Consider the following 144,179-nt stretch of genomic DNA (forward strand, 5'->3'; position numbering starts at 1 on the left):
TATTTCTTAACTTCGACCAGTGACCACAAATTCACGCTTTGGAGATCATTCTGATATTGTTTATAATCACGTGTACCGGACACTTAACTGCTCTACTGTTGTTTGTTTATCTAGTGTTAACTCAGAGCCGGATATCTAACATGAACTGCAGACTGTATTCCAAACGTAGCCCTACACCCCCAATATTATAACACGGCTAATTTATCACTGGGGAGCATGAATTATCCACACACCATATGTTTGTGTGTATGTGTGTTTGTTTTCTTTCCTTTCTTTTTTATAAGCAAGGCCAATATGACAAGTGTAGGACGTCCATATTGTGGTCATTATGGAAGAGAAAGAGAGAAGGTTAGTCCACACTTCTCAAACAGCCACAGACCTGACACTTGAGGGTGTATGTGTCACTTGTGTCAGGTACTGTATAATGACAGGGCTGAAGTCATGGCCGCAGGGGAGAGAGAGAGAGAGAGAGAGAGAGAGAGAGAGAGAGAGAGAGAGAGAGAGAGAGAGAGAGAGAGAGAGAGAGAGAGAGAGAGGATGTAGTATAAACGTATTGTTGTTGTTGGGTGTAAAAAGGAAGAGGAAGTGTGGACATGGTCAATAACTACAGCAGTGTACACGTCAAGAGCATGGCGCTAGCACTGGTACCACTACATGTTCTGAACTTCTGACGTACACGTTCTCAGGCTGCAATACGCCACTCATATCTACTACCATGACTGTGTGTGTGTGTGTGTGTGTGTGTGTGTGTATGTGTGTATGTGTGTGTCTGTTTTTACTCTTGCTTAAGTGTGACGAGTGTGTATGTGTTTGTCCATGTATGCGTGCCTGTTATTGTATGTCTGTGTTAATATATCTGTATTTGTAAGTTTTTGTTTGTGTACATATATCTCTTTTTCTATGTGTCGGTGTTTGTGTGTACATGTGTGTATTGGCGTTTCTGTGTATATGTGTATGTCTGTGTTTATGTGTGTATGTCTGTTTTATGTGTGTATTTGTATGCGTACATTTACAAACATATTAGAAATTGTGTATGTGCCTCCGTGTGTATGTGTGTAGCTATGTATCTTTGTACGTATGTGTGTATTTGTATGTGTTTTTAGATGTGTATGTCTGTGAATATGTGTGTGCATATTTTTCTGCTTGTGCTTGTATATGCCTGTATGTTTATATGTGTATGTGTATATATTTGTTTAATTGTTTTTTGACATTATTTTGTGTGACCATGTGTGTCTGCTTGTGTGTTTGTTTGTGTATACCTTTAATTGTGTGTGTGTGTATTAATAACAACAGGTGTTTCACTTAATGTATTCACTCGTGTACTCATCAGATTTATTCAACAAAAGACGTGATCTGAAGTCATATGTCTGATCCCTATTCCTAACAAGATATACCGTGGGGGGGGGGGGTCACTGCACTCCCGTACGGCTACAAAGAAACATCCGTTCATTAAATTTAATTAACCAGATATCTCTTTACACCTATTGTTATATAAGGGTAGGTGCGTATCTGTGCATGTGTGTGTACATGTACGTGAGCGACACGGATGTAAAGACAGACACAACAATAATTCAGGCATCAGATTTGGTTTTACACAGATTTGCCCCACACAGCGTGGGGCCTAATATCAGTAAAGGAGAAAGGTCAGGAGTTCACACAGTTCCGTCCCCTTCTCGCAGGCTTATCAGTGACCTGACCTTGACCTTTAACCACAGAGTGAAAATAACAGTTACGTCAAGCTATACGTCACCCTTAACTGCCTCCACCCAACCGCTGATTTTATCAATATTGCGTAATTCTCTCTCTCTCTCTCTCTCTCTCTCTCTCTCTCTCTCTCTCTCTCTTTCATCTAAGTTGTAAGGCGTCGTTACGATCATAACACAGCCAAACTATACCTAAATTAGGTTAAGTGAAGGTAGGTTTATAATGATGCTATTTATTTGTATTTTATATTATAACTACATGAAGACCAGTTTGAATGAAGAAAAAATACCTATAATGATCCCTTCGTCTGTCAATACTGTGTGATACTACTCTCTCTCTCTCTCTCTCTCTCTCTCTCTGTGTCGTGTGATGCGACAGGATCTATATATAGAGAGGACGGAGCCCACCTGGATAACTTTAAAGACCCGCCCAGACTAGGAAGGCGTGGCCAGCGTTTACCGGGAGGGAAGGAGAGAAGGAAAAGTGGAGGAAGGATGGGAGGGAAGGAACCTTGGTCACCGATTATGGAGATGGAAGATCGGAGGATGGGAGGGTGTGCGTAGGCTGTTTCGGGAAGGAGAGAGAGGGAGAGGGGGGTGGATGGAAAGGAGGAAAGGAAGTGAAGAGGCGATGGAAAGAGAAAGGGAGAGTGGAAAGGAGAGAAGTATTTAGAGGAATGGGAGATGAACGGATAGAAGGAAAAGGGGAGAAAGTAACAGTATGGTACGAAGGGAGAGAGATTAATGGTTAGGGAGGAAGGGAGGGAGAGAGAACCAGGTAAAACACGCACCTAACCATTGATCTCTCCTGCAGGTGACCTTCTGACCACATAACCACAAAGCTAAAATGAAATACTCTATTTTTGTTGCACCTCGACAGATCCTGCGAGAGGTGGAAGGTTATCAGAAGTCTGATAATATATATATATATATATATATATATATATATATATATATATATATATATATATATATATATATATATATATATATATATATATATATATATATATATATTGTTACGCCGTCTCTTAATTTACTTAAATATCCAGGTTCTAGGCGTAACCAAACAAAAAAGTGAAGTAAATTAAAAGAGAATAAAAATAAATAAAGTAAACCTTTAAGAATTTAATTGATTAAATATTAACACAATAAAGAGCCTCGTAGGCTGTCACAACAAATTGATTCACCATCGAAACTTTTAAGACACAAGTGATACAAAACATCGAAACATCAAAAGAATAAAAATATAGCATTGGATTACGTTAACACTGCATAAACATATAAAAACTATCACTGAAATTAACTAACGTGAAACAACACTGAATTACTTGAATACAACTAAGCAAATACTGATGGACACAAACAGAGACATAAATAGGTACTCACATAGATATACCACATTGGTGGCGACAGGAACAACACAAATAAATTAAATATAAGTAACAAGTGACACTCAAAGGATGTGGACTGTATGACAAGAGGACTGAACTAACTCAAGTCAGTTGGTGGGTCCTATATATAAGGTCGGCTCCCGCCACGCGACCCGCCGGTGGGTCGTTTAACGATGCAGATGGTCGTTAGAGAACAAAGAATGCTGGTTACAATACAAAATAAAGAAATAAGATGGGCTTGAACAAATAATGACAGTTAAAACCTTACCAGCACAGGGTAAGGTGACTAGAATATATAATAGTAAATTTAACACATCATTACAGGAATAATATGGAACATGGAGCATGTTATATATAAAAAAAAGAAAAATACGACACGGTCGTAACAATATATATATATATATATATATATATATATATATATATATATATATATATATATATATATATATATATATATATATATATATATATATATATATATATTAAATCTAAATCATCAAAAAATCCTTGAAAAATTGTGTCGAGGCCATGATGTCTGTCTTGAGGTCATGCTGAGTTGAGTCCATGATGTCTTGAGGCCATGATGTCTTGGGAGTGTAATGGAATGCTCTCTCTCTCTCTCTCTCTCTCTCAGTTAACAGTGAGGTTCCCGGAAGACAGTGTCGTTAGGTGGCGGGGTTGGACAAGACGTAAATGATTATAAGTCAGGTAGACCACGTGTGTTTGTATACCTGCATCAGCTGTCTCGATAATAACAAAACCTCCACGCCGCGACCTATGGCATGGGCTGTGTTGGTTGGGGGAGGGGGTGAAGGAGGGGATCTGTGTGGTGGGGAGAACTTCTTGAAGGTTGAGAGAGAGCTTCTAATGGTTCACTTTAGACTTAGAGAAAGAAGAACTAGAGAGAGAGACGAAGAATTAGAGAGACAGAGAGAGAGAAGAAGAGCTAGAGAGAGATAGAGAGAGAGAAAGATAATAAATGGGAAAGACATAGATTGAGAGAGAAAGGAATAAGCTTCACTTATCGCTACAGTGTGTACTATGCCTTGCAGTAGAGTTAAATACCACACGCCTCAGTCCCTTATGTTATGCCCCTGTGCGAGACTGTAAAATGGCCTCAACTTCTTCAATAAGGGTTTATGTGTGTCGGGCTAACGATGTCTTCGTTTCTTGGGATATGTAGGTTCAGGTTGTTCTTTTGTTTATCAGGTGAGGGAGGCTTAGATCATCTTCCATTACCTGTGATCTTTTTTTTATCTCTGACCCCGACACATTCTTCAAGCTCTCGAGGCAAATCTGATAATCTTTGTCAGGTTTCGTCATAATTAACTTTTTTTTTATTTAATTAATTATTTGATAATATATTTTAATTAACTGCTATTTAGGGTTATTACTATTATCTTGAGTGATTATATTGATGATATTGATTGTACTTTATCATTGTACATGTGGCAGAGAAGGTGACCAGTGGTGACCTGTTGTGTGAAAGTTTGTAATGACTTGTCCTGATGATCACAGCCCTTCCTCTAGTGTGATGGCAACAGTAGTGGTCAATGGTTGTTGTGGCGCAGCAGGGAGGATCTGTTCATGATGTGCTGACCTAGATGGTATCTTAGCGTTCCTCACATCTCCTTGTATTTAATAATGAACAGTGTGCGTGTTTGTGTGTGTGTGAGTACATTCAACCGTCAAGCAGCTACAATAACGGATACAGTACAGTATATTTTTACTGTGTAGGCTAAAGTTAAGGTTAGGTTAGGTTTGCGTTGCTGTACAGATATTGAGTTTGACTTCATATATGTTTAAATACAGCAAAAACAAGTAACAAAAATTAATATATCGATTAACAATGAGACTAAATCATTCGTTTTTTGTGTGAAAAATAGAAGCATAAACAGTTTACGTGTTGCAGCTGTTTGAGCGGAACGTTTTTGTGACAAAACGCTGTGGGAAAACATTGTTTACTTTGGTAGACTGTGTGGGACACCTGTAGGGTGGAAGGACTGTGTCGGTCAGTATTGAAATTGGCTAACGTGTGGAAGAATATCTTGGCCATGAGGGTAACACTAGAGTATGGAGTAATGTATTAATAAATTAACACACTAACGACATCAACCTCTTGAATGACAAAAGGTGTCTAGTTATATCCATCTGGCCCGTGGTCTTAATAAGCTCTGCCCTATTATTCTACATTCGTACACGAATGATTTATTCAATTGGCTGCTTTCTGGACGATGCCAACACGACGACGGTACTGTTGAGCAATTATATAATGTTACAATGAAGTGGAATGTGGTACTGTACTGTAGATGTGATCATGATGGTCACAGTTAACACAAATGGTTAACACTAGACTGGGGTGAGTGTCTGTTTCATTGATGAGTACAACAATAGTATCCTGGTGGGTCTCCTGGTGTTGGTCTGGTCCATGTTGTTCGGAAGACTCAACGTGTGCTGTCACTCTGCCTGTTGACGCGGGAGTTCTCACCAGAGGGCTGTCTGTTACCGTGGGAGGATCATATATAAGACAAAGTTAACAAGGTGAGTGAGGTGATGGGTTAACGCACTGGGATAGTTAGAAGGTTATTTTGGTTAAACCAGACCCTGGTCCATCCTTGTATAGAGTATATTAATGCAGTGTGGCGTCCCGTCAAGATAAAACACATCCAAACAATTGACATTGCCCAGTGACGGGTCACCGAGGATATCACCCAAGCAGAAGAATTTGAGTTATGAAGAGCGTGTTGGGAAGTGAAGATCTAATTAGCGGTGAACTACTACAGTATATGGTTGGAAATGTGACGCGTAACATGAAGCTCGCCCAGCAGGTCCAGAGAATGGTGGCTTTTCATTTTTAGTAATTATCATACGTCTTATAGAGCTTTGTTGTTGAAGAAGAGAGATACATACGATATCATCAACATACCCGGTCTTGACAACACCAGAGGTCACAGTTTCAGGGCCGTACAGAAAACAACAACTAAAGCTGAAACACAACTTCTTAATGCGTATTATATAAGTGGAGCAACAAGATCAGACAAACATTGCACAGATCAAGATGTTATGTACGCATGAATGTACTCTCTCTTATTAAGAGACATTAACCCGCTTCTTCAGTACTAAGTGGTGTTACAAAAGTGAATGAAGACCTGGATATATCACACAAATTCAGAAGATACCCAATATGAGTAAATAAGAGTGTGGTGCCTTCTGGTGACTCAGTGTAGAGGCCACACACTGTAGTACCGTAACAGATGATGTGGTGTGGTAACAAAGTCTACCACTGACTTACCCTTGGGTCCCTAGCAACACACACACACACACACACACACACACACACACACACACAGAGGAGCCCAGCAGGACAATATGCTCTCTGTAACAGTTGTGAGTTATACCCTCCCTGTGCATCAACATGGCTAGGCAGCTCCTCGCCCACACCACCACACCTGCTGTTCATGTTTATGTTATTTTATCTGTATCTTAGCCATGACTCTCCCCTGGGCCATCAACACGAAAGGGAACAAATAATACAATATATACAGTACAGCATGCATGGCTAACAGCGTCTTGGTGAGGCATCACACCAGTCTTGTGAAATTTCTTCAATAACTTTCTTAACATGCTCGGCTTGTTCTCTTTGCTTAGTTATGCCAGAGGATGTTGTTGATTAATTCATGTCTTGAAATCACTTGTAACTATGCATCATAATGATGACTACCCATGTGCACAGCCCAGGGAGCCAAGCCGTATACTAGGATCCTTGTGGTGGCTTAGATAAGTACAGTAGTAGTGTGTGCCCAGCTGTCAGTAGGGCTTGTCCTGCTATGGGTCCTGCTGGCTGACAGTCAATGAGACATTAGTTCTCTGGCTGAGGTGAGAATACTGAACATTAATTATATTTACTCCCATATTTTTTATTATAACTCTCATTACATACTTGCCTCCAGGGCAATGACATATTATTCTATCTATTAAGATCCCCTTAACTATATAGCTACAGACACTAAGTGGGTCAGAGAATTGAGGTTAAGTGGAGGAAGTGTGGTGATTAAAAGAGGAATAGAGAAATACCAAGAAAATTTAATTAACAGAAAACTACAGCACCTGTGTTTTTCTGTGGTAATAATCGTTGTTCTTCTGTTGGCGTTGTTTGTTGTACATAACAGGTGTGTTTTCGGTTTACACCACATGTCTGTTGTTTTTTATATTGGTAATATACAGTACGGAAGACTAAGTTTGTTCTTCTATTGTCAGTGTACATAACAGATATTGTTCTTCTGTTGGCACTGCCCATAACATCTGTTGTTGTGCTGGCATTTTACGTACAATGAAATACAAAAGTCGTGTCGTGAAATTTGGTGAAAACATATGCCGAAGGGCTAAACATTTTGGTGTGCTCTGCCTTGTGGTAGGGGGCTCTCATAATGTTTCGCGAGTTATATTTAATCTTCGGACAAAACCGCGACACAACGTTTGTCTTTGATTGTACATAATAGCAATGCACATAGTTTTTGTACATGTTTTGGCACTGTACATATTACATGCTGTTCTTCTGTTGATACTATACAGTACATAACACCCGCTGTTCTTCTATGCTCTGTTCGCAGCATTTATCACCTGTTTTTCCTTAGTCACTATACTTGATGTTCTTCTGTTATCACTGCTCGCTGTTCTGTTGGCACTGTTCACTGAGCTGGTTCATGTTGTCCGAACCCTGTACCTAATACATGTTGTCCTGTTGTTTGTGTACACAATACCTGTTTTCTTATGATGGCTCTGATCACAGTACAGTATATGCCACCTGTTACTGACATGCCACCTGTTACTCTCCTCTTGGCACTGTTCGCTGTTTATAACACGTTGTTCTTCCGTTGGCACTGTACACTGTAGTTAATACGCCATAGCAGTAGTGTACGTGACCATATTCATATATACGGATCCATGTTGGCACAGTAATGACTGACACATTTATTATATTGCATGTGTACGTGATGACTAGCAGGGAAACATTAGCTAGGGTGTGTGTGTGTGTGTGTGTGTGTGTGTGTAGGCTGTTTATAACCAATTGAATTATTATGGACTAGCAGAATCGCCGCCCTCTGGGCGGCTCATCCGCTAGGCCACGGTAGGAAGCCACCCTCCTGGAGGCTCCACATTGTCTCACTGTTCAGTCCCAAAAACTTCTTCTTCCATCAATAGTTCATTAACGGTGTATGTAAGTTCCACCATGTTTTTCACTACAACGGTACAGCAAAGTATATTTTTTTAGCATTAAACTGTTATTATTTTATTGTCTAATCATCACTACATATAACACCACCCATCATCACTACATATAACACCACCCATCATCACTACATATAACACCACCCATCATCACTACATATAACACCATCCATCATCACTACATATAACACCATCATCACTACATATAACACCACCCATCATCACTCCATATAACACCATCCATCATCACTACATATAACATCATTCATCATCACTACATATAACACCATCCATCATCACTACATATAACACCATCCATCATCACTACAGATCGGTAAAGTAGTTTCCGAATTCTTGTGCGGACATACAAACAAAAACACACACAAACAAACAGACATACTTCTTTGTTTTATATAGATAGATATATTAAATCTGGAAGACACTGACAATTTCTTAAGTCCAATCACGTCACCAACCAAGACGACTTGTTTACGGCGATGAACGCTGACTATTAATCCGGGAGAGGAAGGTCGATAAACGTAAGGGCATATAACCTACTTGTAGTGTATATTAAGCCTGGTGCTGTAATTTGATTAACGAAGATTAAATTCTCCTAACTCTGTTGGGAATAAGCTGTTTAATAACGCATGCAAATGTTGTTGCGCTGGGTGGAGACGTCCCCATTCCTTGTTTAGGTAAACGTCAAACCGGTCATATGCCTCACACCTCAACATTGTATTTACCGCTTTAATATTTTTATATTTTAGAAATATTCAATTAAATATTGAGATCTCTGAGAATTAGATAGGAAGAGATGTCAGATCAAGGGGAGAGCCGATGACGAGGATGTTAGTATCTTGGGGAGCGAGGCTAGGAATGTACCCATCAGTCTCTGACGTGCTGCAGATCTGTGACGCGTGGCCGGCCGGGCAGCCCGGCGTGGATGGCCTCCACCTGTTTACAGTGTCCCATCACTACCTCCCTCGCGACGACGCCCTCTCCTTACTAACACCCTTGATAGCATCTAAACCTTACCTGACACACTTTAATCCAGAGATGGGGACCCGAGACAGTATTTTTGTGGACTTAAGACTTGAACTCGGCTGTAATTAGACTTGAATACAGTAGACCTGTCTCGCCTGAGTTATGAGTTGACATGAGACTTGTAGTATTCTGATTTGCGACTTCGTTGAAATAACTCGAGTCTGTTTTATGTAAATGTGAAAGTAAACTCGATTAATGGTTTGTTTTAAGATTTAATAATAAAAAGGAGAGAGAGAGAAAGAGCAACTTCAAGAAAGAAAAGTACTTTAAAAACTTGCTAATAAACCAAAATTCCTCTTAATTTTTACTTTAAGAAATGTTACATCGGCTTTGGTTCAATGTCATTTCAATTATGCATGTTCATGGTCTGGTAATGTGGCTTTACAAAGTTATTGAAAGACCTCAATCACATCACCCATACCTCAGCCACACCACCCATACCTCAGCCACACCACCCACACCTCAGTCACACCACCCACACCTCAGTCACACCACCCACACCTCAGCCACACCACCCATATTTCAGCCACCACCCACACATCACCTACACGTCAGCCACACCACCCATGCCTCAGCCACACCGTCTGTCTGATTCTCCAAAGTCTTTGTATTCATAATAATTATATTCAACGTCACTCGGTATCTTTAGGGTTAAAAAAAACAGGTGAGAACTCTACGTAGCAAGAGTACACTAAAGCCTTTATATTACCAGTGAGCGAGACCTGCCCAGTGGTGGTGTAGGAGGGTCAGGCAGACGAGGGAGGAGTAAGGTTGGAGCTTTTAAACACAGTATATACTAAAGCATTGTGTAAGACTCGACTATAAGGACTTGGTATCCGACTTGAGACACAACAATAAAGACCTGAGACTCAACCTTGAGACTCAACAATAAAGACTCGAGACTCAACTTGAGACTCAACAATAAAGACTCGAGACTCAATAGAAGTGACTTATAGACATGTCTGCTTTAATCATCACCTCAAGTGCTAGTGTAGAGGGTATTATACTGACGTCAGTTCTCTAATTTAGGGAGAACGAGGGAACAGTATGTGTGTTGCGGGTACCGTTTATTATTTGGCACCCGTCATGTATACGTAACACTGTCCGCATGAAGGTTTATGTGTAATGTAAAGCATAACTTCAATTTTAGCCTCTACTGTAGAAGCGCTGATTGGAACCACGTCATTGTTTTCTTCTCTAAAATAAGAACGGAATATAATAATAATAATAATAATAATAATAATAATAATAATGATGATGATGATGTTAACTGGCAGGGATGTTCAGTATACAGAGGCGTTCTACACTCACCTTATATACAGTATGTATATAAGAAACCAATATACTGTCCTCCCAACACACACTAAATACGCCCATTTTTTTTTAAACGAACATCGGGCTACTTTTAAATAACCCAACAAATAGATTTGATAAAGCTGCTATTCAAGTTTGGCGAATCCATTTGTCGGATAACTTAAAATTAACCCGATGTACGGAATTCCTCTTCCGATTTACTGCTCTCAATGTTAAAAAAAATGGGAGTGACAGCCAGCAAAGTGTTTAAGTTGGACAAAATAATAGGCATTTGTAGATGTTAAAAAATATTTCAAACTCCTACATTTCTAGAGCTGCAAGTTTTATAAAGGGGTGATTTGTGTGTGTGTGGGGGGGGGGGGCGCAAAGGGGTTCCGTCACCAGGTGAGAAACAGAGATTAAGAGCATTTTTTTTTACTGAGGTGTGTCAATTGGCAGAGTTGTTAAGACCTTGGTCTTATTGTATTCACCCCTTCACTACGGTGACGCCACTTTTAATGTTTTATTTGGCTAATGCGAGACGATGATACCGTAAATGGTATTGTTATTATTCTTGGCCAAGAAGTTTATTTAACATATGTTCTACAAACGTGTCTCATGGCCTGGAGTCTCTAGACAAACGTAATGCTTGTTTTCTTAAAGTATTGTCTTCATGGCATCACGGAGTCACAGTACCAAACGTCCCTCAGTCATCTGCGCGATCCCGTAACACATAACATACAAAGTTATTTACGTGTATAAGAAAAATAATTTGGCTTAGAGACACAGGAACCAGCCAGACAAGCAGCCAGTCAGTACAGCTGATCACGGTGGACGAGTCATGGCACTTCATAACACAGCAAGGCAGCTCCCTCGGTTGGTTGCCAAGTTGTGTCTTAAAAATAATGATGATAAACAATGTCCTCTTGTTGGCCTCTGTGTGTGGTGTGGCGGCAGAGGGTGTGAACGCCTGGCCTAGATTATGATCTCCCAAAAGGGAAATTAGTCAAGGATTCTTCTCTATATTGTTATGGAATATCAGTAATAGTATTTTAATCCAAACTGTAACAGGCAGGAGTAGAAGTAGGGAGGCGTAGATAGACAGAGGGGGTGAGCGAGAGAGAAAGGCTGTGTATGAATGAATACCAGTAGTTACCAACACCTGCACCTGCCGGCCTCGCCCACCACCCCAGGATAACAATTTGGCTCCTGAATAGAAGAACGCGTCACTGACATCTCTAGCACGTTTTCCTTCTCAATTTCGCCGAATTATATTGGAATATTAGGTGGTGTGAGTTTGTAGTGACCTTAAATTGCTAGAGGCAGATCTCTTTTACTTTGTAAATATAGTAATACTGTATAATATTTGCTTTCAGGTTCTTTGTGATTAAGTAACACGGGTATATATTTTTGTGTCCACTGCTGTTAGTGTACAGTCAGAGGCAGTAATTCCTCCCCCCACCCCCCAAGCAGCTGGAGCCACGGCAAGTGAAGGCCAGACGATCAGACGACCCCCGTCTAAACGTTACTGGGTAGTTCAATTTTTTTTCAATTTCAATTGTTTATTCCTTGATAGAGGAAGCGGGATCCTAGTGCTGTCACTAGGTACCCCTGTACAATGACACCAGAAGCATCTGGCAAGTGTGACAAGTATATACAGTATAAATATTATAAAGGGGCTTACTAAAGCGTAAGGAAGGAAGGATATTCCTTTAACACATAATCAATATTATTTACAAAATATTTGGCCAGTATGGGGAGGATCATCGTGTCTCCGTCAGGGGGTCGTGGAGTGGTGGTCCAGCAGGCGTCACGGAAGCGTTGTGTGTGGGGACATCTTAGGAGGTAGTGGATAAGGGTGCTGCTGTCGGGTCTTCTGCATAATGCACAAGAGCGTTGCTCAGGGGATGCGGGGATACCAATCTCCCAAGCAAAGTCATACCCAATGATGATACGTCTGGGTAGTTTTGAAACTATCGTGGCTGGCTATGTTGCATTGTGGTGATATCGACCTTCAATGGCTGTGGCTCCGGCTAAAAGGTGGCATTTACTGCCTTTGACTGTACAGTACGTATTCTGATGCTGTCGCCGTGTGCTATGTAATAAGGAGTTTTAAGGGTAGGAGAATATACAGAGAATATTTAGTAAGAGAGTAACAGAGAGGAAGATTTTGGTAGCGTGGCTGTTGTTGGTTATTTACTCTGTCACTACACTCATCTTATCTTATACGTCAACACACATCTATTACGTTCTTAAGGACGACCACTCAAACACCGCTTCGTTACAACTGTTTATTAATTACAACAATGACATGGACACATTAATAACACCTTCTATCGAAGTTACTAGGACATTATATTTACGTTACTAGGACATCATATTACGTTACTAGACACTGATTCTCGGACACGAACATGAAATGAATACATTTCCCACGTAAGTAACTCATCCCATGGAAAGCTCTGACAAAAACTCACGTGACCTGGGGGAGGCCTAGCAGGTGGTCCTGGGTTGTCTCTATGGGAGACTGCTTAGCTGGCGCCTCTGGCCCTCTCTGTCTGACTTCTCTCGAGCGGAACTAGGGACGTTGTTGCTCCTTCTTGGTTACAAGACACACTCTCTTGAGGGAGGACTAGGACGTCCTATATATTGGGAAGGGTCTCCTTCCATTTGACCCCGCTAATGTAAGGTCAGGTCTGGACTTTTTCGGAGCTCTGAGTTGTTGTATATTCTGGAGAAATCTTCTAATGAATGCTTGCCTGTTAACATCGTTGGTGGGGCCGTGTGACATGGAAGGTGCTGGTTGATTTGTGGCCCCCTTGAGCGGCTGCGAGGGTTACCCTTACACTTGACCCCCCTAATGTCGGGTCAGGTCTGGACTTCTTCTGCGATGTAGGTTATTGTGTATACTGGGAGAGAGTCGGCAGGTGGCTTCTCACATGTTTGTTGGGGCCGTGTGACATGGGAGGGATGCTGGTTGATTTGTGGCTCCTTGAGTGGCTGCCAGGGTTACCCTTACATTTGACCCCCCTAATGTCGGGTCAGGTCTGGACTGTTTCTGAGATGTAAGCTGTGGTCTGACAACCCATCACTACAGCTTGTTGGACCTTCCGTGTGCTTGTATCCTGCCCCACACCCTTGGGACTATGCTTGCCGGGAGACTCAACCGACATAATTATTATGGAATCGAGCCATGAGTCACCAGCTCAAATCAGGTGAGGAATTTCCTAATTGTTTTACTGTATACCACAGTGAGCATTAAACAGGCTTCGGGGTGCATTTTTTCGTACAGTGTATGAGGTGTCGGCGAAAAAAGGTTTTCTAACTGGGTATGGTATATAGGCAGCAGTATAAATGATGTTAATTTTTCAAATAAATCTCCCCCGACTTCAATATTCTCGCTCCATTTATCCTTCAAGCTCACCATGTTAGTCTTACAGAAGTCTTCTTACTTCTGAAACCACACCTCAGTAGCCTCCTTTAGCGCCTGATCATCCACAAAGTGACTTTTTTGGAGGTGACACTCCGGGTTTCAAAACAATTAATAGTCTTATGGATCCAAATCTGGGCTGTAGGGGTGGATGTAGAGTTGCCGAAAACCATCATGTGATAACACACTTACGGGACATCGAGTTTGTGGACATTATCTTGGAGCAGTAGCACACCTCTCACCGACACCCCGCAGTAACTTTCACTTTAGATTATCCTAATAGTCAGTGGTGATCATTGTTTCATACCGCAGGTTGCCAACCAGTAAAATACATTTGACTTCCCAGAAAGTCTTGCCAATCGAGGGTTGATTCCTGAACTTCTTGGAGTCGAAAAATTCTGGTGCTTCCATTGCGTGGGTTCATTCTTTAAGTTGAGGCACCAATTATAATTCCATATCTTATCTCCTGCCACTGGACGAGAATGAAAATTGGCCGGATCAGCGTCATACAATTCAAGAAGCTCGTTACTTTTGGCCATCCGCTGATACTCAACCTGAGCGCTGAGGTTTTGGGAACCATTCTCCAGAAACGGGCACAGGTCGAACGACCCACAACGATCGTGTCTGTAAGAGAGAAAAACCTTTGGGAGTCAGGGGATACCACCTCGGTTGCCTTTCACCGATCTACACATATTTTGTTACTGAAGAGAGAACTGTAGAATGTTACGTAAATCAGCCGAGCACATGGCCACCGTGTCTCCAGAGTAATGTTGAACAGGTTAAAGGTATCGGCTATCCTGGTCCATCCTTGGGAAACCTGAGTTTGTCGATGATGTGAGGTGATGGCGGCAGCCTCGCCACCCAGACCTCAGGTAACTCATTGATTACTGCAGGCGTTGCAACGCCACATCCTGCTACCTGCACCCATCACTCTCCTGCCACCTGCACCAGCACCATTACCTTCCTGTAACCACCTTTTCTACCACCTGCATCACCACCACCCTCATACCACCACCACCCTCATACCACCACTACTACCCCCTACCACTACCACCACCCTCCTACCACCCGCACCACCACAATCACCCTACCACTCCCACCATCTGGCTTATCTTACCTTACCTGAACCAAATATTAACATAACCTTCCTTCCCGTCGTTTTTATAAACTTAAACTAAAGCTAATTTTACTTTAACCTAATTTTATTTAACTTCAACCTATCCTACCAAAACTTAACCTAAACTGAACATTAGGCACCCCAGCTTAATTCACCTGATGATTAAACACCCTTAACGCTACCTGGAGGAGTTTAAGTTTAGTTGGCTTGGTTAGGTCAGGTTGAGTTAGATTAGATTAAATTAGTTTTGGTTAGGGTAGGTTAAAATAGGTTTCGTTAAAGTATTTAACATTAGTGTGTTAAATCATCAGGTGAAATAAGCCTAATCTTCAGGTGATCCCTACCTCCCCCCTTACCATCCACACCCTCCTTCATCCTCTATGTTTACGGTAATGTTATATAATTTGCGTTCCCTTATCCACCAGCACCCGGGTAACTTACATAACGCCGTGTGTCTGGGGATAATCTGGTATATTCGACCACAAGGCATAAGGAAAATCTTGATAGATGGGGAAATATTTTGTGTTTTGTTGTAGCGGCGTCGTGAGAATGAGGTCGTATGTGGTCAAGTTTTAGTCTTTTTCATTTAAAACTTAACGTGATCTAACCTGACCTTACATAACGTGATCTAACCTAACCTGATCTAACCTAACTTAACGTGATCTAACCTGACAACCTAACTTAACGTGATCTAACCTAACCTAACTTAACGTGATCTAACCTAACCTGACCTAACCTAACTTAACGTAATCTAACCTAACCAAACCTAACCTGATCTGACCTAAGCTAATTTAACTTAATTGTACTTATCTTAACTATACATAACCTTAACTTGCTCTCCTTGTCTTAATTATATATAACCTAACCCTGCTTGTCTTATCCTCACAAAACCTAACGTCTTATGTAACTTAACCTAAATTAATCTACGTATTTTAGTCTTACTTAACCTACTTATCTCAGTCTCACACACCCTAACTTAGCCTACTTCACACATTATTAATCAGTCTAACATAACCCATTGCCACTTAACCTAACTCAATGTACTACTCCCAATCTTATTTAACCTAAACCTAAATTAACCAACTTTAACTCTAAATTAACTTCTATCAACATTGAATTACATTGAACAGTTTTCACAGTTCTTTTTCACAGTCGAAAATTATATTAAAAGTATAATCATCAGCCACAAGTTTAGCCAAGCATCAAGTCGGCCGTACTCTCAGAGGTTCTTGTGAGAGGGGGAATTCATAGCAACATCTAACGTTAGAGACAAATAAGTGGCATCCTGAGTTAAGTGTTAGGGAGACGATGATGAGACTGTATGTAGGAGCGTCTTAAGATTACAACTTTGAGACCAGTATGAGTAACGGTTCACTTGCTTTTGATCCTGGGTTTTTTTTGTTACCGTTAAGCTCCCAATACCAGCACTGCCAGTCCTCCTACAGGCAGTAAAGAACCGTCAGTGCAGATAATGTGTGTGTGTGTGTGTGTGTGTGTGTGTGTGTGTGTGTGTGATCTTTTCAATCTGGGGGTTAGGTATATGTTCAAGAGTATTTGTTTTGGTACTTAGTTTTATGTGGGCAGGTGGGTATGAGGAAGTGAGAGGAGATACTCTGTCAGGGTGGCGGGAAGTAGTGACTCTCAGCCTCGTGTTGGTCACTTAGCCAGCGGGTCCTACAGTAGACTATGTCTACTTCAATGGGCTCTATGGAGGTGACCTTGAAAGCACTTCATCTAGATAAGTGCACCAAGGCTGAAGTCTCTTCGTCCATGAAATAAAGTTGTAGGAGAATTTCTCACAATCTTCAACAAATGATCAAGTGGATGAAATATGGCTGTCTAATGATGGTGTGACCAAAAAACACCTGTTGTTGCCCGAGTATCAAAATTTTCCTGGTCTATAGAACTTGGTTTATAGTTCGGTTTATATTAACGGAGATAGGATAGTGTTGACCACAGAGAGCTACCCCCTTACATGTGAGATACCTTCTCCTGCCTCAGGTTACGTCATTATGGGGAAGTGGAGCACAAAAACTGGTTATGGGAGGGGCAGTGGCTCTAGCTCCATACTGTAAGGATGGTAGAGGTGATCGCTAGTTCCCCAACTTGTCTGCCATCTGCTTAAGGTTTCCATGACTACTTTTACCCATTATTCATCAGCCCACTGCAAGTAAAAACAATGTCGAATTTTATTGAAATGCTTGACGTATTAACCGCAGAGAACGGCACTTGTTTTGCCTACAGATCGTCAGGCAAAATACCGGTACAGGTACTACATATTTTATTCTCTTGTGTAAGACTTATCAATGCGTCACTGTTTATCAGGATTCCCTGCGTGTACTTCTGAGGCTTCCTACATAGATTTAGACATAAACATAAGTAAGTAGTGGGTGTTGGCCCATCCCACAGAGTTCGTCGCCGGGTTGCTTCTGTTGACGTCAACCAATATATCAGTGTCAGGTATGGGCGCTTTTGTCCCTCGTTGCCACCTTCATTTTTTCTGGTCTACATTTATAACTTAACATAGTTTTGATGCCTCTTATTAGCAAGTGTGTGTATATATATATATATATATATATATATATATATATTTATTTATTTATTTATATACTGTTTATATTACCTGTTTATTATTTTTGGAACTCTCAATAAAATTATATCCATCAGTCGAGGTTTGACAAGGAGAGGCCTGACTGAAGTGTAGGACACTGGTTTAAGACGGCAGTATCTACCCTTAATCTTACATAAAGGCTCCCAGATGGTGGTATGGTGGTATTATTTTGGCTAAACCATAAAGCCACTGGCCTTCTTCCGTCGACCTGGCCACCTCTAGTTTGGGTGGCGATGAGGTAAATACGGTAAGGCAAAATCAATTATAAGAGTGAACTAGTTAAAATATAGTAATAACACAGGCTTCAACGAGAAACGGAATGTGTTCAGTGCTGCCAAAGATCTTGAAAGAGTGTGTCGTCAACGGCCGCAGTTGTATTGCTTAGCAACTTGAATGTTGCGTAGGTACGCTCCTTTCTCATTGGCCCGTATTGTAGGCTGATCATCGGGTAGGTCTCTCGTCACTGGTCCTTACTGTGGGCAGATCAGTGAGCGACCAATGAGCGTGTTGTTGCCAGGGGCGGGGTGAGGGGCGCGGCGAGAATAGAGAAGGGACGTGTCAACCCCTCCTCCCAGTTTTGGCTGGAGGAACAAGAGATGATGCTGACCTTTTAGTCTAAGTAGTCTTGCCAGCACCACCACCTTGGCACGAGACCCAACCCTCCTTTCACACATGTTGGATATCGTCGTCCTCCTCACATCTTATTCAATACCTCTCCTCCACTGACAGTGAAGTCATCTACGCACATCTGAATTTCAGACTTGTCATGAAGAACAACGTTGCATTGTCAACTTAACCAAACTTTTATATACTTATCTGACATTTGTTTGTTAACATGTATTACCTTCTTTTAGTACTTCATAGCAATCCCTCCTTGGACTCACCATGAGGTGCACTTTTGCCGATATTTCATGGAGACAAAAGCAAATTACCAAGAACGGATGACCTATGTCTGATAATTTTCGAGCCATGTATCCTTGCATGCAGACTCGTTTCTTAACTTTACGGATAGCTCCAAGTTTGATGCTGGCATGGGACTTGAAGTAATATTTCCAAGTTAGTACATCATACAGTTAATGTTCGGCTCCTGACTGCCACGCTATCTCTCAAGAAGCGCCCTTTCCATAGAAAACGCACACAGCGGTTAAGAAAACGGATCAAATTTTACCATAACTATTTTAACCATTTATGGCGTCAAGCTCCCTCGTCATAAGAAACGTGTAGCCACCTAGAGAACTAGCTTGCCTTTAGCGTATACTTCTGTTAAGAGCTGTATACATTTTTATTTCGAACATCCATTGCTTAATTAGATGTTGAAGAAATCTACATGCATGTATATTTGCCAAACACGTATCGGTGATTTACGGATTACAGTTTTTACACAGAATTCATGTAAATACGATCATTGTTTGCTTATGTACTAATTCTCTGTCACTCGGAATCGAGTATGACGATCATCCAGCTATGAGACAGTGAAATGAGTTATTAGGGATGCCACCTTCGTTGGTGAGCGCTGAGGTGACTCGAGAGGCCGACACGGGACCGGTGTAGCATGGGGAAAGTGGGGTGTGTGTGATCGTTTAACGGATTGAAATGGTGAAAAAGTCTGAGCACTTGTGAAGGGAGTGCAACAAATGAGAACTATGCTTATATATATATATATATATATATATATATATATATATATATATATATATATATATATATATATATATATATATATATATATATATATACAACAAAGAAGTATGTCTGTGTGTTTGTTTGTTTGTGTGTCCGCACGAGAATCTCGGAACTACTTTACCGATCTGTAGATGGATGGTGGATGGTGTTATATGTAGTGATGATGGCTGGTGTTATATGTAGTGATGATGGGTAATGTTATATGTAGTGATGATGGATGTTGTTATATGTAGTGATGATGGGTGGTGTTATATGTAGTGATGATGGATGGTGTTATATGTAGTGATGATGGATGGTGTTATATGTAGTGATGATGGATGATGTTATATGTAGTGATGGTGGATGGTGTTATATGTAGTGATGATGGATGATGTTATATGTAGTGATGGTGGGTGGTGTTATATGTAGTGATGATGGGTGGTGTTATATGTAGTGATGATGGATGGTGTTATATGTAGTGATGATGGATGGTGTTATATGTAGTGATGATGGATGATGTTATATGTAGTGATGGTGGGTGGTGTTATATGTAGTGATGATCTATCTATCTATATAAAACAAAGAAGTATGTCTGTTTGTTTGTGTGTGTCCGCACGAGAATCTCGGAAACTACTTTACCGATCTGTAGTGATGGGATGGTGTTATATGTAGTGATGATGGATGGTGTTATATGTAGTGATGATGGATGGTGTTATATGTAGTGATGATGGGTGGTATTATATGTAGTGATGATGGATTATATGTAGTGATGATGGATGGTGTTATATGTAGTGATGATGGGTGGTGTTATATGGTGATGATGGATGGTGTTATATGTAGTGATGATAGATGATGTTATATGTAGTGATGATGGATGGTGTTATATGTAGTGATGATGGATGGTGTTATATGTAGTGATGATGGATGGTGTTATATGTAGTGATGATGGATGGTGTTATATGTAGTGATGATGGATGGTGTTATATGTAGTGATGATGGATGGTGTTATATGTAGTGATGATGGATGGTGTTATATGTAGTGATGATGGATGGTGTTATATGTAGTGATGATGGATGGTGTTATATGTAGTGATGATGGATGGTGTTATATGTAGTGATGATGGGTGGTGTTATATGTAGTGATGATGGATGGTGTTATATGTAGTGATGATGGATGGTGTTATATGTAGTGATGATGGATGATGTTATATGTAGTGATGATGGGTGGTATTATATGTAGTGTTGATCTATATCTATATAAAACAAAGAAGTCTGTCTGTTTGTCTGTGTGTCCGCACGAGAGTCTCGGAAACTACTTTACCGATCTGTAGTGATAATGGATGGTGTTATATGTAGTGATGATGGATGATGTTATATATAGAATATGAAAAGTATCCCTCTGTTGTCATTGGCAACATGGATAAGAAATGTGAATACTGCGGTGCAAAGAAGTACAAAGGAGAATCTACAGGACTGTGCTGCTCTCATGAGAAAGTACGACTGCCAAATTGGAAAAACCACCACAACCATTGAAGACTCTCACGCTGGGAACAACACCAGAGTCAAAATACTTCTTGGAAAACATACAGAAGTACAATTCATGCTTCCAGATGACAACCTTTGGAGCTACCAGAGTAGTTCGTGAGCACGGGTACATGCCCACATTCAAAGTCCAGGGTCAAGTCTACCACAAAGCAGGATCCCTCTTATCACTGGAAGATGAGCAGGCAAAGTTCCTCCAAATCTACTTCATGGGAGATAATGAAAAGCAGACTACTATCAGGTGTGGCAACAGTCAAGGTGTCAGACATGACATTGTCCTATCTATCCAAGAAATGCTGCATGAGCGCAACATGCATGTACAGTCATTTAAAAATACCCTGGAAAACATGCCTTCTGACGAGTACAAAGTCTGGATCAAAGCAGACACCTCAATGCACTACAGTGAGACAATGTGGAGCCTCCGGGAGAGTGGTCGTCCTACCGTGGCCTAACGAAAGAGCCTCCCGGAGGGCGGCGATTCCGCTAGTATATACATAAAACAAAGAAGTATGTCTGTTTGTATGTGTGTTTGTTTTTGTGTATGCACGAGAATCTCGGAAATTACTTTACCGATCTGTAGTGATGATGGATAGTGTTATATGGAGTGATGATGGATGGTGTTATATGTAGTGATGATGGGTGGTGTTATATGTAGTGATGATGAGTGGTTTTATATGTAATGATGATGCATAGTGTTATATGTAGTGATGATGGGTGGTGTTATATGTAGTGATGATGGATGGTGTTATATGTAGTGATGATGGATGGTGTTGTAGTGGACTTCTCCCCTACAACTGCGTAGCCACAGCCACCAGCTGCTACCGCGGTATCCTAGCAACCGAGCCAAAGACCGGTTACTTCTCGGGTTTTCCCAACATGACTCATAGCGGCTGCTGGGTATATAAGCTCTGTCTCTCCATTGAGATTGATTCTGACCATCTTCTACAACAAGCAACACCTCCTCCTCCGCCGCTGCCTGGCGGCCTTCGCTTCTCGCCTGCCTGGCGGTCCTCGCTCCCGCCAGCGAGCATGGCGATCCACCAGCTGTCCTTCTCTGAGCTTCCTCACCAACCAACTCTCATTCTGCCCATCTTCCTGAACAAGCAACACCTCCTCCAGCAAGCTCCACGCTGTCAGCATTCATTCAACCAGGAGGCCAGCAACAGGCAACATCTTCTCTAACGAAGCTCCTGCACATCTACCTCCTTCAACACGCTACTCACCGAACGTCTCTACTGAGCAGCCCCTCACCACACGGCACCTCCAGCACCAGACTGTCTATCATAACTTATATTATACAAGAAAACCACATTAGAGTTTCCTTCCATCCTGAGTGCTAGACAACATTTTACCACGAACTCCTACAGTGTTATATTTAGTGATGATGGATGATGTTATATGTAGTGATGATGGGTGGTGTTATATGTATTGATGATTATGCAATAAAATAATAACAGTTTAATGCTAAAAAAATATACTTTGCTTTAGCGTTGTAGTGAAAAACCTAAACTTATCCAACTTAAATCCGTTGCTACGAGTCCTATCCTGCTCGGATATTATAAGAACTTTATCTATATCACCTTTATTGATTCCTTTCACCCACTTGAATATTTAAATCATATCTCCCCGAAATCTTCGTCTTTCTAGGAAATGCAAGTTTAGTTTATCTAAGTAGTAGTAGTGTGTGTGTGTGTGTGTCCAGGTCAGGAACGGACATGAACAAACATCAACAGGTATTCATGAGTTAAAACAAATTATTTTAAATGACAAATTGCAATGGAGGCAAATGCAAAAAACAAACAAATAAGGTAACACTCTTAAAGATAATTCAGCTAATGATGATCAAGAAGACTCTGTGGTCCAGTTTGTAACACTCCGACAACTTTCTCCACAGCTCTGCAGCCTCCAACACGGCCTTACTACCTTCAAAACGGCCCTACTACCTCCAACACGGCCTTACTACACCCAACACGGTCCTACTACCCCCCAACACGGCCCTACTACTTCTAACACGGCCCTGCAACCTCCACCACAAACCCTGCAGCCTCCACCACGACCCTACGTCCATGATAATGACCAAGATGATGATTAGGTTGTCTAAACTGGTCCTGCTGGCCAGTGCTGCGGTGATCGCTTCCTTAAGCGTCATCACGTTGCGGGGGAACATACGAGGTAGATTAGATAAAGTTAGGTAAGATTATGTTATGTTATGTTAAGCTTCATTAGGTTATGTTGTTATGTTAAGCTTCATTATGTTATGTTATGTTATGTTATGTTAAGCTTCATTAGGTTAGGTAAGATTATATTATTTTGTTATGTTATGTTATGTTAAGCTTCATTAGGTTAGGTAAGATTATAATTAGTTTATTTTATATGTTATGTTATGTTATGTTAAGCTTCATTAGGTAGGTAACATTGGGTTATTATCGAAACTATTATTAATAAATGTATATTACCTCAATCGTGTCCTTCCTAATCAACAATTCTCTATTCAGCCAGCCCGAACTCACAAACACCAAGACGCCTAGTTAATGTCGAAAAATCAAGGTGTACAGTAACTAATACCCAACGGAAAGGTTACGCCATTTGCATACGATCACACAGAAAGCTGGCTTTATCTAAGACCTGTCTTTGGTAAGGATAGTTAAGTTAGGTTAGATTAGATTAAATTAGGTTAGGTTAGGTTATATTTGTGTAGGTTAAGATAGCATTAAGGTATTTAATCCTCGGGCAAAATAGGCTGGTCTAGTAGCTAAAACCCCTAGATATGAGTTCACATGTTTCAACCAATTACGCATTGCTGCCTTGGTTGAAGGTTCATACTTATCATTACCCCTAAATCTTTCTCACAGTCGGATGTCTCTATATCAACGTGGTTCATCTGATAGCTTGTTTCCTTATTCACCTTCCCTAGAGACTAGATTAAGTACTCTCACCGTGCAGTCACGTCATTAATACGTCACTGTAACCCTTCCTCACCTGTACAGTAAATGTGTTTAGGTATCTATGTTTGTATGTACTAGACTTTGTTTTTGTTTTATCTTTGGTGGTGATGCTTATAGTGGTAGTGGTGGCGGTGATGGTTGTAATTGTGGTGGGGCAAGGACTGTGCCCTAACCCATCAGAGAGAGAGAGAGAGAGAGAGAGAGAGAGAGAGAGAGAGAGAGAGAGAGAGAGAGAGAGAGAGAGAGAGAGAGAGAGAGAGAGAGAGAGAGAAGGAGGGAATCATTCTATTTTCATTTATTGTATTATCGTTATTATTAGTTACTAGTACTATTATTCAGGTGGAACAGGTTAGGGTGGAGATTCTTCAGGTGATACGGCCTCAGTTCACATGGTATAGTCGGCCTCAGTTCACATGGTATAGTCGGTTCCACACGGTTTTGGCGAGGGCCTGCACACAACACACACAGTCAACACTTGTTTCCATTCTTTTCGAGTTAAAATTGTCACTGTATATTAGTCGTGGTGAGTTGATCATATAAGATATAATTAAGGCTAATGGTTGTCTCCTGCAGATGCTTCACCAAGGGCGGCAACACAGTTTGAGGACGAGTACTTCTCACCTCTCATGTCCGCCTACCGCAATGCTGCTCTCACACCCTCCTACTCCATCACCCCTAAGCATAGGTTAGTACACACACACACACACACACACACACACACACACACACACACCTGGAGACTCAAAGGGTGTAAGTTTCCGTCGTTTAAGCCACCTAAAATATATGCAGATGGAAAATAGTGTTGGGTCATTACAGTAATACAGGATTGAGACGCACCAGATGTAACTTTTACTCATTCACTCAATGAGAAATGAGTTTGCTGTGTAGTTTAGTAAGTTTTGTCAGATCAAACCAAGACAGTAGAAAAATATACATACCAGTACCTATGGGGTTATTGTTTGTAAAATGTGAGATTGCCCTCAGGGACAATTTTAGATACTGCGCATGATATTACTGTCTGTATGTTTACAAAGGGAAAATCTTGTCAAACAAATCTGCTGACGTTTTTTAGGAAAGTCTTCGAGGTAGTAGATAATGACGAAAATTACGATGTTATTTACTTAGACTTTAGCAAAGAGTAACTCATCAGAGGCTTCTGAGAAAAGTTAAGGCTCATGGTATCGAGGGGAACGTCTTAAATTGGATAAAATCATGGCTCACCGATAGAACACAAAGGGTCAGCGTTGATGGTGTTAAATCTGAGTGGGGCTGTGTAACCAGTGGGGTTCCCCAGGGGTCAGTACTGGGCCCACTCTTGTTCATAATCTACATAAACGATCTAGATACTGAGATCAGCAGTGACATAAGTAAGTTTGCGGATGACACCAAAATAGGGCGGCAGATTAATTCAGGGCAAGGTGTAAATGCACTACAGGAGGATTTAAATAAACTGCAGGGATGGTCTGAAAAATGGCAAATGAAATTCAACACCAGCAAGTGCAGCGTACTTAATATTGGAAGAACAAATACTGTCAATGTATACAGCCTTAACAACATCAACCTAGAGAAGTCGACTTGTGAAAGAGACTTAGTGTAAGCCCGGACCTATGGCCTAGAAAACAGTGCGTTAATGTTCGAAATAAGGCAAACAGAGTATGAGGCTTTATGTCTAGAAGTGTAAGAAATATGAGTGCGGAAGCCATATTACTCAGAAGACGACAGAATTAACGCTTGTCACTAGTCGATGTCGGGAGGGAAACTTCCCTCCCCAGCACCAAGCACCATCTTGCAGAGTCTCCCACAGGAGACATAATCCAGCACACTCTTTAGCAGAACCTGCAGATATTCCCCAGTCCGAGAGTCATTGTCGAGTAACGTCACTATATTATTGTGTCCATACCAGTGAGTAAATAAATAATAAATAGCTGTACTTTGAATTGGTGTTTAGAAAATCCCCTCCAAGTATATATATATTAACAGGTAAATAACAAACCGGCCACGCTACCAAATCTTCCTCACTTTACAATCCTATAATTATAAATTCTTACTATTACCCACTAGCGTAGCTGGGGGCCCCCCCACTTTTGGCGGGCGGCACTTTTGGGTCTGCTCATCACCCATATCTGCAGCTACTGGAGACGTTAATCCATCCCTTTGTATCGGCGGCAAGTTAATCCTTGTCGTGTCTGACCTAACACCTGACCCACATCATCACGGCCACGTCATGAGCTACACCCTTGCTATGCGCCCCCCCCGCCACACACACAACCTGTAACCTGTTGAGGATTAAGGAAACAACTTCAAACAAGTACGCCAGTGAGCTCATGTGGTGTGGGTCAGGTGTTAGGTCAGACACGACGAGGATTAACTTGCCGCCGATACAAAGGGAAGGATTAACGTCTCCAGTAGCTGCAAAACCATGCAGTCTCGGGTCATATCAGTTCATGTACAGCCGACCAATCCACCAGTTACAAGCAATTCACTTCAGTTCTGCACAAGTCTCCATCGTGACAGTTATTTACTTCGTTGGAAGACATAATACTATAAGGTAAGAAATATTAAAGTATTGGTTAAAAAATATTGATGTGACTTTTGCTGCGGAACTGAGATTAAATATTAAGATTTTGTTTCACAGCATTCCGATTTTATACTACGACACTATCCTCACTGGGGTACAGACAAAAGCCCCCCGACAAAAGCCACCCAGACAAAAGCCCCCCCCGACAAAAGCCCCCCCGACGAAAGCCACCGGGGGGGGGGGGGCGGCAAACTCAAGGGCCGCCCCGGGCGGCACACACTCTAGCTACGCCACTGCTATTACCTTTTACTTAAGATCCCCCTCATTACAAAGATCATTAGGTTAGGTTAGGTTAGATTAAGTATAAGTTAGGTTAGATTGGTTTTGCTGTATAGTTCAGATATTGAAATAAAAGTATGGGTGAAGTTCAGATACGAATATATTATAACTTACATTTTACACTTATAGTAAAGTAAATAAGTAAAGTAAGTAGAGTTTGTTATGTAAGTCTCCCTCTAACACACTACTGCCTCACCCTTACCCCCTCTTACACACTACTGCCTCACCCTCACCCCCTCTAACACACTACTGCCTCACCCTCACCCCCTCTAACACACTACTGCCTCACCCTCACCCCCTCTAACACACTACTGCCTCACCCTCACCCCTCTAACACACTACTGCCTCTACCCCTCACCCCCTCTAACACACTACTACCTCACCCCTCTCCCCTAACACACTACTACCTCACCCCTCACCCCCCTCTAACACACTACTGCCTCACCCTCACCCCTCCTAACTTTTCTGCCTCACCTCTCCCCTAACACACTACACCTCACCCCTCACCCCTCCCCTAACCCCACCCTACTGCCTCCCTCACCTCCTCTAACACACTACTGCCTCACCCTCTCTAACACACTACTGCCTCACCCTTACCCCTCTAACACACTACTGCCTCACCCTCCACCTCTAACACACTACTGCCTCACCCTCTCCTAACGCACTACTGCCTCACCCCTCACCCCCTCCTAACACTACTGCCTCCACCCCTCACCCCCCTCTAACACCTCTGCCTCTTCCCCTCACCCCCCTCTAACACACTACTGCCTCACCCTCACCCCTCTTACACACTACTGCCTCACCCCTCCCACCCCCTCCTAACTTTCTACTCCACCCCTCACCCCCCCTCCTAGCCACACTACTGCCTCCACCCCCTCCCACCCCTCTAACACACTACTGCCTCACCCTCACCCCCTCTTTTCCTACCTCACCCTCACCCCCCTCTAACACCTGCCTACCTCACCCACCCACCCCCTCTAACCCCTACTGCCTCACCCCCTCACCCCCTCTAACCCCTACTACCTCACCCCCTCTAACACACTACTGCCTCACCCCTCACCCCCCTCTAACACCTCTGCCTCACCCCCCTCTAACACACTACTACTCCTCTCACCCACTCTAACACTACTGCCTCACCCCTCACCCTCCTCTAACTTTTTCTGCCTCACCCTCCACCCCCTCTAACACACCTACTGCCTCACCTCACCCTTACCCCCTCTACACACTACTGCCTCACCCTCACCCCCTCTAACACACTACTGCCTCACCCTCACCCCCTCTAACACACTACTGCCTCACCCTCACCCCCTCTAACACACTACTGCCTCACCCCCTCTAACACACTACTGCCTCACCCTTACCCCCTATAACACACTACTGCCTCCCCCACCATATACTTCTCTCCCACAGGTTCAGGTCAGGTGAGGTGCCCACTTTTCTCCTGTGGTCAGAACCTTTCAACGGGTGGTTTTGGGAGTCTCAGTTAACCCACATCAAGAAAGGCCTATGTCCTCAACCCTGTAACGTCATCTTCAACGTGTCCCAGGTACAGTAATCTAGAGGTAGACTAGTCTGGTGATAGAGTAGTCTGGAAGTAGATTAGTCATAAGGTAAAGTAGTCTGGAGGTACATTAGTTATAAGGTAGAGTAGTCTGGAGGTACAATAGTCTGGAGGTACAGTAGTCTGGTGGTAGAGTAGTCTAGAGGTACAGTAGTCTGGTGGTAGAGTAGTCTAGAGGTACAGTAGTCTGGTGGTATAGTAGTCTGGAGGTACAGTAGATTGGAGTACAGTAGTCTGGAGTTACAGTCGACTGGAGTACAGTAGTCTGGAGGTACAGTAGTGTGGATTACAGTAGTCTGAAGTACAGTAGTCTGGAGTACAGTAGTCTGGAGGTACAGTAGTCTGGAGTACAGTAGTCTGGAGTACTGTAGTCTGGAGTACAGTAGTCTGGAGTACACCCTTCGCTTGGCTGGGAATCTTTTACAGCGCTGCCTACATCGCTTGGGGAGACCGGGTGCACTGTTAAAGGTGGAAGTGGAGGCAACTGCACATGTATAATTGAATTAAATTATGCGGTAATTACTCATCTGGGCTGCTCTTCACACACAAACATGCACATATACACACGCACACACATACAACACGACACATCACAAACACGCACATCGAATGTTTATTTATCAGACCAAAGCATCCAGGCCAGACATAGACTTAGCAGTAACCAGGGGAGCACGTGTTCACCCAAAGGCGGTCAAGGTCACGAAGGGAACCAGAATTCTCACTGCCACTCGATTAGCTTAACCCGGCGTCATGACCTTGTTAATTCAAGGCACTGCTATCCAACCAGCACTTCTGTTCCCTGACCTAACAGCCGGTCTAGACACACCCAGATTAGTGTTAATTAAGAGAGGTCATCTGCCGGCTGGAGATCTCCAATATAAAGGTCTTGCAGCTCCTTCCATGAGGATTATTCTTGCAATCGTGAAGGGCCAGCAACACAAGTCCCCAGTCCCGGTCGTTGTCTGGTCGAAGAGGTCGTCACTGGGGGGGTGTAACGAGGTCTCAGCCCGGTCCATCGGCGGTGTGCTACCCTCTTATGGTGTAAATGGGAGTGCTGGCTGTGTAGACGGTAGTAGTGCAGTGATCCTGAACCTCTCTAACGATCGACTTTGTGGAAGTGCCCATTTTACTTGTTAGGTAATAGGAATATACCATAGTCTATTATATATTGTGTACGAACCCCATTACCCCCCCCCCCCCGGTTGAACTGGTAAAATAAAGCTGTAACACGCATTTGTGTTTAATATACTACACGTGTGCTGAGCCTGTGTTAATATATATTTTTTAATTTTATATAATATTATCTTCACCCTCTCGGGCCACGCTACCTACTTTCCTCACTCTACGACTCTACCACTATAAACTCCTACCTTACCTCTTCATATGAGATTTAACCAGTGGCGGCTCGTGAAAAATAAAATGGAGGGACTGCAAGCCTCACACAACAGTAGGATACACAAATTTGACCTACCTCAGGTATGAGTTGTAGTTGATGTCCACGAATTCCCAGGGCATGGTAGTAGTGTTGGTGGTAGAAGGGATGGCCGAGGTGGTGATGGACCAGTATTAATTGAAAATAAAGTCCGCGTGTCTGCTCTTCGATGTAGCAAAATTGTTTATTACTATTTCATTAAAATCCTTTATTTCTGTTATCATTTTATTTTCAATGGATATCACTGCTAAAGCAGACAGTCTGTCATTCACCATTGTGTTTTGCAACTGAGAGCTTGTATGCTGTGTCAATCTGAGCTGCAATGTTCACTTTACCCAGCAACGATAAATTAATCATGTTATTCATATGTTTGGCTGACTGCTCATGTTTCACTATTTTCTGTGGCAAATGCCTCAAGTCAGTCACACCACTTTTCGTCCATGCCGAGTCCCCACCAAACAATAAGCATGGAAAGCAGAATAAAGTATTTGCCTCGTCACAACCACAGAGCCATTCACATTTCTGATAAACACTGATGTTAAACTGGCGTGTATATTCTTTGTTCCTGCTTGTACTGTTCTGTTGAATGGATAAAACTGGTGTAGGTCTTCCTCTTGCTTTGATTTCAGTCTTTTCATTTAATGTCAGCTGGGAAAAGTTGATGTTTTGCAAATACTTCACTCGATTTTCCATCGTCAAAGGGTAATTAAAGAAAGCACGATTTAACCACACCGCCCACACGCAATGTAAACACGAGACTGAGCTGCTTCAAGTGCAGCGGCGGCGGCGATAACAGACATGAATCGTACAGCATTGACAGCAACTATGAAAGTAACTTAAATTTTGGTCTGATTTTAATGAAAATGCACTTAGCAACGTATTGAAAATAATTAAATAACATATAAAATGATATATTTGTTGGTAGTGTATTATTCAGCTGTCTCTCTAAAGGAATCATACGCCTGGCAGTGAGTGTCTGGAGGGACTGCAGCTCTGCAGCCCTATGGACCCCCGCCACTGGATTTAACCTCTTTATACACACATAACACAACGCAACGCAACACAAAACACACACAAACCATAGTGACATAGTCAACTAATGGCCAGAGAAATTGTATGGGAAAAGACATGAACGTTATCCGTCATCCTGGTGACAGTTGCATGAACTGAACCTCAACTACCTCGTCACCACCCACCCAACCATCAATGGTCAGTGCCGGCCCAATGATCCTCACCTCTCGCCCTCCGTCCACCCTCTACCAATTTCTACTGCTATAACTACAACTTTTTTTATTTTTGGAATTATAGCCTCCAACCTCCTCTCACAGCCATGCCTTCACCATTCTCCTAATACAAAAGTACCTACCCTACCACTGCTATTATAACTAATAATAATAATAATAATAATAATAATAATAATAATATTAATAATAATAATAATAATAATAATAACAATAATAATAATAATACCCTGGTACACAATATTCATATTAACTATATTATTTATGGGATATGCTGGTTTAAACTTACACTGCACGTTATATATAACAAGACTGTAACTGATGGTTTCAAGATGCACAACCCTGTACCCAGAGTAGTATAGTCCAGTGTTCGTGTTACAGATGGCTCGTGTCGACGCCGTGGTGGTGTACCTACGAGGTGTACCAAGTAGGGGGAGGGTGTTGAACCAACTGGCGCCCCGGGATCCTACCCAGCCCTGGATCGTCTCCACCTTCGAGGCGCCGCCCAGAGCCAACAGCATCCACCACATAGAATACCGCTCCCTTAATGGTGTCTTCAATCGCACGATGCTCTACCGCAGAGATTCTGACGTTATGGTGCCTCATGGATTCATTGTGCGTCGTGATGAGGCAACGCTGCTGCCTGCGTCTTGGCGTGTCCCTCCCCCGTCACACCGCGGGGACTGGCATACACGTAAACCTATTGTCGCTTTCATCTCCAACTGCAGGGCTAAAAGCGGCCGTCTGGCGTATGTACACGCCCTCCAAAAACATATCCCTGTTGATGTCTACGGCCATTGTGGGCCTCTGAAGTGCGGCAAAACAATGTACGTTTACCATCTTTACGACCCGACAAAATATGAATGTTTTAGAAAAGCTGGCGAGACTTACCTCTTCGTTCTAGCATTTGAGAACTCCCTTTGCACTGACTACGTCACTGAGAAGGTTTACAATCTCCTGTTTTACCCGATGGTGCCCATAGTTCTCGGCTCAGCTAACTACTCAGCTCTCCTCCCACCTAACTCCTACCTAGATGCTCAACAGTACACTCCAGAACAACTCGCAGCCAAACTCAAGTTCTTGGCGAATAACCCTGAGGTATTTCACATTTGTTTATTCTGAGTATGTTGGTGACTCACCTAAACTTATTAATCCAGTTTGTCTGTCGGTGTCTTTACTATGAGTGTGCCTGAGAACAGGATATATATTACAGGAGTACCAGAAGTACTTGGCCTGGCGAGATTACTACCAGCCTTCCACAACTGGCGAGGAGCGCACATTGTGTCACCTGTGTGTTCGACTACACGACCCCAAGTTTTACGAACATCAGGTTATAGAAGAATTTTATGACTGGTTTATTAACAAATCTGAACCTAAAGATGGCCACGGAAAATGCCAGTAAATGAACAGATACCTACAACAGCTGAGGCTTCTATCCTATCTCATTCGTTCAGGTTACATTTTTATAGATGGACTACGAGTTAAATATATTCATTATTTTGTGTCATGGCTAAAAACATTGTGTCCTGTATTATTATTGTTATTATGTATCAAAAATTAACACATTAGAAACAAAATAATCCTAAATTTTATCCACACCAACAGAATAACAATGGAAGGTCATCAACAGAGACTAAGGAAGGTCATTGTCAACAGAGAAGAAAGTGAGTTACTGTACATTCTCAAAGAAAAATGTGGGGATCCCCAGAATTGCTGTCTCCAGTCCCCACACTGAGAAGGGGACGCTACAACGTGTCGTATGTTTTAATTGTAAATTTGGGGATGGGTGCGGTTGGTAAGATTGACTGAGATTGAAAATCCACGTTGGCAGTGTCTCCACTTAACCAAGCCCATTTGTTCCTCTGGCTTCCTACATACTTAAGCACTATTGTGAGATCGTTTTTGGCCGTATCTTTGCATTTGTTTATTTTTTATTATAAATTTTATTTACTATGAATTATTATTATTATTGTTAAACAAAAGTTCCTTAGCAAGAAATATACATGCATGTTAAAAGAAAACAGTTTTCTCTTCTCGGATTGTTGCAAAATTAAGTACGTGGCAATGGAGATAATAGATAGATAGATAAATAGATAGAGAGTACTAGCTTACTTGTGAAGAGAGAAACAGTACTAGCTTACTTGTGAAGAGAGAGAGAACAGTACTAGCTTACTTGTGAAGAGAGAGAGAACAGTACTAGCTTACTTGTGAAGAGAGAGAGAACAAGACTAGCTTATTTGTGAAGAGAAAGAACAGTACTTGCTTACTTGTGAAGAGAGAGAGAACAGTACTAGCTTACTTGTGAAGAGAGAGAGAACAAGACTAGCTTATTTGTGAAGAGAAAGAACAGTACTTGCTTACTTGTGAAGAGAGAGAGAACAGTACTAGCTTACTTGTGGAGAGAGAGAGAGAGAGAGAGAGAGAGAACCTAGTATCAGCTTACTTGTGAAGTATTCTGCTCTTACGGCCAAATTCATTGATGACCACATCGCAATTCTGTTCCACATCTTTGTGGATAACAGTTCAAGGAAATAAGTTGCAAAGGAGGAGTAGTAGTGGTGAGAAAAAGGAAAGGGGACCATGGGCGAGTGCCCCCCTCCCCACCGCCCTATATACGCCACTGCCGGAAGCGTCAATATGGTTTCGTGACGCTGTATTCTTCTCCTAATATATCATAAGAGATTGTGATAATTATATTTTCCTGAGTTTTATGTATTATACATCATAGCAATGCAAAATGCACAATAAAATTTGCTTATTGCTCAAGGATTTATCACAATTTGCAGTACAGTATTTCGGAGTCGTCCAGCTTTCTTGATAGTTTTGTTTAAAAAATTGCTTTACCGTTGAAAGAGTACTATTTATTTTCATGTGATTGGGCGCCGTAACAAATATCCACTAATTACAGCTATAAAAGACTTTTTATGTAAACATTAACACAGAAGGACTTATGAATACATGTTTTTGCTTTATATATATATATATATATATATATATATATATATATATATATATATATATATATATATATATATATCCACAAAGGTAACGTGAAGATAAATCTTGTTAAAACTCACAGGAAAAGGTAGATACTGGAGTGAAAGTGTGTTCCCTTGGCATGATTATCTATTAGGTGCTGTGTGGATACTGCATACTAAACTTTCGGTACACAGCTGGGTGAACTACGACCCCCGGGGATCAAACCACCGACCCCTGGAGCAGGAGGCGATCACTGTATCCATTCGACAATCGTGGCGTGACCACCCAAGGGGACAGACGTGCTCATATAGGTGCTCTTGACTTCCCGATCGTCCCACAAAGGTTCCCCTCAGCTGGCAAGTTTTGCCAGCATGGGGGGTCGACATAAACGTCCCAGAAGAGGCTCTCTCATAGACGCAGACATCTCTGATACTGATGCCATTACCAACTCGCCTGGTCATACTGAATCCAACACCCTTCAAGAGTCAGACCCCAGTGATTATGAACAGTGACGGTAATGTTTCTATGGGAAACGCTAGTCACAGTGGAAACACCAATGCCATGGACCCTATCACCCTACCCTCTGCCAAACAAACAAGTAAGCTGAATCTCCACTTCCCCAAGGACTCTCTGAAAACTGTAGAGGAACGCTTTAATTGGATGATGAAGTACTGCAGACAGCACGGTTTCAGCATTGAATTCCGACAAGGTAAGAACCGGAACTTTATCAAGTGTCAGACTCTGAGTATAACAAGACGGATCTTGCATGAAGAATATTTATATATATATATATAGGAAGAATATTTAGTAAGAGAGTAAAAGAGAGGAAGACTTTGGTAGCGTGGCCGATGTTGGTTATTTAGTCTGGACTTACACTTTCTTATCTATATGTCAATACACATCTATTACGTTAAGCACTGAACATATTTCTAGAAAAAATTCGCGCATACCACGACGAGAGACATTTACTTGAGCTGTAACGGTGACACACTAGGACACTTTTCACGCTACTATGCAGGAACTCCTTATCACGCACTTTCGAACAATACTCAAACAACGAGCCAGGTGTTATGGCTAAATGAGGGAGGGCATGGGTTTACGTTAAGTACACTGTTACCAATAACAAGGGACGAGGAGGGCGTGAGTTAACGTTATAGTACGCTGCCACCAATATAATGAGCCACCGCTGCCACCAATATAATGAGGCGAGGAGGGCGTGGGTTAACGTATAGTTCGCTGTCACCTATAACAAATCGGATCTTGCATGAAGAATATTTATATATATAGGAAGAATATTTAGTAAGAGAGTAAAAGAGAGGAAGATTTTGGTAGCGTGGCCGTGATAGTTATTTGATGATGGATTTACACTTATCGTATCTGAGGCAGGACGGGTGTGTTGGGGTCGGTAGGATTGCGGGGCAGGAAGAGGAAAAGCTGCATGCTTGGGGAGCAGAGCTGCTCTAGGGTGTCTAACCTGTGGTGTAGGGACTGTAGCTGTAGAGCCGATGAGAGCTGCCTCCGTGTGGATAAGCCAGTCTTCAATGTTGTGATTGAAGACTGGGAGAGTGATCAGTTTCTCCTCCATCCTGTGTGAGTGCGATTCTCTGGGGGTCACCATTTGTGGGGTTTCGAGATGTTGTCTCACACTCAGGATGGGTTGGAGAAAGGAAACTCACAATGCGCTCTCTGTATATATATTGTATTGGATGTACAGTGCAGCTTGGTGCTGGGAAGTTGGTGCATGGTTACAAGCGTGGAGTAGAGAGCTGGTTGGTGAGGAGCGTGCTCAGAGGAGGTGTTGCTGCTGCGTGGCTGTAGGTAGAAGAAGAGGGCTGCTGGTCACGGCGAGGTGAGGTCTTATATAGCGGAGGTAGGCGTGGCTTGATTGCTGACCTCCGCTTTGTTAGGCGGCGCTAGTAGCCGACCTTAGACCACGAGGCGTTGGCTGGGGAATTCGAAAAGGGATCGGCTAGTCAGCGACAAACGGCAGTTGTAGTTGTAGGGGAAATTTCCACTACGGTATGTAGTCTACCGAGCTGGAGTTGTGTCTACCAGGATATTTACACTGTAGCATCCATGAACCTAACTAACCTAGGTTATGTTATGTTAATGGATGTTTAGTGTAAATATCCCGGTAACACAACTCCAGCTCGACCAATACTAAGTAGCTCCAGCTCTGTAGACTGCATACTATAGTAGCTACAGCTCTGTAGACTGCATATTATAGAAGCTCCAGCTCTGTAGACTGCATACTATAGTAGCTACAGCTCTGTAGACTGCATACTATAGAAGCTCCAGCTCTGTAGACTGCATACTATAGTAGCTCCAGCTCATAGGCTGCATACTACAGTCAACCCTCGCTTTCCGCGGTCCCACTTTACGCGTTTCCACGTTTACGCGGTACCCTGCCGAACACGGAATGCTCACTTTCCGCGGTGTGTGTACCCTTTTACGCGGAGAGCGGCGCGAGCAGGGTGCGCACAAGGTCGCCCAGTCATCAAAACATTACCGAGTTCTTCACCCGCCACCCACCACAGCCGGCCCAAGTCAGTGATAGTGATAATGATAGTGAGGATATGGACTTATATGGACTTTGAGGGGTTTGACAAAGAGGCCCTGCAAGCCTCTGTGGTGGATAGTGATACAATTGATACAAGTGATACAGGTGAGGGCCAATAATCTGCCCTCTGCCTCGGAACCAACCCCCCATCCCCGTGTGCCCAGCCATCTTTTCTACTAATGTAAGTGTTAAAAAACCTAATATTATTGATATTTCTCTTAATTATTAATTGTGTGTGCATACCATCATAAAATTAAGAAGTTATTTTTACTACAACGTAGGTATTGTGTCTGAAAAAGTGGAGTTTGGGGGTCGGCCCGGTCTCTATTTCAATTAATCCCATATGTTATGTTGTTCATTTTACGCGTTTCTTACTTTACGCGGGCGGCCGTGGGTTCAATTGACCGTGTAAAGTGAGGGTTCACTGTACGTATAGAAGCTATAGCTCTGTAGTTTGCCTACTATAGTAGCTCCAGCTCTGTAGACTGCATATTATAGAAGCTCCAGCTCTGTAGATTGCATACTATAGTAGCTCCAGCTTTGTAGACTGCATACTGTACTATAGAAGCTCCAGCTCTGTAGACTGTATACAGTGGTCCCTCGGTTAACTAGCGTCTCGGTTAATGAGATTTCGGTCCACCAGCTGTAGTAGTCCGCCAGTACAGTAATCGGTTCTAGGGCTTATATTCCTTACCATTTTAGTAAATATCAAGAAGTTTACAGTATTCAATAATTTTAAAAGTTGAATATTAAATTTTTTAGTAATTTTAACAATTATTGAACATAATTGAAGGTAAAGAAACTTGTTTCTGGCGTGCCATCCAGCCTGGCAACACACCAAACAGGCTTTTGTCTCTCTTTTCAGTGGAGGTAACATCTTGCTTGAGACTCTCTTCAACTAATTGCTTTTTTTCTGTGTTTCCAAGCAAATTATTGGTCATTTTGAAATTTATTTTACATATTGAGAATATATAATGCAGTGCAGTGTTGATTTAAAGAAAATAATCTTCAATTACAGCAAAAGAACTAAAATTTTATGGGTGAAATGGCGCCATGAGGTGACTTCTCTTCCACCCCAATGCCTTCTCTTCTACCTTCTCCTCCACCCCCATTCCAATTCCCATCATCATCATCATCATCATCATCCAGGAGCCTTCTACATACACACCTCAAAGTAAGTGTACTTTTCTACCCTTTTTGTTGAATTTAGGCAATTTTCGGTGAGCTGGAACCAATTACCCAAAAACCCATTGAAACTATGGTTTCGGGAAACGAGTTTTCGGTTAACGAGCAACCTTCTAGAACGGATTGTGCTCATTAACCAAGGGACCACTGTACTATAGTTGCTACCAAAAAACAATATCAGCATCTATTTGGATTTTTTCAATCATATTTTGTTGTCTGGTGGTGGTGATGATGTAGCCTTTGTCATCTGGTGGTGGTGATGTAGCCTCCTGTCACCTGGTGGTGGTGGTGATGTAGCCTGTCATCTGGTGGTGGTGGTGATGTAACCTCCTGTCACCTGGTGGTGGTGGTGGTGGTGGTGATGTAGCCTCAGTCATCTGGTGTTGGTGGTGATAATGTAGTCTCCTGTCATCTGGTGGTGGTGGTGTTGGTGGTGGTGCCTCAATCATCTGGTGGTGGTGGTGCCTCAGTCATCTGGTGGTACCTCAGTTATCTGGTGATGGTGGTGATAATGTAGCCTCCTGTCATCTGGTGGTGTTGGTGGTGAGTGGTGTTGTGGTGGTGCCTCCAGTCATCTGGTGGTGGTTCATCTGTGGTGTTGGTGGTGGTCATCTGGTGGTGTGGTGGTGGTGAGTGATGGTGGTGCCTCAGTCATCTGGTGGTGTGCCTCAGTCATTTGGTGGTGGTGGTGGTGGTGCCACCCCAGTCATCTGGTGGTGGTGCCTCAGTCTCATCTGGTGGTGGTGGTGCCTCAGTCATCTGGTGATGTGCCTCAGTCATCTGGTGGTGGTGGTGCCTCAGTCAGCTGGTGGTGCCTCAGTCGTAGGGTGGTGGTGGTGCCTCAGTCATCTGGTGGTGGTGGTGGCTGGTGCCTCAGTCATCTGGTGGTGGTGGTGGCTGGTGCCTCAGTCATCTGGTGGTGGTGTTGCCTCAGTCATCTGGTGGTGGTGGTGCCTCCTGTCATCTGGTGGTGGTGGTGCCTCCTGTCATCTGGTGGTAGTGGTGCCTCTTTCATCTGGTGGTGTAATGTAGCCTCAGTCATCTGTTGTGGTGGTGGTGATGTAGCCTCCTGTCATCTTGTGGTGGTGATGTAGCCTAGTCATCTGGTGGTGGTGGTGGTACTGTAGCCTCATTTATCTGATGGTGGTGGTGGTGGTACTGTAGCCTCATTTATCTGATGGTGGTGGTGATGTAGCCTCCTGTCATCTGGTGGTGGTGGTGGTGATGTAGCCTCCTGTCATCTGGTGGTTGTGGTGATGTAGCCTTCTGTCATCTGGTGTTGGTGGTGGTAATGTAGCCTCACTCATCTGATGGTAGTTTTCATCTGATGGTGGTGGTGATGTAGCCTCCTGTTATCTGGTGGTCCCTGCACTGTATTGTGTCTATGGGTTCTGTTACCTGGATGATCAGTACCAGTGGGGGTGCTGAAGCCAGCTCATTTACAAAAGACAGAAGTGGCTGCTGCCTTTATTGACAGCACGAGGACCTTTCCTCAGAGTGAAAGGAAGAATCCGTACAGCTGGTGTGCGAAGTGAGATGTATGGCAAATAACATGGGAAATTAGAGAGAATCACAGAAGTAGACTTCAGCAAACTGAAATGGGAAGGGTTAAGAGGGTGGCTGGGTATTGAGCATATTGGTGAAATCCTGTATAGAGGCAGGCCAAGTTGGTTTAGGCATATGAAGAGAAAGGATGACTAATAACTGTGTTAAGAGATACAGTCTCGTTCAAGATTCTTCGAACACTGCTGGAGACAGCTGGCAACTTAAGGCTGTTTACTATAGTACGTCATAAAAATTATGAATAAATGGAAAAGCGATCAGTGATTGGCTACTTACTTACCCATTGCTTAATTTACTGGTTGGGCTTTGTTGTTTCGTATTATATTATACTACGTACTATAGTAAACAAATGGCCTTGAGTTGTCAGCTGTCTCCAGCAGTGTTTGAAGAATCTTGAACGAGACTGTACATGAACCTAAAGGTGGAGGGGTGGAGAGCCAGGAGTAGACCAAGAATGACATGGAGAAAGGTTGCAAGAAGTGACATAGTTAGGAACTTGACACATAATAAGAGAGACCTGCAATAGGCCAATGCAGCAAGGTTACTGTGGCTGACACGCCACACAAGCGTGGAAAATGGCCGTAAAATAATGATGATGTTCTATACTGGTATTACATTAATTTGTTAAAGAAGAACTGACCGTCAGAAATGTTAAAATGTGGTACAGAACCAATGATGATAGATCAGTAATTCTTTTGATATGGCGATTATACCTTAAGACTGGACTACTGTTGTTAGGATCATTTGTATGATTAAAGTTCTTGGCATTTCTCTTATGTTCATAAATTTGTTGATACAAGTCCCTTAAACTTTCTACATAGAACAAGTTACAGTATTAGTCGATGTTTACATGGTATATAACACATACTGGTGTACTTTTTATTATTATCCTTGTGTTTAATAGTTAACAAAAGTTAGCAATGTCGTGTATTCATTCATAAGCAACACCGAGTCAGATTTCTTGCATATTTTCTTAAAACATCAGATTTTTTCACTGTAGGGAAGGGTAATGTATTTGCTAAAATGCTTAGAATGTTCAGGTCTGTCTCGCATTGCATCACAACCAGCCATGCAGTTTCTCAGTAACTTCTATGTCCCCCACTGCATGTATTTCCTTTTTATGTTTATTGTTTGTTGATAATAATTGTGTACACCAAAAATTTTCCATTAAAAACACATTTTGTAGTATTTTAAGACATTTTTAGCAAGGTTATTTTTTCATAGGAACATATTTCAGCTCGTATATGATGAGTGCATGGGAAAATATAATCCAACTTAAAAAAATCATTTTACACTGTACAGGTAGTTCTGCTATAACGCGATAGTAGTGTTCTTGTAAAACATCGTGTTATAGAAATTCGTGTAATAGAAATAACATGGCTTATGGAGAAAATAGGGTTAGGTGCAGATTACTCCAAATCGGAAAAAAATTTCGTAGTTAGCCTAACACAAAGGATAGCACAGTCTAAATAAATGTTACATTCATATCTAATAATGAAATCATACAGTAAATGTTACACTTTACCTTGAAAAAATATGAATATAACTTGATGGGGGATAAGGGTGATGTTGAGGCTGAGGAGTCATGAAACATCAAGCTTTTCTTCAAGTGTTATAGCCTTTCTTTTACGATCACCACCGGAAATGCGATCACCAGAGTGCTTCCCAGAGATATTCTTCTTTTCCATAGTCACAAAATTGGAGAAACAGTAATCAGAATTCACTGAGGACACTTAAAAACTTCACAAGTGTTTCAAACAAAGTGTGGAGTAAACAGAGCGCGCGGGTCTAAAACGCTATGTATTTTGTTTTTCTCTTATTTAAAATTTTACATTTTACATATACTGTACAGGTATACTGTATACATAAATATTACATAAATTATTTCTGCAATTCTTCACAAACAAAACACATAAATCAATTGAACATGTGATGTCGAACGTGAACTGTAAACACTGCATAACCCCGCACCAAGCCACAATGTACAGTACACTTTAAATGCTACTTATTTTGTTTTTCTCTCTTATTTAAAATTTTACAATTTACATATACTGTACAGGTATTTCTTCACAAACAAAACACATAAATCAATTGAACAAGTGATGTCGAACGTGAACTGTAAACATTGAGCCAAGCCACAACACTGTTCAGTACACTTTAACACTTTAAACGCTACGTATTTAGTTTTTCTCTTTTATTTAAATTTTTACGATTTACATATATATATATATATATATATATATATATATATATATATATATATATATATATATATATATATATATATATATATATATCATGTAAATCCACAATGAAAACGTGGATAAGATAAATCTTGATAAAATCACACGGGAAAATGGAAACAACGGAGCACCTTAGCTTTCGTCTTTATTCAAGACATCTTCAGAGGCAACTGGATTACATGGACAGAGAGAGGCTTAAATATACAGGGTGACCTAAAAACATGAGGTCAGGTCATAATGATGACATCCACTAATCCCCACACCAACACACACGTAGAGGAGCTTAAGAGAAGGGTGGTGACGTGACTAGCCAGGTCAGGTCAGAAAAAAGGGACCCACAAAATAACTATCATACATCTAGATCAAAGGTTTTCAAAGCATTTTTAACCTTGGGCCACTGACAAATAAATTTATGTAACATATTATCAGTTTTGAACTGACCATCACTAAGGTTTATTGATTTTAATTCCTTAATCAAACTAGCTTCAACCAGAAGTCTTTCTGTGACACAAGATGATTTGTGGGGATTAGTGGATGTCATCATTATGAGCTGACCTCATGTTTTTAGGTCACCCTGTATATTTAAGCCTCTCTCTGTCCATGTAATCCAGTTGCCTCTGAAGATGTCTTGAATAAAGACGAAAGCTAAGGTACTCCGTTGTTTCCATTTTCCCGTGTGATTTTATCAAGATATATATATATATATTACAATTTACATATATATATATATATATATATATATATATATATATATATATATATATATATATATATATATATATATATATATATATATATATATATATATATATATGTAAATTGTAATTTACATATTATTCATATTATGCTAGAGCGCCCATAAAACATGAGAAACGTTTGAGTCCCCCAGTAGAGATGTCCGTTCTCTATCCACTCCAGGATGTCCGTTTTCTTTTTGTGTACTCGCTCAGGGACTCAAGTATTTCTGTATATGACACAGGATGATAAGGGAATTTGAATTTATTTGTTTATTTATTTATATATAATATACTGTAATATATTAAATATACTGCAAGTATTTTCTTTAATTTATATACGTGTTTCGCGAAAAAGGGAGGCTACATTTATGGTGATCGTTAAGGACCAAACTCCGAATCCATGACGTGACTTCTGTTCATTATTTATATCCTAAATTTACCACTGTAGGTAGTTTCAAGAATTAATGCAGTCATTTACTGAATATTCTTTGCAAAAAAATAAATTTTAAATGAATTATTTATAAGAGATAAGTATTATGATCAGTAAATATACAGATATGCATTACTGACCACCTCCGAACACAAGGACGGCTAAAAATAGCCAAGGCGGTCACAGTCAAGGTCACTTTCCCTTTCTTGTCACTGGCAAATGGGGGAGGGGGGGTGGATGATAATAGCAGCTGTGTTTATTACAGTATGTTAGACTGGTTTATAATACATTTTTATTATTTTAATATACCGGTAATCTTCATTTTAATCCAGCTTCCCAAACGTAAGTTTCAGTATAAAATAATTAGTGGTACTGTAGGACCATGTGAGTGGTTTACTGTATACATAAATATTACATAAATTATTTCTGCAATTCTTCACAAACAAAACACATAAATCAATTGAATATGTGATGTCGAACGTAAACTGTAAACACTGTGTATGATGTAAAGAGAGCGCGGGTGTAAAACGCTATGTAATTTGATTTTCTCTTTTATGTAAAATTTTACAATTTACTTATAATATATAGGTATACTGTATACATAAATATTACATACATTATTTCTGCAATTGTTCACAAACAAAACACATAACTCAATTGAACATGTGATGTCGAACGTGAACTGAAGCCACAACAACCGTTCGAGTGGAATCGCGTTAGAGCAAACGAGTTCGCGTTTTACAAATATCGTTCCTCAATTCATAAATCGCGTTCGAGCAAATTCGCGTTGTCAAAACACGCGTTATAGCAGAACTCACTGTACCTGTATAAAAAAAAATTGCATGTGACATAAAAAATTACATCATCTCCAGTCATTTGCTTTGATATAAGGCACCCATGATTATAATCTTAAACAATATCAACATAGAATAACAATCATTTTGTCAGCAGTATCAATTATTTTATGAAAATATACATGCCCAATTAAAAACCACTGAGCATGTGCACAGAGGTATAATTTCATGTGCTCCAATACTGTATGTACAGTATTTAAAAAATGTTCAAATGTTATTAGTCTGTATTTGTGCCAGCTTAAGTACTTTTACTACAAAGTGCACAATGGTTATGAAATTTATGCTTCGCTGCCACATTTTAAAAGATCAACCAAGGCCGACACTAAGGAAATCATGTTGAAAGAGTCGAGAACTCTCAAGTCATCATTATCAATGTTTCACTACCTTATATTACAAAAGCTGCTTGTTGAAGAGATACAGGAGCAATATTCCACTTAAAACTGGAGGGAAGAAGGAAATAAAATGTCACAAGAAAGGAAGTGAGGAATAAAACAGAGCTACTGTAAAATTATGAAAGCTTGTAATTGTCCTGAGAATATAAGATCACCAGGTGCACTACATTCAGAAATGGGAGGAAAACTATTTCTCCCTTGTAGTGCTTCCAAGGAACATAAAGCTAAGTCTTGGAATAGTGTATGAATTATCAGTTTTCAGTTATTTTTCTAAAACTTATTTCTAAATATCTTCTTAAATTAACTCATACATTTTCTTAAAGTGCTTCAGGAAAAAGAAAAGTAATTATATGAAAAATAGCCTTTAATCACACCCTCATCCTTCACTTCGTGCACACATCATGGTGCAAAAATAAGGGATAATCAGTTATCACAATAGTATGGTCAGGTTATCAGAGCCCACATTCATAATTATATTAATCACCTTACAGCTATCAATGATTCCTCAGTTCCCAGTGTCATTAAAAATATTTTTAAAGTATGCAGACCAAGCAGAATTGTTGTAATATGATGTTCTAACTACATGTACTGTATTTACAATTGAAGCAGTTATATCATTTATAAAAACAAACACTTTATACTTACCGAAGAACTTTTTACTAATAATTAATTTATGAATTAACAATGGAGTATAACATTTTAAGGCTGTTATTCATGAAGAATACATAAACATGACACAGTAAAGTAGGTCAGTGCATAATGAATATTTCATGTTCATATACTTTCATACAGATTCATAGAATACATAATAATGTTTTTTACTCAAACATATTCATAAATCAAGTAGGTATGAAAATAGACAAAAATAGTTGTGAAGTATGCCACTGGCTTTGGCTGGTATGGTTCGAAAAGTACTGTACAGTATGAACATCTAAATATTTTGAGTAATTTCTGTACATAGCCCTAAAACTGTATTCTCACCAAGTTAATGAACCAAAATTAGGATCTGAAGCTAAATTTTATAATTCACAATTACTAGATGATTTATAAGAAATTTTAAAATGCTAACAATTAAATTTAGTACATCAGATTATGCAACAATTATGAACAACAGGGGGTCCCTGACTTGCAAACGTCCGACTTACGAACACCTGCTGATATGAACGAGGTCCCATAAGGTCAATTATTTTAAGAATCCGACATAGGTACAACTGGTTCATAGCAATAATGTATGAGAACTAGTGTGCGTGGCATAGCAGCGGGTGGGGAGTAATGCATCACCCAACCATGTGCCTTGAGGGAGCATCAGTAATGTGTGTGATCAAGAACAAATTGTTGTTTTTTGCTTATTTACTCTTTTTCTGCCCTCATCATGGCTTCCAAATGCAAACCTAGTGCAAGTGATAGTAATGCATCCAAGAAAAGGAAAACAATTACAATGGAAGAGAAAGTTGATGTACTTAAATGTTCTGAAACAGGTGAACCACCCTCAGTCATTGGTAAAGAGTTGGGTTTCAGTTTGCCAACAATCGAAAAAATTTTGAAAGACAAACAGAAAATTCTTGAACATGTAAAAGGATCTACTATACACCAATTCACTCAACTATGATAACAAAACAAAGAAGTGGATTGTTTATTGAAATGGAAAGATTGTTAGTGATATGGGTGGAAGATCAAAATCAACGGCATTTGCCTCTAAGTCTAGCCTTGATTCAGGAAAATGCAAGAAGTTTGCACTGTTTTGAAAGCTGCACATGGTCGTGAAAGTGATGGGGAAGATTTTATCGCTAGTAGGGGGTGGTTTAATCAGTTAAAGGTAAGTGATTCGACTTAAGCTATGATATAGTACACATAGGGTATGTGTTCCGACTTATGTACATCTTTGACTTAAAAATGTCCTCAGGAACGGAACTTGTTTGTTACCCAGGGACCCCCTGTATTGATTCCAATAACCAAAACTTAGGAAAAAATTGGTATATATTAAAAATATGAAAACTATGTTGTGAAAATTTGTCCTTAAGATATATACAGTATATAAAATGGAAACAAATCTAATAATAAAATGCAAACATGGTCCCAGGAACCTTTCTGCCTTTTTTTAACAATGATCTTTACATTTACAGTCAACAAGTGTAAAAATGTGCTCATTAAAAAGTATGGCTAAAACAGCACAATATATAAAACTTTTGTATACACAACAAACTTCAGTCATATAGAACCACCTGTGTTTAGTGTTATTCAAACAACCTGTAATGCTGTTCTGTGTGTGAAACAATCTAGGATAATAATTTAGAATAACAATAATGTACTCATATGACCAGTCGAATTAAATTTCCCTGATAAGAAAGTGTTTCTCGCACTGGTAAATATTAAGCGTAGTTTTAACGGCTTTCTTGGGTTAGTCAACAAATGAAAATGATAAATGCTCATTAGGATGACGGTTTTCCTTAGTGTCTGAATTAAAAAGTGTTTCTTGGTTTCACCAAAACCGGCTTTTTTTTAATACACAGGTCCACCACCGATTTTCCGGGAACGGATGGTCCTGGGCACCTCTTTTAATCTAGACACAATTATGAAAGGGCACTTGAAATTCTCGCGACCTCCAGATTAGTTTACTGGGCTGCCACAGATGGCGTTGCGTGTTAACCACGCTCACTTTGTTTGTTTACTCTGCAGTTGCTGGTGGTAGCCCTTGATTTTGTGTGATTCTTAGCTTATTTTGCACATATTTAACCCCAGCTATGGCTTCAAAGGCAAGTACAAGTGTCAGAGGTGCTGTAGAGCATAAACCCCTGTCCATATTGATACAAGGTAAGGTGGAACTCTTGAGAAAACTTGACCGTGGTGTTTGGTGCGACAGCTGTGTGATCAGTATGGTATTGGTTTGTCAACTGTGTATGATATAAAGAAGCAAAGAGAAAAAGTAATGAGATTCTATGCAGAAAGTGATTCCAAGAAGAAAATGTGCTTTAGAAAACAATGTAAGACAGTAAGAGTATACTGTACTGAACATGATAGAGTGATGATGGAATGGATTCGACAACGTCGCATTGAAGAAGTGGAATTGTCAGATAGCATGATAATGAAACAGGCAAAGGTGTTCCATGAAGAACTTAACTTAGAACATAACTGTGACTATAGTGAAGGATGGCTTCCAAGGTTTAAGAAGCGTCATGAAATTGCAATGGCGCTTTAAAGATACTGGGAGGTGTATAGCTAGTGGGTCAGAGGTGTATGACCTCTGTTAATCCGGCAAAAGGATGGTCCGGCAAGGCTTAGGAACCAAAGGTGCCAGAAAATCGGTGGTGGACCTGTATTACCTTATATATTAAAATATACAAGTACATGTATACTGTATTGTCTTTAATGGGGATATTGTACAGTGGTCTAATCAGATCCGATATACAGTACGCCGAACGAGAGCTAATAGATACAAGAGATGACACTTCATGAGTAATCGTGCTGTGGGGGTGGGACTGGCCGTTGCCGCATTCACCAGTTTGTTTTTATTTATGCATTATTATATTCTCTGACTGTATGATCAGCCTATTATGGTGTATGTTTTACCATTAATAATATAAGATATTAAATAATAGAAAAAAATGACAATTTGAATTTTAACATCAAAATAATAAAGCCTAGATGGTGTGTGTGTGTGTGTGTGCACGCACATGTGTTTGGCATTTGGCTGATGCAATATGCGCTCATCTTCTGCTCTCTTCCCAGAAGGATTACTATCACCATTGTTTGAATTATTTTACCTAAAATCTTACCATTTTTTCTGTGGCAAATAAGGGGAAGCAAGCCTTGCAGCTTGAGAGAAGTTAACCAGTCACAGTGCAGCATTATGGGTGAGTCCATTCTAAGCATGGGCAATAAACTGCTCACTCATGGCTCCAAGAGGAGGAGAGAGGCCTCAAGGGGGTGTTCACTGGAGGAAATTTCAAATGATTGTGCACGCGAGAATTACAAACAGACAAATATTTAAGGGTTTGGATAAATGTTTCTTGCCTGGAAAGGGTCCGGACTATCTGAAATCTGGACTTACGGGGTCCAGACTTTCGAGGGTTTACTGTACACATACTTTGCCATTTCTAGGGTTATGATAAACATATATCAATATTAGTTATGTGATTTTCTGGACACAGTTTCTGTAATGTATGGTTGCTTAACTGACCCTGTGTAATGTGTATGCAAAGCTAGTCATTACCATATTGAGACACAGGTGCAACACACTGTCAGACACCCACTATCCAATCCATTTGCAAAACTAAGTCTCAAAAGGACTGTAAAAATTTAATATTACACAGAAGATGCAAAAACTGTGATTCTATCTACTGTATAAGTACAATTTTGAGGACAATTATATTAATTCAAGTAGTGAGGATGAAGAGAAGATGAATGTATGAAGTCCGTATGTGTGGCAGTAATCAAATTGAACATTTTAGTGTTGAAGTCTAAAGCTAATCATATGAGTGACAATATGGTGTAATATTGGGTTCAAATGTAAACGCTAACGTTTGCTTTTAAAAACTCGGTTAAAAGCAAAATCAGAATAAAATATGCACTGTGGAACTAACCCCATCTTTTGAAGACTTAAAAGACATATATTAGTTTTAGCTGTAACATTTACTAAAGATCCCAGATAAAGAGGAGGAGTAAGCAGATAACATAGGTTTGGATGGAATGACAGATGTTATAAATATTATAACACCAAAAAGAGGTAGCCTAAAGGCACCTATAATACTGTCTTGGTGCTATTCCAGAACAAATATGCAAAATCTTCTTATAAAATATCAACAACAACACTAAGTATTATAACAGCATAATCTGTTAATGAGTACAGTTCTTGAAAAGAAACAGTTTGTGTTAGGAAGTCAACTATTTTCTGTACAGCACACCCCTGACATGACAGCAGTCTGACTGGTAACTGCTGTAATTATTATGCTACTACAGAACTACAAATAACCAAGAATATCATAAAGTGATTTGTTACTCATGAATCACATGCAATTAACTAGGATATGTTTGGATATCTATTGTATATAGTCATATTCTAACCTTCAGTTAAAAGCTTTACAAAATTAGCTTGAAACTTCTTAATTAACTAACAAAATGTAAATTCATTCCATGCCAACCTATCACCTTAACAGTGAAAATATTTCAAATTAATTATATAATCAAAGTTTTCCTAAAGTTATTTAAAAATCTATTGAGCACTGTCATTCCTATAAATAGTTTTATGAAATACTGTTTCTTCTTTTAAATCACTGTGCCTTATAAATTGTAATTTTATTGCTCTTTTGTTTTGATAAAATGTCTTCAGAGACGAGTGAAATCACAAATTTGATTGCTATAGTGTGAGAGGTAACTCAGCTGATACTTCACCTAGAAGTGATTTCAGTAATAATCATTATACTGTAACATGTAAAATATATGTTTCTGTATGCTTGAAGTTATTCACTTTGAAAGTCGTTTTTTTTTCTTTTTTACAATAATTTCAGATATCCCCAGTGTATCAGAATAAACTTCAAATCAAGCAATTTTTTTAAATTACTGATACTCAGATTTCACAATTTTGCACAAAATGCTACTTATTTTTTCAAAGACTCGCTAAAGTATTCATTAATCACTAAATTTCCGGCACATCCAGCACTGTGAAGTGATACACTATGCTTAAAAAAGTTTTCTGCACATATTACAGGAAATACAATATGAATACAGGGTATATGAATTTTTTTTTAATTTAGTGACAAAACACACTTGGAAATCCTTTGAAACTATGATACTTCAGATTTAAAAAAAATAAATAAAATTGACATTAAAAGCCATTTCTCTGAAGGGTTACATAGCAAAGTACAGTAAAGCAACGATCTCTTATATCAATATACTGTACAGGTTATGGCATTTTGTTTTGATGACTTCCAGTACCCATGTATCATAGTAGGGATAAAAAAAAATTAAATTAAATGAGTTGATCTTCAGGTGGGTTCTTTATTAATGTCACTCACCTCTTACCACCATGACAAAAATTTTAAAAATTGCTTTAAAATACTGAGGAATTCAGAAATTACTTCTTGCCTAGTTTCTTGTTTCCAAATTCCTTGGCTGATAAAATGTATTTTCTATGCACTTACTGTAATTCTCATGATACTGTATTTGGTTTTGAAGAAAAACAAATCTTGATAACCAATTTCAAGAATAGATTCATATTGCTAAAACTTCAAAATTTTCAAGTTATTAATAGCATTTGTTTGTTGCTATAGATGGAGAAAGTAATATCAAGAGCTTACTGCATTATATATCTCAAGCATTAAATATCACAAAACATATATTCTCAAAATATCAACTTGCATCTGCATAAACAGTATGTTTACCTTTCTGGGAACAGCTAAATTACCAAGGTAGGAGCCTTGCAATGTACAGCTCCTCACGTGACTAGCTGCCTTACCAGCAGTACATGTTACTACACATATGATCTTAAGGACCATAGATATCAGAAGGGATAGACCTTCAAAGTACTGTACCTGTTCTTCTATACAGCGACATTCATATAAAAATGAACAGGAAATATATATATTTTTTTCATTTAGAGTTATCATTTACAATATTTAGTATATGTTTTCCCGTGCATCTGAACTGTAGAACCAAATTTTATGCAAGAGTATTGTAATTGATAATATTTATGGTCATAAAAGTACGTTACCCTCAATAACCTACAACATAGTGATCAAACCACCACTGTTGTGTCCGTGAATTTGCACAATCTGTCACAAACACATCATCCATGGACTGCTTGTCACCTCTGTCAAGGCATTTATTTGTGGTCTTGTGCACTAGATGACCAGTCTGGAAAACAAAACAAAAAACATGAATGCAAAAAAATAATGCATTTTAATTTAATAACTAGTCATCCCTTGGTTATCACGCCTAATTGGGACCGCACCGAGTGCTTGATAACGAAAGTACAGAACCTATGGGATTTATTCTAATTGGTTCAAGGCACCCAAGACCCAACCCCACTTTTCCCATTTTACGACCATTTAGACCCACTAAAGATATAGATAATGTTATGGTAAGTATCATAAACACACATAGGCATGGCTAGGCTTTATTACAAAGTGATGAAAAGGGTACGCTCAATACTGTAGTCCACAAAACATGTAGCTATGCTTTCTTTATTTGAGTTCCCCGTCTGAGGAGTCCGTTTTCTCATTGCTTCAGCACGCCTGAGTCCTCTGTTTTCTCTCAATCTTAGAGTGCACCCGAGACTTCGTTATTCCTTAGTAATGACACAGAATTTGAAATTGCAACTCGGGTTGCAATTGTTGAGGCAACTTAGATATGTCTGATTACAGCAAATGTGTTATTGTTAATTTGTAGGTGAAAGAGTTTATCCTCAATAGATGTAGGTGAAGCAAATGGGTTAAAACACCTGGAGGCAACTGCGTGATAACGAAATTCTCAGCTTGAAAAATGCGCTATAACAGCAGGTGTGCAGATTTTGATGGAGGCATGATAACGAAAATCGCGATAACCAAGTGCGCTATAACCAAGGGATGACTTATAATAATAATGGATGCCCCTTAAAATAGAGGATGGCCGGCCCTAGGGCCACCTAGAAGTGAATTTGTTTAAGGTGTAGAAGCTGTTGCCAACTCAACAACCATACCCTAAGTTAACGAGTTGTGTGACCCAGTGTTAAGAAACATTACGAGATGACCGGACAACTCTCCAACAGCACTGGCTAACCATTACCTCGGAACACGATCCGCATATCGATTAACATCCAGGTCCCCAGTTACTGCTAGGTATACAGAGGCAAATGGCGTAAAGAAACCTGCCTATAATTTCACCCTGCCTCGGGATCGAACCTGGATCCACTCGCTTGCGAGGCGAGCATGCTGACCATTACACTTTTATGTCAATTTATAATTGCTGATAAAATATTAAATACCTGTACAGTATTTTTTTTTATATATAAAAGTAGAACAGGAAATGGCTGTAGAGGTCTTACTCTCACATCATTTAACCTGGCCAGCAAAGTTAGCAGTTGTGGTGTACAGTATACTGTTCTGTATAGTACTCTTACACATACACACACACACACACACACTTGAACCAACTAAAATATGCACACATGCACAAACTCTTATACACATAAATTATAAAAGTTTTCCTCTACATTATTTGAGTTAATTATCAAGATTATTCACGCTACAGTATTTTATCCTTCAGAGGTTCACCTGGCCTTATAGAAGAAATTTTTTTACAATCATTGAAATTCCTACACTAAGAGTAGAGTCAGTCTCGGAGTTACAAACACCCGACTTACAAATGGGATCACAATACTCCACTATATATTCATCACAAAAACCTCTTCCAACCAACTAACATTTTCTGGTACAGTTGCAAAATGTGTTCCTACACCCCCTGTAGTAACCAGAATCTCCAAACGGCCAACCTATATGGCCAATAGCAAACCTATCCACCAATCACGTCCAAAACCCATTCATTCATAAATTGTGATAATACTACTGCGACATTGCCGTAGGGGGGGATGTAGGAATACATTTCTGCAATTGTACTTCCAAACGGTCGAGGTAATTAAAATTGTATTTTTAACAACAAAGGTAATAGGCAGCTTTCAAACAGGGAGGTATAACTGCCTGGGAAGATGTTGGAAGTATAATGTATTGTCTACTGGTAGATCCTGCTACCATATGACATCACAAAAACTGTGACCAAGTCCCAGATTGCTAATCTGACTTTCTGTCTCATTTCCACACAATTGCAGGGTTTCAATTGTTCCTCTTACAGGTAAAGGAAATTACTGTCCCTACCTACAGACATTATTGGGTACATCCAGAATGTCATCTGCGAATAATAGAGGACCGTGAAATAAAAATCCGCGAATTTGGCGGGGGGCCCTGTATTTAATTGACCAGGATGTAGAGCAAGAAGTAGCAGTGATCAACACATGAGGTAGAGGCAGGACACAGTCTGATCGGATATAAACAAACTTCACACGCCATGCAGCGCATTTTGCGCGGAATTTAATGGAATCTCGCTTGATTTAGCGAACTAGTTCGCTAAATTGAGCGAATATAATGGAAATTTGATTTAATAGAAACTCTTGATTTAGCAAACTATTTCGCTAAATCGGGGGAAAATAACACAAATCCGATCTTGCGGAAACTTCAATTAAACGGAAAAGATTGGCTCAAATTAGTTCATTACATCGAGAAATACTGTAATCCCTTTATATGTTTACCTGTAGGAGAATTACTTCTTTTACTTTTTTCACAGTATATATGTATGACAGTATATGAATGTACTTCTTTTTTTTTTTTTCTACTTTTATGTAACCGAGTAAAAATAAATGAAGAAAGTTACATATATCTCCTAAAAAAAATACAAGTTGAAAAACAAGTATAACACCTCACACCTGAACTGCTGACGTTATCTTGAAATTTTACCTAGCATTAGTGAGGCCGCACATGGATTATGCGGTTCAGTTCTGGTGTCCTTATTATAGAATGGACATAGATTCTTTGGAGAGAGTACAAAGAAGAATGACAAAAATGATCCATAATATTAGAAACCTTCCATATGAAGAAAGACTGAAAAGCTAAGGCTTACATTCATTAGAGAGGCGTAGAGTTAGGGGAGATATGATAGAGGTGTACAAGTGGGTAAGTGGGATTAACAAGGGTAAAATGGAAGATGTTCTGAAGCTCAGTAATAACGAAATAACTAGAACAAATGGCTTTAACCCTTTAGGTGCGTAATTAAATTTCGCGCCGGTTCCTGAAAAGTGTCAATTATCCTGCCAAAAATGAATTTCATATAATCACATTTTCTATATGTTTTTCCTAGAGAACTTTTAGTATATTTTCCAAATCTGGAACAAAAATTCACATATGTGTGCAAATTTTAGAGAAAAAATGACATTTATACCCAAAAATGCAGGAAATTGGTATAAATCAATGTCTGGTATATGGCAAATAAATTTAATCAATTTGGTTACTAAACAGCAAATTTAGATATGTATTACATATTCAGATAATATCAAACAAAATAGTACAAAAATAAGCTATATTGCATTCAGGAAATACTCCTATACCTCAATACATAATATGTCCGCATGTCGTCTCATTTGGGGAAGTTTTTTCAAGGCCGTGGGATATCCCCGCTTGTCGCATTTAATTAATATAATATTTTGGGCGGGTTTACCCGCATGCCGCATCCAAAGGGTTAAATTAGATAAATTCCGATTCAGAAAGGATATAGGCAAGCACTGGTTTGGTAATAGAGTTGTGGATATGTGGAATAGGCTACCGAGTGCTATAGTATGATCGGGGACGCTAGGGAGCTTCAAGACGAAGTTGGATAGGCACATGGAAGTGCTGGGATGGGTGTGAAAGGGATCTGCCCTGTATGGGCCAGTCGGCCTCCTGCAGTATCCCACTTTCTTATGTTCTTATGTTCTTATGTAACCTGGCTACAATGCTCCCAGCGATGTTAACAGATGCAAATGTGAAAAAAAGTTATATGTAACTTCATTTGTATCAGGTATTTGTAGATTTAAAAATAAATGTTGCAGGAATGGTATTAATAGATAGTAATGCTAGAAAGAGTTCAGAAATGGTTACTGCTTAGCTACCTCTGAAGAGTTGGGTGTCTGCTGTATGGATGTTAATCATCTCAGTTTACCATCAGTACAGTACTGTAGTTATAAATCGAGCTTTTATATCTACAATAAATATTTTTTTTAATTAATTAAAAATTACAATAATTATTTAAGTAAGCAATAACATTTTTAATTCTAGAGTCAGGTTAAGTAAAATTTAGCCTATTGGAGACAGCACCTAGGGGATTCATTAGTCTACACGAGACCGCAACTTCACATATAGGATGATGGCCAATTTTTTTGAGCCATTTTTCAGACAAAAAAGTGCATCTTATATACCATAAGATACAGTAAGTCAAATTCCCTCTGACAAGAATGTTCTGTATGAATTTTGCGCATGTAATTATTTCATACTTCTAATAAATATCTCACCTGTGTCAATATCCATTCTTGGTTGCCTCGCTGTCCATGACAGGAAGTCATTCGAACTTTTTCTGTTGACCGCATGAAGAAGCTTGGTACCTCAGCACAGACCTCCTCTCTACGAAGTTCTCCCTTTTTTGACAGGGACATGAACTATAGAAAAAAATATTAGGTTGATGCTCACCAGAAATAAATTCTGAAATCAGATTTCAATTAGACACCAATTTTTCAAATAGCTGCAGTAAATTAACAATCATAAAAATTCACATAAAACACTGAATGTGAATAAATTACAAGTACAGCATGCCTATCAAATTCGCAGGGGTTAGGTTCTCAAAATAGCCAAATCCACGAATAACATTTGCTGACTAGGGGGGAGGTGGGAGGTTCATTTTTACTCGTGTGCTATGAAATGTATATTCCCTTTATGTGTTTGCTCTAAGGACAATTATTTCTTTTACCTGTAATGTATATATGTATGTGTGTGTGTGTAGACACACACACACATACATATACTGTACAATACATTACATATATACAATCAGAAACAAATGTATCTGTATTAAAAATGTGAGAGTCTACCCTCAAGTCCACTCTGTGATTTGTTATTAATAACAAAGCACAGAATTGACTTCATGGTAGACTGTCACATTTTTAATACATTTGTTTCTGATGATTTGTGAGAGGATTCTTCCATTATTATTTACTTGTATGTGTTTATGTGTCTACACACGCACACACATATATACAGTACAGGTAAAAGAAATTACTGTCTCTAGAACGAATGGCTCCCTGTCCCGGCCGTGAAAATGCCAGCAACTTTCAAACTACCCTTAGACATTCTTGGGTATATCCAGGGTGTCATCCGCCAATAATTGAGGTCCGTGAATTACCGTAAATATTCGCAAATTTGAAGGGCATGCTGCACCTGCATATGGATGCCACAAACATACACAACATATTACTGTTGGTCACTTGGACTAAACATGCCAACTTAACTCGTATCTTAAAAATCCCTGCATCATAGTAATCGTAATATATATATATATATATATATATATATATATATATATATATATATATATATATATATATATATATATATATATATATATATATATATATATATATATATATATATATATATATATATGAAAAATAAAAAGCATTCTAAAGCCCTGTGTATGATTTTTTTTTACATTAATTCAAAATGCAAAAGCTCAAAAAAAAAATTTCATCACCCTCACAACTCAGATTTTATAGAACTACAGTTAAGTTTTTATTGATATCCAAAATAAGCACCGCTTACCAATATGATGTGTTGTTTTGTGATTGGATGATGTGATAGTACGCCCAGTGCCCAGTGGTAGCAAATTTGAGTCAATTTAGAGCACTTCATTATCTACTGTATTAGTTTTCTAACTTTAGTTTTATTAAAATGATATCATTAATGTATCATCATCATACCAGATAATGTAGCTATGAAATGAATGAATAGAAATGGACTTTATTTCATAGGAAAAATACGGTAATCAATTAAATGAAAATCAGGACTGAAGCTGACGAGAGGGGTTTGCGTGAAAGAGTCACACAGTGGGACTTACATTAGGGATCTTCTGGACTACAACGTAATCAAAAGATGACAGATACAGTACTTCCAGTATATCGAAATTATAATTATAAAAATCGTGTTGATACACTGTAGCCTTTGTTTTTTTCCAATTTTACTTGATTTATCTTAATTAGCAGTTAGGTTGTTTTTGTTTTTTAAATAGGAAAAATAAACATTAATTGGTATCCATTACACCTGCCAGGAAATTCGTCTTGGAAGAGAGGAGTTGCCAAACACTGCTACAACAGAAATTTTCAAGATTTTTCAATTACCATGACATAAAACATTCACTAATAATTTTTATGTTCATAAAATATATTGTATAATCATATTAAAGAAAAAACTTTTCCCTTTGGTATGAATATGGTGATACATCAAGAGTTATAAATATAGACGAAATATCACTATCAACTTACACATGTCGTGGCATAACTGTCACTGATCAGGCCTGCCACAGCCCACATAATTAGTCGTCATCACCCTGTTGTAGTCACAAAGAGGATGGACACTATTGGTGTTTTATGAATATGATTATATCTCCTTGTGATTAGGAGACATCTAATACAACCGTTTAGAAACCTAGTGTAAAAGCTGTATCATTTGTTTAAAACCCATTATTACATTTTGCCTACGGTAGTCTGCATGTACAGTACTGTTGGCTAAGTACACATACAGTACTTCTATTATGGTTAGCCAAATCCACAAATTGTTAAGCTGGGTATTTCTGGTTATACTGTAATATGGTTAAGTGCTCAGTTTTCTATTGTGTGCAGGGAGAAACTTGCTAGAAGTTACATCGTTCGCCCTCCGATTGACTTTGACTGTTGAGAGACAAGTGGGCATGAGATTGTAGGCATTTAACTCCAAACAATCACAAGCCAAAACTAAAATGAGGGGCAGTGCTTATTTTGGGGTATCAATAAAACAAGAACTACAGTTTTCCCATCAGTCTGAAAGTGCTCACATTTAACTAAACAGTAACCATACATCTTAGTAATAACAAGTTCCTTACTTCTATTTACACTAACTAGAATTTTTAATTAGGGAAATCACAGTGGCAATGAGCCTCAAACTACCAGCATCCCTTCATAAATAACTGTACGTATATTGTATTGTATTTCACACAAATTATTATTAAACATCTTTATCTGAGGAAATCACAGTAATACAGTAATTTCACAGGAATTATTATTATTGTGATGTTACAAATAGATCTTAAGAGTATATATAATAGTTACCTGACTAGAAGCCATAAATGTGTGGCAGTTGTAGAGACCCATGTTATATGGATTCTTCTCATGCCTTTGCAGAGTATCAAAACAAATGGATGGTTTTGTTGCATTGTTACGAAGCTACAACAAAAAGAATGGAAGACTGTAAAAGTTGAATTACCTTAAAAAAATAGTGGTTCCCAAGGAGAGGTGTTGATACACAAGAGAAGGAAGATAGAGATAAGTGTAAGCAATAAACATGCATAATGAGAATAATACATGCTGTATTCCTTGCAATTTATTATTGGTACATTTACTATAATTGACGATTCATCCATTTTTAAGTATATTTCTTTTGTCGGTAACTGGTAATAATTAAAGTTTACCGGTATATATATTTATATAATAACCTTCTCTAGATCCTCCATGCTTAGATGATACCAAATTGTCATTTGAGTTAAATATATACACTCTGTACCAGGGGTTCTCAAACTGGGGTACATGTCAAATATATATTGTCTAAATATAGTTTATAAAGAATTTCCCACCAAAAAACTGCCACTCCACAAATTTGCACTAACACTGATGTGCCCAAGCACATAGTGCCTCCACTGTACAGGCAGTAATGAATGACAGGCCTACATATAATGAAGCCAGGGAGTGCCAGGCAATTAGTTCAAGACAACTGCAATTTTGCAGGTCAACACACATTTTGTTTGAAAAAATCAGTTTGGTTCAGAATCTGGTACAGTGTGGGCATCTTGTGTGAAGCAGGGCTGCCTCAAGTTTTGGTGTTAGCAGCAAAATGGTTAATTGATACTAATTGTTCACATTTATAAAATTTATGTTCAGTATGGTATTGTAACTGCAAAGTGGACATGTTGACCAAAATAGATCAGCCTTTTCGTGTGATCTTGAGCCATAGTCAAATTAGGCTCTTTGTGAGCAAGGATTTCACCACACATGCTATACCCTATCCCAGTGTAAATTGGTGCTATGTTGTCCAGTACAGTACAAGATTGAAATGTTTCCTTTACATTTATAGTGACATTCTGTGATTATAAAATACAATTTTGATATACTGTGACGCAATCGAGTAAATAGAACTATGTCACCCGAGTAGGAATATTGGCGGTTACACGGTCACCTCGGCATAGCATCACACAAGATGTTACACCGCCCTCGCAGTCTTTGTTTATCTTCGATACGTATCAAAAGTCTGTTTACAAGGACTATGCTTTATCTTCATACAGGTACAACACTGTCTTTATTGCTTGAATTTACAATGCGTGGCAAGATTGTGAACCATTCAGGTAGTGGAAGCAAAGTAAAACAAAGAAATGGTTTAACTCTTGAACAGAAATTAGATGCGATAAAGTGATATGATTGACTCCACTTCCTCCTCCACCACTTGTCTCAAACAACCATTTCCTCTTCTTGTGATTGTTAAAACATTCTTATAAGATTATTTACATTTCATATGGTTAAAAAGTTTTAATTAAAAAGGTTTTACCATTGGAAGCTGTTAAGAGTCGCCCTTCCATATTATGTCATCATGTTGGTTCTGCACCTTCTTGCATGGCTCCATTTTCTATTGTGCATCAACTGCACTAACACACCATAACAAGTATTTTTCCCTGTTATCATGTTTTTATTCTATTAATAAATTATATTTTTAAACAAACATAGGTATTATAAAAGAACATAAAACTAACAATAATATGAAAGTGTACGTGGGTCCCACGTTGGTTGGTGCTCTCGCAGCTACTACTCCCAAACCCCTTAATTCACATTCAATCAATTGTTACAATACAATGTGATTTTTCTACAACATGGTGTTTTTCAAGAATACAACTACAGGGTACTACATTATAGGAAAACTCTGTTAATCTAGAACTGTACTCTGATTTGTGATTGGCTGTCTTGGCATTAGTTTCTGGAGGTCCTACCAAGTTTGTTTAAATCAACCAGTCGAGGATTTTTAGTGTTCTAAGCTTCTGTACATCTCTAATTTTCCCTTTAATATTACTTCAAAGACGCCAGCAAAGTGTGTTGGTGGTACAGGGACAATGCGCATAACTTTCACCAATATGTCAAGAGTTCAAATCTAGCTTGGCCCAGACACCTGTAGGAAGGGTGTTATCCAGTGTGAACCTACCAAACATCACAGTTTTCCAGTTCCTCCTGTACTAACACGAGATAGACCAACCGCCCAAACATCTACGGTAGTAAGCTAATAAGTGGTGGAAGTTATGGTAATATTATGCATGTTACACTGGGCTTATGTAAGATACACACAATAATATTCATTCTAAGTACTCTTTATTAAAACAAACTAAGGGCAAGTTTCTTTATGTTCTTTGCCTCTGTGTATTCAACAATAATTAGGAGCCACAGTAATGGTTAGCCAGTACAATTGGGAAATTGTCCAATCATGCAGCTCATTAAACTCAGGATGTGGTTATTATGTTAGCAACAGCTTCTACACCTTAAATAAATTAATTTCTAAGTGATCCTAGGGCTGTCCATCCTCAAACTTGAGGTTGTAACCATTGTTTTATATAAGTAAAAAAAAATTATATCTAACATACACTCGACCCTGTGTACCGTGTATCAAATATGCCATTTCCCATACTCACAGCTGTGTAGTACATGCAGAATTCCACTAAAAAGCCTGATCATGCACTACTATCAGAAATTCAAAACATGTTCTTACATTAATTGTACAAGCAACACCTCCTAAAAGAAAATGTTGCTGTTTATTCTCTAAAACACAACCCGCAATAATCAAGACTCAAGTATTGGCAGAGTTGTCTTTGTTGATGCACAGCTGCACACGCATGATCAGCCGAGATTATTTAACACTTGTAAAATTATTACAATCTTTGAATAGTAGGGTCGGGTTATATAGCGACTTTATTTACCCTAATTATTTTTTTTTTTTATATCACGACTACCAAAATTATCAAAATTTTCCAATATTTAGCGCTAAATTTATTTACAGTAGACTCACAACTTACGTGGGGTTATGTTCCTGGGGCCTCACATAAAGCCAAAAACCGTACAGTCACAAACACTCCTAAAAATCCCCTAAATCGCCCCCAAAATACGAATTGAAAACTGTTCAGTACTGAAGTGTACTCTAAAAGACTAAAAATTTTTATCTCTTGTGCAAAATATATGATGTCTATATTCAAATTACTCACTGTCTTGCAAGGATTCCAGCAATACAATTAATATTCTGCTAACTTTAGACTGTGCCATTTTATGTCAAGTTTAGTCACTTTTATTGGCCTCCAGAACGTAACCCTATTTTCCCCATTGATTACATGTAATTATATATCGCGATTTAGTATACAGCTCCTCCCCGACTTACGATGGGGTTAGGGACCCGAATCCAGGTCGTAAGTCGAAATGGTCGTAAGTCAAAAATGCTTAAATATTACATAGAAAATCAAATATGAATGTCTCTTTTTCTTCTCAGAACCACAAAACCCTCACTTTTAAGCTTGCCAGCCATTTTAAAGTGAATTACAAACGAAAATTTTGTCAGTACACAGCGCAATCACTGACAAAATTTTGGTACGACTGAGGCAGGTCGTAAGTCGAGTAGGTCGTAAGTCGGGGAGGAGCTGTATAGCGAACATCCTTGGACCCTATCTCGCTATACATCCCAACCCTACTGTATATGGAAACAAGACTTCTATCACCAAAAAACACATTTTACGTCGGGTACCCCCTCCCGATGAATTGTTCTGACGATTCCAATAGGAAACCCGATCCATTGGGACTGCCTTTGGTCTTGTAAGTATTTCTGAATAATGACAAGTGGCGATGCCCCCAATCAGTCGTATCATGTAGTTACAGTACTATGAATACAGCCAGAAGTACAGATTTTTTTTCTCTGGTTGCAAGCTTGGCTTCCACACTCACAGAGACTTTGTTAACATTTGTTTTACTTCATAAGTAACAAAATAAATAAAATATAGTTGTATACATGCCTCGAATAATAATAAAAATAATACATTAAATACAGTATATTTAGAAGTTAAGAGTTCCCTAAAAGTATGATAGGAGAGTTCATAAATAACTGTTAACAGTGTGAATAAATAACCCAGTGCCTTGCTTATCTCTATTTATATTCATTTGTATCAACAAAATATAACATTTTGTTGATACCTGTACAAATGAATGTAAATAAAGATTACAAAGGTACAGTATAATGTATTGGGCTTATTCAATCAGACATTAATTAAATTTAAACTATCTGTACTCCTTGCAAATATTCTCCCTAAACGTGTAAAGCTGCTGGGCATCAGATCTTGTAAACAAACCGAAGATATGGTGCAAAGTAGGCCTACATATGTAGCTCTCAACTTCTAAAAAGACTACAATATAAACAAATTAAATTAATTAGAGTATGCATACAATGATGTTTTCCTTATTTTGTTGCAAAAGAAGTAAAACATAGTTCAACCGTGCGTGTATGGAAGTAAAACCCGAATACAAATTAACATGCATTTGGTCTCCTTTTTGCCATACATATAGCTCTTCGCTAAATTGGAATTACAATGAAAAATCCTTGTTTGATTAATGACAAGTGTGTGTAGCCTTATTAATGTAAAACTCACTGCCCTAGAGAAACTTATGTTGATATAATAGGCCAACACAGAAAATGTATTAACTTTTCAAAGCACCCAACCAGCTTGTTTTATCACATTTTGACTATCCCTTCACCTTCAAACTAACCATCCATCTCAGTTAAAAAATCCTTTATAGGTACATGCATATTGATAATACCTTTGTCATTTTACGTTTTAAACCTTTAGATTCCCTTTAAATGTTCTTACCTCATTGCGGAGAGGTGCATGTTGGCAAGAGTATAAGCCGAGGGTGTAATCACTCTTGTCCAAATCTTCACGTTCAAGGGTATCAAGACACACACTCATTCCAATGTTTCGTACCTGTGATGGGTCATTGCAGGTCAAAAGTCAAGGGTTAAGTCATTGTTGTAGTTTAAGTCAGGTCACAAAAAATAAAACAGTAATGTCAGACAAGGACAAACATAAGATAATCACATGCACCAGGCTCACTTAAACATAAACACAATCTAGCTTCAACATGAACAGTCTTACTTCAGCCTAAACACAGATATACTGTAATGAAGAAAACTTTTAAGTGTATACAGTATAGTACAAGGTTAAAGATCGGTATTTGAGAATTACGTGGTAAGAAAAAGGAATTATCTTGCGACAGAAAACTTGAACGGTACTGTAGTTTAACCTTTTGATATTCTCTTTACAGAATATGAATTATGTAATGAAGGTTACACTTATATTTAAATATCTTATAAAAAAAAATAATTATATATACTGTACATATACAATACCTGTATATACTGTATATAATAATGTCGCATAAAAATATCACACATTCAAAAATTCATTAATATACTTTTTGACAATGATAAATTTCTTGTTTTAATGCTTTCAGGCCTATTCCCATTGTACAACAGGGTGGCCAGAAGCAAGCTTTTTCCCACAGTACAGCAGGGTAGCAAGAACCAAGCCTTTTCCCACAGTACAGCAGGGTGGCCAGAAGCAAGCTTTTTCCCACAGTACAGCAGGGTGGTGAGAACCAAGCCTTTACCCACAGTACAACAGGGTGGCCAGAAGCAAGGTTTTTCCCACAGTACAGCAAGGTGGCCAGTACCAAGCCATTTCCCATAGTACAGCAGAGTAGCCAGAAATAAGTGACAATGCAAACTCTCCATTCCTTGTCATTCATTCATGTTTACTGAAATATATCATAATGAACACAAATGAATAATAAGCTCTGTCTACTCATTGCAGACTTGAAGATAATGTATCAAATTTCATTGAAATTTTTGAAAGCTGTTACTAGAATCTGAACAAACAGAGTAGTGACAGGACACAATACACAGACATATCAAAGGTAGGTATAGCAGGCAATAACAACCAACTACATTAACAATGACATTATTAACCAAAGAATTTAAATTTATGAACTTAACCATAAATATATATATTTTTTATTTTAATGTCATGTTTGCAGTTCTTAACTAAATACTGTTAGTTAAACATTAATACAGAAGCAAGAGGACACATGCAAGTTAGAAAAGAGAACTGTACTAATCACTTGCATGATGGCAGTTTTTATGCAATATAATTATAAGATCTCATAATTTATGTGTTCTAAATATAAATATAAAGACTCACAAGGTAATGTGAGATATTAACTGTAAATTCATCTAAACACAATTTCATAATTAAAAAAGACAATCATGTTTATGAATACAGTTCTCTCTACAGTCAGTTACAGTCAGATTGTCAAGTCATACCATAGATGTTACACTGTGAGACTGATTGTGTTCTTGTATTTAGGGAATGTCTTTATTCTTTTTTTAACATATACAGTAGTAGTTTGTCATGCTGTGTGACTTGTGTTCAGGTCTTTAAACAGCATTTCATTTTGCCCTATTAAACAAATACTTATATTAAAGATTATATTATTGTACAATACAGTAAAATGATTCAAATTAAGATTATATTTTTTACAATTTATAATTGAGAAATAGTAATAAAAGGTTAAGTACACTGTAAAATAAACTTATTGCCTGTACATTTCTATGATTACAAATACAGGAAACAAGTCTCACAGCTGCAACTACAAGGGGCATTACAGGAATATAGTTTGTCATCACATAACTCTACATCACTCACAGGACTGATGGACTTCAGTAACATCACTCACCCATTCAATCGGGGCTCATCAGATTTTTTGTAGCTGTAATTTTCTTGTCAATAATTCCTAATTTTTAATTGGAAGAGAAAATTTCTTTAATGTGTCAGATTACGGTAGAGATAAAAGGGAATAAGTAATAGGTTCAAACCATCTCTTAGATTCAGCAAACTTGGCTGTTACCTACCACCAACCAACATAATCTGAGAAACTGTAAAATATGAGGAAATTTATCTTGTGCTTCACCAGAAATGATTCACTGAATTATCACAAAGAATCAAAGATGCTACAATAACATAAATTTATCTTTCTCATAACCTTTCTTAAGATGGCATCAAGTTTCTCAGCCCAAGAGACAGTGTGATACTAAGCATCTTGTATAAAAGATACAGTATATTGTACCTCATCCTTTACCATCTCATGTGTTACTCCCTATCATGCACCAACACACCACTGCTTCCAATTATTCTTCCCACATCACACTACTCATCATCTCTTTCATGTCCTTTCAGTTCCTTTTCACTTTTCCACTTTGATTTCTCCCTAACAAATCAGTCCATGTACAAGTTGGGCTGTAGCCAGGAATTTTTGTTTAAGCAGCACAGTACTTCCGTAAGTGATTGATCTATGACGACAAGTTGATATGATGGGTGGGAAGGAAACACAGGGTTGAGCTGATTTCCTTTATTCCTCTAGCCCAAAATGTTAGAGAAATAAAGGAAGTCAGCTCAACCCTGTGTTTCCCTTCCGCCCATCAAATCCACTTCCATAAGTGCTGAAGGCATGTGGCTTTGCAGCTGCACTAACTAGGATGTGTCTGATGCAATTGAGTTGGATAAGCAACCACTGTACTTGTAATTAACTTATTCAAACTAAAGCATTTCAAATGGAATGTAGTCAAACCTTTCAGATTATTCAGTCAAGAGATGAATTAAAACACTGGAAAATCTGGCTGATGTCAACACAGTGGGCCACTATGAATCCAAAACTTTGGCTACAGCCCTGTAGGATACTTCCATGCTGCTGGCTAACCACTTGGTCAATAATACTTATTAGATTCATTCCAAGTAAGCCACCAATGAGCATATGCCAAACAAGTACCACAGAACATGCAGAGTTGCATTTTCTAATTGTTTTGTTGCAAACATTTATTTTTCATTACAACATCATACAGTTTCCTCTTCTGACGTTTACTCTGTAAAATCTAAGATTTACATAGAAAGATGGCACCTCTTGTTTGTTACCTAACTTGACCATACAGTATTTGAAAAAACACACTACTACAGTATATATACTGGTATATTAACCACATTCATTTATATAAATCTACAGTAATATCCCTCAAATAATTAGTCATATTCTTCAAAATTACTGAATCCCCCCCCCCCAAAATGGTTGATAACTTTGTTCCGATTTGTTTTATTTTCTGTTCTCAGGTCCATGGCAAACTACTTCTATCTGAAGCATCCAACAAACAATTGCTCAAAACAATTACTGCCAGAAGTGTCAGCATCAATACCCAAAATGACCATTAATAAGAGGCATATAATTTGACATCCCAACAAAAGTGAAACAACTAACAAACTTACCATGGAGTATGGGGTTGCCCCACTGCCCATTATTTAACATTATCATTTACTGTATAGTATTTACTGTAATAAGTACTCTACAGTAAGTAATACAGGCCTGTGTAGGTTAGTTTACATTACAGCGGTCTTGTTCAGTACTGCCGACTGATATAAAAAATCAATTTGAATGGAATTCACATGGCCTAAAGATAGTTCGGATTTGAGGGATTTCACTGTACGTACACAGTTTCATTCAATAAATTTACCATCCCATATTTCTTCCCAACTACAAATAATTTTCACCTATAGTTACTAAACAAAATAAAATCTAAATAGCATTCTATTATCTACAGTATTTTCAAATCCAAAACTACATGATAAACTGTAAAGTTCCACCACCACCGACACTACAAAATGTATTCATTACTGCTCAGAGGAAGAAAACACTTTCCTCAACTGACATTCTCATTATACATATTTACTCCCTTAAGAAAAGAAAGAAAGAAAGAATGAAGAAAGGAAGAAAACCTTAGGAACCAATAAAAAGGTCATGTACAGTACATTCAATAAAATAAAATGTTTAGCATGAGCCTTTTAAATAAATAAAAGTACTGTTGGTCATGATTATTACATATACTGTACTGTAAAACATTAGCACTTCTTTCAGTTATTATCATGTTACATATCACAGACAATTAAAGTATGAGTAAATTAATGAATATAGATTATATAGGAAATTCTTATATGATTATTAATGAGCTATATTATTGCCAGGAATCTGTACTATGGGTGGGTGTTTTTTATTATCTAACATAGTGAATGGCTTTGATGTCAAGCAAAATTAATTAAACTCCCACCACAAGAAATAAATAATGTGATTTTAAATTGTCTTGTTTTATTCCTTAACGGTGAATTTAAGTGATACAGTTCCACACAACACTAGACAAGAAATAAACAGTACAAAATTTGCTCACTCCTTTATTGTGAACAAATTTTAATACAGTACAGTAATATCAAGTCTACTGTACAAATGATACTTGGTGTTAACATATAACTAAACATGGCATGGCTGGGATTTGCCAATAATTGACTCACCCGTCCATAAGCAACGGAATCTTCATCAAGGATAAACTTCTGTGGGTAAATGTTATCCAAGTACCACTTGAAGCTCTTGCACTGAAGGCGGTTCCTGAGTTCTTTCCTTTCACTCACATCTCCATAGTCTGCATGCTGAAACATATGTAGAACTGTCATGATAGGAACTGTGTATAGATACATCAGGAACAAACTATTACAAAATATCAATTTATAAAATTATCAAGTCAGTCAGTTCAGCACCTTTCTTAATATTCCTTTCATATGTGTACAGTATTTCAAGAAATAATGGCCTTCATCCCCATACTATACCACTTTTTCTCTTAAATAAAATACAGAACTTTACACAAATCCTAAACCAATTCAAAACAGTAATTCACACACACACAGTCAGTCAGTACTTTAGGTACCATGGTCTTCATCTTTAAAAAAAAAATCAGTAACCAGTAAGTATCTAAAGACTCCAACTTTGAATTCTTTCTTCCTAACCAAAATTACCATACAGTATATAAATTTGATTAAAATCAAAACACAATTAAAGCTTTAAAATACTTCAGGAATATATTTTGTGTGCTGTACAAATGGCCTTTGTCCTTAAGATTTTCAGAAAATCTGCAAATAAGTTACTGTATTCAGAAATGTCTCTTAACTCTCATTACTAGTACTGCAAAACAAAAACTATTACTTATAGCTCTTTACCCTGAAGTTAACTGTACTGTATACAAACTTTTATGATGATGATATTTGAAACCATTTACTGTATGAGTTAAGCTCTGGAAACAAAACTTAAACTGGATGTTACAGTAAGAGAAGTGGATGCTGCTCACTTGAACCTAGAAAAAATACACATATACCCCCCGTACTGTACAATACTCTCTCTATAAAAATAATGAGGTCCAAATTGGCACATACACATCTTATGAGGATAAGTAAAAGTACAAACAAAAAGACAAAGTAAGTTTGAAAAAGGGAAATAATCAATGGGGACATTAGGAAATTTAAATTTTCACAGTACAGTATCGAGTACGGGCTCAAAATGAGTGGAAAAGTAACAAATGGTCTTATATATGAATGTAATCAAACTTGATACATTTATAAAAAAAGATCAAACACTGGCCATCCCCTCCCCATGGCAGGTCCTCCACACTAATGTATACCCAACAAATAAAAAATTATTATATTTTCACATCAGAAGAATCATTACAGGATAAATAATGCAGCGGACATAACTCCACATGACATGCGAGTCAAATTTGTATTTTTACCTCTAACTCTGGCCTGTAGAGGAAAAAGAGCCGCTTGTAACCATCCATCCAGGTATCTGCCAGTCGTGCTGTGTTTAGTCCATGGGTGTCTTTGTTACCAGGGAAGGTGTAAGGATGGAAGGAACGGAATATATGTCCAACACGGGAACATGGTATAGTCTCCAAAGTGCCACCACACATCCACACCTGGGAGCAAAGGAAAATAAGAAGAAAAAATAAAAAGGAAAGTGATAATTAAAAAAACATTACAAATACTGCAGGTCACTCAATCAACAAAAACTCCATCAAATTTACATACAGTTTGTTACACTACTATGAATCTAACCAACATTACTTTTTTTTTCCATGCACAGGTGCACATCTGTATAAGAACATAAGAACATATGTTAAGTATAAAAAAATATATATTTGACTGATTTGATACCTAATAAATTATCATTGTGTTAATATCTGTGTTGTAGTTAAAGAATAAAAAATTTTCATTTGACATTTCTAAGTTTGTGTAGTAGAAGTATCATAAAATAAAAGGTCTTAGTACTTACTCTGAAAGACATCTCCAAGTTTTCTCCTCCCCAAACATCCATTCCATCATCGTAGCTTCCAATTTCCCAGAAGTAGTTACGTTCAATAGCAAACAACCCACCAGCCATCGTGGGAGATCTAACCAAAATAGTTACAAAGTTAGTAGGAAATCAATAAGAGACTGTTAATTGTCAGTCAGTTTTATACTGTCAAGACAGTACAAAATAAGCATTACAGCACAATAAAGTTTTCTAAATACTGTACGGTATATCTGTGTCTGTACACATCCATCTAGTCAACTATGTTTCTATATACAGTATATATCTTTATCTCTTTACACCCAAATCTAGTTATATAATTTTCTATTTTAATTATTATCTGAACTGTATCTGCATCTGTGTAAAATTAACTGTTTTAATATACAGTATAGCACTACGGCATGCCCTTCAAATTCGTGGGGGTTAGGATCTCGAAATGGTCGCAAATCACCAAATCTGCGAATAACATTTGCTGACTGAGGGGGGGGGGGTGTTACATTTTTACTTGTGTACAAAGAAAGGTATATTCCCTTTATGTGTTTGCCCTTAGGACAATTATTTCTTTTACCTGTATTGTGTGTGTGTGTGTGTGTGTGTAGACACACACACACACACAAAACACAGAAAGAAATCATAAAGAAATGTATTAAAATATTGAGTCTACCCTCATATCCACTACGTGCTTTGTTATTAATATTTTTTTTCTGATTATTTGTGAGAGGATTTTCTCATAATTATTTATTTGTATGTGTTTTGTGTGTGTCTACACACACACACATATACAATACAGGTAAAGAAAATTACTGTCTCTAGAATAAATGGCTCCCTGTCCTGGCCACAAAAATGACAGCAACTTTAAAACTACCCTTAGACATTCTTGGGTACAACCAGGGTGTCATCCGCAAATAATAGAGGACCGCGAAATAAAAATCTGTGAATTACCCAAGCGTACTGTACAGTATATGTCTATATGTATCTACAGCTAGACCCCGACTTACGACTGCTACGACTACTCACATGTGTCTCTCTACACAGACAATCCCCGAGTTAAAAATGACAAACATACAAACACATGCACTTACGAACAGCATCCAATATATTCATAAAAAAAAATCTAACTAAAATCCCGTGTTTTATATTACTTTATATTGTTTAACGTCACTTTATTTAAACTATTTTCATTTTTTAAATGTATAGGATATTATTATTGTTTTGTATGGGCCGGGTTGTGGTTTAAGCTAACCTAACCTATAGAATTAACACTGTTCTGACTTATGAACAGGGTCCAGGAGCATAATCCATTCATAACTCGAGGACTGCCTGTACAGTAATCTGGTATTACAAACATCAATCACAATAAGAGTGGATTGACTTAATGAGATGAAAACCCCCAACACATCACATACTAAACCTCTGCACCTGTAGCTTCAGTAGTCATACAGGGTCAATGAAAACCACTTGGCACTCAATTTCTATTCCAACTGTACTTATTAATGAACCCAATCTAAACAACTAACAGACCCCATGAAGAGTTTCCTATAACCTATTATAGATAATAAATAAGTACAAAAGACCCTTTGACAGATAACATGTGCAGATCAATAACTCTAAAGAGGAAATTATATTTCAAACCCAACCAAGTTGGGTTATGATATGTCAGTCCCACAACCAACATAAAAAGTTGAACTCAAGACTGGGTTGTTGCCAAACTCTAAATAACATTTGCAACACAGAACAAAGAAAGGTTAAACTTAACACACTAATAATACCATGAACAGTGTGGCTTAGGTTTTCTAAATCTCCTACATTGTGTACATACATTATTCTGATTTCTCTGTTCTCCATGTGGAGAGCTAAGTGCATTCCCCTCTGCTTCAAACACTTGGGAGGTTTAGACTGAGACTGAAGTTGATCCTGGTTTCACAGCTTGTGGTCAAAGACAGATGACACGTAAAGTGTCTGCATCTGATGTGAATTTGTGATTCATAAACCTCAGTGGTACACACTGTGTCCAAGACCCCTTTTGACTCTAGTGCTGCAACATGCCAGAAGAAGGCTCTGCAATGTTGAGACAATCCAGCAAGCTGCCAAGATTTTGGCATAAATTTCTAAAATTGTGTGCCAATTAACATAGTTATAGTCTGTGTTCCATAGGCCTCTAGGTCCCCTACACCCATGACTCACACACCTCAGTACACACACAGCTGTTATGGAGAAAGCACATTTGTCTCCATCTCCTAGTAACTGGAACCATGTACTTTGCATTGCACAGGAGGTGCACAAATGAAATTTAGTGCCAAGAACAGACAAGGAAATCTTTAGTCCAAGAGAAAGTTAGTGAATACACCTGTCACCGCATCCTGTGTTTACACATCCACTGCTACCCCTCATTGTCCTCCTCCTCCCACCCCTAAGCACTGCACAGTCTGCCTGAGCCACCATAAAGATGACCTTCAGCTCTTCACCAAGGCTAAGCAAAGGTACATAAATTATTTAGTCTTTCATTTCCCATTAACTTGCAAGCATATATTTATCTATATATGATAATATGTTTTTTTAAGAACTTTAATATTTCATGCAAATTGTGCATTCAATGCACAACAAATTAACCTCATGCCGCAGAGAAGAGTTAAAGGGTCGAGTTTCAATGGGAAGGGATAACTTTCAATAAATTAGTCTCGGCTACCCTTGTCTACAGGTTTCCTGGGTTTTAACCCCCCACAGACTTGGTGGAATAATACAGTATGCAAGTCTCTTAGGCCAGATTTAAGGTTTGAAATATCTACACCATATATTAATATAAATATCAAAGGCCATGAGCTAACCCCAAAGTTTGAGCTAGTTCACTGGAACCTATACCTCAGTGTTGTAAAGGACACTCTATTACTATGTTAGTTAAACTAGTGAGAGGGTTGAGTTTTCTAGTTAAGAACAGATATAAAGTACAGTAGCTGGACAAGTTCTGCAGACTAAAGCAGGAGTAATCCATCTACACCATATACTGTGCCCAAGTCTTAAGTGCAATGCTTATGTAAATGTCCTGATTCCCTTGTCTACATATTTCGTTCCCAACATCATATGTACTTAAGGAAAAACTAAGGAAGTTTGTACAGTATAAGAATTGCATATTATCACCATACTGTACATATTATACAAACTTGACTTACCTTGTTGGGCCAACAGGGCTGCCTCTTCTCTTTTGCTCCTCTTCACTGATGTCAATCCATGTAAAGTGTCCACTCCATGTAAATCCACCAACCTAACAAGGAAAAACATAAGATTTCAAACAACCAACTCGGTGATAAAATAATTTTTAACTCCCATAAATAATGTATCGTGGACATTATTGATATTTAATGTACTGTATCTGAATAGAGCCTCATGTTTTACTAAATACTCTACATCTAGTTTTTCTTTTACATATACACAGAGTTGTAAAGCAACAAAGGAAATTTAATTGAGTACTGTACTCGAGTAACATTTTTTAGTACAGTACAGTGGTCCCTAAGTTAACGAGCGCCTCGGTTAACGAGCTGCCTCCCATAAGATTCTTAAATTCCGTTAACGAGCAACCCCTCGGTTAACGAGTTTCTTACAAGCCGACCTCAACATGTTTTCGCTTGCACTGGCTGGTCAACCAGCTGTAGTATTAGTCCACCAATACATAAATCGGCTCTAGGGCTTAAATTCCTTACTATTTTAGTATATATCAAGAAGTTTATACTATTCAATAATTTTAAAAGTTTAATATTCAATTTTTTAGTCATTTTAACAATTATTGAACATAATTGAAGGTAAAGTGACTAGTTTAATGCGCGGCATCCAGCCTCTTAACACAACAAACAGGCGTTAGTCTCTCTCTGTTTTCACTGGGGGTAACATCTTGCTTGAGACTCTCTTCAACTAAACGCTTTTTTTCTGTGTTTCCAAGCAAATTATTGGTCATTTTGAAATTTATTTTACATATTGACAATATATAGCGCAGTGCAGTGTTATTTTAAAGAAAATATTCTTTATTTACAACAAGTTTAACTTTGAAAAACACGTGTTGACATTGTTTGAATCCAGCATGGGGCCTAAGAGATCACGAAAAGCTATTTCAATCCAAACCAAGCAGGAAATCATAAAAAAACATGAACAAGGCATTAGAACAAATGTGCTTAGCAAAGAATATGGCATGTCGACATCAACTGTGTCGACAATTCTTGCACAGAAAGACAAATTTAAAGAAGTGAAAGTGAGAGACAAATCTACAAGAGTGTTTAAAAGTAGATCCCTAATCGCAGAAACTGAGAGGTTACTTATCATCTGGATTAGGGAAAAACAGATGAAAGGTGATTCAGTTTCTACTGAATTCATTTGTGAAAGAGCCAGGGAGATTTACGAACATTTAAAGGCAGATCAACCTGGTTCTTCAGGCACAGAATTTGAAGATTTTCGGGCCAGCAAAGGCTGGTTCGAAAAATTTAAGAAAAGAAGTGACATTTTCAGTGTTGTTAGGCATGGTGAAGCTGCTAGTGCTGATAAAGAAGGGGCAGCAAAGTTTTTAGATGAATTTAAAAAACTGATGGAAGAAGAAAATTATCTTCCACAGTAAGTGTTCAATGTGGACGAAACTGGGCTGTTCTGGAAAAAGATGCCCAAAAGAACATTCATCACCAAAGATGAAGCCTCTTTACCTGGGCATAAACCCATGAAAGACCGTCTCACTCTATTGCTTGGTGCCAATGCTTCAGGGGATTTCCGACTGAAGCCTATGCTTGTCTACCACTCTGAAAACCCCAGGGTGTTCAAGCAACAGAAAGTGGTAAGAACAAAGCTTGGAGTTTATTGGAAGTCCAACCGTAAGGCATGGGTGACAAGACAGCTCTTTTATGAATGGGCTGTTGATGTGTTTTGCCCTTCTGTCAAGAGCTACCTAACCACCAATAAACTCCCTTTAAAGGCTCTTCTCCTCATGGATAATGCTCCTGGTCATGACCCTGACCTTGCCAGCAATTTGGAGTATCAATTTGACTTTGTGAAAGTGTTGTTTTTGCCTCCAAACACTACATCAATCATACAGCCAATGGACCAGAATGTGATCAGCAACTTCAAGAAGTTGTACATGAAGAAAATGTTTAGGAGGTGTCATCAGGCAACTTCCAATGATCCTGAACTAACACTGAAACAGTTCTGGAAGACACAATTCAACATCCTGGAGGCTGTAAAATTGATTGTGTCATCATGGCAAGAAGTCTCCACTAGATCCCTCAATTCTTCATGGAAAGCACTGTGGCCATCAGTAGTCCATGATTTTGAGGGATTTGAGGAAGAAACAGAGTTGGACCAGGAGATTATGTCCATTGGTCAGTCATTGGGCCTTGAAGTGGAGGAGGAGGATGTGGAAGAGCTTGTGATGTCTCATGAGGAGGAACTTACTCCTGATGACTTGAAGCAACTGGATGAGATGTTACAGGTAGAGGCTGACAGTGGTGAGGAGGAAATTGAAAGTGATGACCATATGTCAGCTAAACAGTTGAAAGATGTGATTTACTACTGGGAGAAGTTCAGGGAACTGGCTTCAAAGCACCCAGAAGTGGAAAAACTGAACTAACTTTGTGTCATGTTGAGGACTCAGTGGTCTCCTTCTTTAAACATAAGTTAATGGTGTGGAGGACAGATGCCCCACAGACCACAATTGACACTTTCTTCAGTAAAAGGCAGAGGGAACAAGATGCTATCCCTCAGCCTTCAACTTCAAGAAGGAGAGAGGATGTTCATGGTGGAGAATCTGTCAGTCCAAAGGTTCCTGACATTTTCATGGAAGGTGACTCACCTTCCAAGAAGCAGTAAAATGCTTCTCCTCCACCTCCACTTCCTTCTCTTCTCCCTTCTCCTCCTCCACCTCCCACTTCAAATGCACATCATCATCATCATCATCATCCAGGAGCCTTCTACATACACACCTAAAAGTAAGTGAACTTTTCTACCATTTTTGTTGAATTTAGGCAATTTTCGGTGAGCTGGAACCAATTACCCAAAAACCCATTGAAACAATGGTTTCGGTTAACGAGATTTTCGGTTAACGAGCAACCTGCTGGAACGGATTGTGCTCGTTAACCGAGGGACCACTGTTTTACTTTTTAAAAAGTACAGTACTCAAAATTTTCAGTACTTTTACTTAAGTATGGTTTTCTAATACTTTTACTCAAATACAATTTAAAAAATTAAATAAAAATTGTTAGGCATTACATGCCCCAAACAATAAATATAAATATCCAATCACAGGACACAGGACAAACTTGGAAGCAAACCAATAACAAGTGTTTCCTCACATATGGACAAATCACATGCATTCTTTCATATCATTTCATCTATGTACCCAAGCAATGAACACAGAGTTCAAGCGCCCAAGCTGCCCATTCTGCCATTTCCTTGTTTGGTGATACGGAGGCAACAATCATCCACAAACTCCACAACTGAAAGGGCTTGATAGCCCTGGCATGCCCAGGTTGTGGAATGGAGCTATTGAGGTCTTTCCCAGCATTATGTGACCTATCTCTCAAGCTTAACACCCAACTACCTGCATCTGCTGCTTCTGAGTATCTGTTATCGTGTTAGGCTTATTCAGTGATATCCCCATTAGCTGGAACAGTTGGTGCAGAGCACTTCTGGGGATTAGAGATTTCTGGGTAACGAGACGAATTTCTCAAACCCGGAAAAATTCCTTATCCCCAGAACCTTTTCCAGTTACTGGGAAAAGTTTCAGAGTGTCTAAACTAAACATCTTGCACAGACGGACACTAGCCCACTTTCCCAGAACGTTTCTTGGTGCTGGAGATGCTTTCCTAGAGTCTAAACTATAATAATCCAGAATAGTTTATCTAAAAGTTTGGTTAAATAAATTTATTTTAAAAATAAAAAATCGATAGGATATGGGTGTGAATGAAGCTGTGTGTTACAGCAAAGACTGTTATTTTCCACTCCCATGAAGCTATGGGGGATAAGTGGGTCTCGTGTAAATGACCTGATGCAAAGTAAGGTGGAGGTAGGATGAGGGACTAGTGGTTTCATATTACTGACCTGATGGAATGTCAGGTCACCCTTTCTTGGCTGGAGGATTAGTGGGTCTCATGACCTGAAGATGTCTTGAATAAACATGGAACTTAAAGTATTTTTAGGGAGATTGTGATAAGTACAGATATAAGTATAAACGAGCAAAGTTGTATCCCTTCAACATTACGTTACATAACATTTTAAAATATGGAGTAAGAAGCAGAAAGGTGTGGGTAATTGGAGACATGGAGTGGAAATGAGTGTTACCAAGCGCTCATCAACAGCTGATATTTAACTCGCTACCATGCAGTCACACACACACACACAGATGTGTCATACAATAAGACCTTCACTCCTTATGCTTGCTGTCTTAATTCCCTTGTTGGGTGTGTGTGTGTGTGAGGGGTGGTGATGGTGTGGGTGATGTAGAAGCACGAGGGTGGTGTTGGATGTGTGTGTGGGTGATGTAGAAGCACGAGGGTGGTGTTGGATGTGTGTGTGGGTGATGTAGAAGCACGAGGGTGGTGTTGGATGTGTGTGTGGGTGATGTAGAAGCACGAGGGTGGTGTTGGATGTGTGTGTGGGTGATGTAAGGGCGTGTGTGGGTGGTTGTTGGAGGGTGTGTGTGTGTGATGTAGGGGTGTATGTGTGATGTGTGGGTGGTGTTGGTGTGTGTTGATGGAAGCTAACTTTGGGGGGGGGGGGGGTGTGTAGGCATGGTCAGCCCCCTCCTCCTCACTCACGCGCAGCTAATTGTGATAGGGAGATGAATTTGATACTATAATGATCCTTAATAAATTATCTATGAAATATTTCCAATAAAATATCCTGACTTGATTTAGCAGAATATAGTTTGCATTGCTGGATTTCTTGAAAGATAGTGATTAGTTTGAGTATAAACATCCCATAGTTTGCATTAGACTAAAAAAAATTAGTAATTAACATATACATTTGAGTACAGGTTGTGATAATTTATGTGGTTGCTCAGAAGTTGTGGTTGCAGTTTCGAAGATTCGTGACATCATTATTGTGTAATGCGTCTCCATATGCCCATGTAACTACTTCTACTTAAGAAACAAAGTCCAGTACTTTTTACAACTCTGTATATATAGTACAGTATATGAATTTTTATGAATTTTAGTACAAGAATTATCATAGACATGAAAACTGATTCAGAAAGAAACATCATTACTGTATTAAAGTAATACAAGATGAGGAATTACAACAACAACAACTAAAATTCAAGCCCATGATTATTTACTACAGCGTATAGACAATACTGTACTGATAATATTAATTAATTTCAATTTCTTAAAATTTATATACTAAAAATAAAAATAATAATACAGTAATAATAATAATAATAATAATAATAATAATAATAATAATAATAATAATAATAATACAGTACAGTGTACAGTACAGTACAGGATGCCCTTAAAACTCGTGGGGGTTAGGTTCTCAAAATGGCCACAAATAGCCAAATCTGGGAATAATTTGCTGACCTGGGTGTTACATTATTAGTCGTGTGCAAAGAAATGTATATTCCCTTTATGTGTTTGCCCCCAGGGCAATTATTTCTTTTACCTGTATTGTATATATGTGTGTGTGTGTGTGTAGACACACACACACACACACACACTACACACATACCTTTATATATACAATACCTACAGGTAAAAGAAATTACTGTCTCTAGAACAGATGGTTCCCTGTCCTGGCTGCAAAAATGCCAGCAACTTTAAAACTACCCTTAAACATTCTTGGGTACATCCAGGGTGTCATCCATGAATAATCGAGGTCCGCAAATTAAAAATTTGTGAATTGCCAGGGCATGCTGTACTATACATGTGCGAGTAAGTACTGAAGTGGTGTACATGCAATATTATGTAAGCAATTCATGCAATGACAGCTGAATAATTAATTAATATGACAAATAAAATATGACATTATTTTGTATTTAGTAAACCTTTGTTATTCGGCGGGGTTAGGTTCCAAGGAATGGCGGAAAATGGGCAAAACATGCGAATAGCAACTTATACTACCTTAGTGCACTACAGTATACCTATATCAAATAACAGACCAGCCGTGGCAGCACTCATTCCCTCTTTTAACTTTTCTAATCATTCAACTTTCTTTGTCAGGGTCATCACTGACTTTTGCCTTTTACATTTCACTCCACTAGCATTACTAGCACTGACAGTAGGCAGTCTTTTAGGGTCTATTTCACACAGAAACACTTAAGTTTTGAGAGTACAACATGAGTTGCTGCATCACAGGCAATGGTTGAGTGTTAACAGAGGAGGGAAAGGAGACGCTGCAGGCACATGGGGTGACTCGTTGCTCTGTGGGAAAAGGCTTGCAAGCTAGCCTCCATCTGCTTACGGTACTGTGAATCGTCGAAATCGCAAATTGCAAACCCGTAAATGGCAAGGGTCTACTGTACAGTATAGTCCTCATTTACGCGGTCAATTGAACCCGTGGAGGTCCGAGTAAAACGAGAAACGCATAAACGAAATAACAGAACATATGGGATTAATTGAAATAGAGACTGGGCCGACCCCCAAACTACACTTTTTCTGACACAATAATACGTTGTAGTAAAAATAACATCTTAATTTTAAGATGGTATGCACACACAATTAATATTTAAGAGAAATATCAATAATATTAGATTTTTTAACACTTACAGTAGTAGAAAAGATGGCTGGGCACACGGGGATGGGGGGTTGGTTCCGAGGCAGAGGGCAGATTATTGGCCCTCACCTGTATCACTTGTATCACTATCCACCACAGAGGCTTGCAGGGCCTCTTTGTCAAATCCCTCAAAGTCCATATCCTCACTATCACCATCACTGACTTGGGCCGGCTGTGGTGGGTGGCAGGTGAAGAACTCGGTAATGTTTTGTTGACTGGGCGACCTTGTGCGCACCCTGCCCACGCCGCTTCCCGCGTAAATGATGGAATGAACCGTGTAAATAAAAATTGTCCGTCTGGCAAGGTACCGCGTAAATGACCAAACTCGTAAACCGAGACTATACTGTAGTACTGTACAACAGGGAGGTAAATACAGTAAGAACATGGGCAGAATATGAATACATCAGAGACCTTCTCCCACTACAGTGCTGTTTATAACACTCAGAGATTTAATCACCTTTTTCTGTTGACCGGGATTGCCATGTTTACAGCCAGAGTTTTAACAAATTTGAGTCACGGAGGACACCGCACTGCAGCACTCGGCAGGGAAGTGTGGCAGTAAAATTAACTTATAATTTTGGACTTGCTCTGTAGTTATTTTACTGCATACTTAAAATTTACACAAATATACTGCTGACGAAATTACCTGGAGATGAATTGTCCTTCAATCACTGGCCAGATGAAAGATTTCCAGAATAAAAAAAAACTAAAAAAAACTAGATTCTATAAAGAAACTTTTTAAGTTTAACATCTTTGTTCTATATATAATATTTCTTGCTTATTGAGCTCAATGTTTCTGTAGTAACTCATTGATTTATTGTTGAAAATCATAAAGATGACAGAACACCAATACATAGAGGTAACTATGATAAGTCTTTGGTATAATTCTGATGATCAATAATTAATTATTTACTTACAGTATATTTGTCTAGCATTTAAAAAAGTGTGCCTCAAGTAAATGCACTATACCTGTATTTGTCCATTCACTCTTAACTGCTCTGATATCACCACAGGTTATATATACAGTGTTCCAGTACTGTATGTATTCTTAATCACATATTTATATACAAGCAATGAAAAATAATATAAATTAAAGCTTATACAGAATACAAATAAACTATACATTTTGAAAACAATCCACGCACAGTTACAATATAAAGTACACTCCCATGACTAATAACTGATGAGGGACAAATTAGAAGACAAGAAATTCAGAAACATGTAGAGAAAAACCTTTCCTGTTACCTTAACAAGCATTAAAAATGCCTAACATGCTCAAGGCTGTCATCAAACTAATAAAGAGTACTACAAGAGTATACTGTATTAGTCAAGTACAGAAATACTGTAACAAGCTTTTACAAATAAAAAGCAAAGCATCATACAGTACTGTATAAAACTCATAATAATAAGCTAATACTATCAAGATAATTATTTTTCCATGCTGCATACAGTATGTACAGGGGTATATTCACAGAATTAGTCATGCTTATGATCCCCTGTACTGTATTTCATACCACACTACCTGGAAATATCGTCCATTGCCGTGGTAATACTCAAGAGTCTTGTCATCAACAACATCAATGATGGGAACAAGAACAGCTGATCGACTTTCCTTTATTCTCTGAAGCAATGGTTCCATCCTGAAATATTTATTCCTTTCATTCTTTGCTCAATAGTATATCAAGCCTGAAGGTCATTAAGATAGTTTGGTACTGTGCAGTCATCCACCTGAAGATCTGAAGATGCTCAGGAGGCCCAGGGAAACTTCATAATATTGTACAGTACTCACCATTACAAAATTAAGAGAGGGAATAATATGTGTTTCCTGTTTAATTTTATCACTAGATATCACCTCCAAGAGATACTGCTGGGAATAGAATATATTCCACCAAAGAATATTTATACTGTATATACTTTAGCATTTCCCCATCTGACTTCTGGCAAAAGCAAGTTTTACACCAAAAGAAATAAAATTGTATTGCATCTTCAAACATCTTACAAACTCTGTAAAGTAAAACAGTATCATGGTTAGACTGCACTTTATTCAACCAAACAGCACATACCCTAATATGGTTTCCAAAGGAAAAATACTGAAGTGATTCAGCTGAAATAACCTCTATTACAGGTGTTAGCACCACATCCCTTTTCTCCTTCACACGTAAGAGTAGAGGCTCCATCCTAAGAGATATTAAATAAAAGGTATATGGAACATGCAGTCAGTTATTGAGTTATACAAAAGAAATTAGTTATTTCCTAGTATATCTATTTTACTATTAGCTACTGTATTTTGAATTTATTTAATAATCCAAATAAACAAAGACTGATGTATGAAATCTCATTTTCTGGATTGCAGATTTATTACCTGCAACACTCCCTGGCAAACCCTGCCTTGTCCAAGGGATAATCTGCACTTTGAGGCAGAGTAACTGTCTTGTTGAATCAAGTGTAAATTGTTGCTTAAACAACTACTGTACCTGAACAGAACCAGAATTTATGATCAAGCTCCAACTCTGATCCAGCTGTGCTTTGAGAAGCCCACAAGTCAACAGGTATACTGGGATGAACCCTGTGGTGGAAGCCTACACAAACACTGAAGAAAAAAAAACATACTGGAACCATCAAATTAGGATTAGAGTTTACTTCATAGAACCTGGTCCTGCAAGGCAACTAGGTAACTATTCAAGCAGCAACTTACACTGATCTAACAGTCTCCCTGCCTTATAATACACAGATGCTTTAGGAAAAATAAGACTTACAGTCAGATCATATATTACTTTTACCCCTTGGTTCAATGGATTTCAAACTGAACACCATCTCTCATGTTGTCTCAATTGAGTTTGGTAACATAACTGACATTTTCCTTGTCCTTGTTTTTCAAAATATTCAAATCATACAATTTTTTGAAACATAAAATTACACAGAAAAGAAAATTGCAATATGACAAGTGATGGGAATGATGTCACTAGTTGCTCCACATGTCCCATTACAGTACTGTATAAGGAAAGCAGGGTTACCAATGTGAAGCCAGATGCAAGAGCTTTGTACTGAATTTTTCACAGGTTTGTCATAATGTTCAACACTGAAGTGGTAAATACAATGACACAAAAATGCTCCTTCAACTCTGTAAGTCTCTCATACATCCCTATCTGACCTACTGTATACTGTACTGGGATAAATATCATCCCTTGAAAAGGTGCAACACAGTGACAAAGATTATTCCTCAACAATATTAATCTTGATTATCCAAATAGACTGAGGGGCTTAGGATTGACAACTCTTCAAAAAAAAAAAACAATAAAACTGATCTTAAAGAGTCATTAAAAATCTTGAAAGGGATGAAAGATGTAAACCCAGAAATATTTTTCCTGAATATGTACCACTAACACAAGAGGACACACCTTCAAGCTCACCAAGGTGTCATGCAGAACAAATGTCTGGTAATACTTCTTCATGCAGAGGGTAATAAAACTGTGGAACAGTCTAAACCAGCAACAGCCGTGGAAGCAAGAACATTACCGAGTTTTAAAATAGCCCTTAACAAAACTATCAAGAAATATGGAGGGGGGGGTCCCAAACATGCCACCAACCTCCTTTCCCCATCTTGGCCACCTCTAGGTGGGGGTGGCCATGAAGTAAATTAGATAAATATCCACCTGGGTAAGGCAGACTCTGTCTAGAGGTGTTTTGGTGGAATCTGTTCATAGGTCACTAGTTGTATGACACAGAAATAAAGCCTGCATCATTCTCAGATGCAGAACTGTAAAATCCAACCATTTGAGCCACCCTTGAGAAAAACGTGCTCATGGATGGACACATGGACAGTGGAGACTGCCTACTTTTATATCGTATCCTCCAGAAGTCAGAGAATATTAGGAGACAATAATGTATATTTGATCATAACATCTCATTTATCCTTTAAAATTTTATCAGTGTTCAATATAGCTACAGCACCAAAGGCAAATCAGAAAAAATACATCACAGGATGAAATTCTATTGACATTGCTATATTTATATATTTCATTAAGCAATGTATTAGTTTCAATAATAATGATGTCATAACTAGAGGTCACACTTCCACAAAGTAATGTTAGAGAGGAAAGATATGTACAGGTAACTGGATTTTTGCAAAGCATGACAAATATATATAAGATATAGTACCTGTAGTGCTGTATGTTTTCTATATTTTATTAATTATTCTACTAAAGCCAATCTATTCAGTACACTCATCCTTTAATTTAATAATGGTATGCATTCTTGAAAACCATTCTTAAACAAAAAAAATTTAAATAAAAAACATTTTCCCAATGACTTCCATTATACTACATAATGGGAAATACATTCATACAAAAAAATCTCCCCCAGAATTCAAAAGGAGGATTATATTATGAAAATTCACTAGTGCACGTGAGAGATTAAAGAGATACTGGGTATGTTTGTGAACCAAACACTGAATGTATGAAACATAAGAGTGGAAATGATAAGAAACTCAAGGTAAAGGAAAACAGTCAGTGTCCACCAGATTTAGATTTTGCCAAAAAGCTAAATTCCAACATCTATAATAATTTAATAACTAATGAAAACTTTAGGAACTGCAACCAGTACAAAAGAGGGCCAGAATACATTATGAAACACCATAGTAAATGCTTGAGAAAAATACACTACTGTACATACAGTACAGTACTTGTAAAACAAATTTGCAACACTAGGGATAACTCAACTCTTGCTCTAACAGTTGATATTTGAGCTGTGGACTACTTACACCATTCCAGTTGTACAATCCAGTACAGTACAGTATTCAATTTGGTCAACAGTGGTATTGTACTGTATATTATACAAATACATACCTGTACTGTATATATACAAATTATCTTGTGTACGTACAGTACAGGTATATTATAAAACAATCAAGATGGGGTATTGTATAAAAAGTACCCCCCAAAATCCTAAGAAAATTTATAACTACGTACTGTATGAGTTTTGTTTTACAACAGATGTTCATAAGCTGAAGGGTGAGTGTACACCAGTGCTTCCCTAGACATGTCACATACAGATTTAAAATGTTTAATCGAGCTTAAAAAAAAAGGCTATGGTGAGTGAAAGTGGGTCCGATAGGCATGACTACCCATTAGGGACAGCATTGATACATACAGCATACTGTACTGTACTAAGCCCCAACTATACAATGAGACAGCATGGCTAGCAATGCAATTGACTGCCTTCACTTCTCTAACTTACAAAGTTAGGTACGGTACCCATTTACAGTTGGGTGGCCCGAGAGTCCCTCAGGATTGAACCAACAACATTTAGGAAAGGAGGCGAGGGCTGTATCCACATAACCAATAAACTCCAAGACGAGCAAACAAATACAATTTATTTTCTATGTCCCATGTGTTCTATTCAAAATAACACATGAGACATCCTACAAATTTTAGGGATAATTAACCAAAGTCAACTTAAAATCTGGGACAGCCTCTCCACAATAAGGCAATACTGTAATTTGGTTGGAGTTCAAAGCAATTGAGATGTTATTTGGATACAGTGGATTTAATTAAAACGACTAAGAATATAGAATCTTTGGTCCCATTTAACTACCAGTACAGTACTCTATAAACATAATGATCTGTCATCTGAAATACAGTATGTCCAGTACGGTAAAATATTTGAAATTGTAATCAACAATTTTTTAAGCATCAAAACATGAAGGTTTTTTAACACATAAAGGACATTAAACACATACCATTTTTCATTGGCTTCACAGTGAGAGTCGAGAAAGATGAGCACATCCCCTGTAGCCACCCGAGCTCCGGCTAATCTGGCACGAATAAGGCCGTGGCGTTCCTTTAGTCTCACAAGCTTCACCAAGGACGGAAGACGGTACTTCAGATATAACTCCAGTTTTTCACCAAGCTCAACTGTAGATGTTATTGAGAAAATATTATTACAATTCATCCTATATACTGAATATAGATAACAGATTACTGTATAGTACTGTACTTACTCTATTATACATGTGTGATAACTAAACTTTAAAACTAATAAAATAATATACTGTACACTATTAACATCTTAATCTAGTGACCATACCTGAAATTGGCAGACACACACCCCCACTAGAGGTCACAACTCATGAAGCCACAAATCCAGAAAATTGTGAGGACAAACTTTTTTTGAATGAGAATTGTAAACTCTTGGAACAATCTGCCAGAGAGTGTAGTGACATCACCAACTGTGAGCTCTTTCATGAACAGACCTGACCAAGACTGGTGCAAGTACAGATACATCCTGGAGCCAGTACATGCCGAGTACAGTACTTGCCACCCATGTACAGTACCATAACAGAGATGTGACCGACCACCCAAGCAGCTAATGAACTGATCAGTTGTGAGGAGGATAAAAGTAATATTGTAATCATACATTCAGACAACATAGTTGCAAATTAGGTCACACTGCATAAGAAAACCCACAAACTTGTGATGCAAGAAAAGCAATCACAGTTAAATGGGAAGGTGCACCATATTCACCAGATTTAAATTATTTTGTGTTAATGAATACCAGGAGATAATCATACCCAAGATAATTTGAATAAATAATCAGTTTTACTTGCCATACAGATCTTAAAATGCTGCAAAACTAATCCCTAGTCCCACAACCAAAACAGTATAAATCAATCCCAAAATTCCCAAAGTACCTTAAAACTATTTTGGCATCATGTAAGCCATCCAAGCTAGTTGTATGATGGCTTAGTTTCTTTCAGGAATGAAAAATACAGTATTTATAGATAGAAAAATATCATTTAATTTTCCCAAGTTATTAAACCATCATTAAACTATTTTGAATGACACAATGTACTTGTTATCAGTATTCTTCTGTGTAAATGTTAACCGGTACTGTACGGTATATGGATTACACTGCGTCATACTGTGATAGGATTTTAGGGGCATACATGTATTAGGAGATTTGGGGAACATTTATGGGTAACCCTGGAGCAGATGGCTAACAAGAGAACTCATAAGTTTTGTTCATTTTTTTCCACAGATGTTGTCTGTATGATAGTACATACAGTACAGAAATAAAAATAATATTGCAATGCACAAAACCTAATAGAACCTGACCTAAGCAACCCAAGAAACTGCAATGAGACGAAATCTCACAAGAAGAAGATTACATATAGGTAGAATATTGATAGTATAAGAGTATAAAAGAGAGGAAGATTTTGGTAGCGTGGCCGTGATAGATATTTACACTTATCTTATCTTATACGTCAATACACATCTATTACGTCTTAAGGGCGACTTCTCAAACACCACTTCGTTACAACTCTTTATTAATTACAAACATGACATGGACACATTAATAACACCTTCTATTGAAGTTACTAGGACATTATGTTTACGTTACTAGGACATCATATTAAGTTACTAGACACTGATTCTCGGACACGAACATGAAATGAATACACTTCCCACGTAAGTAACTCATCCTATGGAAAGCTCTGACAAAAACTCATGTGACCTGGGGAAGGCCTAGCAGGGAGACTGCTTAGCTGGAACACTGGTGTCGGGAGGGCGACTGCTTAGCTGGGACACCGGAGGGAAGTCGGGGAGGGAAGTCCTGCATGACTCTCCTCCCGTGAGCGGGACTCGGCTGTGGTGGACCTCCTCCTCCGATCCCTGTGTGTCTCTCTGTCTCTCTCTCCCGAGGGAGGACTAGGACGTCCTATATATTGGGAGGCGAGCCGTCAGGTTGAGCTGATCGGGGGGGGCGGCGAAGGGTCTCCTTACATTTGCCCTCGCTAATGTAGGGTCAGGTCTGGACTTCTTCTGCGGTGTAGGCCATTGTGTATATTGGGAGAGAGTCGGCCGGTGCCCTCTTACATGTGTGACATGGGAGGGGAGCCTGGCCGACCTATAACCCTTGGTCAGCCGCGAGTCACCCTACACTTTTGACCCCCCTAATGTCGGGTCAAGTCTGGACTGTTTCCGAGATGTAAGCTGTGGTCTGACAACCCATCACTACAAAACCTACCAAACCTTACCCCCCCGCCCAAGTTAAACACAAAGTACAGTAATTACTTTGATATCTGGTACCAATGAAAGCAACTTTCTTGAAATGGTATGGTGTATTTTTTTCTTTTCTTGGGACGTGAGAGTACGCTCAGACCGAATGAGTTGTTTGCTGCACGGAAACAAACAGAGTGAACGACAATGCATGAAGACATGACAGATTTTTTTGAGGAATATTTACAGTAAATATTTAACTTCTTCACATACAAAGTATGTAGAAACACCATTTTAGTGTCATGTGAGCAGTTTTTCAACGTGTTTTACCCTGCAATTTCCCTCATCCTTCATACCATGCCCACTACAGATGATTTATGTTCACCGAGAGAAAAAAAAAAAAATAAATAAACAAAAACTGATAACTAATATAAAAAGTTGTATCATTCTTATTACTATCATCCCAAGAACATTTGTAGAAAAAAATAAATGAAATTAAACAACTTCTGGTGTTGGCCGTCTGCCTCCGTATTATCCTTTTGGGTTTTGTCACACCACAACTGAGCCACCCACTTGTACAGTAAATGGTGGTACAGTACAGCAGTTTGTTTATACATTAACAAAGTTACAGATGTGGATAAGATGCCTGAACAAGCTTACTGACCCACCGCCGATTTTTCATTGAAAACGAATTAAAAAATGATGCAATTTCACTGTTTTACAGTGAACACTGTCATAGTTTTGGCAAATGTGTTAAAAAGTGGTTATTTTTAAATTAAACCTCACCTAACCTTTGTTGATAAGAAAAACAAGTGGCAGAAGCACTATTAGAAGACCTCACCAACCTAACCTAAGAAACCTACCAAACCTAGCTGCGAGGTTCCACCCTTCGGACCCACCAACATATTAAATAGAAAGAACTTTCTATGATATGATGTAATTTTACGTCTTTTGTGGACATGAGAGCAGCTGCCAGGACAATGTAGTTCATAAAAAAAACACTGGCAACTGGCATCGCACGGAGATGACTGACTGTGTACCGCAGCATCACCGCCGAGAAAGACAAAGTAGTGCGCGTCTAGTCGCCTAATTATCTACCAAAGGAAGCAATTTCCCCCCAAAATGATCATCAAATCAAAACTGACTGATGAAAATATAGTAAGAATATAAACATTAAAGCAAATAACATGTCGGAGGGTTAGTCGTCAAAATTTGCCGTTTCTTCATGTTGTGACCAAAGTACTGACCTCTATCGGAGAAGTCGTCGACAAGGATGATCTCCTTGAGGTAACGGGCAGGGGAGCGGGTGAGGACAGACCAGATGGTCCTGAGGAGGGGACTCCATGCCTCATTAGTGAAGATGATGATCACTGAGGCTGAGGGCAGTTCATTGCTGTAGTGCACCTCCTTGCATCTGGGGGTAAAAAGGAAAATTAACATGAGTAAACTGCATGTCTTGAACAAGGTGATCAGATATTCCTATTTGGGTGGGACTGTCTGGATTACCTGTATTCACACACACACACACACACACACACACACAAAAATGTATAATTATAGATTATCTGTAGAAAATTTAAATTGCCTCGTAGCCGCAAGACTGTTCACCAGTCCCAGTGTCCTCTATAAATAGTTTTCGATGACGTCACGACATCCAGATAGTCAATAATCTTTGAACCATACATATTTGCATATTACAGTACGTACAGTAGTATTTGACAATATTTAAAATTCTGGATTAGAGTTTTTATTTGAAATTCTTGTAGGTGGCTTTTACGTTTTTGAGACTAACATGATACCTTGGACAAGTGAGTAGGCAGACCTAAGATGACAACAAACCTCATACAGTAAAACCAAGTGGTCAAAGAAAGGTGCTACTATTGCATGCTGTCCACAAAGATATCTTTAGCATACCCTAACCTAGGTAATTATTGACGACTGACCAGCAGCCAATTTTTCATTGAAAACGATTATAAAAAAGCCACAATTTCACTGTGTTTTATAGTGGACACCGTTGTAGTTTGTGCAAATGTGTTAAAAAGTGGTTAATTCTAAATTAATCCTCACCTTAGTTGATATAAAAAACAAAAACAAGCAGCTTAAGTGTTGTTAGAAGGACCTCACCAACCTAACCAAGCAAACCTACCTTACCTTACCTAATATCCTAGCTGGGGGCTCCGGACCCCGATATATTTACAGAAATAACTTACTATACAGTATGATATGGTGTAATTTAAATTTTTTTGTGGACATGAAAGCAGCCGAACGGTTCATAAGCATACACTGAGCATCAGTGTTGATGCGGCCCAGGCGGCAGAGTGTTTTGAAATACTGTACATCAATATGAATGGCTGTTTACATCCTGGGATGAGACGTCACTACCACATTACTGCTGAGAAGACAAAGTAGTGCATACCTAGGCACCTAATTAACTACCAAATGAACCATTTGCACAAGAAATGATTATCATATCAGAACTCACTGATAAAAATAAAGTAAGAAAATAAACAGCAAAACCGGTAACTCACCCACAGGTCAGTGATCAATATTAACCCTAACCTAATCTAGCCACCCTAAATAACTTGAAGACCCACGCTATAGTAGCACCCAAATAATATTATTAAGTGAAGAGACATTTATCTTAAAAAAAAAAAAAGCTTTAAATGTAAACATAATAAATATAAAAGTATCCAGATTATCACTACTAAAAGTTTGTCAACATATTTAACTGGCGCTATTTGTAGGTTCATGTGCCAATGCATCAAAGTCACCTAAGCATATTTTATGGGGTCCGACTAATTACCCAAATGTACCCAAATGTAGCCAAATATAGCCGGAATGAAGTCAAGTAATGGTCCTAGATGAATAAATCGGACAGCCAATCACTTCTCAACTAGTATTTGGTGTCACAAAGTCACAAAAAATTCGTTAACTTAATTTAATCTGAGTTAATAGATCAAGTGCATATACCTAACCTAACCTAACCTAACACAACTCAGATTAAATTAAGTTTTCCAATTTTTTTTTTACTTTATGACACCAAATAATAATCGAGAAGTGATTCACAGCCCGAATTAATCACAGATGATCTTCTGGAAGAGGCTCACGCCTGTGACTCCAGCTCAATAGCCTCTTCTCTACTCAGACGGTGGCTGTGTGTGGCGGATAATTGTGCCCTAAAATTATATACTTGTTGATTTTTCCAGTATTTATCTAATTTTGCTTCAAACTTTTCCACCGTCTCCACTTTCAATACCCACTCGGGTAAACTATTCCAGTTGTTGACAATCCTACTCGTGAACGAGTGTCTTCTGAGATTTAGCCTCGCTCTTGTTTTGTACGACCATCATTTGACTTCATTGCGGTACATTTGGGTAATTCCTCGATACATGCACGCGATCAATTAACTCAGATTAAAGTACGTTTTCCAATTTTTTGTGACTTTCTGACACCAAATACTAGTCGAGAAGTGATTGGCAGTCCGATTTATTCATCTAGGACCATTATTTGACTTCATTCCGGCTATATTTGGGTATATTTGGGTAATTAGTCGGACCGTATTTTATGACACAATATTATAAAATGGAAAGAACACACGGATTTAGAGACACGAAGACAACGAAAAATTATATCTCCTAACTGGTGATAACCATGCAATGTACAGTGCAGTACAGTACAGTACAGTAAAGTCAAAGACCATCTAAAGAAAGACAGGAAAGGCTCGAAATAAGGTGAAGAAAAGGCGAACTGATTACTCTAGTAGTCTAGTTCCTTCGCCCGCTTCATAACTCTGAGGGTGCTAGCAAAGACCATCTTTCCTTCGACCGCTTTCTGAGGGCGCTAGCAAAGACCATCTTTGGTACAGTACAGTCAACTACTAATTAAACAACATCTTCCCTTGAAGAGGGTCATCGTGTTTCAACCCGAATTTTAAACCAAATGAGTCCTGAGGGACACCACAGTACAGTACTTAACGGGGTGGTGTGGCGGTAAAATTAACTAATTCCAATAAAATTAATTTATAATATTGGAATTAGTTAATTTTACCGCCACACCACCTCGTTAAGTACTGTACTGCGGTGTCCCTCAGGACTCATTTGGTTTAAAACTCGGGTTGAAACACGATGACCCTCTTCAAGGGAAGATGTTGTTTACTAATACGGGCGTGACCCCTAAACCATGACCCCCGAGATTCTGACTCGTGAACCCGAAGCAGTAGACTGATACATTATTCTGTCCATAAATGCTTCGGAGTCATTAGTCTGAATCTCGCGGTTCGTGGTTCTGGGGGTACAGACAATTCCTAGTATTTTCTTACCCCAGTTTGTTGTCACTTCTGGTAAACAAAAGATACTCGAATCCTCCCACCGATGTTTGCACAGCCAATAACCACAGCAGTTAACCATTGTTTGTGGATTATGTACAGCAGGCATAAACAATTGTCACATCACGCAAGTTTCACTTTACCCGGTAAATATGACCAATAGTAATACTACTAGAAACAGAATGCTGTTATATGATAATAATCTGTTGGCAACTTATTGCATGTATTCATGATGTTCAACTTTTAGTTTATGTACTGTAGTCGGTTGAACTCCTGCAACATTAACCTAAAACTACGACCAATGATTCATACACATGTCCAGTATTCTGCCAGTAAAAGCAGCATCACTTATTAATAAAGCTTTATTTATGTTTCTAGATTCTGCAGAATATTTTGTTTGGTAAACCTCTTCAAGGAGCATTCCATAAGTAAAAATATGACTCAGCTTCGTAATCAAGTGGAAGAATATCAGTAAATGCACTTAAAGTATATTAGTTATGTATTCTCTTTAGGGAAAATCTAGTAACTTTATATCTATAAGACACATACAGAATAAAGAAAACCGGACTGGATGATCAGCGGGTGTATGTTCATCACATGACACCACTATACTAGTAGTTCTTACGAGGCTAGTGGTAACTTACACAGCCTCAGCATACATATGGGGAAGAGTTAGGATGGTGATAGTGATGACAAGCATACCGTTACGCAGGGTTAACGCTTTCTCTGCTGCACCTCCTCCCCTGTGGGAGAGAACAGGGAGGGTCTCCCTCACCACCACTTTCCCGTATCACACCACTTGCAGCTACTCCACACACATATTACTTACACTTTATTTCTATTTCATTATGTCACAGCGAAAATATACGCAATTGTCATGAAATGTTTTTTTTCTAGTTATTTCAAAATTTATTCTTTCGAAATGCTCCAGCAAAAATAAAAATAAATTAAATAAAATTCATGGACAATAGTTGACAGCACATATAAGAGCACGACTGAAGCCTGCAGGGATAATTCGTGCATACTTTTATTTACAACTATAAAAAGAGAAGAGGAAATGGACTGAATTTCACTTGGTAATATTATCATTGAACTTATACGGAGAACTAACTCAGCACTATTATGTATCCAGCTTCTCCATTTCTTATATTTGTCGACTACGACATTCATATTCGTTAATTACAAATTTCATATATTATTTTATGAGAAAACTTCAGCGTGTTTATCACCACTGCCCTGTTATATGACGAGTAAACAATAGGCAATCATCTGTGTTACTTAAAGCATTAAGATCCTAACGTAACCTAAAGCTAGTGTTACGAGTGTCCGCCATAAGTTTCTGTTCTGGGTATAAAAGATGTTGGTTCGGATGGTGTGTGTGGTTGACTCAGGGCAGCTTGCCTCAATACTCGCCCACACCAACTGAGCCCGCATTGACGTATTAAATTTGTTTTATTGCACTAACGCTTTGTGTATTTATTAATACAACAGTTGTCTCTCATGTGATATTGATTGTAGTATGTTTGTATATAGGTAAGATAGTGGAACTAATGTCGGTAGAGTCATTTAGATAAAGTCTACGTTTTGGCCAATCCGGCTATGATACGTCAGAATTTGGCGGTAGAGAGGTGATGTAGGTGGCAGGCTGGTACACTACTACAATGCAGTCAGTCTCGGCACAGCTGTTTTAAGTTGAGTATACCCTCTCTCAGGTGTTTTTGGGAGTTGGTATTTGACTCTTGAGATTTGATATTGCTTGATATTGATTTTGTGTGATCTTGTTAGACCTTCAGTCCTTACTCAGCTACTATCAAGCATATTATTATTATGTATTTTATTTTGTTGTACATATCGGTGGTGGGAATAAGTTATTAAATGTTCATATATTTATTGACTTGTTTAGGTTTTGACCTGTTAACTTGACCTTTGTTGGGGGAACTTGGGATTAATATAATAAATGATACTGACATATTTGAAAGACTAAAGCGATTTGTGTTTATGTAACGATCTACCCTAGAGTCGTAACACTAGCCTAATTTAACTTAACCAAACCTGCCCCAACTTAATTTACCTCGTATAATTATTTATATTTGCCTTAGGGTTACCATTACGGATGTAGTGGCGTGTCCTGGGGTGAATTATACTCCCTTAGTAGATCAATGTGGCTACTGAGCATACTGTATAGTGAAAGTAAAAAGGAGAAGAACGGGTGAAAAGGGAGGACAAGTAGAAATGGAAGTTTCGGAGGACAAGCAAGAAGGGAGGAAGATAGTAAAAACGGGGGGACAAATAGGAAGGGAGGGGGACAATATAGAAAGGGAGAGGGGAGGACATTACTCGATGACTACTTGGAGTCATATTCACAGTTACCACATATTATGACACACTATAATACCTGTGTGTTCATCTCGCGTGTGTGTGTGTGTAGTTGTGCTGGTGAACACTCCCTCACATGCTAGCACTGTGTGTTCTTAACACTATCAACAAACATATAATACTAGACCCATGACGGACATAACTATTAACAGGCGCTGGAAGGTTTAAACATCCCCACCAACTTCCTTTTCCCGACCTGTACGAGCATACAGTATTAGGTATGGGGAGTTGACAGACACAAAAAGACTGAGAGACCAAGCAGAGACAGATGTCCTAATTGAGCCCAACCCTCTGAGAATGACAACGGAGGTCATTCGTTGTGAGTAAATCATAGTTCCGTCAAGAAACTAATTTTCCCCATATTTGTGAAACCTTATCACCATCGATACTGTCAACGTGTTAACTACTTGTAATAATGATGGCGTCATAATTCCTCCTCCATTGACATTAATAACTTTACATAATGTAGATGAGGTTCCATCCGTCACCAAAGTAGACAAAAGTAAAGCTACCAGGGCCAGATTCTCAAAGGTTTGTACACAAAATTAAATTTTCATTTACTATATGCGTGAGGAAGCATCTAACTCTCACTTAACCTATGTCCTAAAACTGGCGGCAATATTGGTGTCGAAATCGTACCCAGAGCACGTAAGTACTCCCATTAAATATATCCTCGTGTTCCCAGTTACAGTGAAAACTTAACGTAAACTTTTTTTTTATAATCACGAACAGGTGTAATAGGTGGGGTCAACACAGGTGATGTCATAAAGTGATAAAGCAAGTGACTCACCAGTTAAATATCAACAGTAAGGCGACTACGGGGAAGATTCACTCTTACCCACTGAAACAATCATCATTTTTTTTAATGGCTTCCAACTTTTACTCCATCAATTAAAGTACTTTTCTCAGTTCTATCATAATTCGAGGATCTTGACGTTGACTTAAATCCGAGAAAAGGCGAAGTAAAATGTGGTGGGAGGAGAGAAGTTATGTAGAGCAAAAACGGGTACAGTATCTATTATTTAGGCTGTCAGGTGACGTTAGTTAGGCTGGGCTGATTCACTTTTCCCCAGGCGATTTTTAAGTGTGTTTGTAATTATAAAATAAATATAGATAAAGAGGATGATGCCTGGAGGTGTAGCACAGATTATGGCCATGCACCAGCAGCACAGACGACGGATACACACAGCCATGGTGTAGTGTTAAGGTGTGGCATGAGGTGGTGCTGTGTCTAGCCTTGTTGTGGTACACTTTCTCTACCCCGCCACACCTTATACCTTCTCCACACCCTCGCCCCCGTTTCCTTCTCCACACCTTCGCCCTCGTACCTTCACTACACCCCACCCACACACCTACACTACACCTCGCCACACCTCACCTTCGCTGCATCCCGCCCTCACACCACCTACCACACATAAGCGCGCTATGCAGCCTGTTGAGAGAGTTCAGTGGTAATACGTTCGAATGTATAAATAACAATGACTACAAGAACCAAGTATTGAATAACTACATTTTCAGTACATAGCAACACAGTCGTCAACAACAAACACAACACCATGACAACTGCGACCTCCCCAGCTATAGTTTCCCCCTACAGGAGCGCCAGTAAAAGTACTGCTCACTGAACATCCCCAAAATGTGATTAAAATTTTAACATTGATAATTTTTTTTACTTCCTATCAATGTTGACTGGCAGGTGTGATTACCTGCAACACGGTGATCATTGTTCACACGGCTGACAGGTAATTAACTCGTGGTCACTACATAGCCTTTATTTGCCTAATGATTTAATACGGATCATTGACTCAATAGGCGAGAGACGTGTACAATTAGTACCTGGTAGTGATGTACCCCTACAGTTAGTACCTGGTAGTGATGTACCCCTACAGTTAGTACAGTAGTGATGTGCAGTTAGTACCTGGTGGTGATGTACCCCTACAGTTAGTACCTGGTGTTGATGTACCCCCTACAGTTAGTACCTGGTGGTGATATATGCCCTACAGTTAGTACCTATGGTGGTGATGTACCCTACAGTTAGTTACCTGATGATGTACCCCCGACAGTTAGTACCTGGTGGTGATGTACCCTACAGTTTAGTACCTGGTGATGTACCCTACAGTTAGTACCTGGTGGTGATGTACTTCAGTTAGTACCTGGTGGTGATGTACCCCTACAGTTAGTACCTGGTAGTGTACTACAGTTAGTACCTGGTGGTGATCTTGCCTACGATTGGTACTGGTGGTGATGTGCCCCCTGGTTAATTACCTGGTGGTGATGTACCCTACAGTTAATTACCTGGTAGTGATGTACCCCTACAGTTAGTACCTGAAGTGATGTACCCCTACAGTTAGTACCTGGTGTTGATGTCACCCTACAGTTAGTACCTGGTGGTGATGTACCCCTACAGTTAGTACCTGGTGGTGATGCCCCCTACAGTTAGTACTTGGTGGTGATGTTACTGATTTGAGTACCTGGTGGTGATGTACCCTTCAGTTAGTACCTGGCGGTGATGTACCCCTACAGTTAGTACCTGGTGGTGATGTACCCCACAGTTAGTACCTGGTGGTGATGTACCCTACGGTTAGTACCTGGTGGTGATGTTTCACAGTTAGTACCTGATGATGTACTTTGACAGTTGGTACCTGGTGGTGATGTGCCTACAGTTGAGTACCTGGTGGTGATGTACCCCTACCAGTTAGTACCTGGTGGTGATGTACCCCTACAGTTAGTACCTGGTGGTGATGTACTACAGTTAGTACCTGATGATGTACCCCGACAGTTAGTACCTGTGGTGATGTACCCCTACAGTTAGTACCTGGTGGTGATGTACCCTACAGTTAGTACCTGGTGGTGATGTACTGATTAGTACCTGTGGTGATGTACCCTACAGTTGGTACCTGATGATGTGCCCCCTACAGTTAATTACCTGGTGGTGATGTGCCCTACAGTTGGTACTGGTGGTGATGTGCCCCTACATTGAGTACCTGATGATGTACCCCGACAGTTAGTACCTGGCGGTGATGTACCCAACAGTTAGTACCTGGTGGTGATGTGCCCTACAGTTAGTACCTGGTGGTGATGTACTGCCTACAGTTAGTACCTGGTGGTGATGTACCCCCCTAGTTAGTACCTGGCGGTGTACTTTAACAGTTGAGCACCTGGTGGTGATGTCTTACAGTTAGTACCTGTGGTGATGTGCCCCACTACAGTTGGTACCTGTTGATGATGTGCCCTACAGTTGGTACCTGGTGGTGATGTACCCCTACAGTTAGTACCTGGTGGTGATGTGCCCTACAGTTAGTACCTGGTAGTGATGTACTACAGTTGAAGGTACCTGGCGGTGATGTACCCCAACGAAGTTAGTACCTGGTGGTGATGTACCCCTACAGTTGGTACCTGGTGGTGATGTGCCCTACGGTTAGTGCCTGATGATGTGCCCAGAGCAGTTAGTGCCTGGTGGTGATGTGCCCTACAGTTAGTACCTGGTGGTGATGTACCCCTACAGTTAGTACTTGGTAGTGATGTACTACAGTTAACCTGGTGGTGATGTGCCCCTACAGTTAGTACCTGGTGGTGATGTACCTACAGTTAGTACCTGGTGGTGATGTACCCCGACAGTTAGTACCTGGTGGTGATGTACCCCTACAGTTAGTACTGCAGGTGGTGATGTACCCACAGTTAGTACCTGGTGGTGATGTACCCCTACAGTTAGTACCTGGTGGTGATGTACCCTACAGTTAGTACCTGGTGGTGATGTACTACAGTTAGTACCTGGTGGTGATGTACCCTACAGTTAGTACCTGGTGGTGATGTGCCTAGTTAGTACCTGGTGGTGATGTACTACAGTTAGTACCTGGTGGTGATGTACCCCTACAGTTAGTACTGGTGGTGATGTGCCCCTACAGTTGAGTACCTGGTGGTGATGTACCCCTACAGTTAGTACCTGGTGGTGATGTACTGGTTAGTACCTGGTGGTGATGTGCCTACAGTTAGTACCTGGTGGTGATGTGCCCCTACAGTTAGTACCTGATGTACCCAACAGTTAGTACCTGATGATGTGCCCCGACAGTTAGTACCTGGTGGTGATGTACCCTACAGTTGGTACCTGGTGGTGATGTACTTCTGATTGGTACCTGGTGGTGATGTACTTACAACAGTTAGTACCTGGTGGTGATGTACCCCTACAGTTAGTACCTGGTGGTGATGTACCCCGACAGTTAGTACCTGGTGGTGATGTGCCCTACAGTTGGTACCTGGCGGTGATGTACTACAGTTAGTGCCTGGTGGTGTACTGACAGTTGGTACCTGGTGGTGATGTGCCCCAACAGTTAGTACCTGGTGGTGGTGTACTACAGTTAGTACCTGGTGGTGATGTACCCCAACGGTTAGTACCTGGTGGTGATGTCCCTTCTGGTTAGTACCTGGCGGTGATGTACTACAGTTAGTACCTGGTGGTGATGTGCCCTACAGTTGAAGTGCCTGGTGATGCACCCTACAGTTGGTACCTGGTGGTGATGTACCCCTACAGTTAGTACCTGGCGGTGATGTACTACAGTTGGTACCTGGTGGTGATGTACCCCAACAGTTAGTACCTGGTGGTGATGTACTACAGTTGAGTACCTGGCGGTGATGTACCCCGACAGTTAGTACCTGATGGTGATGTGCCCCTACAGTTAGTACCTGGTGGTGATGTACCCCCGACAGTTGGTACCTGGTGGTGATGTGCCCTACAGTTGAGTACCTGGTGGTGATGTACCCCTACAGTTGAGTACCTGGTGGTGATGTACCCTACAATTTAGTACTTGGTGGTGATGTACCCCTACGGTTAGTACCTGGTGGTGATGTGCCCTACAGTTGGTACCTGGTGGTGATGTACCCCTACAGTTAGTGCCACTGGTGGTGATGCTGCCCCTACAGTTAGTACCTGATGATGTGCCCCTACAGTTGAGTACCTGGTGGTGATGTGCCCTGGTTAGTACCTGGTGGTGATGTGCCTACAGTTAATTACCTGGTGGTGATGTACTACAGTTAGTACCTGGTGGTGATGTGCCCTACAGTTAGTACCTGGTGGGCATTAATACTGGTTGGTACCTGGTGGTGATGTGCCCTACAGTTGGTACCTGGTGGTGATGTACCCCCAACAGTTAGTACCTGATGATGTACCCCGACAGTTGGTACCTGGTGGTGATGTACCCCTACAGTTGAGTACCTGGTGGTGATGTACTTACGATTGTACCTGATGATGTGCCCCCGACAGTTAGTACCTGGTGGTGATGTGCCCCTACAGTTAGTACTTGGTAGTGATGTACCCTACGGTCTTGTTACCTGGTGGTGATGTACCCCCGACAGTTGGCCTGGTGGTGATGTACCCTACAGTTAGTACCTGGTGGTGATGTACTACAGTTGGTACCTGGCGGTGATGGCCTTGCGACGGTTGAGTACCTGGTGGTGATGTACTAACAGTTAACAGTACCTGATGATGTACCCCCGACAGTTAGTACCTGGTGGTGATGTACCCCTACAGTTGGTACCTGGTGGTGATGTACGCCTACAGTTAGTACCTGGTGGTGATGTACTACAGTTAGTACCTGGTGGTGATGTACTACAGTTAATTGCCTGTGGTGATGTACTACGGTTAGTACCTGGTGATGATGTACCCCCGACAGTTGGTACCTGGCGATGTACCGACAGTTGAGTACCTGGCGTTGGTAGCACCCCCAACAGTTGGTACCTGGTGATGATGCCCCGACAGTTAGTACTGGCGGTGATGTACCCCGACGGTTAGTACCTGGCGGTGATGTACTTACAACAGTTGGTACCTGGTGGTGATCACTACAGTTAGTACCTGGTGATGATGCTTTGACGAAGTTAGTACCTGGTGATGATGTACTGACAGTTGGTACCTGGTGGTGTACTTCGACAGTTAGTACCTGGCGATGTGCCCTACAGTTGGTACCTGGCGGTGATGTGCCCCAACGGTTAGTACCTGGCGGTGATGTACCCACAACAGTTAGTACCTGGTGATGATGTACTTACAGTTGGTACCTGGCGTTGATGTACAGTTAGTACCTGGTGGTGATGTACCCCCGACAGTTAGTACCTGGTGTTGATGTACCCCTACAGTTGGTACCTGGCGTTGATGTACCCCTACGGTTAGTGCCCGGTAGTGATGTACCCTACAGTTGGTACCTGGTGGTGATGTACTACAGTTAGTACCTGGTGGTGATGTACTTCTGATTTAGTACCACCAATTTGGTGATGTGCCCCGACAGTTGGTACCTGGTGGTGATATTGCTTACGGTTAGTACTTGGTAGTGATGTGCCCCTACGGTTAGTACCTGGTGGTGATGTGCCCGACAGTTAATTACACCTGGTAGTGATGTGCCCCAACAGTTAGTACCTGGTGGTGATGTACCCTACAGTTTAGTACCTGGTGGTGATGTACTTCTGATTTGAGTACCTGAGGTGGTACGATGTGCCCCTACAGTTAGTACCTGATGATGTACCCTACAGTTGAGTACCTGTGGTGGTGATGTACTACAGTTAGTACCTGGCGGTGATGTACTACGACAGTTAGTACCTGGTGATGTACCCTACAGTTTAGTACCTGGTGATGTACCCGACAGTTGAGTACCTGGTGTTGATGTACCCCAACAGTTAGTACCTGGTGATGATGTACTACAGTTGAGTACCTGGCGGTGATGTACCCCCACAGTTAGTACCTGGCGGTGATGTACCCCAACAGTTAGTACCTGGTGATGATGTACTTACATTGATTAGTACCTGGCGGTGATGTACCCCGACAGTTAGTACCCAACGGTGATGTACCCCAACAGTTAATTACCTGGTGATGATGTACCCCAACAGTTAGTACCTGGTGGTGATGTACCCTACAGTTAGTACCTGAGGTGGTGATGTACTTCTGATTGAGTACCTGGTGGTGATGTACTGACAGTTTAGTACCTGGTGATGATGTACCCCAACAGTTGGTACCTGGTGGTGATGTGCCTACAGTTAGTACCTGGTGGTGATGTACCCCGACAGTTAGTACCTGGTGATGATGTACCCCACAACAGTTAGTACCTGGTGGTGATGTACTTCTGATTGAGTACCTGGTGGTGATGTACTGATTAGTACCTGGTGTTGATGTGCCTGACGAGTTGGTACCTGGTGGTGATGTACCCTACAGTTGGTACCTGGTGTTGATGTTACTACAGTTGGTACCTGGCGGTGATGTGCCCCGACAGTTGAGTACCTGGTAATGACCTTGCCCTACAGTTGAGCTGCCTGGCGGTGATGCCCCTGACAGTTGGTACCTGGTGTTGATGTACTAACAGTTGGTACCTGGTGATGATGTACCTACAGTTGGTACCTGGCGGTGATGTACCCCGACAGTTGGTACCTGGCGATGTACCCCAACAGTTAGTACCTGGTGATGATGTACTGACAGTTGGTACCACCAGCGGTGATGTACCCCGACCAGTTAGTACCTGGCGGTGATGTGCCCCTAACAGTTGGTACCTGGTGATGATGTGCCCGACAGTTGGTACCTGGCGGTGATGTACCCCCAACGAAGTTAGTACCTGGTGATGATGTGCCCCCGACAGTTGGTACCTGTGGCGGTGATGTACCCCAACAGTTGAGTACCTGGTGATGATGTACTACAGTTAGTACCTGGCGGTGATGTACCCCGACAGTTAGTACCTGGCGGTGATGTACCCCAACAGTTAGTACCTGGTGATGATGTACCCCGACAGTTAGTACCTGGCGGTGATGTACCCCGACAGTTAGTACCTGGCGGTGATGTACCCCAACAGTTAGTACCTGGTGATGATGTACCCCGACAGTTAGTACCTGGTGGTGATGTACCCCTACAGTTAGTACCTGGTGATGATGTACCCCGACAGTTAGTACCTGGCGGTGATGTACCCCAACAGTTAGTACCTGGTGATGATGTACCCCGACAGTTAGTACCTGGCGGTGATGTACCCCGCTAACACGAAGTAACCATAATAATATTAAATATTATTAATATGCACTACAACAGTGGGTCAGTCCTCGGTCTGCATTCTAAAAAAGATTTCAAGTAATTTTTCTCATATAAGGAGTGAAGGTGGGTTACAGGCTAGCTGCCTATTTAAGTTTTTTTTCCTGTACACGGGAAGGCAGCGTGGCCGGCACTGAATTCGAGCTCTTTTATTTCCTCAACTGTAAAGACAGGTATCCATTGACAGCTACCGTAGGTGGTCTAGAGGTGTCCCGGGCACAAACAAACAACCTCTAGGTAGGAGGTGAGAGCCGCGTTCACTCGGCCGCCTCACGTAACATAGTGAAGGGAAGGTAATTAGTTGCGGTAGAGTCATGGGGTAATTTCGACGCCACTCTGGCCGCCATAATGTGTGGCAGCGGTAGTTAACTTACAGCCAGTCATTTGTGTTTTCAAAAATAAAACTAGTGAAATATGTAACGTAAAAACCTTAGAGAAGTCAACCATTTGGGCTGACTCAACTGTGTGTGGATGTGAAGTGTTGTGGAGATAATATCTATATACTTATATACCTTTTTTCCGAAAATTCATAACACAAACTAAACACGACTATCATTACTAGCCTAATCTTATCTCACTTAACCTAACCTACTTAATTAGTTATGTTACAATAAAAACAACGTACAGTATAAATTAAACAAAGCAAATTTTGACCATAGATAAACTAATTTGCACTGAGTCAACAATAAAAGCGAAAAGTTATCCCTATTAAATTATTTTATAAAATACCAGTTAAGTGCTGAGGCTTTACAGTATAGGATAATTACCCCTAATTAGTATGATGTATAATTATTACTGAGCTACAGGTTGTTACCCCACACCCCTCCTTAACCTCTATCACGTACACACTCTTTCACTATAACAGCTCCACCACTTGACTTTCGTGGGTGAAAGTCGTCCTCAGGTGAGGGAAAGTGTGGAAAGTGGAGTGAAATGTAACTTTTTCTGTGTGTCTTTTTTTCGCACGACTTTGTGGTAGAACATTGAAGAAAAATGTTTGAACAAAAGGAAATTATGACCAAGAAATTGAACTGAATACTTAGAGAAAACGTGAGTGTGATGGAGACTTTCAGTGATTGATTACTGTACGTCACAGCCAACAGTGTAGTTCTAAGGATGTTCATACATGGGCGTTGTCAGTCACCTGTGTCGGTCAATGCAACAGTCACTTCCTTGTGCCTCCTGTCAGCAGGAACGACGGAAGTGAGTTTACAAGTGTCGGGCCCCGCCACGACTGTCAGGGCGGGGAGACACGACACACTCTTATCTGGGGTCGTGGGCGGTGCCTCCTTCACTTCAGGCGCTACGGCATCCATCACTGCTGGGTCTACCTGGGTGTACCCCAAGTTTACCTGGGGTCTACCTTGGTGTACCTCAAATTTTGTCTTACCTGGAGTTTACCTGGGTGTACTCAAGCTTACCTGGGGTCTACCTAAAATTTACCTGGGTGTGCAAGAGGTGACAACCCTTGAGTATAATGGCTTCAGCATTAAATACGATGTTTTAACCTTTCGAGTACAATGACTTCATCCCTTGAGAACGACGTTTAACCCCTCGAGTACGATGTCTTAACTCTTCGAGTACGTTATCTTAACCCCTCGAGTACTATATCTTAACCCCACGAATACGCTATCTTAACCCTTTGAGTACAATAGCTTACATTCCTTTAGTACAATGTCTTAACCGCTTGAGTATTCTATGACCATGATGATATTGTACTCAAGGGGTTAAGCCATCGTACTCAATATGAACCTGGAAATCTGTCTGTCAAATAAGTAGTTTGGGTAAGAACAGTGACTCAAGAGGGAACAGTTCGTCCAAATCTGACCTGAAAATCATCGGAAATCATCGGTAAATATACGATCAAGTTCCATGTTTTTTTTCTTTTTCAATGATGCGGCAAAATAGTGGAAAACGGGCAGAGTGCATTAAAGGATTCGCACTCAAGTCTCTCTCGTGGGTTGGAAAAGAACACGACCGTCACCTCACACGCCGAGAAAAGGTGAAGTGGGTGTGGGTGTGCGCGCTCTCTCTCTCTCTCGCTCTCTCTCTCTCTCTCTCTCTCTCAGGATAAATAATATACTCATGTTTGGTACCCATGCTGGAGAGGAGAAATTTTGTAGTTTGTATTTCTGTCTATCTATGTGTGTGTCTGTCTTTCTGTCTGTCTTTATAAATGTCTGTTTGTATGTCTATCTTTGTAAATGTCTGTCTGTATCTATCTAAATTTCTGTCTATCTAGCTTTATAAATGTCTGTCAGTGTCTATCTTTCTAAATATATATGTCTGCCTGCCTGTTTCATTATAAACAAGAGTCATATGAACAAGTTACTGTATATCGCACTTGCTGTGACTTAATATATGTCGTATGGTTCGGATGTGTTGTTTTATCACATTGGGGGGTCGATACTGCTTCACTTTGGGGGTCGATACTGCTTCACATTGGGGGTTCGATACTGCTTCACTTTGGGGGTCGATACTGCTTCACTTTGACAGAAAATGAACCTTTTGTACACCATTCCTAAGAAGTCTCGTGAAATTCCGCTGAAAAATGTTGAACGATGTGATTTAACAGACCCAGTATTATACTTTATAAGACTAACAGCTCATGATGACACACACACACACACACACCGGCACTAACAATATAATGAGTCCGGATGAAAGTGGGTTGATAGCTTGGGACCTGCACGACGCGACGCCTCAACAATTACAACTAATCACACCAGCAAGTCGAGGCATCTCAACTCCCTTCCCTTCCCCACAACGGTATTTAAAATTAATAGATCATAAAATAAAATAAAAATAATTAAAACAAAAGACCAAAATTACCTTAGATGAGATGGATAGAAGCTAAGGGTAAAAGGTGTTGACAAGGGGGGATAGATAATTTATTTCAGTTAGTCAGTCAGTCATCAACACGTGTTTGTGGCTAAAGACGGCTATACTAATAATTAATGTTCATTCGGAATTGAAACGAGATAAAGAGGATATATATACTGAGTCTGAGATGTTAGAGAGAGAGAGAGAGAGAGAGAGAGAGAGAGATAAGAGTTGCTCACCTTGGATTACAAAGGGAAGAAGTAGAGCATCATTCACGACGCTCCATCAGTTATGACAACACGTGAACCAATAGACCTCTCTCTCTCTCTCTCTCTCTCTCTCTCTCTCTCTCTCTCTCTCTCCCTTGAAATCAATGAATAAAAACTAATTACTACTTATCATTAATTTAATCCTGTATAGCTCAGTTTGTAAATTTTGTTTTCGCCTAGAGAGTGAAGAAAGGGTCACGGTTTTCATTCCTGACCACACACACACACACACACTAAACATAGGAGCATGAGCCAACAAGAGCCTCGCCCTCACTCCCGGCCTTCATGCACTCATTATTAACAGATAATAAGGTTATTAAGTTGTATATCCTATATTGTTTATTCTTAATTGAGAGAGAGAGAGAGAAAGGTGTTCGAAGTTCACATTACAAAGCGGGGAAAAACTAGGACACGTTTATACACATTACTGAGCTGGTGGTGTAGAGAAAAGTAAATGTTGGGTGTGTGTAAATACCAGCGTGACGGCCACAACACCACCAGTGTGACGGCCACAACACCACCAGTGTGACGGCCACAACACCACCAGCGTGACGGCCACAACACCACCAGTGTGACGGCCACAACACCACCAGTGTGACGGCCACAACACCACCAGTGTGACGGCCATAACATCACCAGCGTGACGGCCACAACACCACCAGTGTGACGGCCACAACACCACCAGTGTGACGGCCACAACACCACCAGTGTGACGGCCATAACATCACCAGCGTGATGGCCATAACACAACCAGCGTGACGGCCACTACCCCACCAGTGTGACGGCCATAACACCACCAGTGTAACGGCCACAACACCACCAGCGTGACGGCCATAACACCAGCCTGACGGCCACAACACCACCAGTGTAACGGCCACAACACCACCAGTGTGACGGCCATAAAATCACCAGCGTGACGGCCATAACACCACCAGTGTGACGGCCATAACATCACCAGTGACGGCCACAACACCACCAGCGTGACGGCCACAACACCAGCAGCGTGAAGGCCATAACACGACCAGCCTGACGGCCACAACACCACCAGTGTGACGGCCACAACACCACCAGTGTGACGGCCATAAAATCACCAGCGTGACGGCCATAACACCAGCAGCGTGACGGCCAGGCGACAGAAAGGCATGAAGAATCCTCGGTGACACTGACCACACACTTCACACCCACACCACAACCACACCACACCATCCTTACTCCCCACCAACCACACCCATACCATCCTTATCCCCACCAACCACACCCGTACTATCCTTACCCCCACCAACCACACCCATACCATCCTAACCCCACCAACCACACCCATACCATCCTTATCCCCACCAACCACACACCATCCTTACTCCCCCACCAACCACACACACCATCCTTACTCCCCACCAACCACACCCATACCATCCTTACCCCCACCAACCACACCCATACCATCCTTATCCCCCACCAACCACACCCATACCATCCTTACCCCCGCCAACCACACCCATACCATCCTTACCCCCACCCATACCATCCACACCACACCATCCTCACCTCCACCATCAAACTCACATCCCCACTAACTTCAGAAAATAACTTCACAAACAACTCTTATATTGATCTTTGTTTCAGACTATTAATTTCCACTATTTCTTTTTAAGTAGTTTTTTATCTTTAACGAAATTCTATATATTACGTTCACCTGATATTTTATTTATATGTTAAGTGTCACAAACGATAAGAAAATATCAAGCGATTTGCTGTTAGAAATTAAATTAAACTTTACTTATGAACAAGAGATTCTTTAGTTAGGTTATTTTTTTTTTCCTGATTACGCGTCGGTGGTCTTAACAGAACTCCAACGGTTAACTACTGGCGGTAATATTTAGTGGCAGGCAGCAGCAACAAGGCCCGGGGCTGTCGTGGCAGGTAAGGCCGGTCCTCAAGCTACATATGACTGCTGAGTCGTCGTGGTTGAAACTCTCGCAATCCAAAATGGGGTTAAGAAAGTGAATGAGTGAATGGTTCCCCCCCCCCCCAACTCTGAAGCCCTTCCTCACTATCTTGCTCACTCACTCCCCCTACCTCACCCACTCATCCTCACCCTTAAGCCTGAGTTATCAAATATTCTCGAGTTAATTTCCCCTCGTAATTAAGGATTAAGAATGCATCTAATTTGGGAAGTCTCCGTGTAATTCTGAGACCATTCCTGTCGCCATCTTTGTGTCTCAGCTTATGGACCCCATTAGATGTTTCCTCACCTCCCTAGTAAGTGGGTGGTGGACTGGGAGGGTCTACAACACTACCTGCCGCCTCAGTGTGGGAGAAAAGTGTGAGTAGCCGAATTTGAGTTTCATTATAGAGGATGACTGAGGCGGCAGCAGTGGATGTGTTCATACAGGAGAGTAACACGACCCTTTACTACCAGACTCGTGTGGTGAACTTAGCTGAGGTAATAACACACAATTAAGAGTACCTTTTAGGATATAAGTTAAATATAGACATTAACATATAAAGAAATGTTCAGTAAATATGTATATCATGGTAATTACTCTTCTCTGGGGATGAAAAAAAATATATAAGTGATTGTATAAACACGAGATGAAGGTTGGTGGTGGGGGTGAGTGGCTGTCTGGAACAACAGAAGATTTACTGACAAATCAGACCCTAAGTCTACTCCTGCTGAACTCGGTACAGTTTAAACTAGTTTTATTACAACATTACCTGGTCAGTTACAATAGCGCCATTTTCACCTTGATATTATAAATAAAGTACAATAAGATCAAGGTGTTTGCAGTAAACCTGGAGTTGCAAAATTATGAGAGACGATGACACTCTTATTTACGGCCCGTAAACAAGTAAATAATGTGTTACTGCAAGAGGGGGCATGTGGCTTACCCGGCCATAAATAACATATAGTTTCTGGGTGTGCATGGTTGGATGACTTTCCACGCCAGAATGAAGTCAACGACACCAGCAACGGCGGAAGAGCCACACCAAGGATCGTGATGAAGCTCTCCGTGTATGTCGCCGCCGCCCTCCCAGACTCCCTCCCTCATGGTTGACGCGGGAGTACTGCAACGCCTCGAGTGTTTCAATTGTCAGCCGCTCGTGGCCGTGACAGATATATCCATTCATCCGCCTCCCACTCCCCCATACCTCCATATTAATCTTATAATGTGACGGGACACGAGCTGGAGGCAGCAACTCAGACCCTCCACCCCGAAAGAGTGAATACTCTGCAGGGCGTCGGCACCACTCAGGGTGTCAGTTCTCCTCAGTGTCTTAAATAATATGTTTCATATTAACTTTATGTTATACTCTGCTGGTCTATATGTCATATTCATCAATTATAAGTAGCTTAACCACTTGTGTGCGGGATCCCTCTCTGCTAAATAAAATCGTCTGGCGTTAGTTAGCCAAATAAAATATTAAAACTGGCGTCCCCGTAGTGAGGGGGTTAGAGCGTGTCCTCCCGAGAGTGTCACAGGGCAAGGCATACCAAGCAACGGTGCACCATGTCTGTGGCAACTGAAAATGTATGTGTTGGTCAGTTGATATAATTACTTAGATTACTACAGGTGAGCCCACACACGCTAACAGCAGCAGGTCGTAGTCATAATACATCAGGTGGGTACATCAAGCACACATCACGATATAATCACAAACAACCACAGCTATTTCTGAGTCTGTCAATTGCTTCATCATAACGCGAGTAATCTGAGTAATTTTAAAACTTTCAACTCGACTTCATGTGGAGGTTGTGTGAAAGTGGATGAATGTCATTGTAAGTGTGAGGTAAATCCATCCCTCCTGTCGGCCCGCCATGGTCGTCACGTCACTCATCCACCACGGTCAGGATCCATCAACATGTCTTCGTTATTTACATTCTCCCTCGGGATAAAAAAAACTTATATTGTCCAAGTCAGTTTGGTCATTATTTCGGGGGTCAATTTCATACTGTTATTTAGCTCTTTGAGGTCAAGAGGTTAAAACTCGCTCTTTGAGAATTCGGGTGATGGTGAGCGCTACACCTGAGAGAAGACCCCCCCCCCCCCACACCCGAGGGCGTGGCGGTACAGGTGATGGCGATGACGGAAGTGTAATTAGCCTGAAGTCTCTCTCTAGTTGGTATGATGGGCTGGTCTTTAACCACGCAATTTGGTCTGTAAATTATTTAATTATACGTTTTACCATCTCTAAAGGAACATATTCACAGCAGTTGGGCGAATCTGGCATTATTAATGGGTTATTCAGGAGGTTCGGAGATGGTAAGGTAATGCTTCTAAAGCCTGTGTGTGTACTGGAGACGTTAACAGTGCGCTTATGGAACAAAAAATCATAGTGTTTGTAAACACACTGACACATACACACAGTCTCTATAAACAACATAATTTTATCTTTAATACCGTGATATAATTCTCTCCTAAACATGACATGCTCCTTCATAAACACGTCCACGACCTGAGTCATAAAGTACTACCAGAAAACAGCTCCACTGTATGCAGAGGGAAACTCCAGGTGAAGCTCATTGCTCGTGCTGGCGCTGTTTTTTATGTTACTAGCCGCCGCGTTTTCTATATTTGCCAAAGAAAAAGCGAGAGAGAAAACAGGGCAGATTTTTTGGATGTTTGCTGTGCCACATGACGCTGAGCTCCCAGGACACACACACTAGTACTACTACTATACTTTGCTGTCACTCGGAATCGAGTTTGACGATCATCAGCTACGATACAATGATATGAGCTATTAAGGATGTCACCTTTGGTGAGCTCTGGGGTGACTCGAGAGGCCGATACGAGACCAGCAGGGCCGTCCACAGATGTTGCACGTGTGGAGGGCTACATCTAGTGCGGGAGGGGGCGACGGCAGCGTCTTTCAGGCGCTGGCGCTTGTCTGCCTCAGTAAACAGTTAGGACACACACACACACAAACAACAAACGTATCTCTCTCTCACTAAGGGAAGGGAGGTTCCTTGTAAAATGTCTTCCTCAGCATCACTTTCCTCCCCAAGTAAAAACTTTTAACCCTGCCATTAAGAGAGAGAGAGAGAGAGAGAGAGCGAGAGAGAGAGAGAGTGTGTGTGTGCGTGTGAATTTATTAGTGATAGCTTGCTTCCTCAATTACCTTCCACCCCGGTGTTACTGCTACCTGACACGACACGTCAGCACGACACGCGCCCCTATGACAAGGAGAAAGTCTGACAGGAATGTTATAAAGAAAGAAAGAAAAAAGAAAGAAAGAAAGAAAGACTCATTTACCAACACAGGTCAAGAAAAAATCTGGTCTATACTCTCATAATGTAAACAAAGTACTACCAGGTACATAGTGTAGCAGCTCCACGTAGTCCAGTTTTCTAGCGTGAGGTGTTGGAATACCTGGAATATACTAACACACTTAGGCTATACACGACCTCAAGCCGATAACCCAGGGTTGTGAAGTGTTGTTGACTCGATTGTATATTGACACACTTCCTCCTCCTCCTCCTCCTCCTCCTCCTCCTCCACCTACTCCTACTCGACGTGTGTCAAACGTAACTAATCATACGTCTTACTCCCTCACCTGTTCCCTCACCTTGTCCACTACCGTGTCTATAATTACCATCGTTCTACGTTTCCTACTTCACATATCCCGCTATTTTTCTGTCTATTTCCACATTTTATGACTCTCACTAATGTACATTTCCTGAGGGTGGCGGGTGGGTTGGGGAAGTGAAGGCTCTTGTACATTTCTTACCATTTCCACATAGTTTTCGTTGAGTATATCCACATCTCAGCTTAACCAGTCCTTAAGAGCCACACAGCACCTGTCACACTATACACGACTCACTGGAACAGCATCTGCTATCTACCATCTTCTTCCTTGAAGGGAATATAACAATACTACTACTACTACTACTACGACAACGACGACTACTACCGATATCTACTTCTACCAACTATTTTTACGACTACTGTTAATATCAACCACTACCTACCACTATTTCCTTTACCTATTACTACTAACACCATCAAGGGCACAACCGTGTTAACACTGGGGAAAACAACCTCACCGCCGACACATTAATATCCCAGTTACTCTGTTCTGGGAAAAACAACCTCTGTAACAATCTGTATTTCTACACACTTGCTCTGTTCATACCAGAAAAAATAAAATCACTACCGCCACAAACCTCCCCTTCCCTGCCACTCGCTCCGATAATACTAGGAAAACAAAAACAAAGTTCCTCAGGTGACCTGTAGCAGCACAGGAAAAACCCCGCAATGGCTGCTTCCACAAGAACACCTTGAGGCCTTCACTCTTTTCTTTGTCGGAATCTTTATGCTACAGGCGCGCTAATAACGACCTGCGGTTCAAGTAAAAGTTTCTGATTTCGAAAAAAAAATTATAAAATATATATATACAGTTTCCGGGCATAATGATGTGGTAAGGAGTCCTCAACTCTCTCTATTTTTTTTTTCTCAAAACTATTTCGTCACGATCCTCAGTTATGTTCGTCGTGTTCCACATACAACAACAGAAAGGAAGTTAATTACTGATGTTGTCAAAAACTGTGAATCATTGTCACTGTTGTTTGTGTGTGAGTGTGTGTGTATGTATGTACAACACACACACACACACATGTATTCCACAAGTTAAATTAACTCAACAATTTGTTATTTAAGGTAATGTTGTTTTTCTATGACGATGACATAAAGTATGTATACAGATCCAACAAGAAGCGTCACTAAGATTTGGAGTGAGACTGACACCAGAAGAAGATGTCAGACAACTGGTGTGGGAAGAGTCAATGTGCCTCCACCCTGCCGTCTCCCCCATAGTGCAGGAGGAGCTACAAACTCACAGAAGCCAATGGAGACTCAAGGTATACAACTACAGGTCTGTATACGCAATTCAGAGGGGGCTCCCGAAGTTCACCGACCCTTACCAGACCAGCTCCTAGTTAAGGTCAACGAGATACTGGAGGCAAGTTGGCGACCTAGGCGGTGTTGAAACTGTCCTGACATGCTACCTAGACTACACCTGTTCTCTTATACTGAGCTGAGATAATACTAGAGAGGAGGACCGGGCGTCTCTGGTGACCGGGGCCAGCGGGGGAGACACAGCTGCTGCCTATACAGGAAGAGTTAACGAGTCACCAGTGCGGCTATAACGGCTGAACCAATTAGGCGGCCTCATCCCACCTTAACAACCCCTGCAAGCAACACACACACACGTCGTAGAGATTAAAGAAACGAATTTAAGGGAATTTCTTCGTTCATCACCAAAAAGTGAAAACAAGTTACCTGTACTACTGATTTTTCGGTCTTGAAGTCTGTGTGTAGATCGGGGTGTGTGTGTGTGTGTGTGTGTAGGTAGGTGTCTGAAATTCACCCACGCAACTCGTTCAAGGAAGTGTTTAAAATTATCACTCAAAGAACATATAAAACTCACTCTGGTTCAGGAGAGCTATTATTAAACCATTACCTCAGAGCTATCACCATTAATCCATTGTATACTGAAGAAACATAACCTAGCCTGAGTTAACTATTGCCAAGTAAAGGAACACAACCTTGACTTCTGCCGTGAGTTTTATCAGCTGGGGAAGTCGACAAGTATAGAGGGTATGAGAGCACGAGGGTAATGGCAATAATACTGTGATGAGTTATATTGAGAGAGAGAGAGAGAGAGAGAGAGAGAGAGAGAGAGAGAGATTGTATTGTACTGTATATTCCCCGCCCGACTGAACCCTACACCCCCCTCCCCATCTCACCCGACCGAACCCATCCGCCCGATCAAGCGTTAGGTAAAATAAGCTGGGGTATCTAATCTTCAGGTGAAATAAGCTGGGGTATCTAATCTTCAGGTGAAATAGGCTGGGGTGTCGAATCTTCAGGTGATCCAACTAATCGTAAGAACCTGTGATTGAGAGCCCAGGTTCCCCCAGTGTGGTACAGCCTCAATATATTATACTATGGGTCTAGGTTAATGTAGTAAGGTTTCACGGGGAAAGTTTATATTAGTATGGGTAATCATTTTTTTTTATCAATACAGCTTATGAGACAAATTACCCAGGTTTGTGTTTCGCGAATAGGTGGTGGTTGTTATTGTTGTTCTTGTTGTTATTATTATTGTTCTTCTTGTTGTTATTATCATTATTATTGTTGTTATCCTTATTGTTGTTGTTGTTATCATTATTCTTCTTCTTGTTGTTTTTATCATTATTATTGTTGTTGTTATCATTATTATTGTAGTTATTATCATTGTTATTGTTGTTATTATTATCATTATTACTGTTGTTATTGTTGTTATCATTATTACTGTTGTTATTAAAGTTCTTGTTATCATTGTTAATGTTATTATTAATTTAAGAGGACTTTCAAGGCAGACATCTTGATACTGCGGGGTCTTCTCAGTGAGGGCCTCCACTCTCTCTACTTTAACTCTATCATCAACAAGAACCAGTTTACCTTTACCACTTTATGTAACCGCTAAATTGATCACAAGTACAGAGCACCTGGTTACAACGCCCCCCCCTCGCTTGTGTTCTACGGACGGACGGACGGACGTGGATTTAGATTTTTATTATAATTAGTGTTAGTGTTTCCCCTTAACTGATGGTACAATGTGAGAGACGCTATTTCGCCACCTAACTTTCTGTCGTGGTTTTATATGAGTCACAGTCAGATGGGTTCCTCAGTCACATCCAACTCCGACGGGGGAGAAAAAGTGAGGTAGTAAGTCTGACAATCCCAGGTACAGGTGATCCAGTCAGGTGATAAAAACAAAACATAAATGGGATTAATTAGGAAGCAACGAGCGTCAGGTTAAGGAAATGATCACCCTTGGAGGTTTGGGGTTGAGGGAGCTGTGAGGTTGAGGGAGCTGTGAGGTTGAAGAGGGAGGTGTGAGGTTGAGGGAGCTGTGAGGGAGGTGAGGTGAGCTGTGAGGTTGAGGGAGGTGTGAGGTTGAGGGAGCTGTGAGGGAGGTGTGAGGTTGAGGAGGGAGGTGTGAGGTTGAGGAGGGAAGTGTGCAGTTTAGGGAGCTCCTGAATCAACACTAGAAGAATTCACACACACACACACACACACACACACACACCGCTATACCCATGACCTTTTCCAGAATGACCCAGATCACGGGGGCAGGTCACCAGCCAGCCAGGGGTGAAGCGTGGCCCCAGGCTGGTCATTACACTGCCCCTACCACCACCACCACCACCTGCTTGTGTCACCATTCACCCACCATGGCCAAAAATACCTTTCAACTTTAGCCATCGCCTCAGGTAACATAAAATACATTACTAGTGAAGTTCAGGTGACTTTCATACTATAACATTTATATTATGCAATTTTCTAATGTTTATAATACAAAATCACACTCATTCCACTATTACGTCACATCATCCTGGCCACATTACGTCACATCGCCCTGGCCACATTACGTCACATCATCCTGGCCACATTACGTCACATCGCCCTGGCCACATTACGTCACATCATCCTGGCCACATTACGTCACATCATCCTGGCCACATTACGTCACATCGCCCTGGCCACAGAGTATGGAAGCTGGGTTGGGTTAAGTTATGTTAAGTTGCTTACGTTAGTGTTGGAAAAATTCGGTTAGGTTAAGTTAAACTGAGTTTGATTAGTTTAAGTTGGATGGTTGTATTAAGTTGGACGTGTTTAAGTTAGGGTTAGATTAAATTGGGTTTGATTACATTAAGTTCCACTAAATCATGACACTGTGAGAGACGACACACACACACACACACACACACACACACACCGCTATACCCATGACCTTTTCCAGAATGACCCAGATCACGGGGGCAGGTCACCAGCCAGCCAGGGGTGAAGCGTGGCCCCAGGCTGGTCATTACACTGCCCCTACCACCACCACCACCACCTGCTTGTGTCACCATTCACCCACCATGGCCAAAAATACCTTTCAACTTTAGCCATCGCCTCAGGTAACATAAAATACATTACTAGTGAAGTTCAGGTGACTTTCATACTATAACATTTATATTATGCAATTTTCTAATGTTTATAATACAAAATCACACTCATTCCACTATTACGTCACATCATCCTGGCCACATTACGTCACATCGCCCTGGCCACATTACGTCACATCATCCTGGCCACATTACGTCACATCGCCCTGGCCACATTACGTCACATCATCCTGGCCACATTACGTCACATCATCCTGGCCACATTACGTCACATCGCCCTGGCCACAGAGTATGGAAGCTGGGTTGGGTTAAGTTATGTTAAGTTGCTTACGTTAGTGTTGGAAAAATTCGGTTAGGTTAAGTTAAACTGAGTTTGATTAGTTTAAGTTGGATGGTTGTATTAAGTTGGACGTGTTTAAGTTAGGGTTAGATTAAATTGGGTTTGATTACATTAAGTTGGGCGTGGTTAGGTTAGGTTATAGGTGATACTGTCCTACAACTGATTCTTCCACGCCCCCAAACTATTGTTGTTAATCAAAGCCTAAATCATGACACTGTGAGAGACGACACACACACACACACACACACACACACACACACACACACACACACACACAGATGACTATTGAACTTGATACAGGGAATGTAATTAGTGAGTTTAAAGACGCAAGGTGCTGGTACACACTCTCTGATCCTACACACACACTCTCTGATCCTATACACACACACTCGCTGATCCTACACCCACACTCTTTGATCCTACACCCACACTCTTTGATCCTACACCCACACTCTTTGATCCTACACCCACACTCTTTGATCCTACACCCACACTCGCTGATCCTACACCCACACTCGCTGATCCTACACCCACACTCTTTGATCCTACACCCACACTCGCTGATCCTACACCCACACTCTTGATCCTACACCCACACTCTTTGATCCTACACCCACACTCTTGATCCTACACCCACACTCTGATCTGATCCTACACCCACACTCTGATCCTGATCCTACACCCACACTGATCCTCTGATCCTACACCCACACCTCTGATCTGATCCTACACCCACACTCTCTGATCCTACACCCACACTCTCTGATCCTACACCCACACTCTCTGATCCTACACTCGTCCTTCAACACTTACATGAACCCAACCCATTATCGAGGGGCAGAGGTTCATTGCCCACGCAGCGCCATCACTAAACAAGGACTCCTAGAAAACGAAGTGGAAGCGACCATCTTTATACACAAACATACAAGAGAAAGTGAACGCCTCAAAATTGCTTTAAAATTCTGGTCCTGTACGAGACATTAAATACAAATGGCACACTGCAGAGCTCAAACACCCGCCACAACAATACGTGATACACCTGTGAATATCCCAGAACCGTAGCATCAGAAATACCTGTGTTTTTTTTTCGATTGAACATGGGATAATTGAACTCATCTCGTCAAGGTAGAGTCTTTGCGCGTTTATGGTGAAAATTAGCGTAGAAAATTCTTTGTTACTCCATTTTTTTATATAAGTAAGTTAGTTAAATGTTTTTCTCACGTTTCCTGTAAGGATTAGTTAAATTAACGTGTGAATAATTGTGAATCCATTAGTGTTGCATCTTACGTGAGGGATGCAGTGAGGCGAGTTCTTGTAGGCTTCGAGTTTAAAAAATATAAATGTAGGAAACAAAAGCACCTAAGGCCTAGGCCTAGGCCTAGGCCTAGACCACACACACACACACACACACACACACACACACACTTAACCTACATACATATCGCTTTGGGGAAACATTAAAACCGTGCTGGAGACGTTTTACTGGAGGTGGCACAGCATAAGTAGGTAAATAAATCAACAACACATCATTTAGTTTGGCTACACTGCAGAGGCTACTGTAGTGGTGTTAGGTTACTGGTGGGAGGAAGAACACAGCCAGGCGGGATGTTAAATGTCCGTCTGGTTAAGTGGCATTACTGAAACTTGCAAGTGGAGAAAATTTAGTCCAGCCACGAAGACAACAAGGAAACGGAAGAGTGGGAAGAGGGGGATAAAGAGAGAAAGGGGAGGAGAAGGATAAGCAGAGGAAAGGGAGGAAGGTGAGAAAAAGGGAAGGGGTAGAAAAGGAAGAGAAGAAGGTAAGTGGAAAAGGGTAAATGGAGAAGGACGAGGAGGGAGATAGGAAAGATAATGAAGAAAATGAGGATAAGGAGAAGGAAGAAATGATGGGGAAGAGGAAAGAAAAAATTAAGAAGGAAGAAAAGGGAGAAGAGAAGGAAGAAAAGGGGGAGAGGGGAGAAGAAATGGAAGAGGAGGAGGAGGAAGATAAGGAAGAAAGGAGAAGAGAGGAGGAGGTAGTGGTGGTGTAACACGTAAACAAACCACTATATCCACCTGGGTTAAGTTGGTTTGGTTAAGTTAAGTTAGGTTAGGTTAGGTTAGGTTAGAGCATCAATATAAAGGTGAAATAAACTGAAGGGAGGCTAATCTTCACGTGATGTAGAGAACAAATCTTACACGTCAGATATAAATAACATTATAGACGCCTGAAATATAAACCAGATGATATAACAAGTAGAGAGCCATGAACAGGTAGTTATGGTGGTGGAAGTGACAGTGGTCGTTATACTGATGATGATTGTTGTGGTGGTCGTTACAGGTGTGGTGGTGGTCGTTACAGTGGTAGCGGTGATTACAGTGATGGCTGATACGAGTGAGTGTTGGACAGTCACAGAGAGAACAGTGTGTACAGTCTCTCTCTCTCTCTCTCTCTCTCTCTCTCTCTCTCTCTCTCCTTTAACTCTGGTCCCCTCATTTAATCCACCCTCCCTCCCTCCCTCCCTCACCTCTACTACACTCACTTCTAAGAATTATTAATATGTCCTCTTCTGTTAAGTAACGCGTAAGGTGAGAATAGCTACCCCCTTAATAACACTCTTATCTTAAACCTCATTAACACACACACACACACACACACACACACACACACACACACGAGCTATGTTGACTTGATCTCGTGGTATTATCAGAACAGATGTGATGTAACTTGTATTGACTGTGCGATATGTGTGCGTGTGTGCGTGTGTGTGTGGCGAGGGGCTAGAGAAGATCCGGGCGACTAAACTCTCCCCTACAAACATCGTCTTACAGCTGAGCTCAACAGAGGGCCTCATAGTACCGTGAGGACCGGGACCAGTCGTCGTCGTCATTAACCTTGTATGTGAGTATAAGGTCGGAGACAAAACACCCAATCGCTCGAATCTGAGTTATACCCAGAGACTTAGCGGCAGGTAATGTATACAGTAAATAGGGTCTTTGGCGTGTGATTAATCAGGTGTGTGTTGACATTGGCTCAGGAGTGATGGCGGGAGTAATTGGATAGTGATAAAGGTTATAATTAAGTACCAGGATTGGAACTGGGGGGAGGCGCTCCATGTATCTCAAACTATACCGGGTCCTTGTTTCGTGGTTGGACAGTGACACACCTCCGGGTGAACGTCCGCCTGACGCAAGTTCCGTAGTAAATCCCTGATGGGTGGAGAGGAACGGTCGGTGTGTGCTGTTTGTCGGTCACACTAGGTTTAACATAAAGTGGTACTCTGCCAGATGACGAGACAATACAACACTGTGAGGGCGATATGTGTTGAAGAGTAACCACGAACAACTACAAGTGTTGGACGAATAAACACCAAACTCAAGAGTCACACAGATTCCTTAACTTATTGGTGGTGATTTATTAATGTTAGTTTTGTGTTTTACCGTAGATCAACCATTTAAACGATCACTTACAAGGGAAAATTCTCGAACGAGGGTTTGTGAATCAGGAGCCAGACTACCAGTCCACCACCGTCACCATCCTCTGTGGTTAAAGTATGTTATACAATACATTAATACTTCTGACAGTGAATTATAGTGTCTTATACAATGTCTAGCTTATGTTTACTTGTTACATGTTAACTCCAATCATGTACGTGAAGAAAAGTGTTGGGTTTCCATTTGTCACGTCACACACCACCTAAAGTGCAGCTTACAAGAAATACCAACTTGAGTTTCTCTGTGATAACATCAACAATCTTGAGTTACTGTCTATTGTTCTTATGTTACTTACCATCCTGCCTTGACCACTGTTATTAACACTACAGGAAGCGGCAGTGTAAATGTTACTGGTACTGTCAGGACGCTCTGCTGATCACGGCTCTCATGTGTTACGGTACTTCCTTCATGCCATCACCGTGAGATGTGACGCTCGCATCACCACCAACACCTGCAGCACCAACCACGCCAGCTTTGATCAGCCAGGCTGTTGTGATCACGTGGACTTAGGGACTGCATGTAGCAACAGCCAGTTTGATCAATGTTATCACCCCAAAAAACTAAAGTCACAGGAAACCCCTGAACCGACGCCTAGTGAACGCCGTCAGTGTACACATCAGCGGTCCTCGAAGAAAATTCTTTGGTAAACTCCGCTGCTTTATACAACATATATCACAAAACATATTTCCGGTCATCCGTAGTCCCAAGAAGGGGTGTGAGGTGTTTTCCCGCCGTGTGTCCGGGAGCTGTAAACACAACTCCAACCAGCGGAAACTGAATGTAAACACACTTGGTACGTGGAAATACCTCGTTCCTAAATTAACTGAAAAAAAAATCAGATTAAGTGGATAATCATCATTTTTATAACATTATGTCCAGGTAAAAGCCGAGAGGACAAGGCGAGTGACTTAACCACCTCTGACTTACGCGCAGACTTGTGTACTGCAGTTAACACCGTGTGAAGGACAAGGAAGGGGAGTGGAGGGGGTGTCAGATAAGTCCAGGCTTAACTTATAAAGGGAGGGCAAACGTTCGCCAGGCACAGCTTCCACAGCGCATTGATGTGGGATGCACTAGAATGCTAGACGCTGATAATTGTTCGTGCCTGGACTGTTGTGATGGTACTGGTCAAAACCCCTCGCTCCTCTCTGTAGTCAGCACCTGTACACGACTCTCCGAACACCTGGTTACGAGTGCACAAGAACAGATTTTCTTATTCTGTACCCCGTAGTCTACAGTACCTTCCTCACCCCTCACCTTTAGTCTCCTGTGTCTCTCCGGTAATGCTCAGAAACTTAAGGTGTTGAATAAACGCAAAAATCACCACAACATCAAGTCTCAATTCAACCACTTTCTCCTCCACGCAAACCAGTCCTTATTGGCCGACATAACCCGACCACATGCCTAAATGAACCCCCACACCCAGCAACAAGGGTGTGGCATCGTCGACCATGTCTTTCCCTATACACAGTATGCCTTATACACCCAGCCAGCAACAGGGATGTGGCACAGGAGATAAATAACGCTAGTGCCCCTCCCCTTGTGCCACACCCTCTGTCTGGCCCCTCCTGTTACATCATGTGGTTCTGAAAGCAAGAAAGTATGGGGCGATGGGTAAGGAAAGGGGTGAGGAGGATGGTGGGGAGGGGTGAGGAAAGGGGGGAGGATGGAGAGGCTGATGGAGGAAGGGTGGGGAGAAGGGAAGATAGTAAGGAAATATGTGGAGACGGGTGAGGAAGATGGGGAGATAAGAGTGAGTTAGGAGAGGAGGGAGGAGAGAATGATGGCGTGATGGGGAGAAAGATGGAAAAGGGCAAGGAAGGGTGGAGAATGGAAGGGATAATAACACCGGGAAGAAGTGAAATAGGGGAAAGAAAAAATAATAAATAGGTAGATATGGAGAAATTAAAAACAGGAAAAATGAAGAGTAAGAACAGGGAGGAAAGAGACGGAGAAAGTAGCAAAAGGAGAATAAAGCAAAAATATTGAGATAGGGAGGACCGGTAGTTGAAAGGATAAGTAAAATGGTGAAAGGGAGAGTAAAGGAATAGATGAAGGAAGAACAGGGAGGAGAGAATGGGAGATGAAGGGAGAACACAGGTAGGAGAGAATGTGGGTTACAACGTCCCTTCAGGGGTACCAACCCCCCACTGGACCCCGTCTCACCCCGCCAGGTCCAGCCCTTCACCTGCCTGCGGGTATGTTGGTAACACTGTCTTGCGTTAAACTAGGTTAATGTTAGAGGTAAATAAACTCACAACTCTATGCTGCCTTAACCTCTTCTATAATATAAAGTGTTATGTATCTATACTCTGTTACACCTATCATGATGAATATTCTCATAAAATCTGAATGTCATAGTTTGTGAACTGTGGTGTACAGCGATGACAGCTTGGAGATACTTCAAATTGGAGCTCATGAACATTAGGAACTGCTGTTTATTACACCTGATGATTAAATACCATAATGCTAACCTAACCAAATCCCCATTTACTCTTAGGGTACTTAATCATCAGGTGAGATAAGCGGAGGAACCAGAGAAATGTCACTCATATTCCCGCACAAATTTACCAAATAAAGTGTGTGTGTGTGTGTGTGTGTGTGTAATAATAATAATAATTAACGGTTTATTGAAAGAGCATGGCAGCCGTAAGGCTGAAAATATACAGTTACATAATTGGGAAATGGGTCTCTTGATTTACAAATAATATACAGGTAACATAAGTGATACAAATATGATATATAATAACTAGGTGGGGAGAAGCTCAAACTACAGGGCATTTCAACAGTGACAGTGCAAAAATTAAGATTGACTGGGAGTGAATACACTGGTTGATTACAAATTATTGATAATTTTTACAATGGTTGGGACTGGGCTGTTCTTATAGCGATCAGTTCGTGCTCGTATGGGCTGGATGCGGTTGTGGTGTCGAACAGCAATTCTCGGGCGAGGGATTTTGCGAGCGCGCGCGCGCGCGCGTGTGTGTGTGTGTGTGTGTGTGTGTGTGTGTGTGAGCAAAATATTATAGAAATTCAGGAAGATCTGTGAGAGCAAGACGGGGGACACAAGAGCGAGAGAGTTGCCAAGAATTAGTAGGACAGACCAAGCAGGTGAAGAAGCGTCACACTAACAATAATGGTCGGATCGAGTACAGGGAGTCAAGAGGCACAAGACAGTGAACAAGTCTGATGACTCAACTTAATATTCAGTGAATTGTTACAAAGTGCTTTATACATCCTACATTTCCCTTGCAGTTATTTCTCCACCGATGAATAACAGACACACCTGTAATCAACGTGTGGGTTAAGGATTAACTCTGTTTACACGTTGTGGGCAAGAGGGAGTGTGTAGAGTGTTTCCACCTGCTGCTTCAGCCACTTTCTACTACTTTCTAGCTGTTCTTGCTTCACTCTCCCCTCCCACTTTTTCCCGTTTTTCCAAAGTGTTTGTTTCAGTGTACCCAGCCCACACACGGGAGAAAGAGGAAGTAATTAATATACAGGCAGAGAGGAGTAAAAAATGTCAAACAACACAGAAAGGCTGGGCCAGTTCCCGTGCTTCACACACCTACAACCATACAGGTGTGGGAAAGAGTTACAAGGGAATACTTCAACCCCCAGAGAGTGGCGGACCTGAGGCACAGTCTACCTACAGGAGGAGGTGCAGCACCGACAATGTAAACTCTACAAAAAGCCTCGACAAGTTCATCAGCAATAATGAGTCTCCTCTCCTCCCCCACGTGTGGTGGCCGCGGGTAAACGAGGTAAACAAAGTAAAACATGCTCTCATTTTTCTGTCTCCCTAAAACAGGTAAACGGGGAGGGAGGAGCAAGACATCCTCGGTCAAACGTCTTTCACAATTTACAACCTGTAAGAAATAAACTATTTGTTGTCATGGTCAAGTGATTTCCGTATTTTTTACAGTGAGAAAATATATTATTTCCTTGAACACAGACCCCGCAATGTGCAGCAAATTTAAATATAACTGATATATTATTGTTTACTGTTGAGAATAATGCCTTAACAACAACACAGGTAGAAGAGTATTAACTATATACGTGTATTATTGGTGGTGAGTCAGGTACTGTACTCCCATTGACAAGTCCCCGAGAGAAGCAACAAATGTGGTGGGTAGCATCAACTTCCCTGCTGGCAGATTATTCTTACATTAAACTTTTCTCTTAACTCTCTGGAAACTAATTAGAGAAACAGCTTTTAGCGGAGGTGGCGCTGGGCGGCAGATGGCCCCCGCGCGCACACACACACACACCACCGCTTACCTGGGAACTTTGTCTTGTGCTCAACACCCATCTGTCGCACGCCCGCCGCCCATCACAAAACCAACGGTATACTGTACACTCACTATGTTTACTGAGTCACGAGTCGGGCTGTTTACCTCAACTAACGCGGCCTCACTACCACCATCACGATATCACCACCACGACCTCATCACCACACCACCTCCACGACCTCATCACCACACCACCTCCACGACCTCATCACCACACCACCTCCACGACCTCATCACCACACCACCACCACATCACCTCCACGGCCTCACCACCACCACGACTCCAACTCACCACACCACACGAAGCTACAACTTCCCTGGCACTCATAACATTCCTCACTATTCTCAGTCATTCACACTCCTACTTGTTGGCTGCCTCTTCCGTCACCATATACCTTTCCTACACTATCACAACATCCACATCGTCACCACAACTTGTCTATACCGTCACCACACTCCCTCAGTCACATAAATCACCATCACCACAGCGTCACCACAACCCATACCTTAACCACCACTAAAACAACGTTATACTGTACAATATCACCACCACACCATCACACCATCCCTGCGTCCTCCCATTATCACCACCATATCACCATACCCACGTCCTCCCACCATCATTATCACCATCCCAGCGTCATCCTCCCATCACCACCATCTCCGCACCCTCCCACCATCGTCCTCCCACTATGCTGAAGGAAAGTAAAATGCACATAATGGTCGACAACACAAATAAGCCACGGTCATGTAGTTAAATTTCCCATAAGACAACAATAGTGACGCAGCAAGGTCTCAACCACCTCCTCTCCCTACCGGTATTTCACACTTTGACTTTCATTTTAAGTCTCAAGTGTGTGTGTGTGTGTGGGGGCTCTGATATCAGTGTCATGCCAACTCTTCATAAAACCCTGAACTGACCCCAAGATGTGTGTGTGGTTGTGTGTGTGTCTGCCTGAGGACACACACACACACACACACACACACACACACACACACACACACACACACACACACACACCTCTATAACCCCTTGCACTGGCCCCTGAAATGGCCCCTTCAACTCAACTCACCCCTCAGTAGACTCTGGGTGGGCCACACTCCCCTGAGAGATGATAGCTCAGCATAAAGGGTCACTTGTGTGTAATTTTGACGGGAGAGAAATAATTAAGTCCCTCGACCTTCCTTGTCTTCAACCTGGTGTAAGTCAATAATATACAGCTACGGTCATAATCCCTCGACACTTTTTAACACTATATAGCACCTCGCCTTAATTAATGGGGGTCAGGTAGGTAAGAAGTGGAATGAAATTTTGACAATTTTAACTCAGATTTCAATTTTTGGGGGTAATAAAGAACGTTTTTTTTTTATGGAATTTTAACATTTTTACTCCGATTTTTGTTATTTTTTAGTAATACAAAACTTGTTTATGTTCTAAATGTGCTATGTTGTAATGAAAGGCCTCAATCACCGGGTATAAACTAGTGTTATATATGACCCACAAGTAGATGCCAGATATTGTCAAGGGAATTGTGGACGAAATATAACACAATGTTTATGTTCTGTTATATTTCAAAGTTTCTTTACACATGAACCTATATTTAGCTGTACTGTTGTTTACGGATATTAAAACATAAATGCATGTATATATATATATATATATATATATATATATATATATATATATATAATCAACGACCTCACCAGCAAGGAATCGAACCCTCAACCTACTGGGTGGGACTAGGGAACGCTTACCGGCTAGGCCACAAGGACTAAAAATGAAGTATATATATATATATATATATATATATATATATATATATATATATATATATATATATATATATATATATATATATATATATATATATAAGAAACTGGCTATAACAATCATTAACAGTGATTTGTGGTTTTAATTTTGTTTTTTTGCTTATGTATTTATGGGTTTTAATCTTATAAATTCCCCGCTACACACACACACACTGAAGGGTCAAGACGTACCTGGCGCTCCTCTAGGAGCAGCCAGGTCAACTGTTAAGTTGGCCCATACCAACTCCCTCCCCTGAACCCTCCTCCCCACCGGAATATCAACAAGTTCTCACCAGAAGTTACAATTTCATTTAGAAAAGGAATGGAACCAGTGTTGAACAGAGGTGAACAGTGGTGAACAGTGCTTAAGTCAGTGAGAACAACTCAACAGTAACAGTCGAGTCGTACCCAAGGTAACCTTCACACAGTGAGGTCCCAGGTACCCAGTGATAACTGCCTGTGAGACCCAACAACAACCAGGGATGTGTTAATCTGTCTACGATAGGAAGAACTGGGACCACACCTCACTCATATAACACCATCTGTGAGGGTATTACTACACCACGTGAGGTCCCTCATAACACCATCTGTGAGGGAATTCGTACACCACGCGATGCCCCTCAAAACACATCTGTGAGGGAGTTACTACACCACGTGAGGCCCCTCATAACACCATCTGTGAGGGAATTACTACACCACGTGAGGTCCCTCATAACACCATCTGTGAGGGAATTACTACACCACGTGAGGTCCCTCATAACACCATCTGTGAGGGAACTACTACACCACGTGAGGTCCCTCATAACACCATCTGTGAGGGAACTACTACACCACGTGAGGTCCCTCCTAACACCATCTGGGAGGAAGTTACTACACCTACAATAATCTGTATGTTCATTGTATGTTCCTTTACCTTTCTCTAATGAAGACTTTTGTTAAACCACCAATGTATGTAATAAGTCATTTATGACCAATGTATATTTTCAGCCTTCGGGCTGAAGAACTTTTTCAATAAACCGATAATTATTATTATTATTATTATTATTATTATACACACACCTTGGCTGGTAAAGTGTACTATATAGCTTCAACTCTCTCTCTCTCTCTCTCTCTCTCTCTCTCTCTCTCTCTCATCCTGGGTCTGACTCGACCAATTAATTATTTCCATTCTCTGTATATTTATAAATCATATAATACTATTGATCTTACATGTGCGTGCATATAACCAAGACAACGATGGTGATAGTAGTTGTGGTGGTGATAGTGGTGGTAGTGGTGATGGTGATGATAGTGGTGGTAGTGGTGATGGTGGTGGCGGCTGAACTACATGTATATACCAAGCGTCGTGTCTGAGGATACTGTACAGGCCGCTGCTGCTATAACCCGTCTCAAAGGTTTTGTCTGTTATATTCTGTCCCAGTGGAAATTAATTACATAATATCTAGTACAGTATCTACCTTAAAACATATATAACACTAAAACACGCCTAACCTAACCTAACCTAACCTGCAGTGTTCTCACGTTGATGTCTGGGGAAGAATTCTTTTATTTTGGATGAAACTCGATAACCTGGACCCTGGGCCAATGTACCGCACCTTCAGCCCCTCAGGCTTGGGCCAGGCTGGTGAAATCCGGCAACCACGAGCCAGCTAACACAGGGAATATTGCTACAGCGTGGGAGAAAGTACGAGGGTGTGGAAAATGAAAGCCCCTAATCGGTTGGTGACGTGCACTGCTGGTACTAGCCTACGTCCCCACCGCTGTCAAAGTACACGATCTCACCAATTAGCCACTCAGCGTGCGTGTTTCATGACGTCTAAGGAACAATACTTGTAAACACCAGCCAACCAACCACAATATCTGGTGAATTTTTTTACAGGTCGATCACACCAACCAGCAAGCGTGTACCATGACGTCAAGCAAGGGAACAACGAAACAGTACTGGTCGACCAATCAGAGGGCGTCTTCATGATCACCATTTTATAACAACAACAACAACAACAACAACAACAATAATAATAATAATAATAATAATAATAATAATAATAATAATAATAATAATAATCATAATAATAATAATAATAAACAAGAAAATAAGTACTGCAGTTGTTATATCAAGACATAACCCACAAGGCATATCATACTGCTTGAGGGAACGACCAATAACAATCGCCTTATTGTGGAACCCTCCCACAATAAGACGTCCGTATTGGTGTGGGTCAGGGCAGTAACCGAGACCACCGCTACCTGGAATACCTCTACAATACAATACTGTAATCAAAATTTAATACAACACGTAATTGGGTCACGTCACTTTATTACAGGAGACTAGAGGACACACACACACACACACACACACACACACACACACACACACACACACACACACCGGTCAAAGGGAAATTGTTGTTACGAGGAAGTCTTGTGAAGGAGTGGACATGTGTGTCGCAAACTCTTACCCTACGAGTCTGGTTAACTGAAAACTCCATCCAGGGTTCCAATAACTGTCAATTAATAGGTACTTTCGTGTTATAAACTTTACCCTCCCCAACCGTTTGTATCCCCCACTTAGCTCAATGGCAGTGTGTGTGTGTGTGTGTGTGTGTCCCCTTAGAATTAGATCAACAGAGGGTCAGTAATAACAGGTGAGGTCACAGAGGACTTAATAACACCGGCAGACACTGTTAATATTATCACTCAGGACAGGTTAAGGTGATGGTGTGTGTCACTACCACGACCTTCAAGGCGTTGTGACTCTTTAATGGCTAACAGAAACATCTTGTACTGCCTAATAACAATATCTATATGTCAGTCGGCCATTTTTCATCTAATCCAAAAACTAATTAATGTACAAAATTCTGTTACTATGTTCTAAACTAATGTAAATTTCGTAACAAATGCATCAAGTGTTTCTCGTACAATGGCTGGTAACGTGAAAAGTGGGACCCATAAGCATGACTGTCTGTTAGGGTATACTGACAAAGGGCTATCCCAGAGTCCCGAGGGAGGAAGGAAAGGCTAAGAGGGGATTAATAATTTTTTTTTTACCTTCTTCAGCCCACACAGCGTCTTGGTCATCCACTACACTACACTACACATCATCATTCCTTGACGCCTATTAGCTAGCTGGTGGGGCGAGGAGGTTCATCTAGCCCAGGTTGTGTTCCATACATGATACATCGGCTCAGTTGGCCAGGACTCGGAGGCAAAATATCATTTAGTAATCAGGTGGCGTGTACAGTGTGCACGTAAAGAGTAGTGTGTGGCTTTCTCTGTGTACGTGACGGTGTGACTTGATGTAGCTCTGTACTTCACTTCCAGTAGTGTTTGTTTACCGTTATGTGCCTGTATTGTTGTCATGGAAAGGGAATAATAAAATAAACCGTATTCGAGGGCGTACAAAATCTTGCCTGGGGAACGATACCACGGCAGGGTAAAGATGGAAATAGTGAAGATGTAACTGTAAATTAATGTCGTCACCGCTGGGGACTCCTGTAGGTGGCATTATCCCTTTAGCAGCATGGTAGATTGTCACACACACACACACACACACACACACCTCTCCACCCCCGCATCTCAACAAAAACTAGGTAGGTTGGTTGGTTGGCAGGTGAGGCGAAGTTGGCTAACACCTCAGACTGGTTGTCACGACTCACGTACCACTGTCAGGGTCAGGAGCGAGACACTGGCACGGAGGTCAGGTTCTGGCACGAACACGGAGGTTCTGGCACGGAGGTCAGGTTCTGGCTCACACCAGCCTCCCCCCCCCTCCCCCACAACCACATCCGTAAGAAGAAGAAGAATCCACACCCATCCTGAGAGGTGGAGAATGGAAGGTATCAGGACCCACTGACTGGGAAGGGTGTGGAATCCCCCCCCCCCCACCACCACCACCACATCCGTAAGAAGAAGAAGAAGGTCAGCTCAACTTGCTAACAAGATAAACGTTAACCTGAGACACGCTAGTTACTTTCAGTACTGGGTGTACAGTCTGGCTGTATTAATAATGGGAGTACAGTATATAACAGACCATTTACTGTACATGTTTACTGTCTTGTTTGTTTGAGTTGCATTTTGACAACAATATTTCTCCGTCATTCTGTAGGTTTATAGATTAAGATCTTTATCACAGTATTAATATTTTAGGTCTGGTACACCACACCTGCAGCACGGCTCATAAAGTAAAATGATGCATTATCTAGTTCTCAAAGTCGATGTAAAAGGTCTCCACACTAAGCTACACAACCCGGCGCTAAACACTCGCGCTTTCTACGCTATTCACCACAACTCGCTACACCACATTCAGTCTACTCTCACCAAAGAAGCGATATTACAGCGAACAGGTTACGTAACGAGCCTGGTAGTCAACATGGTGGAGAAACTGTTGCAACTCGTTGTGTTTTACCATTTCCAAATAAGGAGAAAATTAACGCTTGGATAACTGAGAACCACGACTGAGTTAGCCTAGTACCTCTCACCCACACTCACCCACTAACATATTCACAAATGACTCAAAGATTTACCTCCCACTGTGAGTTTTGCCATATAAAGGTCAGGTGGCCCTGATAATGGCGGGTCACCAACCAGTTTTTCCCGTGCATGTGAGGGAGGGAGTGGAGCGCCCGCCAGCCTTCAGGTGGTCGTCACTACTTGAGACAGGTTCTTGTTCATACTGTGTAAGTCACTGCTCAGACACGCTCGCTCTATCCACTTTATTGTTCTTAGACAAAATCCCTTCTAATCTGTCCTTAACACAAAATACCAGACGATAATTCAACTTTACCCATTTTACCATCGTGAGAAGCATGTTTTACCTCCTTGTGTCATCTGACAGCTGTGAACACGATAACCATAACAAACAGGGATACATTTTTTAATAATTGTATTCATATATTAAGAGATATCAGACGAGTTCGATAACCTCCATTTTTTACCTCTACCACCTTAAGAGGATAACTGATGATGAATTTATGATTCTGGTGGTGAGATATTATCCTATGGTAAATATCTGGTGGTATTTTTTTTCTGTGGAGTTTTGCTGGTGCATCCCCGTGTCCGCTCTTAAAATAGAAGGCTTCAATATGTCACACTAACCAATAAATGTTAAAATCATCTATAAACTCACATACACTCATACATAATGTTAGTTGCTCGTTACACCCAAATACAGGAATCATCGACCTTCTCAGACTTAAATATTAAACATGCCGGTAATGTTGCTTGAAGTTGCTCACCAGGTCAATGTTATGACTTAACCCGACAATAATGACTGGTGTTATGGCTTTATAAACATTGAGATAAAATATAAATTAGTTAAAAATCTTTAAAAACCTGTAGGGCAAGTTTTTCTTTAATCAAATTTGTCGGCGATCGTCATTTTCTAAAACGGGCTTTTAAAACTTTGTTTTCGTATTTTCTCTCTCTCTCTCTCTCTCTCTCTCTCTCTCTCTCTCTCACACATATCGGCAATCAATTCTTTGTCACTTCTCTTCCCTTTTTCGAATTAGTTATTCTTTATTTTCCCCACTAAGCTGTATTATTATTACTACTAAATTAGTATAGTAAAAGGCTACGTTATCTCCTGCAATAGTACAGTACCCACTAACATACAGTATATTTAAACGATTTCATTTCCGTTCATCTTATATTGATTTATCTATCACACTATGGTATAATGTCCAAGACAACTACTACGTCTTCTGTTGTCCACATTTAATTCTATATAATAATAATAATAATAATAATAATAATAATAATAATAATAATAATAATAATAATAATAATAATAATAATAATAATAATGAGCCTAAAATAAGAGTCAACAGAATCGCTGTGAAATATGAAAATGAAAGTGGGTCTCATGGGCATGACAATGTGAATACAAGACTATACAAAGACTTGGGTACACCAGGAAGCAGAGTGGCCGACACTGCACTCCACCGCCTTCACTTCTCCACGGTGTGTGAGCTGTGAGTAACGTACAAATTAAGAACAAAAGAACATAAGAATGGAGGAAACTGCAGCGGGCCTATTGACCCATACTGGGCAGTCCCGTTTATACCCAACCCCTATTGCTCATATAAGCATCCAACCTATGTTTGAAGCTATCCAGCGTATTCGAGTTAATGATGATATTTGGTAACGTGTTCCATTCATCCACTACTCTGTTTCCAAACCAGTGTTTACCTATTTCACGCCGAAATCTAAATTTGTCTAATTTAAAACCATTGTTACGAGTTCGCTCCTGGTTGGATAGTTTGAGTACCTTCGTAATGTCCCCTTTGTTTAACCCTGACTTCCATTTATACACCTCTATCATGTCGCCCCTCACTCTACGTCTCTCGAGGGAGTGCAAATTAAGATGCTTTAACCTGTCTCTGTATTCAAGGTTCCTAATGCCCGGGATTAGTCTTGTCATTCTCCTCTGGATTCTTTCCAATGATTCTATATCCATTCTGTAATACGGTGACCAGAACTGAACTGCATAATCCAGGTGAGGTCTCACAAGCGCTAGATATAATTTTAAGATGACCTAGCTAGTCTTGTAACTAACACTCCTTTACATGAACCCAAGTACTGCACTTTATTAGCCTAGTTACGAGCAAAAGCACATTGTTTACTTGGCTTAAGATTCCTACTTATCATTACTCCTAAATCTCTTTCGCAGTCGGATTCCACAATGGCATCGTTGTTCATCTGGTAACTGGTTTCCCTGTTTACATCTCCTATACTGAGTACTTTACATTTGTCCACATTGAATTTCATCTGCCATTTTTCCGACCATTCGAAAAATTTGTTTAGATCTTCCTGTAGTTTTGCAGAGTCCTCGTCAGATTTAATTACACGTCCTATTTTAGTGTCATCAGCAAATTTACTTATGTTGCTGCCTATGCCGATATCTATGTCGTTTATGTATATAATAAATAATAATGGTCCAAGTACTGAGCCTTGGGGAACTCCACTAGTGACGTTGCTCCAATGCGATTTAGTGCCGTTTATGCTCACTCGCTGTTTCCTGTCCCGTAACCACGCCCTAATCCATTTAAGGATATTACCTTTGATGCCATGCGCCTCTACCTTTCTAATTAGTCTTTCGTGGGGGACTCTGTCGAAGGCTTTGCTAAAGTCGAGATATACCACATCATAATTGTGCCCCTCGTCCACCGATTCGAAAACTGATGAAAAGAATGTTAATAGATTAGTTAGACATGAACGCCCGCTTGTGAAGCCATGTTGGGAATCATTGATCAATTTGTGCTTCTCCAGGTGGTTTCGAATAGAGTTTGAAATAATTGATTCTAGTAATTTACCTACTATTGATGTTAGACTGATTGGGCGGTAGTTAGAGGATAGTGATCTATCCCCCTTCTTGAAAATCGGTATTACATTCGCTATCCTCCAGGATTCTGGTACTACACCTGTTTTTAATGACATGTTAAACAACTTTGCTAAGGGCATACTAAGCTCATCCTTGCATTCCTTTAATACTCTGGCAAATATCTCATCGGGACCAGGTGACTTATTAGGCTTCAGTTTGTCTATTTGCTTATTAACATTGTTACTAGTCACTACTATCTCGCTTAATTTGTTTTCTTCACTATCTCTGAATAGAGTCGGTGCCTCGGGTATCATGTTTAAATTTTCGGTGGTGAAAACTGTTGAAAAATATTTATTCAGATTATTGCTCATTTCTCCGTCGTTATCAGTTAGCTCGCCGGTATCTGAACGTATTGGTCCAATCTTATCTCGTGTTTTAGTTTGATACATTTGGTAGAATCCTTTGGGGTTTGTTTTCGCCTCCCCTGCTATCTTCAGTTCGTTGTTCCTCTTGGCTTTTCTTATTTCGGTCTTGACCCTACCGGCCAATACCTTATAATACTCCCGGAGGTAAGTTTCGCCACGATTTATCCTTCTACCTATAGCCTTCCTTTGGCCAATAGTGTTCTTTAAATAATTATTTATCCATTTAAGGTCATTGTTGTCTGATCTGAGTTTTTTTGTATGGTATGTTCTGCCTTTGTGCATTAAGTAACTCATTATTTAAATTGTCGTGGAACTCGGCAATCTCAGATCTCGTTATCAGGTCGGTGTCATCTGTCAGGTACACATCCAAGCGTGACACCCCCTCTCTCAGCTGCCCTTCTGAAATCTGGGACTTAAATGGAATTCCCTTTACGTCTGACCTGAAAATCTAACTGGAATCTAATTTCTTTGTGATCGCTGTTTGCAAGTTCGTTCCCTACCTCGACATTGCTAATGAGGTTTTCTCTGTTCGACAGAACTAAATCGAGTATATTATTACCCCGTGTGGGTTCGGTTATATGTTGACTTAGGAAACAGTCCTGGATCGTTTCGAGGAAATCCTCTGATACTGAGTTACCCGTAAGGTCAGACCAATCTATTTGGCCAAGGTTAAAATCGCCTACTATACAGACTTTGTTGTGTATGGAAGCCCTGCGCATTTCGTCCCAGATAAGTCGCTAATTAACTCTATCAAGATTGGGAGGTCTATATATTACTCCCATGATTAATTTTTCCCTACCGTCGATTAATTCTATCCAAATTGTTTCTGTATTCCGCTCAGTTTTTATTTCCTTATTTATTTCGCACTTCAGATTATCCCTGACAAAGATGGCTACTCCGCCTCCTTTCCTGGACGGCCTATCGGTATGGAACAATTTGTAATCCGCAATTTGGTATTCGACAGGTAACTCACGTGAGTCTAGGTTGATCCATGTTTCAAAGAATGCCATTATATCGATTTTTTCGGTACATACCAAGGCCCTAATATCATCCATTTTGTTTCTCATACTTCTACTGTTCGCGTAGTAGACATTTAAGTTAGTCGTGTTCTGAGTCCTCTCTTTACCGCGTTTAGGTTTAAACTCCCTGTCTAATCTGCAATGTTCAGAATACTGTGTCAGAGATGCCATTCTTCCCACCAGCATCTATTAGGAGGTGAACTTTTTCTTATTACAGTGACTGTTGTCAGGATAGTGTTGGTAAGTAAGTGAGGATACTTACCAACACTGTATCCTTGCACCATGATGAAGCCACCACTAAAACATAAACTAAAGTACTTTTTAAACTTGTTGTGGATCACGTTTTTAGGTTCAGAATTCTGTTTGCCAGAATTTGCACTTTTGTTTTCTTTACTACGATAATAAATCTTAATTCCTCCATTCATGATGTATCATATTTAATGCATTATTTTATCAGTGTTTATGTTAACGCAAGGTGACTTACAGAGCAGCACCACCTCAGTGTACCCAAACAAATTTAATCTACATCAGATAATTCCACACAATGGTTGTCATTTTCTTGCCAGGGACTGCATATTAACACGCACGCACGAGTTAGTTGTACACGAAAAACTTCAACAGACGTACAAAAACGCACACATTATGCAGTGAACTAGAGATTTCCATATTTTACATACACAAAGCTTTATCAATAACTCTCAAGCAGCGGTTTCATGTACAAGAAGCAAGATAACAGGTACGCGGAAAAACGCAAACATCGTCACAATCCAGGAGACTCGCCGGGAAGGTTGGCATGATTGCGTGACCCTCCACATGACACCGCTCTACCAGTCATACGCAGAGGTCACACAGTCAGTGCTCATCGATTTCATGGGTCACGTCACAATAAAAATTTTCTATAATCTTGACTGTAAGCACAAGTACAAACAGCAAACGCTACTAACAAACAAAGCCAGGGGCGGCGGCGTCCACTGACAAACATACCCAGACGAGACATAATGTACACAACAAGCCGATGGTTTAGGCAGCTGACGCAACCAACTATCACAGCGTGTCAATCACGACGATAACCTGCCCCACCCACCTTACCACTCATTCAGCAGCCACGCCCACCACCCACAGTATACAATACCACACGCACAATAAAAGTCTTGCTAGTCATTGCAACCGGCTGCCACAAGCTCAGTCGCTTCACTACCCCCTCACAGGTCCTGGAGGTGACCATCTAGACATGTTGCTACGTGAATCATTTTATCCATCAGCCCTTCACTTTATCTTGTCTTATTTTAGTTGTAAGAAGACCGCCACGTCTCACCCAGTCTTCAATGAGTGCTAATATTGGAGGCACGAAGGTCATGCCCGCCCCTCCTCACCCCAGAGCGTCCACACCCACAACCCACGCCACGCCTAAGACCCGCGCCACGTCTACAAAGCACGCCACACCCACAACCCACATCACGCTCGCCTCAGCTGGGCATACACGCCCTTTCCCGGTACGCACATGACCATAACCTTTCAAGTCTCTCACACATATCAAAGACACAGTAAAAATTTTAAGTGTTTGGTGCGCACGCTACACACACACACACACACACGCAAGGGTCTTAACAGTGTCTTAAAATAAGTTAGTGCAGGAAAGTGTATGGGCTAAGGGGCTTAACACACAAAACGGAAATAACATCGAACCGCCTCAACAAGTTGATCTTTACTTTTCATTGTGATCTTACTGTACTCACACCGTTACTTCTGCCTGTTCTTCTTCCCTCTCCCTCTTCTTTATTCCCCTGTTCTTCATTCCCCCTCTCTCCCTCCTTTTCATCCACCCCTCTCTCCTTCCTTTTCATCCCCCCTCTCTCCTTCCTCTTCATTCCCCCTCTCCCTTCTCTTCATTCCCCTCTCTCCTTCCTTTTCATCCCCCTCTCTCCTTCCTTTTTTCCCCCCTCTCTCCTTCTCTTCATTCCCCCTCTCTCCCTCCTTTTTCATCCCCCCTCTCATCCCCCTCTCTCCTTCCTCTTCATTCCCCCTCTCTCCTTCCTTTTCATCCCCCCCCTCTCTCCCTCCTCTTCATTCCCCTCTCTCCCTCCTCTTCATTCCCCTCTCCCTCCTCTTCCTCTCTCCTCCTCTTCATTTCCCCTCTCCCCTCTTCATTCCCCTCTCTCCCTCCTCTTCCCTCTCTCCCTCCCTCCCCCCCTCTCTCCTCCTTCTTTCATTCCCTCTCCCTCCTCTTCATCCCCCCCTCTCCCCCTCTCTTCATTCCCCTCTCTCCCCTTCCTTTCATCCCCCTCCTCTCCTTCCTCTTCATCCCCCCTCTCTCCCTCCTCTTCATTCCCCTCTCTCCCCCTCTTCATCCCCCCCTCTCTCCTCCCTCTTTTCCCATCCCCTCCTCTTCTCCCCTCTCCTCCTCTTCATCTCCCCTCTCTCCTTCCTTTTCATCCCCCCTCTCCCTTCCTCTTCATCCCCCTCTCTCATTCCCCCTCTCTCCCCTCCTCTTCATTCCCCTCTCACCTTCCTCTTCATTCCCCTCTCTCCTTCCTTTTCTCCCCCTCTCTCCTTCCTCTTCATCCCCCCTCTCTCCCTTCCTCTTCATTCCCCTCTCTCCTTCCTTTTCATCCCCCTCTCTCCTTCCTCTTCATCCCCCTCTCCCCTCTTCATCCCCCCTCTCTCCCTTCTCTTCATCCCCCCCTCTCTCTTCCTCTTTTCATCCTCTCTCCTTCCTTTTCATCCCCCCTCTCTCCTTCCTCTTCATCCCCTCTCTCCTTCCTCTTCATTCCCCTCTCTCCTTTCATCCCCCTCTCTTCCTTTCTCCTCTCCTCTTCCCTCCTCTCTCCTTCCTCTTCATCCCCTCTCCTTCCTCTTCATCCCCCCTCTCCCTTCCTCTTCATTCCCCTCTCCTTCCTTTTCATCCCCCTCTCCCTTCTCTCTCCTTCTCTTCATCCCCCCTCTCTCCTTCCTCTTTTTCCCTCCCTTCCTTTTCATCCCCCTCTCTCCTTCCTCTTCATCCCTCTCTCCTTCCTCATCCCCCCTCCTCCTCTTCATCCCTCTCTTCCTTTCTCTCCTTCCTCTTCATTCCCCCTCTCTCCCTCCTCTTCATCCCCCCTCTCTCCCTCCTCTTCATCCCTCCTCCCCTCTTCCTCTTCACCATCCTCTTCCCTGTATCAGCCTGGTTTAAGATTCTCAAAGTCTTGGTACTAATTCTTCACAGATTACTACGTCAAGATCTCTGTTAAAGCTTTGAGCGAAATGATTTAATCCTTTGCGTCCCTTAAGTGATCTTGAAACACTGAAGGAGAGTTTGGCGGGTCTGTCAGTCCACATAATAACTATAGCTTGACCGCCTTTCTCAAACCCTCACGCACAAGCATATTATACACACCGGCCTGAGAGAGAGTGTGTGTGTGTGTGTGTGTGTGTGTGTGTGTGTGTGTGTGTGTGTGTGTGTGTGTTGGGAATAAAGGTTAGTTTGCAAAATAAGACACCAGTTTTGTTGTTTTTTGTCTTTGTCATCTTTATCTAAACATAAGTAGGGGATTAGATAAAACAACTGCACATAATGCGTCCTTCCACGACACACTAAAACAAGTACTATCAGTATCATATGTCCCGTGATACTCTCTCTCTCTCTCTCTCTCTCTCTCTGTATTACAACTTTAACATCTCGTTTCTTTCTCGTTCTTCTTCAACCTTCCTTATGTCTCCTTTACCTCACTACTCGTTCACGTCTGTGCGGTAAATTTCACCAGAACATTCCTAAGAGTCATCATCATTGTGTTCCAAAAAACGAGTTTGTTAATCAGGTGACAGTAATACTTCATGTCATTATCAGAAAATCGTAAGGTCAGATTTTCTATTAAAGGTCAACCTCACTATTCTGGCCACAGTGTTACTGGGGACTTGATCCGCCGCGTCACCAGACCAAGTAACACCTGTTGGGATTAGTTTTTATGTTACGTTCACGTACTGTACTGTACTGTACTGTACCCTGGTGCCCACCGAAGCCTACTGGTACACATGCTGTACCAGAATCAACGTGTAGAGGTGTATAAATACTTACATAATACACACCCAAGTCACCTCAACACTTACCTGTAAAGAAAAGAAAATACATTATAATATACAAAAACAATAGTTTATTATCAACATTGTTTACTATACACACAAAATACGTGGTTTTACCTTCGTGTTGGACTTAAGCTTCTAAGAATCTATTTCTGTGTGAGAATACAACCGTAAAGTCTGCTGTAGCACACGTACACCTATCTGTCTATCCAGCTGTATTCAGTAACATTTTTCCTTCATTAAGTATTATTATCTTCCCCCAAACACCATAATGTAATCTTTGTACATCAGTGTGAATCCTTCCTTACAAGACTACACCAGGGGAAGCACTTCGTAAGGTTTAAGTCTGCTATTACATATCTTCATGAAAGAAAGTTTTTAAACACAAACCAACATTTTAAAAGCTTTGCACAAAAAGTAAAAGTTGCCATAAAAAAATCATAACATCTGGCCGGTGACGTCATTCAAGGGAGAGGAGACTATTATAATAGTTCTTATATTATTAATAACCACATTTAATAACTTTGGCCACCAGTCTTTAAATAATGTAACAACAATGTACTGAATTAAAAAGAACCAATTAATTGATACTAATACATCAATAAATTAACTTTTGAAAATCTGCAGAGAGAGATTCTGGCCATCACAGAAGTATTACGATAAAGACCGTTTTGATAAACCGGGTACTTATATAAGTTATAACTTCCTATATATATATATATATATATATATATATATATATATATATATATATATATATATATATATATATATATATATATATATATATATATATATATATATATATATATATATATATATATATACATACATATATACATACATATATATATATATACATACATATATATATATATATACATACATATATATACATATACATACATACATATACATATAGCCTACATATACATACATACATAAATATATATATATATATATATATATATATATATATATATATATATATTAAAAACTGACCTACGACTGAAATGAATTAATTTACACTCCTATATAAAGTCTTGTGGGTCTTTTATTAATACTTACGATTACATCTGGTGACGTCACACCTGTAGCCCATTGAGATCCTTTTACTTTACCAAAAAATTTTGATTCGGATTTTTTTTCTTTTTTATGGATTTCATGAAAACCAAACAAGCCATGAACTGATAATTGAAGCCAATAACGGCATACAGTATATGGGTGACCGGTGCGCCTGGCCATCCCAGCTGTAGGATGTTCAATTACCTAAACCAACTTCTACAGTTTTCTGTGCTGTGTCCCTTTAAGGCTGTTGTCAACTGGCTACGAAATTACTAAATTTCGAATCGTCATATTTTCTTCTAATTCCACACACTGAGATTACAGTATATTCAATCATTCTAAAGTAACTGAGAGGAATGTCGGCCACCTGGTGTATGTGATGTATAAAGAAACTGTGGGAGAAACTAAGTATAAGTGGCAGGTATGAGCGACCACTTGGTTCAGTCAACTGGCCAGACCCGGGGAGGAAAAGGCTGTCATCTTCAGGGGACTCTTGTCCTATTTTCGTAATGGGAATTTGTCCAGCGGAAAATTGTCAAGCGAGATTTTGTCTATGTTTCTCCGAGGACCACCGTGATGGACTCTGAGGACCACCGTGATGGACTCCGAGGACCACCGTGATGGACTCTGAGGACCACCGTGATGGACTCTGAGGACCACCGTGATGGACTCTGAGGACCACCGTGATGGACTCTGAGGACCACCGTGATGGACTCTGAGGACCACTGTGATGGACTCTGAGGACCACCGTGATGGACTCTGATGGATTCTCGTGATGGACAGGACCACCGTGATGGACTCTGAGGACCACCGTGATGGACTCTGAGGACCACCGTGATGGACTCTGAGGACCACCGTGATGGACTCTGAGGACCACCGTGATGGACTCTGAGGACCACCGTGATGGACTCTGAGGACCACCGTGATGGACTCTGAGGACCACTGTGATGGACTCTGAGGACCACCGTGATGGACTCTGAGGACCACCGTGATGGACTCTGAGGACCACCGTGATGGATCAAACTATACCAAGATGTCCTGGTCAAAACACTGTACACCGACAATCATTTTAAAGTAACTCACACAGACTATTATACCCGGCTAGAGGACCCACACACAGCACTTATAAGTCTAAGTTTAGAGTTGGATCGTTAGTGTCACTGCCCCGTCTGGTGTTATCTATTACCAGAACGAGGTGCTGATAAGGTCCCCTGTTCTCTTATCGTACTATCCAGCCACTCATATTCTCTGGGGCAGGCATCTCTCTCTCTCTCTCTCTCTCTCTCTCTCTCTCTCTCTCTCTCTCTCAATAATGTGGTGGTGTAGGTGAAGGTAGCGGTGTGGTCTGTGGCGACACCAACAGCAGCAGCAGCGACTTGAACCACTGATGTGTGTGGTTCCCCTTTCCCTCCCAATCGCCGAGCTGTATCCCCCTCGTCTCCTCCAGTTCACAGACCGCACTGTGACTGACCTCATCTGCACAAGCTTACTATATATATATATATATATATATATATATATATATATATCTCATGTAGATCCACAATGAAAACGTGGATAAGATAAATCTTGATAAAATCACACGGGAAAAGGGAAACAGCGGAGCACCTTAGCTTTCGTCTTTATTCAAGACATCTGAAGATGTCTTGAATAAAGACGAAAGCTAAGGTGCTCGGTTGTTTCCCTTTTCCCGTGTGATTTTATCGATATATATATATAATATATATATATATATATATATATATATATATATATATATATATATATATATATATATATATATATATATATATATATATATATAATCACAACTTAGTATTCTGATGGACTATTAATTTCCTAGTTTGTTTTACCCTACACTATTTTTTTCTTCCGTTTCTTTTCTTTTTTATTTCTCCATTGCGTCTTTTTTCTTCCTTTGATTTTTTCTTCCTTTAGTTCTTATTTTTCCTTCCTCTAATTCTTCTATTTTCTTCCTCTACTTCTTCTCTTTTCTTCCTCAAAATCTTCCCTTTCCTTCCTCTAATTCGTCTGTTTTCTTCCTCTAATTCTTGTATTTTCTTCCTCTAATTCTTCTCTTTTCTTACTCCAATTCTTCATTTTCTTCCTCTAATTTTACTGATCATTTTCCTCTAATTCTTCTGTTCTTTTAATTTTACTTATCTTCTTCCACTAATTCTTCTTTTGTTTTCCTCTAATTCTTCTGTTCTTCTAATTTCACTGATCCTCTTCCTCTAATTCTTCTCTTTACTTGTTTATCTTTCCGTTCTTCATGTTGGTTGCTATGGGAACTAGGCAAGTCAGGACGGGTTCTTGTAAACACTACCTGCCCACGGTACACAAAAAAGGTCTATTACAGCTTCTACCACGAACACCCGTCTGACAACTTCTGATGTAACCACCTCTTCTTATAAGGTTTAACTTGACCTGAATATGGAGAAAATAGATCCTCTCTCTCTCTCTCTCTCTCTCTCTCTCTCTCTCTCTCTCTCTCTCTCTCAGTAATTTCCTATCACACAAACTCCTGCCATTCATTCCGACTAATAATAACGGGTTACTCAGAATACAATTGGTAACTTATGTAACTCATCAAGTGGAGGAAAACTAAGCCAATGAATGACGAGGGGACAGTAAATAGTACGAGAGGTGAGTGAAGTGGACCCCCCCTCCCCCCATAAAAAGTCACATCCAGCACTTGATAAGTCTTCTGGTCATGAGCACACCCGGGTTATCATCACCAGGAGAAGTTCATCACCAGGAGAAGATCATCACCAGGAGAAGATCATCACCAGCATATCATCATCACCAGAAGATCATCACCATCTTTGACCTAAATAATCACAACTCCTGGTCTGGCTACACAAACTCATCTCAGCCTGATTGTTTCTCACCTACAAGCCAAGAAGAAGAAACATAGGTATGAGAGAGCCACCGTCTTCAGCACCATCTCTTCTTCTCTCTCACACACACAGTATTACCAATTCCTGGTCATGTAGCACAAACCCTTATCTAGTCTAGGTTAGGTTATGATCAAGCAACACGCGAATGTATAATCATCACTCGTTTTATTTATTTTTTCATGAACAGCATAAAGACGAGGAACGACCACCATCATCATCACGAACAGCATCACCACCAATTTCAATATCATCACCTTCACCACCAGCATCACAATCACCACCACCTCTGACCTCAAACAAGGATATGGAACTCGATATCATTTAAACACTCGAGTCTATCACTTTACTTTGTCACCTGTCAGTACCTGTATCTGTGTCTCGTCGGGGCAGCAGCAACATAAACCTTTTTACGATCACTCGGCGTGTCCCACATAGCCGGTGTAGTGTGACCATCCCGGAGTACTATAATGCTGTAGGTGAGGATACGGGAAGGCAAGAGGGTAGGTGGGTGGCAACGCAAAGGGTGAAGTAACTGTATAAACATAGGTAAGGGTTGATAGGATAAAGGAGACACGAGGGTGACAGTGGGTGCAAGGAGCGGTGGATGGAGCATTTTAGGGGGGTGGGGGGAGAGGAGTGATTAACAGATGACAATGTGGTGATGATCCAGAGATCCCACAACACCGCTAGTCATCACCACCACACATCCCCCCACCTCACACACACCTCTATCTTCTCAACCACACAGGTTTCCAGGGCAATTTTTTCTTTCCTCTTCAGACTTCTGATGAGCCCAATAAATCCCACAGCAGTATAGTTCCTGCCGCTAGCGTGTGTGTGGTCACCCTGCGTGAGAGAGCCAGGGTGTGCGGCTCACACTCGTGTGGCTCCACAACCTGGACTACTCGTTAGTGTCTCCCGTGTGATCCATCGCCACTGTCAATACACTTCTCGTGTTTCTCACCACACACACACACTTACTAGCGTTACGAGTTTCAATTCTAAAATTCATTGAGAGCATCAGTATAAATACTGTATAGGTATAAGTATAGTTACAGTGTTTACACAATAGTGAAAGTATCATAAGTGATACAGTAACCTAAATACAGTAACTACGCTGTACATGTAACCGTATATTAATGTCATATACTGTACTGTATATCTACAAGTACACTACAATACAAGTGTAGCACCTGAGTGTCTACCATATAGTACGAGTGTCACGTGATTGGCGGCCTTAATCTACAAATAAAAAAATGGCTCCCCCAACACCAACTTTTTGATTCCTCTCGTTTAATAACTAATTTTCAAGAATACAAAACATGCAAGGAAAAAACAAGCACATCGTCAGTCACACAAATTAGCTGCTACGATAATGTGACCTGTAGGCAAAAAATACTTGACCTGTCACAATACGATTTATATATATATAATGAAATTTTACATCTATTAACTGAACGAGGAGGAGAGGGAGGCTGACCATCCCCCAGGTGGAGGTGTAGTCATCAGGCAGGCACAGCTGAGGGAAAGTTCCCCACCACAAGGGCGAGTGAGAGGTAGAAGAAGAGAGGAGTGTGAGAGAGAATGTTAAAAAAATCAACAATAATACTGAAGGTATCACTGGTACACTCGAGCCATCTATGAGGGAGAGGTTCACCGAGAGGCCAACTGCCTTTAACCTCCAGTACATTATTTAAGCAGGTCTTATTAACGTTTTACTATGGCTAACAAACTCGTAATTAATAGAAGCTAAGGAAAGGAAGAGTAATGGCGACTTGTGTGTTCATCTATATAACTCGGGTCATTACAAGGGGTTCACAAAAGGTGGAACCAGAAGAACGCCAGGTGACTACACTCATAATTAGGTGTGTGTGTGCGTGTGTGTGTGTGTGTGTAAATCAATCTTTAAAACAAGAAATCGAAATGAAGTCCTAAATATCGCCTCTCGCTGTCTGAAGTGTGTAGGTGACTGGGAATCAGAGCAAACACCCGCGACACACAAGATATGTTGTAACTTAGTATTTGTAACTCATGTTAACAACACACACTTCCTGGTGATTGGCAAATTATACACTGACTGTAACACGAGCGGGTGAGAACGGGCGGCGCACCACTTACACAAAACCACTCTCCAGATTCACAGAGATTCGCAATGCTAATTTACTTTCCCCAAACTGGAGATGAATTTTGTTAAGGCAGAGTTCTTACATCTCAGACTGGTGGAAATATAAATACTGGAATTTTACAGACTGTGTGACGCAGGAAGCTGTCAAGAGTAGTGGCAGGTAAGAGGGTAGTGGCTGATTAGTAATGTTGACACAGGGTTGCCTAGCGTGGCTCACACGGGCAACTTTACCCTACATACCCCTGGTGCTTCAACAACCAAACAGCAGCGGTGTCCCCTCCCCTCCTGCCCAAGCACAAACACTTGGACCACCCTCCCTCTTCCCTCTCACCACTAGCACTACTACTTGTACCCACACTTATTACCTCCCTTCACTATCTCCCTTTCTTCTCCCCACCTCCCTTCATTCTCCCTGTCCTACCTATAGTCAACATTTTTCCCTCCCTCTACCTCCCTAAATAATGTTCCTCTCTCTTCATTCACAAACCTACCTTCCCTCCCTCCCTATTCAGGATTTCTCCATCTCGTTCCCTCTCGATACCCACAATTTCACTCTCCCTTCTCACCGTATCTCTCCCTCCCCTCACCTCCCCACTCTATCTCCCTCCCACACCGCCATCCATCACCCGGATCAACGCACGTCGGACAGTCCTATCACGAGGCTCTCCCCACCACCCACCTTCACCACCACCCCCCATAATGAGCACAAACCTTG

The 144,179-nt window shown here is 40.6% G+C and overlaps 2 protein-coding genes across 2 annotated transcripts; one reads left to right on the forward strand and one right to left on the reverse strand.

The window, feature by feature from the left end:
- Positions 1-24,018: 24,018 nt before the first annotated feature.
- LOC121876115 (alpha-(1,3)-fucosyltransferase C-like) lies at positions 24,019-33,192 on the forward strand. Its single transcript, XM_042381056.1, has 6 exons — positions 24,019-24,040; positions 24,547-24,658; positions 28,241-28,376; positions 31,446-32,162; positions 32,278-32,518; positions 32,670-33,192. Exons 1-5 carry the CDS (start codon positions 24,019-24,021, stop codon positions 32,464-32,466), a joined length of 1,176 nt encoding a protein of 391 aa, XP_042236990.1. The 3' UTR covers positions 32,467-32,518; positions 32,670-33,192.
- Positions 33,193-44,356: 11,164 nt separating this feature from the next.
- Positions 44,357-84,733, reverse strand: LOC121877702 (polypeptide N-acetylgalactosaminyltransferase 1-like). The gene is made up of 9 exons (XM_042383531.1): positions 84,609-84,733; positions 80,394-80,511; positions 72,304-72,395; positions 69,119-69,236; positions 68,577-68,762; positions 67,312-67,446; positions 62,737-62,850; positions 55,073-55,216; positions 44,357-50,856 (listed from the first exon to the last, which is right to left on the reverse strand). Exons 2-9 carry the CDS (start codon positions 80,508-80,510, stop codon positions 50,716-50,718), a joined length of 1,047 nt encoding a protein of 348 aa, XP_042239465.1. The 5' UTR covers position 80,511; positions 84,609-84,733; the 3' UTR covers positions 44,357-50,715.
- Between the last annotated feature and the right edge of the window lie 59,446 nt (positions 84,734-144,179).

The sequence above is a fragment of the Homarus americanus genome, unplaced genomic scaffold, assembly GCF_018991925.1.
Source record: "Homarus americanus isolate GMGI-L3 unplaced genomic scaffold, GMGI_Hamer_2.0 scaffold33468, whole genome shotgun sequence".
Taxonomy (NCBI): domain Eukaryota; kingdom Metazoa; phylum Arthropoda; class Malacostraca; order Decapoda; family Nephropidae; genus Homarus; species Homarus americanus.

Bases quoted from the DNA above. Each gene is read 5' to 3' on its own strand.
- LOC121876115 (XM_042381056.1), top strand. From the start codon at position 24,019: ATGTGTTTAGGTATCTATGTTT. The intron at 24,041-24,546 runs GTATGTACTAGA...TGTCTCCTGCAG, and splicing joins GTGTTTAGGTATCTATGTTT to ATGCTTCACCAAGGGCGGCA. The intron at 24,659-28,240 runs GTTAGTACACAC...TCTCTCCCACAG, and splicing joins TCCATCACCCCTAAGCATAG to GTTCAGGTCAGGTGAGGTGC.
- LOC121877702 (XM_042383531.1), bottom strand. From the start codon at position 80,510: ATGGAACCATTGCTTCAGAGAATAAAGGAAAGTCGATCAGCTGTTCTT. The intron at 67,447-68,576 runs GTAAAAATACAA...CATATGTTTCAG, and splicing joins TCTACAGGCCAGAGTTAGAG to CATGCAGACTATGGAGATGT. The intron at 55,217-62,736 runs GTAAGAACATTT...TTTTTTCTATAG, and splicing joins ATGCACCTCTCCGCAATGAG to TTCATGTCCCTGTCAAAAAA.